This window comes from Schistocerca serialis, chromosome 1 (assembly GCF_023864345.2).
Source record: "Schistocerca serialis cubense isolate TAMUIC-IGC-003099 chromosome 1, iqSchSeri2.2, whole genome shotgun sequence".
Classification (NCBI taxonomy): Eukaryota; Metazoa; Arthropoda; class Insecta; order Orthoptera; family Acrididae; genus Schistocerca; species Schistocerca serialis.
In genome coordinates this window covers 76677910-76822088 of record NC_064638.1, presented here as the reverse complement: position 1 = coordinate 76822088, position 144179 = coordinate 76677910, and the positions used below count along the sequence as shown (strand labels likewise).

At 42.3% G+C, this 144179-nt stretch overlaps 1 protein-coding gene across 2 annotated transcripts; it reads right to left on the bottom strand.

Moving 5' to 3' along the window:
* Window positions 1–70973: 70973 nt before the first annotated feature.
* On the bottom strand, window positions 70974–134598 carry LOC126462012 (organic cation transporter protein-like). 2 transcript variants are annotated; one of them, XM_050096041.1, is made up of 11 exons: window positions 134534–134598; window positions 105896–106042; window positions 87205–87433; window positions 87026–87129; window positions 86279–86433; window positions 84896–85064; window positions 76611–76865; window positions 76250–76464; window positions 72347–72528; window positions 72085–72221; window positions 70974–71164 (listed from the first exon to the last, which is right to left on the bottom strand). In XM_050096041.1, the coding sequence occupies exons 1-11, from the start codon at window positions 134578–134580 to the stop codon at window positions 71089–71091; spliced, it is 1716 nt and encodes a 571-aa protein (XP_049951998.1). In that variant the 5' UTR covers window positions 134581–134598; the 3' UTR covers window positions 70974–71088. The 2 variants fall into 2 exon arrangements, with proteins under 2 accessions (XP_049951998.1, XP_049951999.1); XM_050096042.1 differs by having other exon boundaries at window positions 134538–134590.
* Window positions 134599–144179: the final 9581 nt, after the last annotated feature.

The window sequence follows — 144179 nt, the reverse complement described above, 5'->3', positions numbered from 1 at the left end:
TCATTCAGGAACCAGCAAAATACATTTACTGTCTGTACAACTTTAATATATACTGCCAACTGAACTAATTTTACTACAGTAAATAGTGAGTGAATTAGCATATCTGAAGAGTGTGCTATCATCTAGAATGATTTATGGCGCGCGAACTTGGATAAAAGTCTGCCGTATGGTGCTGGTGGTACTGATGGAAACTTCTAGTTGAGTGGCGAGAGCTAACTGTGCATATTGTGAACCGTGCACGTAGCTTGCCAAATGCGTATGTATTAAATGTATTAAATTGAGTACCGGACAGCAAGCTTTATTTAAATCGCAACGGCCACCCCTGTTTATTACACTACTGGCCATTAAAATTGCTACACCACGAAGATGACGTGCTACAGACGCGAAATTTAACCGACAGGAAGAAGATGCTGTGATATGCAAATGATTAGCTTTTCAGAGCATTCACACAAGGTTGGCGCCGGTGGCGACACATACAACGTGCTGACATGAGGAAAGTTTCCAACCGATTTCTCATACAGAAACAGCAGTTGACCGGCGTTACCTGGTGAAACGTTGTTGTGATGCCTCGTGTAAGGAGGAGAAATGCGTAGCATCACGTTTCCGACTTTGATAAAGGTCGGATTGTAGCCTATCGCAATTGCGGTTTATCGTATCGCGACATCGCTGCTCGCGTTGATCGAGATCCAATGACTGTTAGCAGAATATGGAATCGGTGGGTTCAGGAGGGTAATACTGAACGCAGTACTGGATCCCAACGGCCTCGTATCACTAGCAGTCGAGATGACAGGCATCTTATCCGCATGGCTGTAACGGATCGTGCAGCCACGTCTCGATCCCTGAGTCAACAGATGGGGACGTTTGCAAGACAACAACCATCTGCACGAACAGTTCGACGACGTTTGCAGCAGCATGGACTATCAGCTCGGAGACCATGGCTGCGGTTACCCTTGAGGCTGCATCACAGACAGGAACGCCTGCGATGGTGTACTCAACGACGAACCTGGGAGCACGAATGGCAAAATGTCATTTTTTCGGATGAATCCAGGTTCTGTTTACTACGTCATGATGGTCGCATCCGTGTTTGGCGACATCGCGGTGAACGCACATTGGAAGCGTGTATTCGTCATCGCCATACTGGCGTATCACCCGGCGTGATGGTACACGGTGCCATTGGTTACACGTCTCGGTCACTTCTTGTTCGCATTGGCGGCACTTTGAGCAGTGGACTTTACATTTCAGATGTGTTACGACCCGTGGCGCTACCCTTCATTCGATCTCTGCGAAACCCTAAATTTCAGAAGGATAATGCGCTACCGCATGTTGCAGGTCCTGTACGGGCCTTTCTGGACACAGAAAATGTTCGACTGCTGCCATGGCCAGCACATTCTCCACATCTCTCACCAATTGAAAACGTCTGGTCAGTGGTGGCCGAGCAACTGGCTCGTCACAATACGCCAGTCACTACTCTTGATGAACTGTGGTATCGTGTTGAAGCAGCATGGGCAGCTGTACCTGTACACGCCATCCAAGCTCTGTTTGACTCAATGCCCAGGCGTATGAAGGCCGCTAATCCGGCCAGAGGTGGTTGTTGTGGGTACTGATTTCTCAGAATCTATGCACCCAAATTGCGTGAAAATGTAATCACATGTCAGTTCTAGTATAATATATTTGTCCAATGAATACCTGTTTATCATCTGCATTTCCTCTTGGTGTAGGAATTTTAATGCCAGTAATGTAGATTTTCTGATACCTTTATTTTGATAGATTCCTTAACTGTGCTATCCCTGAATCTTGGCGACTGCACCACGGTACAGGTCTCATCGTATTCCACGGCATTATTACGAGGGGCGTTCAATAAGCAATGAAATAAATTTTATTAAAGATTCCAATATCCTTATCATTTCGCACTCTTCGGGGCACAAAGTCCTATTTTTCAACATAATCTCCGTTCAGTGCGACGGCTTTCCCCACCTTAATGGGGGAGCCTATGCAGGGTGAAAAGTATTTAAACCGACAAATGCTGGGAGGTTGTAGAGGACATCAAAAGAAATATTTTTCCCTAATGTCATTCTTTCTTATGAGATTATTTTAACCGGTGGAGGCCGTATTACGCTCTTCAGTTGTTAGAGGCCGTATTACGATCTTCAGTTGTTAGAGGGCATATTACGTTCTTCAGTTGTAGGCAAATGCTGTCCACCAGTGTAGTAGTGCATTGGCTCTGTTTACTAATGGAGCGATACACCTGGAGTGAGTACACTGACATGGTTGGTGCGTACTACGTAGCGCACCACAACGGACGAGCTGCACAGCGCGTTTATCAACAACAATATCCTAATCGCCGTATCCCGCTTCATACCAACGTCTGCGTGAGACCGGGTCATTTAGCAGATTACCTGGACAGGGACGCCAACGCACGGTAAGAACGCCGCAATTTTAGGAGCTGTCTTGCAGCATGTGGAGCGGGATCCTTCAATCAGCAGTCGTGCAATTGCACGTAACATGCGGACGAATCAGACGAATGTAAGAACACTCCTTTGAAAGCAATTACGTCCATTTCACTTACAGAGTGTCCACAACCTGGAACCAGTTGATTATCCACCCAGAGCACAGTTTTCGCATTGGTACCTGGAACAGTGTGAAATACATCCTACGTTTCCATCCTCTGTGTTGTTTACCGATGAAGCAACGTTCGGGCATGATGGAGTCTTCAACATGCACAATTCGCATGTTTCGAGTGAGGATAACCCACATGCCACAGTTACCAGCGCTCATCAAGTGAGGTTCTGCGTTAATGTGTGGGTCAGTGTTGTTGGGGACTGTTTAATTGGGCCGTATCTGCTACCTAGGCCATTAAATGGCGGGCACTATTTCAATTTTCTCGATAGAGCATTGCCAGAATTGCTGGAAGACGTCCCACTCCCTACCAGACAACGCATGTGGTTCAAACATGACGGGGCGCCGGTAAATTTCAGTCGTCGTGTGCGTCGATTCCTGGACTGACGGTTCCCAGAAACGTGGATTGGCAGACGTGGTCCTGTACCATGGTCTGTTAGATCCCCAGAAACCTTGTTTACGCAACTCCTGTTGTATCAGAAGAGGACCTGGTTGCCCAGATAGTAGCAGCAGCAGGAACAATTCAGGATACTCCTGGGGTTTTTGTCCTTGTCAGACAGAACATGATCCGACGGTGTAACCTTTGTTTACCTGTCAATGGAGGAATTTTTGAAAATATACTGTAATTGAAATTGGATTGTGTTAATGTGTTGTCTCTTGGTCATAAAAAATGGAAAAGTGATTGTTGGTTTAATTAATTTGTCGCCAGAGAAATCTTTCTCTACCTGTTTAAATACTGCTCATAGGAAAAAATGACATTAGGGGAAAATATTTGTTTTGATTCTCCCTACAACCGCCCAGAGTCTGTCGGTTTAAATGCTTTTCACCCTGTATACCCGCATGGTACCACTCTGCTGGTGGACGTCTTGCTGTATCAGTAGCATCCCATCATACACCTACTGCTTCCCGTCGAGTGAGTCCTTCATTGGATGGAAGTCGAAAGGTGCGAGATCTGTGCTATAGTGTCGATGAGGGAGAACAGCTCAATGAAGTATTGTGAGGTGCGCAGACTTGCGTGAAGCCTTGCTTTGTCATGAAAACGAAGTTCTTTTGCATTTCTGTGGCGACGAGCACGCTGAAGTCCAAGATTGTAAGCGTCACAGCTGTGTGTGGTCGGCCGGCACGCGGGGGATCGGAGAGGTTTGCGCGACCTTGTTGCGATGATGACAGGCGCCTCGGCCAAAGACTCGCCGTGCTTTTGTTCGCTGATAGGTCTCCACAGACATTCTGGAAGCGTCGATGAACATCTGCGATGCTCTGGTTTTCCGCCAAAAGAAAGTCAATAAGAGCTATCTGCTTGGAACGCACCTCTGTTACAGACGCCATTTTGACGGCTACGTATAGTGCTGTCACCTATCGGAACTTCGTGAAACTATGGGATTGAAGAGGGAATATTTCATGATGTCCCACAACAAATTCCAGATTTTTTAAACCCAAACTGGCCGAGAAAAAAATGTGTTGCATTACTTATTGAACGCCTCTCGGATACTTGAGGCAGTGCTTAGCGACAGCTGATTTGCTTGGTTGTTTTGATCAGGCACGTCGCTGATGTCTGCGAAAGTAATTAAAAACAAACTTGGAGAAACACAGGGAAAAATCAAAAAGTATACGATTAATTTTCATAGATCTAGAAAAAGCGTATGATACTGTTCCAAGAAAATTACTTTGGAGAGCACTACATAAGGCAAACATAAACCCTTCCTTGATTACAATAATACAACATATGTATAAAGATAACAATTGCCAAGTGTATGTATAAAGATAACAATTGCCAAGTGTCTGTCATTTACCGTCTTGTAAAGTCATCAGATGATCAAAACGACTTGCAAAATGATTTAGATAAGATATCTGTGTGGTGCGAAAAGTGGCAATTGACCCTGAACAAAGAAAAGTGTGAAGTTATTCACATGAGTACTAAAAGAAATCAGCTAAATTTCGATTACGCGATAAGTCACACAAATCTGAAGGCTGTAAATTCAGCTAAATACTTAGCGATTACAATTACAAATAACCTAAAATGGAACGATCACATAGATAATATTGTGAGTAGAGCAAACCAAAGGCTGCGATTCATTGGTAGAACACTTTGAAGGTGCAACAGGTCTACTAATGAGACTGCTTACACCACGCCTGTCAGCCTTCTTCTGCTGTGCGGTGTGGGACTGACGGATGATATCGAAAAAGTACAAAGAAGGGCAGCTCGTTTTGTATTATCGCGAAATAGGGGAGATAGTGTAACAGACATAATACGTGAATTGGAGTGGCAAACATTAAAACAAAGGCGTTTTTCGTTGCGACGGGATCTACTCATGAAATTTCAATCACCAGTTTTCTCCTCCGATTGCGAAAACATTCTGCTAGTACCCACCTACATAGGGAGAAATGATCATCACGATAAAATACGGGAAATCAGGGCTCAAACTGAAAAATTTAAGTGCTCGTTTTTCCCGCGTGCCGTTTGAGAGTGGAACGGTAGAGAGACAAGTTGAAGGTGGCTCACTGAACTCCCTGCCAAGCAGTTTATTGTGAATAGCAGAGTAATCACGTAGATGTAGATGTAGATGTAGAAGTGAAAGTGGGTAATAAATTTTCACAGAAATTTAGAACAAGCAGAGACCTTTTACAGGGCTGTCCCACGTCACCATCATTATTTAAAACCTATATAGGTATTAGCCTTAGAACATGGTCTCGTAAATGTAATAGTATGGGATTAGGAATAAGAGATGTAGTTTACCTACATCATTTATTGTTTGCTGATGATCAAGTAGTCGTAGCACAAGATGGGGAGTAACTATATGTGTAATCAACTAGCAGTAGCATACAAAACTCGGGGTTTGAAGATCAATTACCAAAAAACAGAATACTTGACTAATGATTCAGATGAGCTGTACATTGAAGGAAAGAAAATCAAAAAGATGAACACTTTTATGTGATTTGGATTCCATTTTAGAAATCGAGGGAAAATCAGAGTCAGAAGTCAATAAAAGATTAAGTAGCGGACGGAAGGTCATTGGGATGCTTAACTCAGTCTTATGGAGCAGGAATGTAATGAGCAGAACTAAAAAATTAATATACAAATCTATATTAGAGAGTGTATTTCTGTGTGGAACGGAGACCTGTACAATTAACCTGAAGCACATTAAAAAAATTACAAGCTCTAGAGATGGACTTCTGGAGAAGATCGGCAAGAATCTCCAGGAAAGAGAAGATAAGGAACACCGAAATAATAAGGAGAATGGAAATACAAGAAAGAATATATGACGTAATAGATAGGAAGAAATTACAGTGGTACGGGCATTTACGACGAATGGAGGAAGACAGAATACCAAAATTGATACTGGAGTGGGAACCGGAGGGTAGAAGAAGAACACGACGACCTATGACCACCTGACTCCAAAATGTACAGCACACAATGAGGAGAATGGGCGCAGAGGAAGAGGACACACAAGATCGAAACACCTGTAGGAATATTTTGAAAATATGGTTTAAGGACGTTTATTCTTTGTATAGTAATTTCCGAGTAAATTATGATGTTGGAGATAAGCCTCTATAATGAGGAAAAGCTCAAAATAATAATAATAATAATAAATTCGCTGATGTTCCTTGCATTTCTTACTAATATCAATGTATATAGAACAGTTATCTGTAAGTTACGTCGATGTAAATATACACTTAACATTGTGATACGCTAATGAAAATTTCATACACTACTGGGCGTTAAAATTGCTACACCAAGAAGAAATACAGACGATAAACCGGTATTCATTGGACAAATATATTATACTAGAACTGACATGTGATTACAATTTCACGCAATTTGGGTGCATAGATCCTGAGAAATCAGTACCCAGAAGAACCACCTCTGGCCATAATGACGGCCTTGATACGCCTGGGCATTGAGTCAGAGCTTGGATGGCGTGTACAGGTACAGCTGCCCGTGCAGATTCAACGCGATACCACAGTTCATCAAGATTAGTGACTGGCGTATTGTGACGAGCCAGTCTGCTCGGCCACCATTGACCAGACGTTTTCAATTGTTGGGAGATGTGGAGAATGTGCTAGCCAGAGCAGCAGTCGAACATTTTCTGTGTCTAGAAAGGCCCGTACAGGACCTGCAACAAGCGGTCGCGCGTTATCTTGCTGAAATGTAGGGTTTCGCAGGGATCGATAGAAGGGTAGCACCACGGGTCGTAACACATCTGAAATGTAACGTCCACTGTTCAAAGTGCTGTCAGTGCGAACAAGAGGTGACCGAGACGTGTAACCAATGGCACTCCATACCATCACGCTGGGTGATACGCCAGTATGGCGATGACGAATACACGCTTCCAATGTGCGTTCACCGCGATGTCGCCAAACACGGATGCGACCATCATGATGCTGTAAACAGTACCTGGATTCATCCGAAAAAATGACGTTTTGCCATTCGTGCACCCAGGTTTGTCGTTGAGTACACCATCGCAGGCGCTCCTGTCTGTAATGCAGCGTCAAGGGTAACCGCAGCCATGGTCTCCGAGATGATAGTCCATGCTGCTGCAAACGTCGTCGAACTGTTCGTGCAGATGGTTGTTGTCTTGCAAACGTCCCCATCTGTTGACTCAGGGATCGAGACGTGGCTGCACGATCCGTTACAGCCATGCGGATAAGATGCCTGTCATCTCGACTGCTAGTGATACGAGGCCGTTGGGATCCAGCACGGCGTCCCGTATTACCCTCCTGAACCCACTGATTCCATATTCTGCTAACAGTCATTGGATCTCGACCAACGCGAGCAGCAGTGTCGCGATATGATAAACCGCAATCGCGATAGGCTACAGTCCGACCTTAATCAAAGTCGGAAACGAGATGGTACGCATTTCTCCTTCTTACACGAAGCATCATAACAACGTTTAACCAGACAACGCCGGTCAACTGCTGTTTGTGTATGAGAAATCTGTTGGAAACTTACCTCATGTCAGCACGTTGTAGGTGCCGCCACCGGCGCCAACCTTGTGTGAATGCTCTGAAAAGCTAATCATTTGCATATCACAGCATCTTCTTCCTGTCGGTTAAATTTCGCGACTGTGGCACGTCATCTTCGTGGTGTAGCAACTTTAATGGCCAGTAGTGTATTTCTTCTGTTTCTCTCCCACCTCCTCCCACTTTTCCCCCTCTCGGTCTTCCCTAGTTGTGATGCATATTGTTTGGTATATAGGACTACTCGTTGCAAGGATGGATAAGAAATTACTTCTGTTGGAAAACAAAATCAAGTTTCCGTCATTTCACGCGAAGTTCAAACCTGAGATCAGCTGTGTGTTGCAGGCCAAAACGTCAGCAGGCAAGGGCAGCAGAAGCAGCCGTGGCTCCACCGGCAACGATGGTGAAGAACAGCTACTGCGCAGCATCGAGGACCTCTTGCACGTCATGACCAGGCTGCTGGAGCGATAGGGCCGGCATCCTCCGTCTGCACCGCCAAACACTTATAAATTACTGTAGCAAATGGAAAGCTGGCTGCTCTTTGCTTTCTAATCCATAGTTCACCACTATGACACACTGCCCATTTAACAAGTACTGCAAGTTGATGTTACAACAATCTGGGTCCAGTATAAGAAGATACAGCAAAAATTTTTAAATTAGTCTTTCCCGAAGTTGGTCTTCCACAGCATGATAGCTGCGTGGTAGAGGTCGACATATTTCAGCGCATCAATATATGTTTGTACAGGATGCTCCAACAAAGCTGAGTTGACAAATACCCTTACATATGTATTTTTTATTTTTATTCTAGTCGTAACATATTAATGAGCAAGAGTATTTGGGAAACATATGATCTAGCTTGCAGTATCCCACTTCGATCCGTTGACAGTGGCGATAAGTCAGACTTTTTACAGATGGTGCACTTATCTGCAACAAAGTGCGAGGGTCGTTCAATAAGTAATGTCCCACATTAAAGTACAAGGGTCGTTGAATAAGTAATAACCCAAATTGTTTTTTTTAATGTTACATTAATAACGTAGACAAAAAATGTCGTGTGACTAGGGCCTCCCGTCGGGTAAACCGTTCGTCGGGTGCAAGTCTTTCGATTTGATGCCTCTTCGGCGACTTGCGCGTCGATGGGGATGAAATTATGATGAGGACAACACAACACCGAGTCCCTGATCGGAGAAAATCTGCGACTCAGCCGGGAATCGAACCCGGGCCCTTGGGATTAACATTCTGTCGCGCTGACCACATTTTTTTAAATCTCATTTTGTTCGCTTTTGTTCATTGAGTATGCTCGGGGCGGACGTCGTAAGACATCCATTTAAGTTCGTTGATGATCGACTAACTCAGTTTTTTTTATTGCAGAGGGCACGTAACTCTCTGACCGAACACGGTGAGCTACCGTGCCGGCATGCTTTCTAATCCGCCACTCAGCTACCGGGGGCGGACATAACATCGACAAATGTCGTTGTTGGTGCTTCACAATTGATGTTTGTTCTGTGCTCCGGTGAAATTTCGAAACGTTCTGGCAGATGGCAGAGCCGTAGCACAGCGTCCAAATGGCGTCTACATACGGCTTGCATTACAAGCAGCGTGCTGTTATTGAATTCTTGTGTGCCGAAAAAGAAACCGTGTTGAACATCCGTAAACGTTTGTGCGCAGTGTATGGCGATGCTGCAATTGATAGGAGTACAGTTGGGTGATGGGTAAAGAAAGTTACAGCCTCAGGAAATGCAGAAACAAAGCTCCATGATCAGCCGTTCTCGGGACGTCCTGTCTCAGCCACTGCTCCAGACATGATGACCGTGCTGATGCCATTATTCGTACCGACTGGTGCTTCACAGCTCGACAACCGGCTCTACAGGTGTCGGTGAGCATTGGAAGTGCGTCTGCATTGTTCGAGACTCTCGGGTATTCAAAGAGGTGCTCACGATGGGTTCCACGAACGCTCACCGCGGACCACAAGATTCAAAGAAAGACCGTTTCATATGAATGGTTGCAGCGTTTCCACACCGACGGAGAGGCCTTTCTGTCACGGATCGTTACAGGGGACCAAATTCTGGGTGCTTCACTTTGCGCCGGAAACAAAAAAGCAGCCCTTGGAGTGGCATCATCCTCATTCACCACAAAAGAAGAAATTCAAGACAACCGCCTCTGCCGGAAAAGTCATGGTGACAGTATTCTGGGATTGTGATGGCGTCATTCTCGTGGATGTAATACCAAGAGGGTCAACCATCAATTCAGCGGCATACGTGAAAACTCTGAATAAACTCAAGAACCGTTTGCGACATGTTCGATCGTACAAGAATCCAGCAGAAATCTTGCTGCAACGCGACAATTCACGCCCACACACAAGTCTGACAACCCGGGAACACATCGCCAAACTGGGCTGGACATCATTGCCTCATCCACCCTACAGTCCAGACCTGGTACCCTCGGACTTCCATCTCTTTGGGCCGCTTAAAGATTCTCTACGGGGAACACGCTTTGAAGATGACGAGAGTGTCAATTATTTAGTGAAAACAGAAAACATGGATACGCCTACAGGACAAGAGCTTTTACCAGCAGGGAATACATGCTCTTCCATAACGTTGGTGTACTGCCATAGAACGAGATGGGGACTACATAGAAAAATAGGACATAGACAAGACGTGTTGATGTATATTGTCATCAAATTCGGACTCTTAACAATAAATATATTCTGAGAAAAAGATGTGTGGTATTACTTATTGAACGACCCTCGTACTTTAAAGTATTGTGTGAAACAGGCTTCACAGAGAGACAGTTATATCTTGACAAGATTTCAAACTGGTACAAAGGTACGATGCTTGCTTTAAATGATGAGAAAAATAAAATTCTGCAGCTGATAAAATGGAAAAATGTAGTATCCTACGAATAGAATATTACTAAGTCACAACTCGAACCAGTCAACTCACGAAAATACCAAGGCGTGATAATTTTTGAGGATACGAAATGGAATTATCAGGCTTTATCGTTGTTAAAGCAGGTGGCAGACTTCAGCTCAGTGTTAGAAGGCTGAGAAAAAGCTATGTATATGCGAGAGATTCCTTATAAAACACTTGTTCGACCGATCGTAGAACATTGCTCAAGTACAAAAAGACTCTGAATGTACACATGCATTTACAGCCTGAAGAAACTCTCGAAACGCGGTTAAGTATTAGATAATCTGAGGAAGCGGCACTTTTTTTTTATCAAAGTACCGTCTTCCCTGCTAATTTAACATGTTACATCTTGCTGGCGTAGCCGCAAATAATACTAAGCATTAAAGTGTTAATATTATTATTAAAACAGCACAGAACAACATGGAAAAATCGAAGTTTCTCAGGGCAGTCGATCTCTACTATTACTCTAACGTAATGCCTCTTGTCCAACCAAAGCACTCCGCCTACTAACTTACAAATAGGCAACTTACAGGGTGTTTCGAAAATGACCGGTATATTTGAAACGGCAATAAAAACTAAACGAGCAGCGATAGAATTACACCGTTTGTTGCAATATGCTTGGGACAACAGTACATTTTCAGGCGGACAAACTTTCGAAATTACAGTAGTTACAATTTTCAACAACAGATGGCGCTGCAAGTGATGTGAAAGATATAGAAGACAACGCAGTCTGTGGGTGCGCCATTCTGTACGTCGTCTTTCTGCTGTAAGCGTGTGCTGTTCACAACGTGCAAGTGTGCTGTAGACAACATGGTTTATTCCTTAGAACAGAGGATTTTTCTGATGTTGGAATTCCAACGCCTAGAACACAGTGTTGTTGCAACGAGACGAAGTTTTCAACGGAGGTTTAATGTAACCAAAGGACCGAAAAGCGATACAATAAAGGATCTGTTTGAAAAATTTCAACGGACTGGGAACGTGACGGATGAACGTGCTGGAAAGGTAGGGCGACCGCGTACGGCAACAACAGAGGGCAACGCGCAGCTAGTGCAGCAGGTGATCCAACAGCGGCCTCGGGTTTCCGTTCGCCGTGTTGCAGCTGCGGTCCAAATGACGCCAACGTCCACGTATCGTCTCATGCACCAGAGTTTACACCTCTATCCATACAAAATTCAAACGCGGCAACCCCTCAGCGCCGCTACCATTGCTGCACGAGAGACATTCGCTAACGATATAGTGCACAGGATTGATGACGGCGATATGCATGTGGGCAGCATTTGGTTTACTGACGAAGCTTATTTTTACCTGGATGGCTTCGTCAATAAACAGAACTGGTGCATATGGGGAACCGAAAAGCCCCATGTTGCAGTCCCATCGTCCCTGCATCCTCAAAAAGTACTGGTCTGGGCCGCCGTTTCTTCCAAAGGAATCATTGGCCCATTTTTCAGATCCGAAACGATTACTGCATCACGCTATCTGGACATTCTTCGTGAATTTGTGGCGGTACAAACTGCCTTAGACGACACTGCGAACACCTCGTGGTTTATGCAAGATGGTGCCCGGCCACATTGCACGGCCGACGTCTTTAATTTCCTGAATGAATATTTCGATGATCGTGTGATTGCTTTGGGCTATCCGAAACATACAGGAGGCGGCGTGGATTGGCCTCCCTATTCGCCAGACATGAACCCCTGTGACTTCTTTCTGTGGGGACACTTGAAAGACAAGGTGTACCGCCAAAATCCAGAAACAATTGAACAGCTGAAGCAGTACATCTCATCTGCATGTGAAGCCATTCCGCCAGACACGTTGTCAAAGGTTTCGGGTAATTTCATTCAGAGACTACGCCATATTATTGCTACGCATGGTGGATATGTGGAAAATATCGTACTATAGAGGTTCCCAGACCGCAGCGCCATCTGTTGTTGAAAATTGTAACTACTGTAATTTCGAAAGTTTGTCTGCCTGAAAATGTACTGTTGTCCCAAGCATATTGCAACAAACGGTGTATTTCTATCGCTGCTCGTTTAGTTTTTATTGCCGTTTCAAATATACCAGTCATTTTTGAAACACCCTGTATCTTATGGAGTCTTCCAGCTGTGAAAGGTAAGTATGTGGGACAAAGTAGTTTTTGTGTAGCATATGTTCAGTTTTGGGTACACTTTATTTTCTCATATATTTGGAGTGTTCACACACAATAATTACCAATCAGCGTATTTTCTCTTTCCATTTTGTTAGTTGAAAGGAAAACTGGAGCAATGCTCTCTGGGAGATTTGTATGGGGAACCGTTCTGTAATCATTTGCTGCAGCACGTTACATAATAGCAAAAGGTGTTTAGAAGAACCGAGAATCTTCAGTACAGTAGTGTGTCAGTTTCTTTCTCCAATTTAAGCTACATATCAACCAGTGGTTCTTTCATTTTTATGAGGTGGGCAGCATTAAACACAAGAGCAAGAGCGTATTCTAGCTTCACTTGTAGAGACGATGCTTATCTCAGCATACGACGGTCACCGTGGTTTGAAAAGTTCGCGGAATCACCACGAGAGGTCAGCGCTAGCGCAACGAGTTGTTCATGTGATATTCATTGAGCTGTTGCCTGTAAACGAGTGCTCTTGGAAGGTACAGTGGCGGAGACGTGATTCTGTTGTTGTTCGCACGTAATGATTTGCTAAGATGGAAAAAATCGAGATTTGAGCAGTGGTTAAGTGCTTCGTAAAGAAAGGTTTTGTGTTAGCAGAAGAGCCAACACCGTGTTACGAGTGGAGGCCGAAATGCACGCGTTTTAGCTCACGCAGGCTGGCGTAAGGAGGGAAGAACTATACTGACGTGAGGTCTGGAATATGACAAGGAATGAGAATTCAGAAAGCGGACGTAATTAGTTTGATACTTACCTTTAATCCATTAATGATGAACGTCGCTCTTGACGGTACATGATTGACAATATTATCTGTTCAGAAAACATTTTGGAAGATAGTACTTACAGTAAAAGGAATATGGCGCCTTGCTAGGTCGTAGCAAATGACGTAGCTGAAGGCTATGCTGAACTGTCGTCTCTGCAAATGAGAGCGTATGTAGACAGTGAACCATCGCTAGCAAAGTCGGCTGTACAAATGGGGCGAGTGCTAGGGAGTCTCTCTAGACTAGACCTGCCGTGTGGCGGCGTTCGGTCTGCAATCACTGATGGTGGCGACATGCGGGTGCCGGCCGAAGTGGCCGTGCGGTTAAAGGCGCTGCAGTCTGGAACCGCAAGACCGCTACGATCGCAGGTTCGAATCCTGCCTCGGGCATGGATGTTTGTGATGTCCTTAGGTTAGTTAGGTTTAACTAGTTCTAAGTTGTAGGGGACTAATGACGTCAGCAGTTGAGTCCCATAGTGCTCAGAGCCATTTGAACCATTTTTGACATGCGGGTCCGACGTATACTAACGGACCGCGGCCGATTTAAAGGCTACCACCTAGCAAGTGTGGTGTCTGGCGGTGACACCACAAAAGGTATGAAGGCAAAGGACATTCACGCTGATTTTCAGAATACACTGGGGGACTCTATTCCTTCATATTCAACAGTTGCCAAGTGGACAACTGAATTTAAATTTGGTCGGGAGAGCTTAGATGATGATCTGCCAAGATGTGCCACAACTCCAGAAATCATTGCAAAAGTGCACAAAATGATCATGGAGGATCGCCGATTGAAAATGTGTGAAATTGCTCTCGCTTGCCAGATGTCATCCGAGAGGGTATATCACATTTTAACTGAAGAATTAGAAATGAAAAAAAAAAATCTACAAGATGGGTGCCGCGACTCTTGACGCTGGATCAAAAACGCATGAGAATGGACAAATTGGTGCAACGTTGGGCCCGTTTAAGGCGAAACGAACAAGATTTTTTGCGCCGGTTTGTGACCATAGGTGAAACTTTGGTGCACTACTATACGCAAGAGACAAAACAACAGTCAAAGCAGTGGAAACATGCTCATTCTCTGCCACCAAAGAAAGCAAAGACAATTCTTTGGCAAAGGTCATGGCATCAGTGTTCTGGGATGCGAAGGGGATTCTGTTTGTTGATTATCTCCCCACTGGGCAAACAGCTACTGGAGAATACTATGCCAACCTCCTGGACAAATTGCAATAAAAGATATGCGAAAAGTCATCTTCGATCAAGACAATGGACGCCCGCACACATGTGGCGTCGCCATTGCAAAATTACACGAACTAAGGTATGAATTAGTGCCACACCCGTCTTATTCACCTGATATGGCTCCGTCAGACTTCCATCTGTTCCCAAAACTGAAAATTTTTCTTGGTGGACCAAGAAATGGAAATGAGCGTACGGCATTGTGGGCCGGGAGTCCCCCATTCGGGGAAGTTCGTCCGCCGAGGGCAATTACTTATTGCATTCGAAGCCACATTGCGCGACTTGCGCGTCGGAGATCGGGAGGAAATGATGATGAGGAGAACACAACACCCAGTCCATGAGTGGAGAAAATCTCCTGCCCCAGCCGGGAATTGAACCATGGCCCCTTGGCGTGGCATTCTGCCACGCTGACCACTCTGCTGACAGGGACGGACTTGGTGGACGAAGATTCACTTCAAACGAAGAATTGATAGTCAGAGTTTACAACTACACACATGCTCATAAATTAAGGATAATTGCAGAATGTGGTGCCACACAACGTGACATTACACAAAACTGGTGCTAATATAATAGGCACATAGGGAACACAAACAACACAGATTGCGAGGTGCCGGGGCTAGCAGTGTATTTAACACTAAATTCTAGAATCTACTTATGTAAATGATGCGCTAAGCCCCCCCCCCCCCCTATTCTAACTCCGACTTTTGCTGTTGCACAAGGATTAAAAAATATACGCGAACTGACTGTAATCAACCCTGCAAGTGGAGTAGAAAAGTGTTTGGCACCTGCAATAATTTAATTTGATAAATAAGTTAAATAAGGGAAGGTTTCATTAACCTAGTGAGAAATGATGGGTTGCTCTACCGATTAACAGAATGAAAGTTCTGTCCAAAATAATAATATGATTTATTAAGACTAAACACAAAATAATAAACAAAAACACATGAAACATTTATAATACATCAAATTGGCTCAAATTGGATACTCAAACAAACGCTGTGAAGGTGAAGTTGTCCCTAAACTAGATTGTGAGGTTTATGATGAAGTGGTATGTGGAGCAAATTCCTTGCCACTCAAATCTTAAGAGAGACACACAGCTAACCCAACATTAATTGCTGCTACTCAAGACAGAACAAAGTTAGAAAAAGACGAACAGGCGCGCTCTGCTGAGCTCTGATTATCACCTAGGAAAATCCCTATCTGCCGGTGCTGCGGACATACATTACCAAACTGTCTTCTTAACTGCCAGAACACGATCTGGCGTACCGGAGGCGATGGCTGGTTGCTTCGACGTCCTTGACCGAAAGGGGAGAGCCGACTACCTAGAGCACCCATACAGGCCCAACACACAACACTCCCGCCTCCACGACAGTGGCCGTGGTTAAACGTTCCAATCAGCAACTCGAAAACCGGCGGAAAATTCCACTCCATTGCCGGAGCACTACCATTCCACCAATGGAGATTCTTGGCGCCAATTTCTGCGCTGATTTTGCTACGTCACAGAGCTATGCCCTGAGCAAGCCAATCACAGTTACTATTTTGCAGAAAGCGCGGGAATTTTCCCGCCACAACTGCCTGGGTACACAAGTCATTCCCACGCCTCGCTGGTAGCCCGCCAGAAAGTGTTTTCACTAAGATTCTGCGAAGTAACGGAACCTCTAGACCAGCCGCTACTTCAGACCCCTCCGGGCGTGTCTTTTGACAATGTCGGCGTCTGCAAAGCATTCACTCGACTTCCTCACACCCGTCGGCTTAACCTTTTCCAGATCAACAGAGCCCGCCTGTCACCGGACCACCCGGGTGACGAGAGACGCTGCGTGGGAAGTCCGCGTGTGAAGGAATAGTGACTTTTCACTGCATGCAATTAGAGAGGAAAATCGTAAGATAGAAATATGAGAGGGGGCTCATGCCACCCCTCAAGATCTGTAAGTCCACGACATTGGTGATAAATTGAGAAAACCGTCCTGAAATACATGTGCTACAAAACGCCACTGTTTCCTGCGCATGTACCCCGACATCAATATGGGATATGATCACCTTGCACACGTACACAGCCCACCCAACGGGTTGGCATACTCTAGATCAGGTGGCCGAGCAGCTGCTGGGATATAGCCTCCCATTCTTGCACCAGTGCCTATCGGAGCTCCGGAAGTGTCGTAGGGGTTTGGAGACGTGCAGCGATACGTCGACCGAGAGCATCCCAGATGTGCTCGATGGGGTTTAGGTCTGGAGGACAGGCAGGCCACTCCATTCGCCTGATATCTTCTGTTTCAAGGTACTCCTCCACGATGGCAGCTCGGTGGGGCCGTGCGTTATCATCCATCAGGAGTAAGGTGGGAGCCACTGCACCCCTGAAAAGGCGGATACTGGTGCAAAATGACGTCCCGATGCACTTGACCTGTTACAGTTCCTCTGTCAAAGACATGCAGGGGTGTACGTGCACCAATCATAATCCCACCCCACACCATCAAACCATGACCTCCATACAGGACCCCTTCGAGGACATTAAAGCGTTGGTATCTGGTTCCTGGTTCACGCCAGATGAAAACCCGGCGAGAATCACTGTTCAGACTATACCTGGACTTGTCCGTGAACATAATGTGGGACCACTGTTCCAACCACCATGTACTGTGTTTTTGGCACCGGGCTTTACGGGCTCTCCTGTGATCAGGGGTCAGTGGAATGCACGTTGCACGTCTCCAGGCGAATAAACCATGTCTGTTCAGTCGTCTGTAGACTGTGTGTCTCGAGACAACTGTTCCAGTGACTGCGGTAAGGTCTCAAGCAAGGCTACCTGCAGTTCTCCATGGGCGTCTGCGGGGACTGGTGGTGAGATATCAGTCTTCTTGTGGCATTGTACACAGTGGACGTTCGGTACTGTAGCGCCTGGACACGTTTCCTGTCTGCTGGAATCGTTGCCATCATCGTGAGATCACACTTTGTGGCACACGGAAGGCCTGTGCTACGACCTGCTGTGTTTGACCAGCCTCCAGTCGTCCTAGTATTCTACCCCTCATAACGTCATCAATATGTGTTCTTTGAGCCATTTTCAACACACAGTCACCATTATCGCGTCTGTAAATGCCTGCACACTTACTCGCTGCACCGTACTCTGACATGCACCAACACACCTCTGCGTATGTGGACTGCTGCCAGCGCCACCATTCGACGACCGCAGGTCAAATGCACCGCATGGTCATACCCCGAGGTGATTTAAACCCGCAAACCGCCCACCAGAGCGTTGTTTCACCATGTATCAGCATTATCCTTAATTTATGAGCATTAGTGTATTTTGCAGCCCTGGAGGAAACTCATTTTCGAGATGGGATCAAGGCACTGGGACACAGCTGGTCAATGTGCATTAATCTACAAGGACACTACATTGAAAACTAAAAAAGTTTCAGTTATAGTAAATACTTTTTTTCTACTCCGTTTCAAACCACCCTCGTATCACTCGGTTCCTGTCACTTAGCTCATTTGGTGTGTTGTCTACCATTCACAACCTGGAGCTCTGGTCAGGAATTTTTCCGCACTGGACACTGAAGCTGAAAGACCTTTCTTAGGCGTTCACATTCTTATGTTTTCGATACGTGGGAAACTGAAAATTATTCATAATTTCTGACTGCCGGTTACAGAAGTTGTATAAGCAATTTCTTGCAGGTTGTACGGCGCCTTTCATTGAGTCTCTGCCTGTCAAGGTATTTCAGCACCTATGTTACCATCTCTCGCCAGTCAACCAAGTCTGTGAACATTCACACTGCCATTCTTTGTATAGATTTAGTATCTCCTGTTAGTTCGATCAGAAATGGATCCTATACATTTGAATAGTGTTAGAGTATGGTCTGTTCAAGTGTTTGTATGAAATCTCTTTTCTTCACAACCTGTAGTTTTTCCCTGACGTACAAGTCTGTCAATTTCTGTACCTAGAAATGGGCCTTATTTCTACATATTGTTACTAAAAACCTCTATACGGTCTGGCTGACTGTTTGTGACTTATTAATTCTTTAGTCAAAGGATTGCATAATTTTACCTTGGGTGAAGAGCACAAATTTTCATTAAAAAGTAGTTGTCAGTCTTTCCAGCATACTAATATTTTGCTATAGTAATTTTTTGTCGATTAGTATTTGGATATGTAATTGCAACAGTTGTTTTGCTGCTGCCTTGCCCGTCTACTTCAACTGTACAGGTATCTACTGTCCGTGGGCATGCCTGCATGTCCAAAACTATTCCTACGGCCAATCTTCCCAAGTTCTACCTCTTTTCCGGCCTCGCACATATTCTGTATCATCGATACGTCTTCTATCGGCATACCACTCTAGTTTTTCCTTTCTATTCACTGTACCAATGTTAAGTAATTTCCAGCATAACCTGCGAACGATATATATCGAGCACGCGACTGAATCATGGCGCCAAATATCGATTATGTCAGCTAGGTTTGAGGACTCTAATTCATGCATGCAAATAATTAATTCATTAGTTTTATTTCTCAGTCCTCGAATATTTTGATGCAGTAATTATAGCTGACATTTCACATTGACTGAGTTAAAATTGGGTAGAGTTGAAATTTCTGCTGATTGTTGAAAATTCTTTACCAACAGCTGTTTATGCTTATGTAATAAGCTAGAATTATATTTTTTGATTTCTTTCTCAGACTGAAGGTTTGTCTCAATCCTATCCTCTCTTAAAACTTGGTTTCTTTCTGTCCTCCCTACCCTAAAAAGGGTCTTTTCTGAACTCTATAACCACTGGTATTTTATCACCCATGACTGTACCTCAACTTTCCTGCTATTTTCCCACCCAGTTTACCCTTCCCTTTCCTGTTGAGATGAATGACATGCCTAGTATAATCCCACCTATTGAGAGAATCAACAGGAACCACTCCCATGTGTGATCCTGCACCCGACATAAGCAGCCGTTCCAACTCCAAATTAACTCTCCTGACAGAAGAGTTCAAATGAGGTCAGTCATGACACCTAAGAACAGATACAAACTAAACACTAGTATGCTTTGATGTTGATGCAATCTTTGACAGCTCGCACTCTATACAGTACCCAGGATGTCTGTCAGTACTATTACCTGGCCCGCCCACTATAACCACAGTGTCTTTCTCCGTGAAATCTTTGCAAAGTGATCCTAAATACTCTGTCACCTGCTCCAGACCAGCACTAGGTTGAAAAACATTGGTGACCTGGTATTCTGATCCTAGTTCATCCTGCAAAAGTTGGCCAACACCTCTTCCAAGGGAACTGCCTAACAACAACACTTTCTTTCTTTCTCTTTACCGATTTCCCTACATTCTTACTTTTCAATTTGCTGCTGAAAGTTTTTTGTGCCTACACCTGCAACTACTTGAGGCTCGCCAGCTTCTAACTGAAGCAACACGTCAAATCTATTTTCCAAATTCACCACGAAGCTGTCAGACATAGTTCTAGGCCTGTTCCTCCTGTTGCCACTTCCGACCTCTCTTTACCCTTCTCCCTCATTAACCTGTCATGATCTCCTCTGGCCTTGTCTATCTCAGCCTGAAGGGCAGAAATTTTCCCCTCCTGTTCCAGTATCTTCCTATCTCTACTACATATCCTACAAAACTACTGATGAGTCTCATTTATTTCCCCTATTCCCACGCCACTACAGTAACCCACATGGAAAAAACTACAGCACCCATCACACCAAAGCCCCGACATAACAATTCTAAGGGAAGTCAAGCACTTTTCGCTCATGATAAACGTAATAGTTTATTACGAATAAGTCAGTTAAATTACAGATAAACACGAAAATATGCTTCCACAAATTTGGCCTATACGCAGCTGTATGTAAACAAAAACAGCAGTGCAAAGTTTCTGAAACAACTTAAACATTACGTTACTTTCCGGAAATGTGAGTTAAATAATGAAGAGGTACGCCACAGTTAAATTGCTGGAGAGAGCAAAGAACAATTAAAAGAAATTCTATGGATTTGCTGCGGCAAAACGTAAACAGAAAATACGACTGTAACCCGACTGTACGATCTTTTCGTGTTTTCTGCTATATTACGTAAAGAAAAATGAAACCTTTAATGGTACGCTTAAAAAAGCACACTAACACTTATTTACCATGTAATCAGTAGTAAATTAAATGTTACTATAATCTAAAATGAATTGTCTTTACGAGAACACCGAAACTCGAGCTAGTCGCCTGGCTGCAGTTTACGACGAAAGTATCGTCTTAGCGCAGATCCAGTTGCGTGCAAATGGAACCGTAAACCGAACTTTATACGAAATAATAGATCATTGTTATCTGATGTGAAACAATCATTCCGCAATGATGAAGTGTTAAATGTTGTAAGTGTAAGCAACAGTATCAAATTCATGTCATCTGTGAAGACACTAACAATTACCAAAGTTAAGTAATTACCATGCTGAAGTTTTAAAATATTACTAATAATTTCTATGTGTGTTGTAGTATCTGTTCGACCTCCTCCTGAAGTACTGTAGTTGCTACAATACATCACACGAGCGTTCCTGCTTAACCACTTCCTCAGAAATCCCAAAATATTGGGAGACAAATATTTGTGACAAGAAAGAATGTCAACATAATTGCAGGTCGTTTCACAGCAATGTAAGCTGTACCCTGAAGTTCCTCTCTAAATACACTCGGAAATAGCGACATATTCTGAGCAAACAGTGAGTGTCTCTGACAAGCAAGAATGCAAAAGTCGTTGCTGCTTGTGTCACTCGCATCAGTAATTTAATTTTTCGTTTTTTATTCAGACTCGAACCACAAAATCGAACAAATTCGCTTCTGAGAGAGACCACATATGTAAATAACATCGGATATTGCAGAATATGCTTCTATTTCAATAATGAGAAAGCCCCAGAATCTGTTAATTCAATTGTCAGCAACTGTGCAGTTCATCTTATGCTCTACTAATACTGTGTACTTGGTCCCGGAGGAGATTCGAGTCCTCCCTCGGGCATGGGTGTGTGTGTTTGTCCTTAGGGTAATTTAGGTTAAGTAGTGTGTAAGCTTAGGGACTGATTACCTTAGCAGCCAAGTCCCATAAGATTTCACACACATTTGAACGTTTTTTTGATCTACTAATAGCTTTTACTGCTGATGTGGATTAATTGACATTGAGTTACAAGAAATCATACCAAGAGCATCGTTTTTGTGATAAATCTTCAACTCATTGTTGTCTTGAAACGGCCTACCTTCACACAACATGCAGTGATAATACAAAAAACAACGAAATCCAATATGGCGTCTCCAACGTTCTTCATTCCTTTTTGCTGTTCGACAACTGATGTTTGCCGCTAGGATTTGGGTAACAGGTCACTCTCTTCTTACTGTGTCCTTGCCTCTCTGAAAGCAGGCTAGTGGTGCACTACAGCGATGTGCATCCGTACTCTCAGCTACGGATGAGGTGCAAATGGTTAATTAATTATAGAGCTCCATATAGCGATAATTGTTTAATTTATTCAAAATGTTAATACACTACACTCTGAACGTGAGAAGATGGTCCACTGGAGGAGGCCTAGGTGCTATGCTGCTGCGTCGGGATGAGGCGGCGAAAGTAACACATCGTGGCACACAGTTGCTGCCCGTCTGCCTCGTTCGCTCGGCGGCTCCATGTCGTGCTTCCACACCCGATTGTAGCTGCTCGCCCTGCCAAACAGAACACGAGGCGACATCACAGAGAATTCAACTGCCGTTTCACATTTCAGTGCGATCAGTCACAGATGCGGGGCCACAGCAAGAAAACTGCTCTGGATGATGTAGTGACTGTGTGGTGTGGACGTGAACAGGGAGCTGAATTTGAATGGATGTCCTAGAGTGAATGTAGGTACTTCAGAAAATAAGTTACATACGAGGCCTGTCTAAAAAGTATCCGACCTTTGGCAGAAAAAATATTTCGAATACCTGACGAGGTTGGGACCCTAATCCCTTTCAAAGTAGGCCCCTTGCGCTTGTACACACTTTGTCCACCAATCCCTCCACTCCCGAAAACACCTCTGGAAGTCTTCTTTTGGAATGGTGTTCAGCTCTGTGTCGTGTTCTGCATTATCTCTTCTCTACTCTCAAAACAGGATCCTTTCAGTGGCGGCTTCAATTTTAGAAACAACCAGAAGTCGCAAGAAGCCATGCCTGGAAAGTAGGAGGTTGGCGAATGGCTGTAATTCCACGTTTCACCAAGAAATTTTGGATCAAGTGGGATGAATGTGTGGAGGCGTTGTCGTGATGCAGTTGCCAGTTTTCCGCTGTCCATATGTCTGGTCTTTGCACCGAACTGTGTCATGGAGTCGCTGGAGAACATCTTGATAGTACTCCTTTGTCACTGTTTGTCCTTCTGGTGCATATTTGTGATGCACAGTTCCACGGGCATCAAAGGAGACTATCAGCATCACCTTGCTTTTGCTTCGCACCTGGTGCACTTTCTTCAGCCACAGAGACTTGGGATACTTCCATTGCGACGACTGTCGTTTTGTTTCTGGGTCGTAGCTGTATACCCATGACTCAAATACAGTTATCGCGGTGTTCAGAATCCCAGGATCCGTGTTGGTGGTGTCCAGAAGATCCTGTGCAACCTCAAAACGGAGGTCTTTTTGTTCCGGCGACAACAACTTGGGCAGGAATTTCACAGCAAAATTTCATGTGCAGAATGTTTACTGACTCCAACCTCTTGTGCGATCTCCCGCACAGTCAAACGACTATCCGCCATCACCAAATTTTGCATCCACTTAACAACAGCTGCACTCTGAGCGGTTTGGGACCTGCCAGAACGCTGGTCTCTCTCCGCTGATGTGCGGCCGTTTTTGAATCGGTTGAACCACTCCTTAATTCGTGTTACACCCATCGCATCTTCTCCAAACACCTGCTGTATCTTACGAATTGTTCTGATTTGAGAATCACCAAGCTTTTCACAAAATTTGATGAACTATCTTTGCTCAACACGTTCAGTCATCTTGAGAGAATAGGTAATCCGACGAACACGTCGTGTAGCACCTCACTCAGCGACCGACAGGCAGCGACTGACGCGCTGGAAGGCGGGGACAAAATTCACGCATGCGCATAAAAGTCTCTTCCTTTACTGTGTACAGTGGCGCCGCACTATCGTCTCTGTTTTGCGCGGGAAAAATCAAAGGTCGTATACTTTTTAGACAGACCTAGCATGTCGTCCCATGCATGCTGAGACCACAACGAAACCGAGTGGCGCTTTTGTCAGAAGACTGTAACTTACACGTTCAGGGTTTCGTGCTGACACCTGCTGCTGTACGGATAACGGGTGCGTCACAGAGTGGGAGTGGAATGGCGCGACAGCTGAGGACCTTAAGAGGTGCATATCGGCCATCATCAGTAAATCTGCTGTGTATAACTGTTAACGTGGAACAAACACAGCCGGAAAAGCAAATCCGAGACAGAACCGAGCAATACTGAATGCAGGACTGAGGACGAAGACTAAAATGGCGGTTACTGTTATTAACAGCAATTACCATGAATCGATGGAATTACTTCGATTAAAAACAAAACCTGCCTCGAATGCCTCCTTAGCCGAATGGTCGCTATCTTCGATATGGAAGGACCCGCATTCGATTCTTGGTAACTCCCCAGATTTTTCTGAGGTAGGAAGGCCTTATGAGGCCAAACGGAGAACTGCTACAATGAAGAAGCTGCGGCATCACTGGCAATAACGGCCGAAGGAACTTGCCACATGTCGATAATACATTCCACGTCATAAATCGTCCATCGTGCTGCCTTGTAGGCGGCAATCCGAACCAGGGATGACGGTTATCGCTGAAACAACTTGTAATGGTACTAGAGTATCCATTAAGGCACCTCAACTTCGCCTCTCGATACCACCAATATTCTACTGTGTTTCTGTAAAGTAGTTAACATATTTCTCACACAACATTCAGATTTGATTTCATTAATGTAGAGGTATTTTGATACATCGATATGTTTATGTTGCAATGTTATTATTCTTATGTGTATTCTTTCTTTTATCACTATTATCTTTGACATGTTTGTAACTCTGATTTTTGGGCGCGTAAGCGATTATTAGAGTCGAGTCGGACCTTGAAAAAGTCAAGTCTTGGACGTCATGTTGGAAAGACGCATAACATAGTCAGCTTATAAAATGTGAACTTTAACAGTGAGGAAGATGTTTTCAAGTATGTTTTATATCGTGAAGTGATGTTTTGTATGTTACGTGATATTGCAACAAAAACAATGAAAAGGAAGTGTAACTTAAATTCGGAGTGCTGATTATTTTTTTACATCACCATTGTGCTAACTTTGAAAGGTTTAATCTTCAAGAATGGTTTGTGATGCGCATCTACAAAACTTTTGAATATAGCAGAATAAAACCTAGGCCTCTTTACATCCGAGCTTGGAGTCATCACCACCTAGATTTTCGACGATTGAGCCATGATTTTACAACGAGACCAGCGTGGGAAACACGAAAAGATGAGTGCCTAGTTTATTCATTATTACATGAAATGAATTTATTAACTGTGCTCTAATGACACCTGCCACATAATAACTTTGTTGTTGCCCGAAAATGCAGTATTTAGCAGCGTGAGCAACACCACAATCATTATTAAATTTCGACCTTTGTTGTGGTCGGGTTGTTAGAAACTGTTTTTCGCTTATATTATTTTTTCCATGCCAGTTTAACATGAGTTTTAAAACCGCTCAAAATAACTTGTTTCTGAAATAACCCTTTTTCAGTTTTTATTCCTGTTACTTACTGTAATAAACGTAGAAATCGAACAAATATTCAAAAAATTTTGAATCTTGCAGACATAGAATCAAAATATTAAACGAAATAGGCAAATAAAAAAAAACGTAGTCCATACATCGTTCGCTGCTTTTATCGAAAAGTGATGAGTGGTTGAATACTACAAAAAAGTCACCCGTATTCTCGTATTGATTCTGATTTTATGAAAGTCTGCTTAAAAACCATGTTCTAATCGGGAATCATACTACTATTTGAGTATTACGAATAGTCAGTTCTAAAGGGTGAAAACTGAGGTTGATGAACTCCGTTTTTCGTATCAATTTGTACGTTTTCAAGAGCTACAAAGCATATTATGTGGACACAGGCTGTACATCAGCTACTTTCTATTTTCATTGTATATTATGAATGAATTGTTTAGTTTTTAATTTATTACTGTTATGATAATGTCCTTTCTCAATTATTATTTCATAGAAATATCAGACAGATACACTACTGACCATTAAAATTGTTATACCACGAAGATTACGTGCAACAGACGCAAAATTTAACCGACAGGAAGAAGATGATGCAAATGATTAGCTTTTCAGAGCATTCACACAAAGTTGGCGCCGTTGGAGATACCTACAACGTGCTGACATGAGGAAAGTTTCCAACCGATTTCTCATACACAAACAGCAGTTGACCGGCGTTGTCTGGTAAAACGTTGTTGTGATGCCTCGTGTAAGGAGGAGAAATGCGTACCATCACGTTTCCGACTTTGATAAAGGTCGGATTGTAGCCTATCGCGATTGCGGTATATCGTATCGCGACATTGCTGCTCGCGTTGGTCGAGATCCAATGACCCTTAGCAAAATATGGAATCGGTGGTTTCAGGAGGGTAATACGGAACGCCGTGCTGGATCCCAACGTCCTCGTATCACTAGCAGTCGAGGTGACAGGCATCTTATCCGCATGGTTGTAACGGTTCGTGCAGCCACGTCTCGATCCCTGAGTCAACATCTGGGGACGTTTGCAAGACAACAACCATTTGCACGAACAGTTCGACGACGTTTGCAGCAGCTTGGAGTATCAGTTCGGAGACCATGTTTACGGTTACCCTTGACGCTGCATCACAGACAGGAGCGCCTGCGATGGTGTAGTCAACAACGAACCTGTGTGCACGAATGGCAAAACGTCATTTTTTCGGATGAATCCAGATTCTGTTTACAGCATCATGATGGTCGCATCCGTGTTTGGCGAAATCGCGGTGAACGCACGTTGGAAGTGTGTATTCGTCATCGCCATACTAACGTATCACCCGGCGTGATGGTATGGGGCGCCATTGGTTACACGTCTCGGTCACCTCTTGTTCGCATTGACGGCACTTTGAACAGTGGACGTTACATTTCAGATGTGTTACGACCCGTGGCTCTGCCCTTCATTCGATCCCTGCGAAACCCCACATTTCAGAAGGATAATGCACGATCGTATGTTGCAGGTTCTGTACGGACCTTTCTGGATACAGAAAATGTTCCACTGCTGCCCTGGCCAGCACATTCTCCTCTCACCAATTTAAAACGTCTGGTCAATGGTGGCCGAGCGACTGGCTCGCCACAATACGCCAGTCACTACTCATGATGAACTGTGGTATCGTGTTGAAGCTGCATGGACAGCTGTTCCTGTACACGCAATCCAAGCTCTGTTTGACTCAATGCCCAGGCGTATCAAGGCCGTTATTACGGCCAGATATACTTTTGGGTACTGGGTTCTGGGTACTGATTTCTCAGGATCTATGCACCCAAATTGCTTGAAAATGTAATCACATGTCAGTTCTAGTATATTATATTTGTCCATTGAATACCCGTTTATCATCTTCATTTCTTCTTGGTGTAGCAATTTTAATCGCCAGTAGTGTATTTTAAAGCAAACGAAGCATTGTAATTCACTGCTACATCACTTCGTAAGAATATTTCCTGACTAGGGTTGGTGCCATTCTGCGATGCAACGGATGTCCGGCGACGACATTGTTGTTCATCAGTGATGTACCAATTCTTACGCCGTGTGTTCGTTGCTCATTTCTGTCCGCATTGTTATTAAAATAGCATTGATCGCATTTCCCATTTTCATATTTCAAACCAATGCAAATTTTACAAATAAAAGTTACCTATTTTAAAACACAATTAATTTAAATGCTAAAAATTGTAGCACTTCAGTTATGGCTAATTGATATTTCAGTTTATATCTCTGTTATTAGTAAAAAAATAAAAAACACCTGTTGTAACCGGTTATTAAGAATTAAAAAACCGCTATCGGTTTTAACAGGTCGGTTTTTCCCTTCCCTAATCTGAACATGCCTAACGCCTAGTGGCTGAGTGGTGTTTAAGTTTTCATTACGAGACACTCCGGTTGTACAGCTCACATTTTCAGCGTGGTACAGATATATTTCAAAGTTGAAGTGTGCGGGACAGAACGATTCTTGAGGGCACAACGTCTAAATTTCGTTCAGATTCACCGTGAAATTCTGTCGGCATAAGGACCAAATCCGATGTCGCGTCCAGCGGTAGTGAAACAGCTCAAAGAATTTGATCAGGACTGCACAGACACGAGTGATGTTGATCGGGAAGGAAGGCCGTCGACATCGAGCACAGAGACAATGTCCAGGCAATCGAGGCACCATTGAGAACCATATGTTTACAGCAGCCTCTGGCCAGGCTGCCACTGAAACCGCTAACCACGGCTTCTCTGGTGTCATGCAAGAGTCGACTGGAGACTAGATTGGCGTTTTGTAGTCTTTAGTTATAAGATCAAGTTCTGTCCGTATGCAAGTGGCGGCCACTTGTATGGCGTAGACCTGGTGAGCTGCCGATTCCAGAGTGTATTCGCATACATGCTATGGGGGCCATCAGTTACAAATCACGCCCACATTTGGTGTCTTGCAGGGTCGCGTAACTAGTGCCCGCTACGTTGCTCAATCTGTTATCAGTGTGCTGCAGCAGTTTCTTCGGCAGGAGGGTAATGTGCTTTTCCAGCAGGACAATGCAGCTACATATATGTCTATTACGACGCAACGTGCTCTTGGTGGCTTACAACAAATGGACTGGCCAGCAGAATCACCAGATCTTGATGAAGCGGAAACGAATCAGTCTATCGCAGGATGCCATTCTGCTCTTTATGGTCGTTTGCATGCGAGAATACACTCCTGCGTGCCACCAGAGAAAGGGCGGCTGAAGGGGTTGGCACTTTGTATTGATGTGACTGTTCGGGCGTCCTTTACTGTGACGCGTGTTTCATTTGGTCTGAATTTATCTTATACCCCTTCAGTGATTAAGTATCAATAAAATGACCTTGTCCTTGAGGATATTACATTTATTCCGGCAGTGTATAACGGTGTTTCACTTTCACTCCCATACTCTGCACCTATTTACTCGGAGCTTGTCATAAAGCTTCTGATCGCGACTTTCGAACAGACTCCCAGAAAGATCATCGTCATAATCATCATCCATCAGAGCATCAACGCTATAACTTTTGCCGTGCACACTGTTATCAACTTACTTAGATTATCCGTTTCAGTAATATTATCTGTTTGTTGTTGATCTCGTAGTATTTGTTTTAACTGCCTCCAATTTCAAAAAATTGTACGACTAAATTCTGGTGCTTTCTGCTGACAACTTTTGTGAAATGAAACGACTATTTAAAAGAGAGACCAATGGCCTTGCCCGTCAGATCACCGAAGTTAAGCGCTGTCGGGCTCGGCTAGCACTTGGATGGGTGACCATCCGGTCTGCCGAGCGCTGTTGGCAAGCGGGGTGCACTCAGCCCTTGTGAGGCAAACAGAGGAGCTACTTGAGTGAGAAGTAGCGGCTCCGATCTCGGAAACTGACATACGGCCGGTGTGCTGACCACATGCCCCTCCATGTCCGCATTCAGTGACGCCTATGGGCTGAGGATGACACGGCGAACCGTTGGTCCTTCATGGCCTGTTCGGGAGGAGTTTGGTTTCTTTTTTTTTATTTAAAAAAGGGAAGAAAGTTTCGATCTCGAGCTTTTACACTTATGGAATATCGTCTCAGTTATGTGACTGGATTCGTGATTTCCTGTCAGAGAAGTCACAGTTCATAGTAATGGACGGAAAGTCATCGAGTAAAACAGAAGTGATTTCTGCCCGTTATAGGCCCCTTGCTGTTCCTTATCTATATAAACGATTTGGCAGACAAACTGAACAGCCGCCTAAGGCTGTGTGCAGATGACGCTGTCGTTTATCGACTAATAAAGTCATCAGAAGATCAAAACAAATTGCAAAACTATTTAGAAAAGATATCTGTATGGTGCAGAAATTGGCAATTGGCAATTGACCCTAAATAACGAAAAGTGTGAGGTCATCCACATGAGTGCTAAAAGGAATCCGTTAAACTTCGGTTACACGATAACTCAGTCAAATCTAAAGGCTGTAAATTCAACTAAATACCTAGGAATTACAATTACGAACAATTTAAATTGGAAGGAACACACAGAGAATGTTGTGGGGAAGGCTAACCAAAGACTGCGTTTTATTGGCAGGACACTAAGAAAATGTAACAAATCTACTAAGGACACTGCCTAAACTACACTTGTCCGTCCTCTTTTAGAATACTGCTTTGTGGCGTGGGATCCTTACCAGATAGGATTGACGGAGTTCATCGAAGAAGTTCAAAGAAGGGCAGCACGTTTTGTATTATCGCGGAGTGGGGGAGAGAGTGTCATTGTTGGGGTGGACACCATTAAAACAAAGGCATTTCTCGTTGCGGCGGAATCTTCTCACTAATTTCCAATCACCAACTTTCTCCTCCGAATGCGAAAATATTTTGTTGACATCGACCCGCATAGGGAGAAACGATCACCATGATAAAATAAGGAAACCAGAGCTCGTACAGAAAGTTATAGGTGTTCGTTCTTTCCACACGCTATACGAGATTGGAACAATAGATGATTGTGAAGGTGGTTCGACGAACCCTTTGTCAGGCTCTTAAATATAGAAAATTGGAAATTTGTGATAAGTTCTATGGGACCAAACTGCCGAGGTCACTGGTTCATAGGGTTACACACTACTTAATGTAACTTAAACTAACTTACTCTAAGGACAAGACACACACACACACACACACACACACACACACACACACACACACACACACACACCCATGCCCAAGGGAGGACTCGAACCTCCGACGGGAGGAGGGGGGGGGGGGGGAGCCGCGCGAACCGTGGCAAAGCGCCTAAGACCGAACGGCTACCCCGCGCAGCACTTAAATGTGATTTGCAGAGTATACATGTAGATGTAGATGTGGAATTAAGTCCAAAGTTCTCAAAGTCCACGATACCAGGGTTGCTGTCATGTTATAGTCATTAGACTTAGAAGCTAGCAAGCGAGCTACTTCTACGCAATGCGTACACGAACGCAACAGAAACTCACTGTGGGCAGCTGGGCGTCGCATAGGCACGCCAGCGCCACCAGCACACACAGGGTGAACACCAGACCAAACTTCACGGCGCCTCCTTACAACGGCAGTGGCGACGAAAAACCTGCAACAGAGAGTGAAGGGCAGTTCTGCTTTGCTGATCTACATAATTGAGGACTCAAAACAGTTACCACTAATGTATTTTTATTTATTTGTGAATTTATTTCACTTGTCCTCCAGGCCCTCTCTTACATTGAACTAGACATCCTTAATAATTCAATATTACAGTATTATAGCACATAAGCAATAGGGAAGAGCTGCCATGGAGGGCAAAATGGCTATTGGGGTCCTCGGGACTATAAGGTGCTGGCATGGCGCGGCAAATGTTTTAAATTATTCTTCCTGGAGGACCCACTCGCCTCTTGAAGTCTAACTTGTTGGCTGCGATGTTCTTCAGAGCTAAGGCTAAGGAGGGGAAGAAACCAGTGTGCACTCCGTGTGCATTCCGGGTGGAGTCATTCCTGATGTGGAAAGGGTCCTTCCGGATGCCATGAAGAGCACAGGGTGCAGCCAGCTGCAGGTGGTGGCACATGCCGGCACTAATGACGTGTGTCGCTTTGGATCTGAGGAAATTCTCTCTGGATTCCAGCAGCTATCTGATTTGGTGAAGGCTGCCGGTCTTGCTTACGAGGTGAAGGCAGAGCTCACCATCTACAGCATCGTTGACAGAACCGACTGCGGACCTTTGGTGCAGAGCCGGGTGGAGGGTCTGAATCAGAGGCTCAGACGGTTTTGCGACCGTGTTGGCTGCAGATTCCTTGACTTGCACCATAGAGTGGTGGGGTTTCGGATTCCGCTGATTAGGTCAGGAGTTCACTACACTCAGCTGGCGGCTACACGGGTAGCGGAGGCTGTGTGGCGTGGACTGGGCGGTTTTTTTTAGGTTAGAAGGCCTCGGGAAAGTACGGGGTGGGCTGCAATCTCAAAGAGTGCATGGCAAATACAGGACGTGCTTGGATCAAGGAACAGAGGGAATTGTAGTTGTAAATTGTTGTAGTTGTGCTGGGAAAGTCCCTTAGCTTCAAGCGCTAATAGAAAGCACAGAAGCTGAAATCGTTATAGGTACAGAAAGCTGGCTAAAGCCTGAAATAAGTTCTGCAGAAATTTTTACGAAGTCCCAGACGGTGTTCAGGAAAGATAGATTAGGCAGAATTGGTGGTGGAGTGTTTGCGTGGTTTATCTTGTAGTGAAGTCGAAGTAGATACTCCGTGCGAATTGGTATGAGTGGAGGTTATACTTAACAGCCGAACTAAGTTAATAATTGGCTCCTTCTACCTACCCCCAGACTCCGATGATATAGTTGCTGAACAGTTCAGAGAAAAGTTGAGTCTCGTAACAAATAAATACCCCACTCATACCGTTATAGTTGGTGGGGACTTCCTTCCCTCGATATGTTGGCAAAAATACTTGTTCAAAACCGGTGGTAGGCAGAAAACATCTTCCGAGATTGTCCTAAATGCTTTCTCCGAAAATTATTTCGAGCAGTTAGTCCACGAACCCACGCGAATTGTAAATGGTCGCGAAAACCCACTTGACCTCTTAGCCACAAACAATCCAGAACTAATAGAGAGCATCATGACTGATACAGGGATTAGTGATCACAAGGTCGTTGTAGCTAGGCTCAATACCGTTTCTTCCAAATCCACCAGAAACAGACGCAAAATAACTTTATTTAAAACAGCGGATAAAGTGTCACTAGAAGCCTTCCTAAGAGACAATCTCCATTCCTTCCGAACTGACTATGCAAATATAGACGAGATGTGGCTCAAATTCAAAGATATAGTAGCAACAGCAATTGAGAGATTCATACCACATAAATTGGTAAGAGATGGAACTGATCCCCCATGGTACACAAAACAGGTCCGAACGCTGTTGCAGAGGCAACGTAAAAAGCATGCGAAGTTCAGGAGAACGCGAAATCCCGAAGATTGGCTAAAATTTACAGACGCGCGAAATTTGGCACGGACTTCAATGCGAGACGCCTTTAATAGGTTCCACAACGAAACATTGTCTCAAAATTTGGTAGAAAATCCGAAGAAATTCTGGTCGTATGTAAATTACACAAGCGGCAGGACGCAGTCAATACCTTCGCTGCGCAGTGCCGATGGTACTGTTACCGACGACTGTGCCGCTAAAGCGGAGTTATTGAACGCAGTTTTCCGAAATTCCTTCACCAGGGAAGACGAATGGAATATTCCAGAATTTGAAACACGAACAGTTGCTGGCATAAGTTCCTTAGAAGTAGATACCTTAGGGGTTGCGAAGCAACTCAAATCGCTTGATACGGGCAAGTCTTCAGGTCCAGATTGTATACCGATTAGGTTCCTTTCAGATTACGCTGATACAATAGCTCCCTACTTAGCAATCATATACAGCCGCTCGCTCACCGATAGATCTGTACCTACAGACTGGAAAATTGCGCAGGTCGCACCAGTGTTTAAGAATGGTAGTAGAGTAATCCATCGAACTACAGACCCATATCATTGACGTCGGTTTGCAGTAGGGTTTTGGAGCATATACTGTATTCAAACATTATGAATCACCTCGAAGGGAACGATCTATTGATACGTAATCAGCATGGTTTCAGAAAACATCATTCTTGTGCAACTCTTTGTTCGCACGAAGTAATGGCCGCTATCGACAGGGGATCTCAAGTTGATTCCGTATTTCTATATTTCCGGAAAACTTTCGACACCGTTCCTCACAAGCGACTTCTAATCAAGCTGCGGGCCTATGGGGTACCGTCTCAGTTGTGCGACTGGATTCGTGATTTCCTGTCAGGAAGGTCGCAGTTTGTAGTAATAGACGGCAAATCATCGAGTAAAACTGAAGTGATATCAGGTGTTCCCCAGGGAAGCGTCCTGGGACCTCTGCTGTTCCTGATCTATATAAATGACCTGGGTGACAATCTGAGCAGTTCTCTTAGGTTGTTCGCAGATGATGCTGTAATTTACCGTCTAGTAAGGTCATTCGAAGACCAGTATCAGTTGCAAAGCGATTTAGAAAAGATTGCTATATGGTGTGGCAGGTGGCAGTTGACGCTAAATATCGAAAAGTGTGAGGTGATCCACATGAGTTCCAAAAGAAATCCGTTGGAATTCGATTACTCGATAAATAGTACAATTCTCAAGGCTGTCAATTCAACTAAGTACCTGGGTGTTAAAATTACGAACAACTTCAGTTGGAAAGACCACATAGATAATATTGTGGGGAAGGCGAACCAAAGGTTGCGTTTCATTGGCAGGACACTTATAAGGGGCAACAAGTCTACTAAAGAGACAGCTTACACTACACTCGTTCGTCCTCTGTTAAAATATTGCTGCACGGTGTGGGATCCTTACCAGGTGGGATTGACGGAGGACATCGAAAGGGTGCAAAAAAGGGCAGCTCGTTTTGTATTATCACGTGATAGGGGAGAGAGTTGGGATGGAAGTCATTAATGCAAAGACGTTTTTCGTCGCTGCGAGATCTATTTACGAAATTTCGGTCACCAACTTTCTCTTCCGAATGCGAAAATATTTTGTTGAGCCCAACCTACATAGGTAGGAATGATCATCAAAATAAAATAAGAGAAATCAGAGCTCGAACAGAAAGGTTTAGGTGTTCGTTTTTCCCGCGCGCTGTTCGGGAGTGGAATGGTAGAGAGATAGTATGATTGTGGTTCGATGAACCCTCTGCCAAGCACTTAAATGTGAATTGCAGAGTAATCATGTAGATGTAGATGTAGATCTTAAGTTATACTGCTGTAAGGTAAGTGGTCAGTTTGTGTATTTATTGTCGAGAGGGAATGTGACTTAAGTAGTTTTAATGAAACTGTGTTGAAAATATCTTATCTTCAGTTCATAATTCTACTTTAGTTCTTGTAATTTCGGTCATGCTATTAGAAGGCAAAATGTTTTTGTATAATGGCGCCCATGAAGGCAAAGTGACCATCTCAGCAGTGGCTTCTAGCCACTTTCGCAGGGAGAAAACTGTACAGCAGCGAAAGAAGCGTTCTGCGGCTAAACCTACAGCAAATCTGTATGAGAATGAACTTGAAGCGGGAAATAAAGAAAGAGAAGAAAAAGAAAGTAAAAAGAAGGAAAAACAGAAAGCAGCCGAAGAGAAAGGCAGTAAAAAAAGAGAGCGAAGAGCTGGAAACCCAACAGGAGGTGAGCTCCTTTTGGCGACTACAGTGAAGACAGAGAGTATGTAATGAATGCGAAGAAAAATTTTCAGATTCAAAGCCAGAAGAGCAGTGGATTTAGTGCCACTTATGATCCCTCTGGATCCAAAGACTCTGTACAGGGGTTGAGGACACAGTGACTTTTATTTCTGAAAAGTGTAAATAATTTAATTCGATTTTCTTACAATAAAATATATTTCGTTATTTGCTGAGACAGTTTTATCCCTTATTTTTGACTTTGATCCTAAGGTAAACAAACTGTTCGGCATTATACCGGTTGGCTATAATTAAAGTGCAGCTATTCAAAGAAGTCCAGTGTGGTTTGTAATCATCGTATGGCAACGAAAATTGGGTATCTTCTAATGCGTTAATGCGGAACCGATTTACGCTGTTAAAAAATTAGTTCCAATTTTGGGCAACAGGTGCAAATCTGGTTCTGTGAATGCAAAAAGACGAATAGAAATGTTTCCATATGTAATGGGTTAGGAACGGGACGTGGGCAGAAACGATCAAACAAGTGAGACAAGCTTAATGTTGATTTTGTTATTAACCACTACTAACATGATTTGTTCGATATCAGTACTGGAGACAACGACGAGATGCTCTACAGCGCCTGATTTGCACCCTGTGGCCAAAATTGGAACTAATTTTTTTCGAGTGTAAATCGGTTCTGCATTAACGCATTAGTAGAGCTACCAGCTTCGCTGCCGCACGATAATTACAGCCTACACTGAACCTCCGTGTGTAACTGCATTTTAATTATAACTACCCAGTACTTTAATAGCTGCAGGTTATAATCACGTATTTGTATGTGTTTCCATCTATTGCTACTCACCTTATAAAACAGGAACACGTTAGCCTGGCCACAATGCCAAGCTCTGCCTATTTAATAATAATAATTATTATTATTGTACTACTACTACTACTACTACTACTAAAAATAATAATTATAACACCAATAATAATAGTGGTGATAATAATAATAATAATAATAATAATAGACATGGTAATATGTATATGTAATGTAAGAATGCTAGTCTTATTAACATTGTGGTAACCAATTTCCTCGTTATTTTATTGTTGAATGTGATTAATGCTAGCTAAAAGAAATGTATGACAGCAGAGCAGAAGGAATCAAATGTGGAGAAAATGTTAGTTGGATAGAGGGCGCATAAGAAACAACAGAATAAGGTTGGTAGCTGACACACAAGGTAGGAAACAGAGAGAGAGGCATGAGAAAAGCACGAACTGTGCTTCGAATGCGGCAGATACTGATTCACTGTTTGACAGAAGAAAACAAATGGGATGTAGAGAGAGGCAAACTACATCCATGATAACAGATAAAGCTTTAATCTCTTCTTGATAGCGGAATAGATTTGGATGAAACACATGTCACATTGCAGGTTGTTCGAAAGTCGTGTGGATGTAATGGATGAGATAGAGAAAGATCTAGTGTTATGCATAAGCACAGTCACAGATACGTACCGCAAAGTGCTACCCGTATCCTAACTGGTATTGCAGCTATGGCATAACGATAGGCATTTGATATGTGAGGAGATCTGTTCAGTACATCAGTGACTAAGAGATCGATAAAAAATAAAATGAAATATTAACCAATAGCGTGCGAAAATCACATCTCTTATCTGAGTATCCTGTTGCATCCATACTAACTGAGCGTAGAATGGACTGATACAGTCAAAGAATCGTATGATTCACACGCATCTTAAGCAACCATTCACGGCTAGTTCGAGTCGTCTGGAGTTTTTAAGGGCATTTGTGCCCCGTTGAACTACATCACAGTAGATTCTCATGAGTAGATGAATTGCACGGGTTGTTTTCGTGGTGACAAACTTTAATGGATGATGAGAAAGAGCAAATGTAATAATTTGAAATTTGGATGCCTGTTCCGGAAACAGCTGAGTCGAAAGCTATAGGTGGAAGTGAAAGAATTTCTAATTTACCATTGGTAGGCAAAATTTTTTAGTAATTTCATTCATCTTCGTACAGAATACTCGTTTAAAGAGGCGAAAAGGAACAGGATGTTAGGATTTGACGTCGATTCGACGACGAGGCGAAGCATAATTTTGGATTCCGGAAGGTTGAGGAAGCAAACCAGGCGCGTCCGTTTCAAAAGAATTATCCCGCATTCGAATTGGCACGAGCCGCTTTATTCAGGCGTGAGATCGTCTCGGCAACTTAAGTCCTACGCTTTCGGACGACCCCTTTGTTGCTTGAACAATGACACGGGAGCGAGATTTCTTGCAAAGAGATACTCTTTGCTCTCGAAAGGTGTCACTTGCAATTCATATTACCCCACAAAAAATGTTCAAATGTGTGATATCTTATGGGACTTAACTGATAAGGTCATCAGTCCCTAAGCTTACACACAACTTAAATTATTCTAAGGACAAAGACACACACACCCATGCCCGAGGGAGGACTCGAACCTCCTTCGGGACCAGCGGCAGTCTATGACTGCAGCGCCCGAGACCGCTCGGCTAATACCGCGCGGCATTACCGCACAGAAAAGAAGTGAACGAGCTGCAGTGAAACAGAGTCCTCGCTTTGTATACACTACCCAGAGCCGCGTTTCTCAATCTTTTCCGTTATGGTGTACAGCAAAGTACGTTTCAGACTTTCGCGACACCGCCACATGTGTTTGTTTTCCCAGCTGCAAAAAAGAATACGTAATGTACACAAAATACGTTTTGTAAATATGGAACGATTATGAAATACAAATTTACTACTACATGAAACGGTTTGGCGGTCAATTTTTTATGTTCTAGATATTTTACCTGCAGAAGATGAGAAGACATTAAAAATCTCGCCACACGCCAGAAATGTATTCGCGACGCACCAGTGTGTCACTACGCGGCAGCTGAGAAACTCAGAGAACGACTGCTGCAGGTTTTCACGATCAACATGTGCATATTGGACTGGCGATCCATCATGATGGAACCATTGTTGTTGTTGTTGTGGTCTTCAGTCCTGAGACTGGTTTGATGCAGCTCTCCATGCTACTCTATCCTGTGCAAACTTCTCCATCTACCAGTACCTACTGCAATCTTCATCTCTCTGCATCTGCGTAGTGTATTCTTCTCTTCGTCTCCCTCTACGATTTTTACCCTCCACGCTGCCCTTCAATATTAAATTGGTGATCCCTTGATGCCTCAGAACATGTCCTACCAACCGATCCCTTCTTCTAGTCAAGTTGTGCCACAAATTTCTCTTCTCCCCAATCCTATTCAATACCTTCTCATTAGTTATGTGATCTACCCATCTAGTCTTCAGCATTCTTCTGTAGCATCACGTTTCGAAAGCTTCTATTCTCTTCTTGTCCAAACTGTTTATCGTCCATGTTTCACTTCAAAAATGGTTCAAACGGCTCTGAGCACTATGGAACTTAAAATCTGAGGTCATCAGTCCCCTAGAACTTAGAACTACTTAAACCTAACTAACCGAAGGACATCACACACATCCATGCCCGAGGCAGGATTCGAACCTGCGACCGTAGCAGGCGCGCGGTTCCGGACTGAAGCGCCTAGAACCGCTCGGCCAATGTTTCACTTCCATACATGGGGCCGGCCGAAGTGGCCGTGCGGTTAAAGGCGCTGCAGTCTGGAACCGCAAGACCGCTACGGTCGCAGGTTCGAATCCTGCCTCGGGCATGGATGTTTGTGATGTCCTTAGGTTAGTTAGGTTTAACTAGTTCTAAGTTCTAGGGGACTAATAACCTCAGCAGTTGAGTCCCATAGTGCTCAGAGCCATTTTTTTTCCATACATGGCTACACTCCATACAAATACTTTCAGAAACGACTTCCTGACACTTAAATCTATACTCGATGTTAACAAATTTCTCTTCTTCAGAAACGCTTTCCTTGCCATTGCCAGTCTACATTTTATATCCTCCCTACTTCGACCATCATCAGTTATCTTGCTCCCCAAATAGCAAAACTCCTTTACTACTTTAAGTGTCTCATTTCCTATATGCGTCCAAAGTTAGACATATTCATACACCACCTGACAAGAAAATGAGGCACCCAGAAGATAGAAGACGTGGTCGGATGTCAATGTAACTTCGTACATCTACACACCTTCAGCAGTTATGTAAATAATTAATAACTGCAACTTTCTGCGGCAGGTGGATCGGCTGTCAGCGTGCGTTAGTATTGTTATTAGGTCTGGTGGGGTACAAAAATGACGTCAGCAGCGTGTGAGATAGCACTATCGTGGCCTTACAGAGTTTGAAAGGAGTCTCACTGTAGGTGTCCATTTGGCTTGCTGGTCGAATCCTGCAGTATCCAGATTTGTGGGGCATCCCCATGTGACTGTGGCCTGATGTTGGACTGCGGCCTGATGTTGGACTGCAGAGGAACAGGACAGCCATACTCGTCGACAAGGTAGAGGCGACTGTATCTCACCAGAAGGGAGAATCGTCGTATTGTGCCTGCCATCCGAGAACAAATAATGGACTCCTTCCAACATCTTCTCGTACCACTGGTTGGAGATTAGCAGCAGCAGGCCTAAGGAATTTCTGTTCCACATGTAGACTGCACCTAAGCTGTCGTTAACACAACAACACAAATGGCTGCGATTGGAATGGCGCTGTCACCTGGAAGCATAGACCGTTGATTAGTGGCGACACATTGTGTTCAGCGTCGAATAGCGGTCCTACACTACTCCAGATGACCTTTGTCGGCGAGTATGGCATCGAACTGAGGAGAGGTCTCATTCTTCCAATGCTTTGGAGAGGCACAACGGTGTTACTCCTGGCGTTTTGGAGTGAGAAGTCGTGGGATTTGAGCTCAGCTCACAGTTGGTAATGCATGAGAGAACACTGATGGTACAACAGTACGTCACAGATATCCCACATCCTCATTTGTTACCTCACAAGCGACAGTATCATTGTGCCACTTTTCTGTAGGATAAGGCTCGTCCACACATCACACGTTTGTCTATGAATTGTCTGCGTGAAGCTGAGGTGCTCCAGTGGCCAGCAAGGTCCCTAGAGCTGCCTCGATAGTACATGTTTAGAATCAACACAGATATCAGTTCCATCACACTGTCAGTATCCAGTATATCAAGGATCATTTACAGCAGCTGTGGGCCAGTTTGCCTCAGGAGAGAACAGAACTGTTTTATGACTCCCTTGCCAACCGAATCAGTGTATGTATCCAGGTCACAGCGACTGCAACGTCTTGCTGATAAGTGGACTCATTGTAAAGTTGATTCGATTTTGTGATCACTGAAGTAATGTCACATACCCTGTCAATCCGTGAGGCTCCTCGGTCGGTAAAAACGGAAACTTATAGGATCATTTTGTTGTCCGTCTGTCGGTCTTCCGACTGTTAAAAATCCTTTTCTTTAGGAACGGGTATATGTATCAAGTTGACATTTATGACACTTGCTAAGTTCTATGGCTCCTTGGCGGTGTAAAAATATTTAAGCTTTTACACCAGTGCAGTCAAAAGATAAAGCCATTTATGTCACAGATTTTGAAACTGGCAAACTCACAGATTAAACGTATAGGCTACTTCCCGTTGACCTAGAATCACGAAATTTGGTAGACAGTAAGGTTCCACAGCACAGGTAAAGCAAAAAATCCAAAAATTGTTAATTTGTGATTATACACACTAAGAAAATTATTTGTCGTGTTATCCGAATGTCAAACTGTCCGTTTCTCAGGAATATGTAGAAGTATCCGTTTGAAATTTATGTCAAATATCAAGATCTATGGTCCCTTGGCACTGTAAAAAATTGAAGCGTTTACCTAACCTAAATCGAAAGATATGGCCATTTATACACATAAAAAAATGTTTTGCATCACCCAGGTTCCCAGAACTCCTGAACATAGACGTTGGCTATGGATATTGTATCACAGACACACCCCTTTGACTGTTCAGAGATGTCACTAAACCCGCCCAAAGATGTAAACAACAGTGCATGAGCAACGCCTATTAGACGGAGGGAGTCAGACAGCCGATCATTTCCAGTCATTCCACCAGGAACGTACACAGCTCGTGTTGATTATACACTCCTGGAAATTGAAATAAGAACACCGTGAATTCATTGTCCCAGGAAGGGGAAACTTTATTGACACATTCCTGGGGTCAGATACATCACATGATCACACTGACAGAACCACAGGCACATAGACACAGGCAACAGAGCATGCACAATGTCGGCACTAGTACAGTGTATATCCACCTTTCGCAGCAATGCAGGCTGCTATTCTCCCATGGAGACGATCGTAGAGATGCTGGATGTAGTCCTGTGGAACGGCTTGCCATGCCATTTCCACCTGGCGCCTCAGTTGGACCAGCGTTCGTGCTGGACGTGCAGACCGCGTGAGACGACGCTTCATCCAGTCCCAAACATGCTCAATGGGGGACAGATCCGGAGATCTTGCTGGCCAGGGTAGTTGACTTACACCTTCTAGAGCACGTTGGGTGGCACGGGATACATGCGGACGTGCATTGTCCTGTTGGAACAGCAAGTTCCCTTGCCGGTCTAGGAATGGTAGAACGATGGGTTCGATGACGGTTTGGATGTACCGTGCACTATTCAGTGTCCCCTCGACGATCACCAGTGGTGTACGGCCAGTGTAGGAGATCGCTCCCCACACCATGATGCCGGGTGTTGGCCCTGTGTGCCTCGGTCGTATGCAGTCCTGATTGTGGCGCTCACCTGCACGGCGCCAAACACGCATACGACCATCATTGGCACCAAGGCAGAAGCGACTCTCATCGCTGAAGACGACACGTCTCCATTCGTCCCTCCATTCACGCCTGTCGCGACACCACTGGAGGCGGGTTGCACGATGTTGGGGCGTGAGCGGAAGACGGCCTAACGGTGTGCGGGACCGTAGCCCAGCTTCATGGAGACGGTTGCGAATGGTCCTCGCCGATACCCCAGGAGCAACAGTGTCCCTAATTTGCTGGGAAGTGGCGGTGCTGTCCCCTACGGCACTGCGTAGGATCCTACGGTCTTGGCGTGCATCCGTGCGTCGCTGCGGTCCGGTCCCAGGTCGACGGGCACGTGCACCTTCCGCCGACCACTGGCGACAACATCGATGTACTGTGGAGACCTGACGCCCCACGTGTTGAGCAATTCGGCGGTACGTCCACCCGGCCTCCCGCATGCCCACTATACGCCCTCGCTCAAAGTCCGTCAACTGCACATACGGTTCACGTCCACGCTGTCGCGGCATGCTACCAGTGTTAAAGACTGCGATGGAGCTCCGTATGCCACGGCAAACTGGCTGACACTGACGGCGGCGGTGCACAAATGCTGCGCAGCTAGCGCCATTCGACGGCCAACACCGCGGTTCCTGGTGTGTCCGCTGTGCCGTGCGTGTGATCATTGCTTGTACAGCCCTCTCGCAGTGTCCGGAGCAAGTATGGTGGGTCTGACACACCGGTGTCAATGTGTTCTTTTTTCCATTTCCAGGAGTGTAGTTCAATCATGCCTAGACGGTCAACACCGCTGTTCGATCACGTCCGCATTGTTACTTTGTGCCAGGAGGGGCTCTTGACAAGGGGCAGTGTCCTGGCGTCTCGGAGTGAACCAAAGCGATGTTGTTCGGACACGGAGGAGATACAGAGAGACAGGAAGTGTCGATGACATGACTCACTCAGGCTGCTACTGCAGTGGATGACCACTACCTACGGATTATGGCTCGGACAAACGCCACTGAGTCGTGCGTGGCTTGTGTTCGTGCAATCTATTGTGTAACATCTTGTTTTACCGTACGGCCGCCTCGTATTTTAAATTTCAATTACTGGTGACACTGAATAACTGCCTTGCCTGCCCGTGAGTGGCAGCAGCAGCACGTATCGATATTTGCCCTGCCGTATCATCTTTTCTGGATGGCTATTACTTCCCGGTCGTCGAGTGTCGTGTGGCAGCTCGGACCTGGCAGTCGTTGAGTTCGAACGCGGCAGAAGGGCAATCGGGACGTAGCAGCAGTCGGGGACGGAACGCTAGGGGGGCGCGGACAGCCAGTACTCGCCGACCGCTCGCGACACAAAACAAACTGTCCGACGGACGGAGATGGCAGCGGGATCAACCGTTGGTCGGTCGTTCAGTTGGTAGCCTCTTTGGGTGACGTGTGTTTGGTCTTTCACCGTTTCTGGGCCTCGTCACTGGGTCATCTTGCTGGACGTGGCTCGGTTCCATCTTGTGCGGAGACGTCGTGGCCAATGGGCAAGAGTTACCTCTGCATGATTGGGTCCGAGCCAGTGTGCCCGGATCGCCGTGTCTACCAGTTCCGGACGGACATCAGGTTGAGTCGGGTTGGTGCTGCAGTGAGCTCCGGATAGTCAAGACTCTCCCAACGGTTGCTGACACACATGGTTTGAGTGGCAACGACCTTGGTTGGTTGTTGGTCGGTCATCTGGTCAGACGACATGTGTTTCGCCACCGACCGTCTTTCGGTTTGGTGTGTGAGTCCGCTGGTGATTTGTTCTAGTTGTTCATCAGTGATTCGTTTTACGAGTGTTCGAGTTTGTTGTGGCAGTGTTTGGTGCAACATTGTGTACCCTGTGTCAGTTCGACTGAGTAATGCTTTAAATGCTGTAATGCTGTCTGCGTACTGCAGTAGCCAGTTGGTCGGCTCCGACAGAGCAGCGAGTGAGTGTTTTCTTACCGTGTTCATGCTGTCCTCCACGGCGTGTAATTCCACAGCCGTTGCGAAGTTCATGTATGTCAGTAGTTATTGTGCCGTGGCTTATTAACACACCAATATTTGAAGACGAGCGTTACTGGTCTCTTCGCCTCGCTGGCATTTTCGTTGTACTGTTTTTGGTCTGGTGACCGAAATCAGGTAGTTGGTTGGTTCGTCGGCTGGCAGTCGGTTGCGTTGCCTTCCGATTTAGGGATTGTTGATCAGGCTGCCTATCTTGCCTAAACGGGCGTTAGTGTTACAATACCAGGCCGACCCTTGGAAACTTCTGAGCGCCGTTCCGTGTCTGTTACATAGTAACTTCCCTGTCTGAGTTTTACTTATTTGTTCGATGTGTGGCCTTCAGCCGAGTTTTTATATATCCTGAATTAATGTTCCCGTCTTGCCCTTTAGACATAAGATTGTTATTCCTTATATGGGGCTTTTAGCCGAATTTTACATCAAATCTTTTAAGGCCTTAAGCCGTTAAATTATTCTGTTAATGTGTGGCCTTAAGCCAAGTATTAATATCTCTTAAATTAATGTCCTTGTCTTGCCCTTAAGGCATGACATAGTTATTCTTTATTTTATACGAAATGTTTTAAGATAAGGCCTTCTGCCTTTTTGAAACTCCTCTTATTGCTTAATATGCGGCCTCCAGCCTAGTTCCATTAAAATTAAATTGCTAAGGCCTTCAACCGATTAAATTGAAGATTTAGAATATATTCTTGGGTGAAACATCCAGAAGAATCTTGTATTTCAATTGTGCGTAGGCCTTGTGTCTTGGATTTTGAATGTGCCCTTCAGCCGATCTAAAGTAAATCAACGGAGGTTGATTAAAGTTCTTGTAATATTGTGTGTTGATAAAAAAAGTTTTATGTTGAGTGCAACTGTCAGGAACTCGTTTTCGCCCCTTTCCACAACCTAATCCGCTCTGGCTTGCTAACCCAGGCATTTCAGCCACCATGTTGAATAATGCTTTTCGTGCAGCCACAGGACGTCGTGTTACGACTCAAACTGCGTGCAATAGCTGCATGATGCGCAACTTCACTCCCAAAGTTCATGGCGGGTCCATCTTTGCAACCACGACACCACGCAGCGCGGTAGAGATGGGCCCAACAATATGCCGAATGGAATGCTCAGGATTGGCATCACGTTCTCTTCACCAGTGAGTGTCGCACATGCCTTCAACTATACAATCGTCGGTGACGTGTTTGGAGGTAATCCGGTCAGGCTGAACGCTTTAGACACACTGTCCAGAGAGAGCTGCAAGGTGAGGGTTCCCTGCTGTTTTGGGGTTGCATTATGTGGGGCCGACGTACGCCGCTGGTGATCATGGAAGGTGCTGTACCGCCTGTACGATACGTGATTGCCGTCCCCCGACCGATAGTGCATCCATATCGGCAGCATATTGGCGAGACATTTGTCTTCATGGACGAGAATTAGCACCCCCATCGCGCACATCTTGTGAATGAATTCCTTCAGGATAACGACATCGCTCGACTAAAGTGGCCAGCATGTTCTCCAGACATTAACCCTACCGTACATGCCTGGGATAGCCGTGCGGTTCTAGGCGTTGCAGTCTGGAACCGCAAGACCGCTACGGTCGCAGGTTCGAATCCTGCCTCGGGCATGGATGTGTGTGATGTCCTTAGGTTAGTTAGGTTTAACTAGCTCTAAGTTCTAGGGGACTAATGACCTCAGGAGTCCCATAGTGCTCAGAGCCATTTTTGAACCATGCCTGGAATGGATTGAAAAGGGCTGTTTATGGACGACGTGACACACCAAACGCTCTGAGGGATCTACGCCGAATCGCCGTTGAGGAGTGGGACAATCTGGACCAACAGTGCCTTGATGAATTTATGGATAGTATGCCATGACGAATACAGGCATGGATCAATGCATGAGGATGTGCTACTGGGCATTGGAGGTACTGGTGTGTACAGCAATCTGAAGGTCTCTCTGTATGGTGGTACAGCATGCAATGTGTGGTTTTCATGAGCAATAAAAAGAGCGGAAATAATTTTTACGTTGATCTCTATTCCAATTTTCTGTACAGGTGCCGGGACCGAGTTGATGCAAAACTGTTTTTGATGTGTTTATATCAAATATTTTGATATCTTACCAGTATCGATACCGATAACAGACAAAATCGTTCTAATTCTCGATCCCCATGAGGGATGAACTGTCTACATACATAATAAAGTTTGTACAGAACCCTCATTGCACGAGTCCTATTCCCACTCACCCGGATTTTTTGTCAGGTAGTGTTTATCTCGGGTAGGGTACTCGTACCAATATTATTGCTTTTATATACGATTCCATTCGCAAACTGAACGTGAGAAAAATGATTGTCTACACGCCTTTGCACGCCTCCTAACATGTCCTATCTTATTTTCATGAACCATACGCGAAACATACGGCGGTGACAGCATAAATGTCGCACACACTGTTTGAATTACAGGTTTGTAAATTTACCCACGAGGGTTTCACGAGGACTATGTCGTCTTTCTTCTACAGATTTCCATTTAAGTTCCCCTAGAATTTCAGTTACGTACCCACTAAACCGACCAGTTAAGATACTCGATTTCTGTTATCATGTCTACGTGATAAAGGCTCCAAGCACTGCAGCAATAGTCTAGAATTGGTCACATTAGCGTCTTGTACGCAATTTCCTTTAGGATGTACTGCACTATCCAAGAACCCTTCCAACAAACCTACGTCTAAAACTCGCTTGATTTTATGTGATAGTCCTACTCGATATCGCTTCTAAGTATTACACTTGCAAGAAATGTAGTGCTCAAGATGTTCGCCACTAATCTTATAATCTGATACTATAGGAATCTTCCTCTTTGCTGTGGTCATTATCTTACATCTATCTACGACTAAAGAGAGTTGCTATTCATTATACCAAGAGAAAACTTTGGCCTTGTCTTGCAACACTCATTACGAACGTCCAAAGACAATATTTCTTGTAGGCAACAGCATCAGGAGGACAGCTAATCCTATCCAATACATAGCTTGTGTATATTTAGAGCATTAGAGGTCCTATTACGCTTCCTTGGGATATACACTCGATGTTACTTTCGGTTCTGTGGAGCATTCGTCATCTGCTGTAACGTACTGGGTTCTATTACTCAAACATTCATCGAGTCGACCACATATTTGCGAAGATGCGAGGGATATATACACTCCTGGAAATTGAAATAAGAACACCATGAATTCATTGTCCCAGGAAGGGGAAACTTTATTGACACATTCCTGGGGTCAGATACATCACATGATCACACTGACAGAACCACAGGCACATAGACACAGGCAACAGAGCATGCACAATGTCGGCACTAGTACAGTGTATATCCACCTTTCGCAGCAATGCAGGCTGCTACTCTCCCATGGAGACGATCGTAGAGATGCTGGATGTAGTCCTGTGGAACGGCTTGCCATGCCATTTCCACCTGGCGCCTCAGTTGGACCAGCGTTCGTGCTGGACGTGCAGACCGCGTGAGACGATGCTTCATCCAGTCCCAAACATGCTCAATGGGGGACAGATCCGGAGATCTTGCTGGCCAGGGTAGTTGACTTACACCTTCTAGAGCACGTTGGGTGGCACGGGATACATGCGGACGTGCATTGTCCTGTTGGAACAGCAAGTTCCCTTGCCGGTCTAGGAATGGTAGAACGATGGGTTCGATGACGGTTTGGATGTACCGTGCACTATTCAGTGTCCCCTCGACGATCACCAGTGGTGTACGGCCAGTGTAGGAGATCGCTCCCCACACCATGATGCCGGGTGTTGGCCCTGTGTGCCTCGGTCGTATGCAGTCCTGATTGTGGCGCTCACCTGCACGGCGCCAAACACGCATACGACCATCATTGGCACCAAGGCAGAAGCGACTCTCATCGCTGAAGACGACACGTCTCCATTCGTCCCTCCATTCACGCCTGTCGCGACACCACTGGAGGCGGGTTGCACGATGTTGGGGCGTGAGCGGAAGACGGCCTAACGGTGTGCGGGACCGTAGCCCAGCTTCATGGAGACGGTTGCGAATGGTCCTCGCCGATACCCCAGGAGCAACAGTGTCCCTAATTTGCTGGGAAGTGGCGGTGCTGTCCCCTACGGCACTGCGTAGGATCCTACGGTCTTGGCGTGCATCCGTGCGTCGCTGCGGTCCGGTCCCAGGTCGACGGGCACGTGCACCTTCCGCCGACCACTGGCGACAACATCGATGTACTGTGGAGACCTGACGCCCCACGTGTTGAGCAATTCGGCGGTACGTCCACCCGGCCTCCCGCATGCCCACTATACGCCCTCGCTCAAAGTCCGTCAACTGCACATACGGTTCACGTCCACGCTGTCGCGGCATGCTACCAGTGTTAAAGACTGCGATGGAGCTCCGTATGCCACGGCAAACTGGCTGACACTGACGGCGGCGGTGCACAAATGCTGCGCAGCTAGCGCCATTCGACGGCCAACACCGCGGTTCCTGGTGTGTCCGCTGTGCCGTGCGTGTGATCATTGCTTGTACAGCCCTCTCGCAGTGTCCGGAGCAAGTATGGTGGGTCTGACACACCGGTGTCAATGTGTTCTTTTTTCCATTTCCAGGAGTGTAGTTCAATCATGCCTAGACGGTCAACACCGCTGTTCGATCACGTCCGCATTGTTACTTTGTGCCAGGAGGGGCTCTTGACAAGGGGCAGTGTCCTGGCGTCTCGGAGTGAACCAAAGCGATGTTGTTCGGACACGGAGGAGATACAGAGAGACAGGAAGTGTCGATGACATGACTCACTCAGGCTGCTACTGCAGTGGATGACCACTACCTACGGATTATGGCTCGGACAAACGCCACTGAGTCGTGCGTGGCTTGTGTTCGTGCAATCTATTGTGTAACATCTTGTTTTACCGTACGGCCGCCTCGTATTTTAAATTTCAATTACTGGTGACACTGAATAACTGCCTTGCCTGCCCGTGAGTGGCAGCAGCAGCACGTATCGATATTTGCCCTGCCGTATCATCTTTTCTGGATGGCTATTACTTCCCGGTCGTCGAGTGTCGTGTGGCAGCTCGGACCTGGCAGTCGTTGAGTTCGAACGCGGCAGAAGGGCAATCGGGACGTAGCAGCAGTCGGGGACGGAACGCTAGGGGGGCGCGGACAGCCAGTACTCGCCGACCGCTCGCGACACAAAACAAACTGTCCGACGGACGGAGATGGCAGCGGGATCAACCGTTGGTCGGTCGTTCAGTTGGTAGCCTCTTTGGGTGACGTGTGTTTGGTCTTTCACCGTTTCTGGGCCTCGTCACTGGGTCATCTTGCTGGACGTGGCTCGGTTCCATCTTGTGCGGAGACGTCGTGGCCAATGGGCAAGAGTTACCTCTGCATGATTGGGTCCGAGCCAGTGTGCCCGGATCGCCGTGTCTACCAGTTCCGGACGGACATCAGGTTGAGTCGGGTTGGTGCTGCAGTGAGCTCCGGATAGTCAAGACTCTCCCAACGGTTGCTGACACACATGGTTTGAGTGGCAACGACCTTGGTTGGTTGTTGGTCGGTCATCTGGTCAGACGACATGTGTTTCGCCACCGACCGTCTTTCGGTTTGGTGTGTGAGTCCGCTGGTGATTTGTTCTAGTTGTTCATCAGTGATTCGTTTTACGAGTGTTCGAGTTTGTTGTGGCAGTGTTTGGTGCAACATTGTGTACCCTGTGTCAGTTCGACTGAGTAATGCTTTAAATGCTGTAATGCTGTCTGCGTACTGCAGTAGCCAGTTGGTCGGCTCCGACAGAGCAGCGAGTGAGTGTTTTCTTACCGTGTTCATGCTGTCCTCCACGGCGTGTAATTCCACAGCCGTTGCGAAGTTCATGTATGTCAGTAGTTATTGTGCCGTGGCTTATTAACACACCAATATTTGAAGACGAGCGTTACTGGTCTCTTCGCCTCGCTGGCATTTTCGTTGTACTGTTTTTGGTCTGGTGACCGAAATCAGGTAGTTGGTTGGTTCGTCGGCTGGCAGTCGGTTGCGTTGCCTTCCGATTTAGGGATTGTTGATCAGGCTGCCTATCTTGCCTAAACGGGCGTTAGTGTTACAATACCAGGCCGACCCTTGGAAACTTCTGAGCGCCGTTCCGTGTCTGTTACATAGTAACTTCCCTGTCTGAGTTTTACTTATTTGTTCGATGTGTGGCCTTCAGCCGAGTTTTTATATATCCTGAATTAATGTTCCCGTCTTGCCCTTTAGACATAAGATTGTTATTCCTTATATGGGGCTTTTAGCCGAATTTTACATCAAATCTTTTAAGGCCTTAAGCCGTTAAATTATTCTGTTAATGTGTGGCCTTAAGCCAAGTATTAATATCTCTTAAATTAATGTCCTTGTCTTGCCCTTAAGGCATGACATAGTTATTCTTTATTTTATACGAAATGTTTTAAGATAAGGCCTTCTGCCTTTTTGAAACTCCTCTTATTGCTTAATATGCGGCCTCCAGCCTAGTTCCATTAAAATTAAATTGCTAAGGCCTTCAACCGATTAAATTGAAGATTTAGAATATATTCTTGGGTGAAACATCCAGAAGAATCTTGTATTTCAATTGTGCGTAGGCCTTGTGTCTTGGATTTTGAATGTGCCCTTCAGCCGATCTAAAGTAAATCAACGGAGGTTGATTAAAGTTCTTGTAATATTGTGTGTTGATAAAAAAAGTTTTATGTTGAGTGCAACTGTCAGGAACTCGTTTTCGCCCCTTTCCACAACCTAATCCGCTCTGGCTTGCTAACCCAGGCATTTCAGCCACCATGTTGAATAATGCTTTTCGTGCAGCCACAGGACGTCGTGTTACGACTCAAACTGCGTGCAATAGCTGCATGATGCGCAACTTCACTCCCAAAGTTCATGGCGGGTCCATCTTTGCAACCACGACACCACGCAGCGCGGTAGAGATGGGCCCAACAATATGCCGAATGGAATGCTCAGGATTGGCATCACGTTCTCTTCACCAGTGAGTGTCGCACATGCCTTCAACTATACAATCGTCGGTGACGTGTTTGGAGGTAATCCGGTCAGGCTGAACGCTTTAGACACACTGTCCAGAGAGAGCTGCAAGGTGAGGGTTCCCTGCTGTTTTGGGGTTGCATTATGTGGGGCCGACGTACGCCGCTGGTGATCATGGAAGGTGCTGTACCGCCTGTACGATACGTGATTGCCGTCCCCCGACCGATAGTGCATCCATATCGGCAGCATATTGGCGAGACATTTGTCTTCATGGACGAGAATTAGCACCCCCATCGCGCACATCTTGTGAATGAATTCCTTCAGGATAACGACATCGCTCGACTAAAGTGGCCAGCATGTTCTCCAGACATTAACCCTACCGTACATGCCTGGGATAGCCGTGCGGTTCTAGGCGTTGCAGTCTGGAACCGCAAGACCGCTACGGTCGCAGGTTCGAATCCTGCCTCGGGCATGGATGTGTGTGATGTCCTTAGGTTAGTTAGGTTTAACTAGCTCTAAGTTCTAGGGGACTAATGACCTCAGGAGTCCCATAGTGCTCAGAGCCATTTTTGAACCATGCCTGGAATGGATTGAAAAGGGCTGTTTATGGACGACGTGACACACCAAACGCTCTGAGGGATCTACGCCGAATCGCCGTTGAGGAGTGGGACAATCTGGACCAACAGTGCCTTGATGAATTTATGGATAGTATGCCATGACGAATACAGGCATGGATCAATGCATGAGGATGTGCTACTGGGCATTGGAGGTACTGGTGTGTACAGCAATCTGAAGGTCTCTCTGTATGGTGGTACAGCATGCAATGTGTGGTTTTCATGAGCAATAAAAAGAGCGGAAATAATTTTTACGTTGATCTCTATTCCAATTTTCTGTACAGGTGCCGGGACCGAGTTGATGCAAAACTGTTTTTGATGTGTTTATATCAAATATTTTGATATCTTACCAGTATCGATACCGATAACAGACAAAATCGTTCTAATTCTCGATCCCCATGAGGGATGAACTGTCTACATACATAATAAAGTTTGTACAGAACCCTCATTGCACGAGTCCTATTCCCACTCACCCGGATTTTTTGTCAGGTAGTGTTTATCTCGGGTAGGGTACTCGTACCAATATTATTGCTTTTATATACGATTCCATTCGCAAACTGAACGTGAGAAAAATGATTGTCTACACGCCTTTGCACGCCTCCTAACATGTCCTATCTTATTTTCATGAACCATACGCGAAACATACGGCGGTGACAGCATAAATGTCGCACACACTGTTTGAATTACAGGTTTGTAAATTTACCCACGAGGGTTTCACGAGGACTATGTCGTCTTTCTTCTACAGATTTCCATTTAAGTTCCCCTAGAATTTCAGTTACGTACCCACTAAACCGACCAGTTAAGATACTCGATTTCTGTTATCATGTCTACGTGATAAAGGCTCCAAGCACTGCAGCAATAGTCTAGAATTGGTCACATTAGCGTCTTGTACGCAATTTCCTTTAGGATGTACTGCACTATCCAAGAACCCTTCCAACAAACCTACGTCTAAAACTCGCTTGATTTTATGTGATAGTCCTACTCGATATCGCTTCTAAGTATTACACTTGCAAGAAATGTAGTGCTCAAGATGTTCGCCACTAATCTTATAATCTGATACTATAGGAATCTTCCTCTTTGCTGTGGTCATTATCTTACATCTATCTACGACTAAAGAGAGTTGCTATTCATTATACCAAGAGAAAACTTTGGCCTTGTCTTGCAACACTCATTACGAACGTCCAAAGACAATATTTCTTGTAGGCAACAGCATCAGGAGGACAGCTAATCCTATCCAATACATAGCTTGTGTATATTTAGAGCATTAGAGGTCCTATTACGCTTCCTTGGGATATACACTCGATGTTACTTTCGGTTCTGTGGAGCATTCGTCATCTGCTGTAACGTACTGGGTTCTATTACTCAAACATTCATCGAGTCGACCACATATTTGCGAAGATGCGAGGGATATATACACTCCTGGAAATTGAAATAAGAACACCATGAATTCATTGTCCCAGGAAGGGGAAACTTTATTGACACATTCCTGGGGTCAGATACATCACATGATCACACTGACAGAACCACAGGCACATAGACACAGGCAACAGAGCATGCACAATGTCGGCACTAGTACAGTGTATATCCACCTTTCGCAGCAATGCAGGCTGCTACTCTCCCATGGAGACGATCGTAGAGATGCTGGATGTAGTCCTGTGGAACGGCTTGCCATGCCATTTCCACCTGGCGCCTCAGTTGGACCAGCGTTCGTGCTGGACGTGCAGACCGCGTGAGACGATGCTTCATCCAGTCCCAAACATGCTCAATGGGGGACAGATCCGGAGATCTTGCTGGCCAGGGTAGTTGACTTACACCTTCTAGAGCACGTTGGGTGGCACGGGATACATGCGGACGTGCATTGTCCTGTTGGAACAGCAAGTTCCCTTGCCGGTCTAGGAATGGTAGAACGATGGGTTCGATGACGGTTTGGATGTACCGTGCACTATTCAGTGTCCCCTCGACGATCACCAGTGGTGTACGGCCAGTGTAGGAGATCGCTCCCCACACCATGATGCCGGGTGTTGGCCCTGTGTGCCTCGGTCGTATGCAGTCCTGATTGTGGCGCTCACCTGCACGGCGCCAAACACGCATACGACCATCATTGGCACCAAGGCAGAAGCGACTCTCATCGCTGAAGACGACACGTCTCCATTCGTCCCTCCATTCACGCCTGTCGCGACACCACTGGAGGCGGGTTGCACGATGTTGGGGCGTGAGCGGAAGACGGCCTAACGGTGTGCGGGACCGTAGCCCAGCTTCATGGAGACGGTTGCGAATGGTCCTCGCCGATACCCCAGGAGCAACAGTGTCCCTAATTTGCTGGGAAGTGGCGGTGCTGTCCCCTACGGCACTGCGTAGGATCCTACGGTCTTGGCGTGCATCCGTGCGTCGCTGCGGTCCGGTCCCAGGTCGACGGGCACGTGCACCTTCCGCCGACCACTGGCGACAACATCGATGTACTGTGGAGACCTGACGCCCCACGTGTTGAGCAATTCGGCGGTACGTCCACCCGGCCTCCCGCATGCCCACTATACGCCCTCGCTCAAAGTCCGTCAACTGCACATACGGTTCACGTCCACGCTGTCGCGGCATGCTACCAGTGTTAAAGACTGCGATGGAGCTCCGTATGCCACGGCAAACTGGCTGACACTGACGGCGGCGGTGCACAAATGCTGCGCAGCTAGCGCCATTCGACGGCCAACACCGCGGTTCCTGGTGTGTCCGCTGTGCCGTGCGTGTGATCATTGCTTGTACAGCCCTCTCGCAGTGTCCGGAGCAAGTATGGTGGGTCTGACACACCGGTGTCAATGTGTTCTTTTTTCCATTTCCAGGAGTGTATATTGTCAAGGTACGATCAATCGTGAAAATCGTGAAATTAAAACCACAGTGTCCAATGAAGCTTTGCGTAGTTGTGCTACTCCGTATCTCTAGCATGCCTGTCGATCGCGGCAGTAGCAGTTTTCAGTTTTGAGCGCACAGGAGCACGTAAACACGCCTAGAGCAGTAGTCTCCCGTCAGGTGTGAAGTGCATGCTGTCATTCGATTTCTTCATCCTGAGGTGCTCCGCCTCATTTCATCAGCGCACGTAACATAACTTTGATACATGAGAGCAGAGTGCGGCAGTGGAGTAGGAACTTTGAAGCAGGATGTATAGCCATTCATGATGCAGGCGGTCTAGGAAGGAAGCCAGTGTCAACCGATGATCTTGTTCAGCGAGTGGACCAAGCAGTTCGGAACAAACGAAGAGGGATGTTGTCATCCGACAGTATCCTTCTTCATGACGGTGCTCGGCCGCACACTGCAGCTGCAACAAAGCCGTTCCTGCAGCATTTTCGATGGGAAGCGCTTGGTCGCCCGCCATACAGCCCGAATTTGGCCCCATGTGATTTTCATCTGTTTGTTCACATGAACTCCTGGCTTTGAGGACAGAATTTTGACACACACAACGAATTGCAGACCAGCGCAGAGAACTGGCAGGAACCATAGGCGGCTGCCTTCTACGACGAGGGTATTCGAAAGTTGGTATCACGCTACAAGGGTCAAAATGGGAGTGGCGACAAATCTATCTGTTCACCCGCGAATATTGTTCGTGTGTGAATAGAGCAAGCTATATTTCACAGGAGTGACCTTTTTTCCTGAATCCGTGTTGATACTTTAGGAGAAGCTTGCCTTTCTTAAATACGATTTCCAATCACGCAGCACTATTCACCCTGCAAGACTTCAGGTTTAATAGAACAGCTGTACACTTCGTAAAATTTTATATTTTCTAGACAGATACATTTGTCGTACACGAAATGATCATCTAAGAAATGACATATATTGAGAACGACTGTATCCTCTTCTGGAATTTCAACTCGAGATACTGCAGAGATTTAATTCGTTTCCTGCTTCAGCAGACTTAGATGTCATAAACACACACACACTCATACACACACACACACACACACACACACACACACACACACACACACACGCACACACATCAGATTCGAAATATCGTCCAAAATTACACCTTAAAGTTGCCGTATGGAAGAAAATTAACAGCTGTTTGAAGCAGTCGTGAGTTAAATTCCATATCCATGCTCACATTTGCCTCTGTTTCATGTTAGAAGTCATCTGCGAACTTTCCCCCTCACTTTTATAATGCTGTTGCGCCAAATTTCGTCTTCGCTGCATGCACTCAGCGCACTTTGTACGCCGCTCTCGAGGGGCGAAGGTACTTGTAACATGTGGTAAAGTTCTCTTCAGAATTTGCGTCCCTACTACGAGGGCACTTCAATAAGTAATGCAACACATTTTTTTTTTCTCGGCCAATTTTGGTTGAAAAAACCGGAAATTTCTTGTGGAATATTTTCAAACATTCCCGCTTCGTCTCGTATAGCTTCATTGACTTCCGATAGGTGGCAGCGCTGTACGGAGCTGTTAAAATGGCGTCTGTAACGGATGTGCGTTGCAAACAACGGGCAGTGATCGAGTTTCTTTTGGCGGAAAACCAGGGCATCTCAGATATTCATAGGCGCTTGCAGAATGTCTACGGTGATCTGGCAGTGGACAAAAGCACGGTGAGTCGTTGGGCAAAGCGTGTGTCATCATCGCCGCAAGGTCAAGCAATACTGTCTGATCTCCCGCGTGCGCGCCGGCCGTGCACAGCTGTGACTCCTGCAATGGCGGAGCGTGCGAACACACTCGTTCGAGATGATCGACGGATCACCATCAAACAACTCAGTGCTCAACTTGACATCTCTGTTGGTAGTGCTGTCACAATTGTTCACCAGTTGGGATATTCAAAGGTTTGTTCCCGCTGGGTCCCTCGTTGTCTAACCGAACACCATAAAGAGCAAAGGAGAACCATCTGTGCGGAATTGCTTGCTCGTCATGTGGCTGAGGGACCTCACACAAGTCTTCGCACCCGAGAGGAGCTCACAAAACTTTAGTGGACTGTTCTTCCTCATGCACCCTACAGCCCCAATCTCGCATCGTCGGATTTCCATATGTTTGGCCCAATGAAGGACGCAATCCGTGGGAGGCACTACGCGGATGATGAAGAAGTTATTGATGCAGTACGACGTTCGCTCCGACATCGACCAGTGGAATGGTACCGTGCAGGCATACAGGCCCTCATTTCAAGGTGGCGTAAGGCCATAGCATTAAATGGAGATTACGTTTAAAAATAGTGTTGTGTAGCTAAAAGATTGGGGAATAACCTGGTGTATTTCAATGCTGAATAAAACAACCCCTGTTTCAGAAAAAAAAAATGTGTTGCATTACTTATTGAACTGCCCTCGTAAATTCAAGGTGTTTCTGGTAATCGTGGTTATAATTTTGCGTTATAAACTTCAACGTTTTTTTGAATCTAAAAACTGTACGTTAATATGTTTTCATTGCTATGGCACTTTTATCCATTGTGAATGTGGTTCAAAATGGCTCTGATCACTACGGGACTTAACTTCTTTGGCCATCAGTCCCTCTGAACTTAGAACTACTTAAACATAACTAGCCTAAGGACATCACACACATTCATGCCCGAGGCAGGATTCGAACCTGCGACCGTAGCGGTCGCGCGGTTCCAGACTGTAGCGCCTAGAACCGCTCGGCCACCCCGGCCGGCCTGTGAATGTGGAACTCTGCGCCTTTGATAATAACAGTCTCCAGAAATAATTGCAAATAGTCGACTTCTGTGATTCTTCAGTTTTTATTTATCATAGCTGGTTTCGAATTGTCTAGCGATTCTTCGTCAGATGATACACATTTAATGAATGTTTGGAATATTGTGGGGATCGTGTAGCTGTGGCAAGATATAAAGAATGAAACAAGTAAGCGCTGAATGCAGGGAGAATTAATTACACCACGAGATCGACTTAAAGGCAATCCGTTGGATTATTCATGGTGTACATATTACTATTGAAAACATTATGTATGTTTTCCAGTAATGTTTTTCAGAGTGAGCAGTTACGTCATAGCAAGCTTAGTCTTTTATACGTACAAATTTGTCCTTCGTTTCTTAAATAGTATCATCATCAAAAGCTGTTCTGCTATTGGCAGTTTCTTGAGACAATTGCCGGCGCCATGTGATATTGTTTATGGCCAACCACTTCGTAATCTGGTTCCTTCCTCTTTTCACTTCATCTGTTTTTCTTCTGCTCCTTCCTGTTTTCTTCTGTACTTCAACTGCACCTTCGATAGCTGTTCTTAGAATTCCTTTTCCTCACATTATATGTCCCATCAAATCTGCTTTCCTTTTCTTGACAGGATTTGGGAGAGTTATTTGTTCTTCATCCTATCCAGTAGTTTACTAGTCTTCATTTTTGTAAACCCATTTTATTTTCTTCATCCTGCTCTAGACTTACATCTCGAATCAATGGCGCCAACATCTCGTGACAGGGGGGCGAGAGGGCAGGGGGGAGAGAGGGGAAAGCAAAAATATAGTTTACTCAGGTGTTTTTCTTCCAAGGATATATTTTCAACGTTGGTATGACGTATGTTTCTAACAGGGTCGAAACTGGAACTTTTTATGGTTACTTACAGGTCGCCATTCATTTTGAGTAATATTAAAAATACTCCATACATATCGCCAGGTCTAGCCCCCACCACCCCCTTTCAATGGGCGCCTTAGTCTCTTTCTGTCTTCTTCAATGTCCAGTGTTCACAGCAGTAGAGGAAAACACTTCACACAAAGCATTTAATCAACCGGTTTTTTTTTCTTTTTTTTTCTTGTAATTCCAAGCCCAGTTTGCTGCATAATAAGCGTCTTTCCTTTTCTGGTAAGCTTTCTGTGCTATTGCATTTCTTGATCTTATCTCTTTTTGACTCGTCCAGTTATCAGCATGTTCCTCAAATATCTAGGCCCTACACTGCGCAACGTGTTGTGTTCGACCTTATATTGCTTTCACTTACATATCTTCTTTATGATGTACTTTCGTCAACTTAGTTTTCTTTGTGTTTATTTTCATTCCGTGCTCTAACAATCCTCGAAGTCCGGATAGTGCTCTTTGAGACAATGTTACTTTATCAGCACGTAATATCACGAGATCAGCGAATCTGATGCAGTTGACCTTCCAGCATCCTACGCTTATGCCTCTCTTTTCTTCTTCTAGTGTCCTCATTATCAAATATTCGATGTATGTTGTAAACAGAGCTAATGAAAGACAACAACCGTGTCTTACTCCTCTTCCGATTTCAAACCAGTCTGTCCAAGCACGGTATACTGATTAATTTCTTATATTTTATACTTTACTAAGTATAACACATTGATACTGCTTGCAAATTTAATAACTTCCGTTCAGTGTTTTGTCCTCCAGTATGACAGGGAAAATATGTCAAACTGAATCATAGAAGACGGAAAATACTGACAAGGCGGTGCAAGTAGAGTAGTGAGCACACTTACCTGGTGTGTTGTGACGAAGACAGCTACGATCGTTTTGTGGATGGATGATCGTAACGTGCACATTTATGAACAGCGACAATCAGGACCGGAAAGTGTTGTGCAGCGTTCTTACAACACCGCCATGGGTATCAGAGGAATGGCGAAACGGAGGCTACACTACTTAAACTCACTTCGGCGCGTCCCCGATTTCGTTAAGTCCGGATATAGCTTACAGATTAACCGAAACTATAGCTGCAACTGGACATGATTAACTGCCACAAGTGACTTATCGGTGGTTGACTCGGGGACGAAACTGCTCGGGTAATATAGCACTGTCTGTGTTGCCAGGGCGCATTATCGCTTTAAAAATATACTTTTGTGTGTGTGTGTGTCGTTGAGTATCAGCGTACTAGTTCCTACTCATGTCAATCCTAAGGGCGCCGGTTCGATTCTCGGCTGGGTCGGAGATTTACCCCACTCAAGGACTGGGTGTTGTGTTGTCCTAATCATCATTATTTCATCCCTATCGACGCGCAAGTCGCCGAAGTGGCATCAAATCGAAAGACTTGCACCCGGCGAACGGTCTATCTGACGGGAGGCCCTAGCCACACGACATTTATTTAGTTCCTGCTTTTAAGGGATTAAGTGGTGAGTTTTGTAACACGTTACTGTTGCTGTAGAAAATACATTCAACACTGTGCAATGATTTTAAGGATGAATTATTTTAATATTTACCACAACCTAGGTCTGCTAGGGGCGTTTAGTCAATAATGCAACATACGAGGGTAATCCCAAAAGTAAGGTCTCCTATTTTTTTTTTATAAGTACAGAACTCTGTTTGTGTGGCAGTTGGTCACACTGTTACGAAGAGTGCTTCATTCTCTGTGTGTAACCATGCGTACGCCGCGCTGAGGCGCTGTCTTGGCTTGGCAACCGTTGAGAAAGGAGCTCCCGTTGGATGTTATCGCCAAGTGCGAATTGCGCGCAGTTATTCGGTTTTTGAACGGAAAAGGGCACTGCGCCGATTGAAATCCATCGCCAATTGACGGAAATGTATGGTGAGTCGTGCATGGATGTCAAAAATGTTGAAGGTTGAGCAAAGCATGCGTGAAGGTCGACGGATCACCCTGGATGATCTCTGCTCGTTGGTTCCCGAGGTTTCCCGAAGCACCGCTCACAGAATTTTAACGGAAACATTGAACTACTGGAAGGTGTGCGCAAGATAGGTGCCACGCATGCTGACTGAGGACCACATGTGGCAACGAGTTGATGCTTCCCGCGCATTTCTTCACCGCCTGGCAGCCGAACAGGACAACTTTCTGGACTCAATTGTCACGGGTGACGAAACCTGTGCATACCACTTTATACCTGAGACCAAGCAACAATCACGCCAGTGGCGGCATCCTTCTCCGCCAAAGCTGCGGAAATTCAATGAAACACAGTCTGCCTGCAAGGCAAGACGACCGTTGTTTGGGATCGGAAAGGGGTATTGTTGGTCGACTTTATGCCCACTGGGACCACAATTAACGCTGACAGGTACTGTGAGACTCTGAAAAAACTCAAAAGGGCAATTCAGAATCGGAGAAGAGGAACGTTGAGCACGGGCGTACACTTTCTCCATGAAAAAGCTCGCCCACACATCGCTCGGCAAACCGTTCCTTTCCTGTAACAGTTTCAGTGGAACATAATCACCCACCTACCCTATAGTCCTGTCTTGGCACCCAGTGACTGTCACCTGTTCCCTAGGTTAAAAGAACATTTGACCGGAAAGCGATTCAGTTCCGACGACGAGGTGAAAGAAGACGTTCATAACTTTCTGAACAGCATGGCAGCGATCTGGTATGACATGGGCATACAAAAACTGCCACACCGTCTACAGAAATGCATCGACAGAAACGGCGATTATGTCGAAAAATAGCTAAATATTCAAGCTGTAAACTGATGTAAACCATTGTGGAAATAAACAGGTCTATGTACTTATAAAAAAAATAGGAGACCTTACTTTTGGAATTACCCTCGTATTTTCTCCCCTGAAAGCAGGTTGGTTTCATTCAAGCTTCCAGTACATCATATTATTCTCCACTCTTTTGGCTACAAAACCATATTTTTCAATACGATCTCAGTTCAATGCGACAGGCTTACGCCACCTTACTGGGAGGACCTATACGCCTGAGTGGTACCACTCGCCCCATCGTCCATGAAATGCTTGCTGTGGGGTCCACCCCTCACTGGGTCGAACAAAATGGAATTTGGAAACTGTGAGCTCCGGCCTGTGTGGTGGACGAGTAAGAACAGTCCATTGGAGTTTTGTGAACTCCTCTCGGTTGCACAGACTTGCGTGAGGACTTGGGTTGTCATGGAGAAAGAGAAGTTTGTTTGCATTTTGCGACGACGAACACGCTGAAGTAATTTCTTCTAAATACACTCTGTTTCTGGTTCAATGTGGCGAACCCATGATTGATCGCCTGTGGCGATGCTCGACAAAAAATTGCCACGATTATCGCACAGATGGTCGTTCGTTGTTCTTTGCAACGAGGTGATCGATTGTGATACATCGATCACCTCAAATGGGTGTGTCCGCACGTTCCAACGTTGCAGAAGTCCCAACTGTGTGCAACCGGCTGGCACGTGGGAGATCGGACAGATTTGTACGACCTTGTTGCTATGATGACGGACACCACGCCCAACGACTCTCCTCGCTTTTGTTCACCAACAGATCTCCGTTGACGTTCTGCAAGCCCCTGTGAATATTGCGATGCTCTGGTTTTCCGCCAAAAGAAGAACTCACCGACAGCTCTCTACGTATAGGCCACACCAGTCAAAATTTGAAGAAACAATAGGGGCTGAAGCGGGAATATTCCACGATGTTCCGTAACAAATTCCCCGTTTTTTCAATCGAAATTGACCGAGATGGAAAATGTAGACCTACATACATATTCCGCAATCCACGATTAGTGTTGTATTATAGATCGACATTAGATAACAATACTGCGGTTTTGTTGCAGAATTAAATAAATAGAACCATTTAAAAAAATATTTAGATCTGTTACAGAAAGACGACTGGAAACGAAAAATGTTCGTGCAGTGATTGGGAATTCCGGAAAGTTTCCGCCACAGTGCAGGGAACATTAATATTAATTTTCTATTGACCGTTTGTCCACATAATCAGCAGTCAGTCGCAGGCTGTTACAAGGAAAACGGTAGTCTAAACGAATAATTAGAAAAACAACACATTTTTTATACAATCATACCGGAGCTGTCGAATTTTTAACACGCTTTTGAGCGCTAAAAGAACTAGAAGAAGGGGGGGCGTTAAAGGCGGATCAGTAAAACAATTAGACAATGAAGGGCAAAGAATGGTGCTTTTTTTCATGAACCATCCCGGTATACAGCTGTGGAGATTTGTGGGACAACACGGAAAAATTCAGTTACGACACTGAGATTTGCAAACCAGTCCTCCTGAGTATCTCCCCGATGTCTCACCGAGCGAGGTGGCGCTGTGTAAACCCCGGATTCGCATTCGGCGGACAATGGTGGCCTCTCCGGACATCTAAATTTAGATTTTCCGCAATTTCCATAAATCAGTTAAGGTTGTTCATTAGTTTGTTCTTTTGAAAGGGTACACATCAATGTACATATGAGTTAGTTGTTTCAATCCGCAGCTCGTGGTCGTGCGGTAGCGTTCTCGCTTCCCACGCCCCTGGTTCCCGGGTTCGATTCCCGGCGGGGTCAGGGATTTTCTCTGCCTCGTGACGACTGGGTATTGTGTGCTGTCCTTAGGTTAGTTAGGTTTAAGTAGTTCTAAGTTCTAGGTGACTGATGACCATAGATGTTAAGTCCCATAGTGCTCAGAGCCATTTGAACCATTTTAGTTAGTTGTTTCGAAACGGTACAGCCAATTCCTTCCCCATCCTTCCCCAGTCCCAACCTGCGCTCCGTCGCTAATGACCTCATCGTCGACGAGACTTTATACTGTTCCCGGTCTTCCTTCTTTCCTTCCTTATTCAGTATTTCTTCAAAGTGCTACGTTGCTCGGCATTTTTTCCTGCACCTCGTACATCTGCATGTATACTATGCAAGCCACTATACAGTCCATGGCGGACGGTACTTATCAATATTGGCGATTCTCAGTCCCATTCCACTTGCGTATTGAATGAGGGAAAAAGACTTTCCGTATGCTTCTGCACACTCCCTGATTTCTCTTAAGTCATTCTCGTGATATGTACCCAGCATGGTGGCAGCAAATTAATCTTAGATTCTTCCTCGAATATAAAGCTTCTGAATTTGCCCAACAGGCTCATTAAAAGCCTTTCGAGTACATTGCCGCGGATTAACACATTTAAAATATAGTCTCACACAAAAGAAGAAGAAGACGCGCCACGAAGGACTTATCCGAATGGGACAGAAATCGGAACGCATTGGTCCACCTCTCACCATTATACAAGCACTTATTCTGCTTCACATTGATTGACAGAGTTGTTGCATGTTCTCCTGAGGGATATCGTGCCAAATCCTACCAAACTGGTGCGTTAGATCGTGAAAATCTTGAGATGTTTGGACAACCCTGCCCATAATTCTCCAAACCATCTCAGTTGGGGAGAGATCCGGCGACTTTACAGGCCAATGTAGCGTTTGGTAAGCACGAAGAAGTGCAGTAGAAGAGACTCTCGGCATGTACGGAAAGGCATTATTTTGCTGAAATATAAGCCAAGATAACTTTCCAATAAAACGAGACGTAGAATATCGTCGATCTACCACTATGCTCTAAGGTGGTGCAGATCACAACCAAGGGAGTCTTGCTATGAAAGAAATGGCACTGTAGACCATCACTCCCAGTTGTCAGACTGTATGACAGGTTGACAGTCATGCTGGTACTCCACCACTGTCCAGGCCTGTCCAGAAACGTCTTTCGCCCGGAATATCATTGACTGGCGCAAAAATGTTTGAACTGAGCCCAAATGACCAGCAAACTAGGGCCTGAAGACGCTCGAGACAGCAGAGGGATATCAACCTCACTGTTGCCCCTCATACTATGGCATCGATACCTACGATACCTACGAGTGTAGATGCACACTCTCGTAGGTCGGTACTACGAGAGGCTGCCGCTGTGGAGCTCAGGGAGTGGCGTCTTGATTTTGGCCATTTTCATCAAGAGCAGAGGGCCTGGAAATATCGCTTCTACTACTGAGTGGGCTAGCTTACTATTGAGACTTTGTATTAGTTACGCTCAGTTAAAGTTTGGTCAGCAATGAGTATCTGTTAGTTTTGAGATTATACAGAACAGTCATCCTAACTTCACAGGATTAGACACGGAATATGTGCTCATCCCACCCAAAGCTATGTATACTTTTGACTTATGTTTTTGACTCTATTAAAAGTGTTAAAGTTACATGCAGTACCAAAGTGCTTCACCTCTCCTGCTCCTACTCGCTTCCTTCACTCTTGGCCTATATTACAGAAGCAGTTTACAGTAGGAGATCCGTGCACCGCCTTTCCAGGAACAGCCAGGAGTGATGGTCTTGGGTGCCATTTCTTTTCACAGTACTCCTTTGGTTGTCATCCTTACAGCACAGCAGTAAGTCAGTGATAGTCTCCACCCTGTTTTGTTGCTCTTTATGGCAAGTCATCCTGGTCTAACGTTTCAGCAAAATAATGCCTGCCCACTCATGGTAAGAGTTTCTGCTCCTTGTTGTCATTCTTGCCAAACGCTACCTTGCTCAGCAAAGTCGTTGGATCTGTCCCCAGTTGAGAACATTTGGAGCATTATGGGCAGGGTTCTCCAATCAACTCATGATTTTGATGATCTACTGTGCCAATTTGGCAAAATTTTGCACGATATCCTTCAGGAGGACATCCAACAACTACCAATCAATGCCAAGCTGAATAACTGCTGGCATAAGCATCAGACATGAACCAACACATTACTGACTTGTTCAATTTGTGAAGCTGTTTTTTGTGAGTATTTCATCATTTTTTTACTGAAGTTGTAATCATTTGTCTGCACACATACATCATATCTACTGATTTTTGTTCCATTTGGATAACTCCTTTGTGGTGTGTTTTACTTTTGTCTTAGAGTGTACTAAAATGTACTGCCATTTTGGCCAAGTTGCAACAACCTTTTTCAGGGCAAAGAGTGAGTTTACACCGACTGGGAGAACTACTTCATCTTTCCTCCAAGGATTCTCATTTAGTTTACCAAACATTTCTGTTCCATTTTCAAAGTGCTATAACGTCCTGTATTTTGTACAGATCCAGTGACCATCAGCAAACTGTCCTTATTGAACCGTAATATGATATGACAAAACTTACAGACTGTTAGAGTTGAGAAGAAATGAACTATTTGTGCAAACCACAAAACCATAGGCCTACTACATCATGAATATGAGATCGGCACTACAACCAAAAATTCTGAAATATTTCAACCAAAGTGCACATTGTGTAATAGTTGTAAAAATGTTTTGACCCAGCACTCAAAGATCTAGCAGATTAATGAAGGCCTCCTGCCAGAAAAATTGCCAGTAGCCATAAGTACACTGAGGAGTGTTGCTGAACTATCACACAGGACAAGCCCTGAACATCACTGTATTGTTTCAGCACGTATCCAAGTCTTTCACTAAAACTAGAAATATTGCTCTTGTTTGTGTCTCAGATTTTCTGGGGCATCATGTGAAGTCTATTCTTGGTGATGTGTGATCCAAAAGACAAATTACACAACATACTGCTACACAGATTTAATTGGAAACATTTACTTGTGGAACCTGGTCAGTTTACTGCACTGTTACACAAGTAAACTCAGTCTAAATAAGGGTCGACAGCCTTGCTGTGATCTATGAAACAGACAGGGTTAAACTTCGCACAGCTAAGAAGCCAATTACACTACTGGCCATTAAAATTGCTACACCAAGAAGAAATGCAGATAAACAGGTATTCATTGGGCAAATATATTATACTGTAACTGACATGTGATAACATTTTCACACAATTGGGGTGCATAGATCCTGAGAAATCAGTACCCAGAACAACCACCTCTGGCCGTAATAACGGCCTTGATACGCCTGGGTATTGAGTCAAACAGAGCTTGGATGGCGTGTACAGGTACAGCTGCCCATGCAGCTTCAACACGATACCACAGTTCATCGAGAGTAGTGACTGGCGTATTGTGACGAGCCAGTTGCTCGGCCACCATTGACCAGACATTTTCAATTGCTGAGAGATCTGGAGAATGTGCTGGCCAGGGCAGCAGTCGAACAATTTCTGTATCCCGAAAGGCCCGTACAGGACCTGAAAAACGTGATTGTGCATTATCCTGCTCAAATGTCGGGTTTTGCAGAGATCGAATTAAGGGTAGAGCAATGAGTCGTAACACATCTGAAATGTAACTTCCACTGTTCAAAGTGCCGTCAATGCAAACAAGAGGTGACCGAGACGTGTAACCAATGGCACCCCATACCATCACGCCGGGTGATACGCCAGTATGGTGATAGCGGATACACGGTTCCAATGTGTGTTCACCGCGATGTCACCAAACACGGATACGACCATCATGATGCTGTAAACAGAACCCGGATTCATCTGAAAAAAAGGACGTTTTGCCATTCGTGCACCCAGGTTCATCGTTGAGTACACAATCACAGGCACTCCTGTCTGTGATGCAGCGTCAAGGGTAACTGCAGCCATGGTCTCCTAGCTGATAGTCCAAGCTGCTGCAAATATCGTCGAACTGTTCATGCAGATGGTTGTTGTCTTGCAAATGTTCCCATCTGTTGACTCGGGGATTGAGATGTGGCTGCATGATCCGTTACAGCCATGCGGATAAGATGCCTGTCATCTCGACTGCTAGTGATACGAGGCTGTTGGAATAGAGCATGGTGTTCCTTATTACCCTCCTGAACCCACTGATTCCATATTCTGCTAACAGTCATTGGATCTCGACCAACTCGAGCAGCAATGTCGCGATATGATAACCTGCAATCGCAGTAGGCTATAATCCGACTTTATCAAAGTCGGAAACGAGATGGTACGCATTTCTCCTCCTTACACGAGGCATCACGACGACGTTTCACCTGGCAATGCCGGTCAACTTCTGTTTGTGTATGAGAAATCAGTTGTAAACTTTCCTCATGTCAGCACGTTTTAGGTGTCGCCACAGGTGCCAACCTTGTGTGAATGCTCAGAAAAGCTAATCATTTGCGACTAACAGCATCTTCTTCCTGTTTGTTAAATTTCATGTCTGTAGCACGTCATCTTCGTGGTGTAGCAATTTTAATGGCTAGTAGTGTATTATGAGTCCTGTAGCTATATAGCTACTTTCAGAAAGATTCCAAAATCTGACCACTGGACTGGAATATGTGCAAATGCCAACAGTTCATACACTGCCTCCATCTGTCTCTGAGATTCTGCCAATAATTTTCAAAACAGCAAAACAGGAATACTTTCACAGTCAACATCAGTAAAAAAGGAATCACACAAAAACCTTACACTCAAATTTCCACAGAAAGGAATATAATTTATTGGCTTCAGTGAAAACCACGAGTTCAGTCTCATTCACTAAACACCATCTACCTTGCTACTTGGCTCTGTACATGTTGCGGAAGCCTTTTAATGGAGTTGTTACACTTGCTTTGCAATACATTGTTTTTGTTGCTGGACATAAATATCAGATTCAGCTGAACTGTGATTTATACTGTAAAAATACAAGACACAAACAGTTTTGATGCAGACTTCACCTCCTTTTCTAGGTTTCAGAGTGGAGTTATATATTCTGGTGGGAAGATTTTCAACAAGCTCCTATCTTAACATAATGCTAAAAATTGGGAATTCCTATCAGGATAACAAAAAATTGAGAACATACCATAGCAGTCACTATTTCTACTCTACATATGTAGATTCAGAGATTCTAAAGTTCTGTTAGCTGCATAGCAAGTAGCAGTGTTCATTGTAAAGCTATATGACAAGTAGCAGTGTACTGTAAATAGGTCTCAGTATTTACAAATAAGATTTTTTTTTTAAATACCACTGTAATCTCGTAAATATTTAGCCATTAATAACAGCTAAACAGCAGCTTGCAGTAAAAACTGAATAGATGGGAACTTTTTTCAAAATAGCGCCTTTCTTTCTAATATGCTTGCATAAATTTAAATATCATTCATATGAGTAGCACTAAACGCAATAGTAATTTGTGAGTTTTTATGAAACAATGGAAAATCCAGGATGGAATGTAACAATACCAGAGAAGGAAAGTTGCTATTCACCATATAGTGGAGATGGTGAGTCATGATAGGCGCAATAAAAAGATTCACACAATCATAGCTTTCGGCCATTAAGACCTTTGTCAGCAGTAGACACACATACACACTTGTGTGCACACACACACTCACACAAATGCAACTTGCACACACATCTGCTGTCTCAGAGAGCTGAAACTACAGAGACTCAGCATCTCCGCTATATGGTGAGTAGCAACTTTCCTTCTCTGAGTTTTTATGGGATATTTGTCTTTTGCTGATGTATACTTTGACTCATTCTACATCCTTGAAAGTTGCAAGGGACATGACGAATGAACGAATAAATGAATGAGCGATATAGGTTTTGAACAGTCTCCACTTCATCATTTTCATTTTCTTCAATTAACAACAAAGAGCTTCTACTGTTTAAGTTACTGATGTTGGTTGAGAGAATAACACTGAGCCATTTGCCAGTATGAGATTAACTGCATGGTCTTCCACAACAAAAAACAGTGTCAACATCTCAATGTCCCTACTTATGAGAGTGATCAGTATGGGTTTAAGTGCCAAGTACACTGCTACAAAATGGTAGCTAACTGACCAAATTGACCTTGCACAATACTTGCCCTTCTATATACCAAGAATATTAAGAGATATCATCATCACTAACACCCTAAAATAATAAAATATTGTGTATTAATATAGGGCACTCATGAATTGATGCTGCTCTTTCTTATTTACTCTATGTGATTATATTCCAAGGACGACTCAAGGAAAGTGTCTAGTTTCTAATGGCAACAGTTATAGACTTAACATATTAAATGAAGTTTAAAATTGTATTAAAATAAATAGAAAGAAAAATAACTTGTTTACAAAAAGCTGTTGATTTGGCCAAAGTTCTAAAATTAGGCCAAATTTTATTCGATATGACATCAGCCAAAAATGTGCTTCACAGATCATGATTACCTGAAGCTGTGCATGTTAACAGTATGAATGCTATTAGATGAGTGTAAGTGGTGATACTTACATTCTACACCATCTTCCAACAAACACTGTTGTGACTTTTTGGTCTCTTTTATAAACGTTTCTGTCACCATAAAAGATATCTGAAGATAAATACCTGTGTGTTACAGTGACGTGCGAAATGCTATCAGCATTACTCTGTTTTAATTTTATTACAGTAATAAGAACTTTAGATTCAACATGTCTTGCCTTCACAGTGTATTTCAGTCAGCACACGACTGAAGAACAATTAGTGACTATCCAGAATAAAATTTTCACTCTGCAGCAGAGTGTGTGCTGATATGCAACTTCCTGACAGATTAAAACTGTGTGCCAGACCGAGCTTTGAACTCGGGACCTTTGCCTTTTGCAGCAAGTGCTCTACCAACGAGCTACCCAAGCATGACTCAGAACCCCTCCTCACAGCATTACTTCCACCAGTACGTTGTCTCCTACCTTCCAAACTTCACAGAAGCTCTCCTGTGAAACTCAAGTCTCAGTCCGGCATACAGTTGTAATCTGTCAGGAAGTTGTGACTATGTTTTGCACTACAGTTTAGTTATAAATAAGTATAAATTTCTGTATGACTGGATTCAGAAATAATTACTGCTTCTCGTCTTGAAACTTAAAACCCCACCCAATCTTTCCAGTTACAGTACATGAAGATCTGAGTTCTGACACTGAGCAATAAGTCAACAGAGGCACAGGGGTCATGATAGTCATACCATCATTACACACACAGATTATGCACTCTGATGAATTAACAACCTCACTATGTTTTTCATATTAGCTTTTCACTGTCCTTCATGACAGAAGTGCAGTCTATGCATGACCCATTATGTTAATACTATGCCAACTACAGTTTGTCATTCACATTTTTGTATCAGTTCCAATACAACATACCAATATTGTTATTTGTTGAAAAGGTACAACTTCCCTATGAATAATGGATGGAATTACATGTGGTTACATTGTTACTTATTAAGAAAGAAAATTCTGTCACACTTTAGAAAACCGAACTGAAGAATGCATCAGGTTAAGATAGGTATCCATGTAATTATACAAAATTAAAAAAACTGAATACTAAACAACAATTTTGTGTTAAGAAAAAAATGAATTTATTTCCAAATAATTTTCAGTTTTTTAGTCAAGAGTGTTAGATTTGATATTCCACATAGTTGGTTTTTCCTACCCAAAATATAGGAAGTTTGGATAAATGGAACTACCAGACACAGGATCTAATTGTTCTGGAAGTGGTGATTACTTATTGAGAGAAAAAAATATGGGAATAGTTTAACAAAACATAAGATATGCAGTGACAGGAAGAAATCACTCATATCCTAGTATCAGGAAAGACACAAGAGGCACATGTAATGAGCTGTATGATTATAAAAGTGATTCCTTGGTGGCAGTTAATATGCATGTTGCACCCAACAGTAGTAAGAACAGTAGATTCAACTTACGTTGCCTTTTTGTTTCCCTAAGCCATCTGCAGTAGTTCAAGTTATCATTCTCCATTGATATGTATTGTTAGCTGCCGTTTTCAGTGTTCATGTAACCAGTATCATATATGCTGTTGCTTGACGGCTCAAAGGGCAAATGTCATTCAGCCCATGTAAAGTTATAAGCCTGTACGGGATGGTTAGCAGCCATGTGGAGGATTCAGTTCCATCTTGATATTAAAAGTTTTCTATCACTTAAACTGATATTCATTTCTGTAAATACTGGTACTCCCTGTAGCACAGTTTTGATTCCATATTAATCTTTAGGTCTCTGTATAACTGGTTATAAGGGATAGTTCACAGTATGGAAGAAAACAAAGAAACCACACCTGTAATGTGCTGTAATGCTCTGTCCCATTTCTTAATTCATATTTGTTTAGATATATTATCTTGAAGAAAAGCAATTTGAATATCTGTATCACACCACACTTGTTTAGAGTTTTGTCCCATTTGTGTGTCTGATGTACAAATGCAGAAATCAGCCTAGTATTTGCTGGCATGTATTTAAAAAACAGTGAATCAAAAACACATGTAATGGCCAGAAAGCCATACCATCCTAGAGAAGTCACATCCTAGTAAGTAAATTGGATCATATAGCTGCAGAACCAGAAATGAGGGATTATAGCACAAATAAAACTTTTATTATGCAGTAGCTTAATAAAATTACATAAACAGTTATTAACAACATTGAATACAAAATGGAAATGTATATTTAATTTCTCAACATCCACTAAAAACTGGTAACAAATTCACATTCCTTTTTTTTTTTCCTTTCAGCTGTCAATTTTAATTGGAGTTCTTGATTCACTCATAACAACACCATTATTTTCTTCTGCTCTGTGGAAGTCCCTGCAAAGCAAAACAAACATACACTAAGAGGTCAATACTGCTTGTACAAATTACTACATAAAGTTATTTTACTACAGTGATAAAAATGCTCAGAACACCCATGGTCTCCAACTTACAACATATTAAAATATTCCTACAATATCTATAACTAGAGAAATAAATTTTATGATCTCTGTGATATTAAAATTATGTTTATTTGTTTATTATTTAACATTGACTGTTTTGCATGTACTGTATTGTTAACAGCAGTTTTGAGATGCTAAGTAAGGCTTCTGTAAAAAACACTGCCAGTCAAACTTGGTCAGCAACATAAGGCACCTTATTCTCAATCTTCATTTAGAAAACTATGATACGTTCCACAGATTTTTTTCCAAACTGTAACTATACCATGTTCTGTGAAACAGCTTACAACTGGGCAAAAACTGCTAACAACTAATGTCAGAAATGGGAAAGTTAATGATTGTCAACCTTTTAGCTGGCCTGTACAATTAATTCATTAATCTGCTCTAAGTTTAACTGTTCTAAGTCTTAATTGGAATAACCAGATGAAGATATGACTCTCATTCTTGTTGAATATGAGTTACATGTTTTAACCACTACTCCAACTATTTGTTGTAGAGAGAGAAGACAACTATTCTAGTAATAGCACAATTACACTGCATGTTTTATGCCTTTTATATAAGAACAGTACATAATACATGGCTCAAGAAAGTAAGTAAAGTGTGTTCAGCTATAACATCAGTAATCACAACATCAACAGTAGTTGATGGACTACATCTTGGTATTACATTGATCTGCATACAGATCAACTTGTTATTTTCAATGCGACTTTCTAATGTTGCCTCTCCTTTTCCTTAGAATGGTCTTTCATCAACTATTAGAAACTTTAAGTTTTGGATTTTCCACAACATTTAACTCACCGACCAAATCTCTCTCCCTCCTCTATGGTGTCTGGCAGTTTCCTTCCCATTGTTTCTGGAAGAACTAGAGCCATCAAACCTCCCATCAGTGCCAAAGAACCAAATATTAGCAATGGAAAAGGTTGCCAGTACTCAGCCTGTCGCAGAAACAATTTATATTATTTCAAAAAATATATGAAAATGTTTTCAGATGTATATAATTCTTTATTTTACAAACATTTTAAACAAATTTGCTTAATTATACAACAGCTGAATTACATACTAGAAGATTGATGTACGGTGCTGATATGCCTCCTACTCGGGCACATGTTGAACTAGCCCCAAGTGCGACATTGCGTATTACTGTTGGAAACTGCTCAGTAGAAAAGACATAGACTGTGCCATAAGATGCTGTAATGGCCAATTTTCCAGTCATAGCTAGCAGGATCATCAACCAAGACATTCCTGTAAGAGAGAGTTTTTAAGTACATTTTTTATTCAAGCAAATGGACATATCTTAGTGATACTATTAGGCATCCCTTGAAGAATATTTATCACACACATGTACACACAACAAAAAATTATTTTGTTCACTCTTTTGTTCACGTGAATATATTTGTTAACACTAATAATTAGTACTGCACATTGGGGTATGCATATGAACTAAACATAATGCTAGCTTATGAGTTTCAGTTCCAAACAAAATCTTATATTGTCCCTTAAACCTTCTTACATGCAAATAAAAACCAAACAAGAATAGCCTGGCCAAATACAAAGCACACAAGAAGGAAGAAAATTAGAAACAATGCATTTTCTTCCCCAGACTAATAAAATTATGGACACAATATTTATTTTGTTTTACTCATATAAATAATTAGAGTCAAAAGAGGTGGCATGCCAATGGTTGTAAAAAAGGAAACAAGAAGAGAAACACAGCGGAGATCTGATTGGTCATGAAATTTAAAAATTTCGGCTTCTATTTGTACATTTTCTCAGGGGCTCACTTTTCTTGGAAGTTTATGCTTCTTGGTTTACTGTGCTGCATGTCTGACTATTCACACATTTCAAATAGTTTGCCGATAGTTTCATTTGTTGCAATGTGTCCTATTATGCTCTTAGTTATTGTTATTATTATTATTATTACTGATTAGTGTTTATTGAACTATTTCTCAATTCCCCCCCCCCCGAAAAAAAACAACAAAAGTACTGGCAGCAGTCTTACATGTCCTATCAGCTGCTTATTGCTCATCTCAGATGTTTCGTAACCTATCTGTTACCCCAATCAGCTGCTTTTAAGTAATCCATATCCTTCATTGTTTTTCTGTTTTCCGATCAATGGGGAATTTTTCATTCTCTCTCTTGTTGCTGTTTATTTACTCCTTTCAAATGTTATAATGTAGTCTTGATACCTCTCTTTATTTACACAATGCACTAATGCTACTTAGGCCAACATCAAAATATCAAAATTACAAACTAAATTCAGATTATGCTGTGCGATTGAGAGTTAGGCAGGAAGGGAACAGGAACAGCTTATAGAAAAGGGCCTGATAATTGCTTTTCGTTTTAACGATGATCAAATTAAACGTGCTGGTTGTCTTTATTGTCAATATATTGAAACATTAGCTTTGTAAGTTTGGAATCTCAGAGTACAAATTTATTTATTTATGTATTTTTCTTTTTATACCACAGTCACAATGGACAACAGTATTACTGTGGACTGTGAGTTGAAATGGAAACAGCATATTAATTCCATATGCGAGTAACTCAACTGTGCCACATTCATAACAAAGCAATTATTGCAATATACAGACAATTAGCTTCTGTGGACAATATACTGCGGACTCTACGAACCATGCAACCATATCTACAGTATGGAAATTATTGTGGCACAACTCAAAATTCAGGAAACAAAAAGTGTGTCACAAAAAAAGCTAATAGAATCATTTTAAGAAGAAGGTGTTCTGAAACATGAAGATACTGCTTCAGAAATTCAGGCATCTCAATTTTTACAACTTACACACATAAAACCATAATATACATCACATATGACAGCTCAGAGCAGATTACATTTATTAGTGTACACACTTGCAACACATGAAGGAAGAATGAGATACAAAGCATACCCCACTGAGTGACAGTCCTTGAAAAAGGACCTCAGGACTCTGTTACCATAAAAAGTCTGCCTAAAACATGGATGACAGTATACATGACACTTACTTTACAAAGAAACTAAAAGACTATCTGGTGAAAAAATAATTTTAGAGTATTAAAGACAGCCCATTAACTTAAAATTGCATTTATTGATATTTATAATGAATAATGCTTGATAGTGTAACCAAAATGATTACTCCATAGAAAATAAGTGGCAATGTATGTTTTCTGTTTTTACTGTGTACATTCACTATGCACAGTGTCATCCTACAGGATCAAATAAAATTCAGTTCAATATCAGAAACTACAAATTGTATCTAGGAATTAAAACTGGAGTGAAACATGTCTAGGCCAAAAAACAAAATCATGTTTTGCTCAAGGCAAACCCCACCCAATAACATATGTTATTGTTGAAGCAAACACAGACAAAAGAGCTTCAACCTCAAGGTGAAGAGACATCTATCACAAACCAAAGATGATTACCATATGACACTGTTTAATATAAAAGGGATATGGATCACAGCCTACTTGCTGCTGGAAGACATTTCTTTAATACACTCCAAAATACCATTAAGTAGTTCCATGGAAATCTTAAAGTTACCAATTAAAAGATATTTATACTCAGTTAAAGACCTCTGAAATCCATTATTTTGGGGTCTCTCTCTCTCTCTCTCTCTCTCTCTCTCTCTCTCTCTCTCTCTCTCTCTCTCTGTGTGTGTGTGTGTGTGTGTGTGTGTGTGAGAGAGAGAGAGAGAGAGAGAGAGAGAGAGAGAGAGTGTTATGTATGCATGCATTTCAAGAATATTATTGATAGTAAATATTTATTTAGAGATATTTGAACTATCTTATGTATGTGCTTTTATTGTATATGTCCTTTATATTTGTGGTGTGATTTTACTGATGCACATAAAAGAAAAATGTCCAAAACTGAAAACTTATTATGGGAAAATAAAGATTATTACTATTTTCATTACTATTATCAACAAAATCTGTTCAAACACCATATAACAGCCAAAATGATTTTTAGTAGACTTATACTGAAGACCCTGAAGGCAAATTGGTGTTCTTGAAAGAAATAAAGAAATGACAAGGATCCTGTAATTACTGCAGAGCTTGAAAACAAAAATTCCACATCTTTCGTAATTCTTCCTTCTATAACACAAAAAATAAATGTGAAAGGAAGACAAATTTTGAAAAAAGAGCAGGTTGGGAGAGAGTAGGGAATGGGAAAAACAGAAATGATAATTTTTAAGTTTAAGGATGTCATGGGTATAGAAGCTACACCATTCACATTGGCCTCAAGAAGCTATAGTATTTATCAAGAAAATTGTAATAGCTTTCCATTTCACTGACTAATTTTTCTATAGTTTTACATCTTCAGAACAGGAAAGTGTTAAAATTTACATGCAGACATTAAATGTGAACTGTTTTCTCAAGTAACTACAAAGTTCTGTCTTCAAATATAACTATTAGCATTTAAATTGTGTTGTTATTTGCAATTTACGACTCAGATTTTAAACTGAAATCCAAACAATTGGAAATTTGAAATATATAAACTGAATTGTCCACATTCTCTCTCTCTTTCTCAGAACTGATGTCATGTATTCAATGTATTAAAAAGTATATAACTGTTTAAAATAGACCAATAAAAGATGATGACAATGATGAAAGCATTTATTTAGTCATGTAACAACCAACATCCTATTTAAATTGGGTGAAAGTGTTATACTTATTTTTTGAAGCATAGAAATAAAGCAAGAAAATAGATGGCAGTAGAACAAAAAGGATCTACAATGTATTTCATAATCAAAATGAAATGGACATGTTCTTGTAGCCTGCACAAAGCCGTATTTACAAAATAATTTGGGATGTGAATATAAAATGACTCACTCCATATCATCACAATGTGTTACACAAATGATCCATAGAATTTGAAACTAACTAACTAATTTCATAACGAAGTTACCTGTAAAAATCATAAATTCAAAAACACCCTATTTTTAATTATTTCAGTTTTATAATTTATATAACTTACTTGATGGAACTGCAATTGTGAGCAACAGAGCAAGACCTCCAGTGAGCATGCAGCCACACAGTATCGTTTTGCGGCCCCATCTGTTCAATGTCAAAAGTAAAAAGGTATATGCAGGAACTTCGACAGCTCCTGATATGAAAAAATTGAGATAGTCATTGCCTCCCAAGTTAGATGTATTCCAGGACAGGCCATAGTAAGTGCCACTGTTAACAAACCTTCAAAAGGACATCCTATGTTTAAATCCACTAACTTAAATGTTACATAAAGAGAATTAGCAACAATAACAGAGTGTCTGTACATAAGAATTGACAGTTTATTCACTAGATTTATGTTTCTAGGTTGTATTTTAAAATATTGTTACCAGTTGAAAAAAATATTCAGAGTCTTTCTTCGCAAGTTGGGATACGAAAATAAATCAAAAATGGAAGGCTTCCTTTCATGCTGGCTTTCATCATAATGGTCATTTGCGCAAGACAAGGCATTAGAGTCAAGCAAATCCTTCAAGATTTCTTCTGGGATCTTAACTTTGTTTTCTTCAGCTGCTTTCATTAGTAATTGCTCAGCCTCAGCACAATGACCTTTCACAAGTAACCACCGCACTGACTCCGGGATGAACCTAAAATGACCCACAAGTTTTAAAACTTGTTGCAGATTATAGTAAAACTGTAAAGTCACTATCAAATGGCCAAGTTTAAAGAATGTCACAGCATTTATTTAAAAATAAAAAATGATAAACATATGTTATAAGCAGTCTAAAAAACATTCATATAGCTTCTAGCAGATCGTAAAGCTTTCATACAAACTCATATTATATGCAATACATTATTTTGCACAAATCTATGGCCCTCTTGTAGAGAGCTTGCTCTGGACTTTGAGGAATTACATAGTGTCTGCTCTGGAAAACTCATGATTTTTAGCATTACATAGAACTTTTATGAGAAATTCCAGTACCTCAAAGTTCTCCAAAGAACTGATAGTATGTAAATAGCACAAATTCTTCAGTATTTCACAATATAACAATGAGGTGCAGAATGTGTGTATTGCCACCATTTCCATTCACTGATCTCTTTTGAGTTCAGCTCACAAGTTTGACACACTGATTACTAACAGCTCACTATTATGTGAAGTTTGAAACTTTTACTGTGTAAGATTGTTTCATTAGCCCAGTCAATGGAGATCAAAATAAGTCAAATAGGAGAAAAATCCATGTAGTTACAAATTTATGTACATTGATAGGAGGGAGGACCATGAACAAAAAATATAAAAAATTCTGACCACTGAGAAGTGGAGGTTCCCTGCTGTTTTGGGGTGGCATTATGTGGGGCCGAAGTATGCCACTGGTGGTCATGGAAGGTACCATAATGGCTGTACAATATGTGAATTCCATCCTCCGACAAATAGTGCAACCATATTGGTGGCATACTGGTGAGGCATTTGTCTTGATGAATGAAAATTCATGCATCCATCGTGCACGTCTTGTGGATGACTTCCTTCAGGATAACGACACTGCTCGACTAGAGTGGACAGCATGTTCTCCAGACATGGAGCCTACTGAACTTGCCTGGGATAGAATGAAAAGGTCTGTTTATGAATGATGTGATCCACCAACCACTCTGAGGGATCTACGCCTGGGACAATATGGACCAACAGTGCCTTGATGAACTTATGGACAGTATGCTGTGATGAATAAAGGCATGCGTCAATGCATGAGAATGTGCTACTGGGTATCAGAGGTACTGGTGTATGCCAAAATATGGACCACCACCTCAGAAGATCTCGTTGTATGGTGTTACAACATGCAATGTGTGGTTTACATGGGCAATAGAAAGGCCAGAAATGATGTTTATGTTGATCCAGGATTGACAGAGTATATTGCAAAAGTTCAAAGAAGGACAGCATGTCTTGTATTATTGCAAAATATGTGAGAGAGTGTCACTGAAATGATACAGGATTTGGGCTGAGCATCATTAAACAAAGGTGTTTTTCATTGCTATGGAATCTTCTCATGAAATTCCAATCACCAACCTTCTCCTCCGAATGCAAAAATATTTTTTTGACACCGACCTGCATAGGGAGAAATGATCACCATGATAAAATAAGGGAAATCAGAGCTCATATGGAAAGATAGAGGTGTTCATTGTTTCTGCATGCTATACGAGATTGGAATAACAGAGAATTGTGAAGGTGGTTCGATGAACCCTCTGCCATGCACTTAAATGTGATTTGCAGAGTATCCATGTAGATATAGATGTAGATGTATTCCAGTTTTCTGTACAGGTTCTGGACCCCACAAAACCAAGGTGATGCAAAACATTGTTTAATGTGTGTATATACACGCTAGGTAATGTCATTATGCTGAGACTTTTTAAATGGTTTCTGCAGGACTCTCTGTGTAGTACTTCTACTAAATATATAATTGTCTTCTTCTGTCATCAGAAAATACATTTAGCTCCTGAGGATTTGCTTCAGAGCAATATCACATACAGCAGACGAGAATGGAAGAAAGCAAAATATGACCAGAGCAACAACTGTTTGCTCATACTGTTTCTTAATTTATACAATAAAGAAGTATGCAAGCCAGTTTGTGGCACAGATAATTTGCACAGTCTTCACAAGAGAGTTTTTGGTCTATGAATACTCCAAGTAGTTTTACTGTTTAATTTTCATTTTTGGATACCTTCAGATTAAAAATTATTTCTTCTGTTTTTATTTGGTATGTACACAGCTGATTGGCATCACACCAGTAATTAGTCATTTGCATCATTTCCCTGTTGTTAGCTAGTGCACTTTGTAAATTCTCCTCATGTTTATTAATGTCTTGTCATCAGCATACAGAATATTCTTATATTCTATATAATTTGAAAAGTCATTATTGCAGAAAATAAACAGGAAAGGCCTAAGAATAGAGTCTTATTATAGTCCTCTTTTTTATTGGGAGTATTGCTGATCTCTGCTTATTTGGATACACAAGCTGTAACCTATTGCTTAAATAAGATTTGAATAAACTGAGTGAGTTACCTTCTATGCCATAATATTCTAACTTTTTGAGGATTATGTCATACAACACTAAGTCAAATGCTTTGCTTAAAGCAATAAGCATTCCAGACATAGATGGCCTTGTCTCATAACCTTCATAAACATTATTCACCAAAGCTTCAACTGCTCAACAGTGATGGATGAGACCTGAATCTGAACTGCTGCTCATTTAAAAGTTTGTTCCTTTGCTGTATATCTGTTTATGCATGCAACTTTCTATTACCTTGGATATGACTGGTACTACTGTAATGGATCTGTAGTTGTTTTGGAGGCTTCTATCACTTTTTTATGCACAGGTAATGTAACTGAGAGCTTAAGACATTATGGGAAAACTCCTTCATCTATTGCTTTGTTAGATAGTGAAAGAAGTGGAATTTTTATTTTCTTTGCTATACAGTTTATTAAGCAATCACTGAGTCCAAAATAGTCTTCTGTTTTGGAATTGCTTAGTTTGTGTATCGATTTATGAATGCTGTTTAAAGTGATTAGGGTCTATGTAAATTTCTGACTTGTTTGTTTTACAAGAGTTAGCAGGGCTTCTGCACATAATGTACAATTGCTGAGTGGAGTGGTAGTGCTGGCAATATTTACAAAATATTCATTGAATGTACCACAGTCAATAGCCATACCATTTTCTTTACTGATATAATTAACTTTCCTTTTAATGACATTCCAGGCTGTTTTACATTTATTTTTGTAATTTAAAGTGTACTCATCATTTACACTGCATTAGCATTTTTTATTTTGGATGTATAGAGTTTTCTCATATTTGTGTTATTTTCCTTGTCCCAGTCATTTTTATGAGACTCACCTTTTACAATTAATGGTAGCATCCTGAGTTTGTCAAGTTGTGGAATGTACCACTTGTCGATATGATTCTGCTTATGTTTGATGCCAGTGCAATATCTTTTGATTACAGCAGGGCATGTCTTTTCCACTACGGACTTAACCTCTGGTAGGAACATTAGAAAAACATTTGTCAATCCTTTTTTAATATCACCCACAATTATAATCTTATGCTGTCTGTATTTGGACAAATGCAATATTCAAGTATTAATTTTTGCTATAAATGCTATAAATACTTGCGAGACCAGGCAAGCAGGTGAATATGGCCTTGGAGTGGTCACACCAGAAATTATGACAGTTCTTTGAAGCAGCTGCCTTGCAGGTTGAAGATCTGCCACCCCCAGTCCCTCGCCTGAGCCTGATTGGATGGTGGCTAATGGCCTCAGCCAGCTGTTACTGAAGCATTTTCCAGCACTGACTGACTCAACACTCACAACAGAGAGGCATTGCCATTCTACTCTCCATCACATCAAAACTATGCCAGTGGTTAATGGGGTTAGTCGACCTCATCACCTGCTTCCAGAAAAGCTGCATGCTGCTCAGCAGTAGTTTGATAAGATGGTTAATGATGGTTCTGTTTCTCTCTCTAAGAGTGCTTGGACTTCTCCCTTAGAGATGGCTAGAAAAAAAGATGGAAACTGGAGGCTCTGTGAGGATTAAGAGCTTTGGAATCTTATACAATCACTGGTAGGTACGCTGGCATTAATATATTGGATTTTACCAGTAACTTTACTGATCTTGTCAAAACTAAGGCTCTTGCACAGGTTCCTGTGGCCCTGAAAGACAAAATTAAGACTCCTATTACTACACCTTTTGGGTTATTCAAACACAATATTATGCCTTTTGGACTGTGTACTGCAGCCCAAACATTGAAATGGTTTGTGCATGAAGTTCTTCAGGGGTTTCCACTCACTTTTTGCTATGTCAATAAAATTTTAACTTTCTCTGCTACTCATGAGGACCATTTGAAACATTCAGTGCTCTGAAGGTTGGAGGACTGTGGTATCATGATTAATGTTGATCAGTGTATTTTCATGAACAAAGAGGTTCCTTTCTTAGGCTACAAGATGCCTAACATGGGCATCTCTCCTATGCCTGATAAGGTTCCTGATATTCAAAACATACCTCTTCCTGAGACTTTCGAAGGACTCCACCATTTCTTAGGCATGTTAAACTATTATTGCAAACACCATCACATGCTGGCTGAAGAATAAGAGCCTCTTTACAGCCTTCTAAAAGGAAAGAACACTCCTGGCAACAGAAAGATTTCTTGGAATGATAGGGCTGCTAAAGCTTTTGAGGAACTCAAAATAAAACTTGCTCAGGTTTCTTAGATGGCTCATCCCATTGCTTATGCTCCTACTGCTCTTTTTTGTTGATGTGAGTCACATCACTGGGGTCACTATATTGCAACAATGTACTTCTCAAGAATGGTAACATCTGGTTTTCTTCTCTAAAAATTTGTCAAAACAGCAATAATCTTCGGGTGCTTTTGATAGAGAGCTGCTAGCCATTTTTCTTTCTGTAAAACATTTTCGTTCTTGGCTTGATAACTAGACTTACTATATACACTGACCACAAACAATTGACTTCCATTTTCAAAAATGTCACACAATTAAATTTTCCACAACATGTTTACCAAATTGATTTCATAGCTAAATTTTTTACAGATGTTCAGCACCTTTCTGGGCAGGACAATGTGGTACAGATTGTTTGTCCCACAACTGTGTAGTGAATACTGTTACTGACTGGGTAAAAGTGGCTGCATACCAGAACATGACCCACAACTCCTCAAACTGCAGCTGCATCCGAAATCAACAGGTTTATATCTGAAACGCCTAGACCTGGATGGTTCTGCAAATGGTAATGGATGTGGTATTTCTGGGCTAAAAATACATCCATTTACCCCTGTAAAGTGGTACCTAATTGTTTTTCTTCATTTCACTCTTTGGGTCACCCAGGGGTAAGAGTAACTGTGCATTTAATTACAGGTGAAGTTGTCTGGCCTGTGTTATGGAAGTGTTGCAGCAGTTTGGTGAAGAAATGCATCAAATGCAAAGTTAATAGACATATGGCTGCTCTTGTTGCTGGTTTTCCCACCCTTTCCAGGGGATTTTCTGAATTGCACATCAACATTGTTGCCCCCTTTCCCCCTTCTGAAGGTATGGTTTCTTGGTTGCAATGACTGACCAATGTAATCACTGGCTAGAGGCTGTATCTGTACAGGATACTTATATTGCTCACATTTTGGTATCTGTGTGGTTTGCCCATTTTGGAAACCTGAAGATCATTAGTTCAGTTAGGGGACATGAATCTGAATGCCAGTTGTTCACAGAGCTATTGCATATTTATGGTTGCAAGACTATTGTTACTATGAGCTGAGCTGCCATCACTCCAGTAATGGGATGATAGAGCATAAACACCAGACCTTAAAGACAGATCTAGCATTCATCCCAGAATATTGGGGCTTGGCATTGCCTTTCATTTTATTGGGATTGCATACTAGTATTAAGGAGGATATGTAACGTTCCCCAGCACAGCTGGTTTGTGATGAGTCAATAAAGGTGGTTGGTGATATTTTTTGCTATCTAAACTCCTTCCATTGCAGTCAGGGGAACTGGCTGATTTTTTAAACAAACTAAAAAAAAAAACTTATGCGAAGTCTGATTCCGAAAAACACTACTAGACATGTGACTAAGTCTGTTTTTTTATGCGAGGTATTGAAGACATGCCACACAATGATGCTACCAGAGAACCCCTTACCCCACACTATTATGGCCCTTTCAAGATACTACAGCATGACAACAAGGTATTTATGATCAACAGAAATGATAAACCAAATGCCATCTCAATCGATCACTTAAAGCCACCCTATTGTGATAGCAATTTAGGAACTGTTTTCGTGTCAAACAAGGACAGCAGTAGTATGCTTGTAACTCACTCAAATGTAAATACAGGGTTATTCTAAATGATGAACCCATTTTCAAAACTTCACATTTATTCAAGTATAAATCCAATATGAACAAGCTTTACACCAATGAAAAGAGGAAGTTTCAAAGTTTTTTCATAATGTTTGATATCAATTTGCTGATTATTTATTAATCAGAAATGTGATAAATGTTATAAATGTTCAATGTGGCCACCGTTGGCTCCACAGTAAAACATCAATGCAGTAACCAAACTCGTCCAACACATGCAAAAGTGAATCTGCTGTTACTAAGTGCACTGCAGCAGTGATCCAGTTCTGCAGATCGTTCAGAGTGGTGAAACAGAATGACAGCCCTATTGATGAGTGAACTCTAACGGTTGCTCCTGAAACCATCACTACCCAACTACCGCTGCCCGACAAAAACTTTGAAACTTCCTCTTTTCATTGGTATAAAGCTTGTTAATTTTGGATTTGTACTTGAATACCTATGAATAGGCCCATCATTTAGAATAACCCTGTATACTTCATGTTATTGAAATTTGTTCAGGTATAAATGTTGTATGTCAATACCCTGAGGTACCAGGGGCTCCTGGTTTCTTAAAGAGTTCTTAAAAGTTTCAATTTTCATTCTGCTCCTATGTATGCGGTTAAAAAAGCTACAGCTCTCCCAAAAATGGAGGTGGGGGAGGGGAGGTAGTGGGGGGTTGAGGTAGGAGTGTGTTTGTGTGTGGGTGGGGGGCTGATGTTGCAAATCGATTTGAATCAAGTTATGAACTTAGGATAGAATGTGATATCTTTGTTTAAGGACTGAGTTCTTTGGATACTGTTTTGTGATGTATGCTTATTGTATGTGCTCTGAAGAAAGTATATAATAAATTGAAGAAAGTTCAGTATATTTAATAGTGTTTATTCAGAGGTATTACATAGAATACCTAAATGTATATGTACATAAAAGATGACATCGACTGCATTATTATAATGCTTAAAGATGGATGACAAATGAATAAATAAAATATAGGGAGCATCAGCTCTTAGCTACTGCCCACAGCCTAATTTATGTACACTAAAACTGTGCTCTCAGTTGCAAAAACAAACTATTCATTTGTTCATATGTTTTATGTTCACTCATTACACAAATATGATACTGAGATAAAAACTCAATTATACAAGAACATGCATATCACATTCCTTCAAAACTGAATATTTCACATTAAGTATGTGGAAATAAATGATGCTAAATACACAATGATTATTAGAAATAAATCAGTAAAAGGACGATCCTCAAGTTCTGTACTCAGGAATGTCTTAATTCTATTTTTATGAAAAAATAAACATATGCAGGACTACATATGCATGACTGCATAAACACCAAATTTGCAGCACACACACACACACACACATGCACACACACACACACACACACACACACACAAACACACAGGCAGAGAGATGAATTACTTTATTATTTACATGCAAAGCAGGGATAAAACGTGTGTGTGTGTGTGTGTGTGTGTGTGTGTGTGTGTGTGTGTGTGTGTGTCAATCCAACACTTAGATCATGTGAATATAAAAATTTATTTGTGAAACATAGTAACTGTTTTGTAATGTTTTTCCAAGTGTCCATAGCTTTGTCAGCTGAAACGACATATGTTGTAGAATGTTGTAATAAATGTCAGTTATCTCAAACTGCTGAGCATAAAAAGAACTTCTTACACATATAAAACTCAAAAAGAGAAATACTTCATTGTGCATCACTAAAGAGTGAAAATTACATTATTATTACAATTTTAAAATGACCATTACCACAATTTATATATTAATAACAATCTACTTACCACCAGTAACTTAAGAACAGAAGACCAGGCAGTGAAAGTGCAATTTGCAACATTCGCCAGTCTTTGATGAAGTATGCTAGCAAAGCAGTCAACAAGTAACCTATTGTGAAGAAATACTGACAAACAACACCCGCAAACAGCCTTTTGCTTGGACCAACCATTTCCATTGCTACAGGAAATAATGAAAATATTGATTAAAAGATTTTATATTTATGTAAAGCAACATAATATGAAATAACATGTTTTAAAAAATGTCAGTAACCATAACTATGGAAACAATGGAAAATCAACACTATAACTTACTACATCACATTTTAGAAAGCAAATGGCTGAAGAAGAAAAAGATGTAGGCAATGATAATCATGAGAACTGACTACTCCATTCTGTCAGAGCTTTTCATTAAGAACTGCAATAAATATGAAAATAAATAGTAAAAAAATTCAAGAACTATTTTTTCCACATTGTAAAAAAGTATAAAAACTAGCTATAAAAAAACATGCACGGGGAAGGTGTAATACCTCATTTACCACCCACATTTTACACCAAAGCTCTCATCAAACAAAACAGTTTAAGAAGCTTAGAAATTGAAATTATAAAGGAGAGCAATATAACAAATGAGGAAGTTAATTCTCTGAGAGAATGAATAAATCTGGTAGTTGGAGCAAAGGATAATATTCCTCTCATTTTGATGTATTTTTCTATTATGTCATCACTCCTCAGCATCATTCTGAAAAGTGCATGCCAGAGGGAACTTATTATTAAACAATGTTAGAAAAGAAGATTCATGGTAATCTTACAGAAGAAATGTTAAACAGAAGACAGGCATATAAACAAGAAGTTGCACACTATAGCTAAACTTTCAAACTTTGTGTGTGTGTGTGTGTGTGTGTGTGTGTGTGTGTGTGTGAGAGAGAGAGAGAGAGAGAGAGAGAGAGAGAGAGAGAATACTTTAATCTTGTGAGAATGTAGCTATGTGTCTGAAATGGTTCTGTGTGTGCTCTGAAGAAGAATACAAGTTTGAAAGCCAAGGTACAAAGTCAAAGTCCTTGTTTATGTACCTACTAACTGCTTACCACTTCTGCTATTTCCAGTGTAACAATCTAATACTACTGATTTCATCCATGGGTGATTATATCCCAGCCTGGTGAAGTATCCCTAGCTGAGTTACTATCTGTCATTTGCATAGTTGTATTGTTGGTAACTAGCCTTCTTCCTTTATCATTTTTATTCTTTTCAATTAGTTGCTAGCCACTCTTGATAATGGCAGAAATTTATTTCCATGGGATATTCAATAGTATATCTGTTAACAAATATGAAGTTTTTTCTGTCTTTAAAAAAAAAAGAAACTCTGTTGTATACTTCCTGGAACAAATGACAACTCACCTATAACATAAGCTACCAAGAAAACACCTGATGTTGAAGCTCCAATCAGCATCCTTGCAATCATGAAACTAATGTAATCAGGCAAAAATGCAGCTACTGTACCACAAATAACTTGTAAAACAAGTGAGATGAAGAAGATTATCTTACGCCCATACCTAAGGGAAAGTTTCATAAAACTTTTAGTTCAGCAACTAAATTTCTTGATCAATGTAATTAATATATCTACTATACCAAACAGTATGTTTGCTGTAATAACAGTATTTTTCTGTTTCACATTGCACAGTTTGCACTAACTACATTAGCAATTTTATGGATCAAGTAGATGACAGACAAAAGTTTTACATGTCAGTTTTTGTTTAACTTTGGTCATTTATTGTACTAGTTTTCTCACAACATTTCTAATGAAATCCTCAATTATTCTACCACACGCATAAAACCATACTAGGAGAAAGCTGTAGAAACTACATGTTTATAGAAGAAGTGACTATTTATTACTGTTATACGTCCACAAATGAACACTGAAATAATATTCAGTACTGTAGCTGTCTTAATAACATCAAAAGAACCTAAAATAACCTAAAAACTATTTCTTGTATTCACAGTTTAGGAGTTAAACAGCTCATCCATAAATTTCTGATTGACAGCTGTATTAATTCACTGGACGAAATTAAGGAAATTCACATCTACTTGATCCATTTAAGGAGAAAAAACAGTTGCTTAAACTAAATCATAACAGTGAGGTCTTACCTGTCTGAAAGTTCACCGAAGATTATTGAACCAAGTAAAACGCCTACCATGAAAAGTGCATCAGCAGTTGCTCTCAACCAAGCATTTTTGCAAACCAGGTCAAACTGCCAAATAAAGTAAATTGTTATGTAATCGTAAAATTAATCAGTTAGCTGAGTCAATGTTTTCATTTGACAAACCTCAGTTACGACACTGCTTTTGTAAACTGTTGTATCATAGATCCACTTGTCACAGCCAACAGTGCAATTTGCTGGAATATTGTTTTCAAAATATTCACTTGAAAAGTTTGTATCAAATCTGTAACATGATGACCAGCTTCCTGTGCTTTCATCCCTTGGGATACTCAGGTTTAATTCTCTTTCTGACAAATTAAAGCTGGCATTGTTTTCTTCATAAGGAAGCCAACATCTAAAGGAAGAAACAAATACTAATAAAATATTTTCGTTTTATGTACAATGTCTAAAAACTTTTGTACCTACTACAGAATAGTTAATGAGTTCAAACAGATATGTACAGTGTGGTGTGTATGACAGAAATGTGTGTGCTGCATCCAAATGCCACTTCTATTTTGATTACTAATTAACACAGATAATTTAAATATATTCAATCAGATGTTCCAAATAGGAACAGATATAACTTAAGCCTAGAAAGCAATGGTGGAGGTTACTTATTTGATAATGATCCAGGTAACAGATTTCCTCGCCTGAAGAATATCTTGATTAGTTGAAAGATATCGCAGCAAGCACTCACAATATAAATTCTGACATGGCAAAAGGAACACTTACTGGGTGTCACTAATAAAAAGAAACCATTATGACAAGTAGCACTGGATGTTCAACAGCCTTAACAGTCTTCAACGAAACATACAAACAATAAAAAATATTGATGATGTTTGAAAAGGATAGATTACTACTCACCATATAGCGGAGATGCTGAGTCACAGATAGGTACAACAAGACTGTCAAAAAATTAAGCTTTTGGTCAAAAGGCCTTCTTCTGAATTAGACACAAACACACACAAATTCATGCAAATGCAACTCTGTAATCTTGCTGTCACAATAAAAGCAGACAAAGTTATATATTTATGTCATACTGCAGAAAAATGCTAACACATTTATACGGACTAGAAAACTAATTTTTAAAAATATTAAGGCAGTTGTACAAACCAAAAAAAGTTTTTAAAGTCATGTTTGCACGTAGATATACAGAATCAGGAAACACAATTTTCCACTTGTCTACAATTTCACTTTTTCTGTATTTTCAGCACTACATTGGTCTTCCTTTTTTCCCTCCTCATGAAGCTGGTTTACACTTGAAGAAGTGTTTTACATGATTCCCAGTTTTAATTTCCTAATTTTTTTATGAATTTGCCTGCAAATATTGCTTCAACTTATAAAAATATCCAGATACGACATGTTCCTTCAGGTTTCTTTTGAAGGTGTGCAGTTCCATTATACCAAGTGGCATCATGTTATAAAATAAGCAGGGACCGATGACCGTTGCAGTTTGGTCCCTTTAATCCTCAAACCAACCAATATAAAAAAAGCTTTCTGCTTTTCTAGGATCCCTGTCTGTCAGTTTCAGTCTTTTGCTGCCAATATGGTAATTTTCTCTAGTTCTTGTATTGTGGTCATGAAGATCTCTGTTTATAGGTGCTGTACAATTTATCACCAAAAGAAGTATTGTCTCATATACGTACAGACCAAGTACAGTTAATATTTTAAACTCTTTAAATTTGTTTTTGCACGAGTCCTGCAGTGTACCAGCTGGCTTTCTTTTGAAGTTTTAAAATTCTCTGAATGTGTGTGTGTGCTGCTCATTTCCACACTGAATATTTTCTTCATTAAGAATGAATTTGTGCTCATTTATTGGTATGGATTTCCCATGTCAGAAAGTTGCCCATCTCTGTACCCAGAAACCTATTGCAGCCCACTTCTTCTAGGTTTGCAGCCCCAATGATCAAAATGAAATCTTCTGAGCTGAGAGTTCCATTTGTTGAAATTTTGTACATGTTGCTTTCTTACTGTTGATCACTAGATTAGTCCCTGCAAAATATTTTTCTGCCATTATATGTTCTCACAGGCTCTCTTTTCCAAACCATTTATCAAGTCATTGCAGTAAAGCTGTGTTGTTGGCATTCACAATCATTTTTTCGATTACTGCAATGGGAAAATCATTTATGCAAGGTGTCCCAGTAGAAATGGTCAGTATTCAGGGATATGAGTGAAATGATCATTTGATGCAACAGTGTCTGGTAAACATAGGCTCTAAAATGCATACCTCATGAGCACTTCTTCATCTTCAGCCTTCTTATTCTTGTTCTTCTTCTTCCTACTGCCTTTCCATTGAAGTAGAGTCCACTTTTTAGGTCAATGTACATCATTTCTTATGGTCTAACACTTCCTGTGGATTTTGGCTTCTTTATCTTAGATCGGTATTTGTAGCATCTAGCCACCATAATTTAGGTCGTCTACATTGTCTCTGTCCTTCAACAGTGAGATGATAGGCTGAGCTGATAATGAAATAGGCAGTGCCTGTATGATATGTCCATACCACCAATGTCTCCATTCTTGCATCTTCTCATTGACTGGAACCTCTCCAGATGATTGTTAAGATCATTGCATTGTTGATATGGTCAAACAGGGAAATGCCTAATGATGTTCTCAGTATCCACATTTCCATGAAAATTCTAGGTGTGGGCCAATATTTGGTACAATATAATGCATCTGGCCTCACTATTCTGTGGTATATCTTTGATTTCATGTGGATTGGCATTTTCTTATCACAAAGAATATCAAGATATCTCTGAACCTAATTACTCTGATTCTGTTTGCACATCTTCATTCACATAACCATCACTCTGCGGTTGCGGGTGTAGTACCAGAATGTGTCCGTCATGCTAAGGGGAGCTCCAGTGATTTGTATAGTTTCAGGAGATGGGTTTGTTTGAGGTAGTTACGCTTGTGGATATTTAAAACGTGATCAAATCTTTGTAGACAATCATATCATGTTTAGACTTGAGTTTCTAGATACTTCCTGATACCCACCAGAAGAATCACATCATCAGCATATGGTACTGCCCACAGTACACATCTCCGTAAGTCTATTATGGTAACAGAGAGCAGTCAAGGCAGAACTGAGTCTTGATGAATGGCCAGCTGTCACAGGAAAGCTTCCAGTCAGTGCTACAGAGGATCACCCCTGGATGCTAGTGTTTTTGTACAGAATTTTTACCCAGTCTGTGTAAGTTTGAGAAGCTTGATGATTGTGAAAAGCATACCAAATCATTTGCTGTGGCACTCAATTAGATGCCTTCTCGAGGTCAAGAAAAGCAAGATGCAGTGACAACCTTTTTTTGGGAAATTTCTCCATCAGCTGGTGTGCAGCAAAAATTTGTCTCTCATGCCACATTCCTTCACAAACCCACATTGATTTACTGAGAGCTGGATTATATTCTGCAGCATGTCACTAAGAAATGTTCAAATATCTGCGTAGGGTGGAAGAGGACAGGGGTTCGGTAGTAATTAGTACATTCAGTGTGGTCACCCTTGCCCTTAAAAATAGGTACTGTGTGTGATACTAAACAACCAGTCGGTAGGTATATGGCTGCAGTGAATAATGGAGTTGAGGAATTCTGCCAACCAGGTGCTCACTTTTTTGTTAAGTCCCTCATTTTCCCTATGTCTCCGGGAAGGGCATCTGGGCCTGGAGGCTTTCCATTTTGCATGTTATGAATGGCACATTTGACCTCATCTGTTATGATACATGGAAGTGGTCCAATCATAACACTGCCTTTTTGTATTGGTGGGTGATGTAAATCAGTATTGGGTATTTCACTGAAATACTCGTGCCAACTTTCTAGAAACTGCCAATCATTCTTATCTTGTACAAATCTGTAGTATCCTGACCTGCTGTACACAATGTTTGGGCCAGCCAGGAGACCATTTTTTCCAATTCTTTAGTTGTTAGCTGGTTATATAAATGTTGGTGGTGATTTGCTTTGGTCTCTGCAACTGCTCATTTTGCCTCATTCTTGGTGGGTTTCTAGTTCTGAAGGGTCTCCTCATTCTGGAACGAAATTACTTCTACTTCAAGCTCTTCACTTTCCATATTTCGGGAGGAAATAGTATGGACAAGAACAAACTGTCTAGTAAACATGGGCCCTAAAATGAATACTTGTTCAGTGGAAGATATGATAAGGATGAAGAACAAGTGCTCATAACTATTTAAAGTATACACTTTAGAGTGCATGTTTAGCAGACATTTTTATCTTGTTTTGGTCCATACAACCTCCATATAACCACCTCTCAAAATATGAAAGTCACAGAGCTTGCTATAGAAGAGAATTGCTTCACAGTATTGAAAATGAATATGATCCCCTAAAAGGGTCAAACATGTCGTTAATATTAAATAATTTCACAACCAAGACTGTTTTTATTCTGGAATAATTCGAAACTGGTTACTGTGGCACCATGCCACAATGGAACTGAATAATTTTTAGATGAAGAAGTGCTCATAAGTTAGAAATTTTAGGGTCCATGTTTACTAGGGCTTTTGCTCTGGATGATCATTCCTCTCAGATACTTGAATACTAAACATTTCTCCTAAGAAACCATTTATACAAGACAAATAGCATAAGTCCTGAAACTTCCTGGCAGGTTAAAACTGTGTGCCAGACCGAGACTCGAACTTGGAACCTTTGCCTTTCATGGGCAAGTGCTCTACCATCTGAGCTACCCAAGCACAACTCACAACCTGTGCTCACAGCTTTACTCCCACCAGTGCCTCATCTCCTATCTTCCAAACTTCACAGAAGCTCTCCTATGAAACTTGCAGAACTAGCACTCTGGAACTAGCATTTTTTCCAGGAGTGCTAATTCTGCAAGTTTTGCAGGAGAGCTTCTGTGAAGTTTGAAAGGCAGGAGACAAGATACTGGCAGAAGTAAAGCTGTGAGGACAGGATAGCTCAGATGGTAGAGCACTTACCAGCAGAAGGCAAAGGTCTCAAGTTTGAGTCTTGGTCTGGCACACAGTTTTAATCTGCCAGTAAGTTTCATACCAGCACACACTCTGCTGCAGAGTGAAAATTTCATTTCAGCACTACTGCATATTTGACCTCTTGAGTACCAACATTTTTCTCTGTACTTCCAGATTAGTATTTTATTTCAACTCACTATTACCTGTTTCCCACTAAAGTTTTGTACTATCTGCATCTTTTCCTTTTATGCCACAGCAGCACAGTGTCTCTAGAAGAATTCTGTGGCAGGCACAATAAAAAGCTTAGAAGTTATGTAAGCATAAACCTAATAATTTCTTCTGAGCTTCCAGAATCTCATTTATGTGTTATGAACTTTTCCATTTTTCTCCTTTCTGAACCCATATGGTGCTCCATTTAAGACAGAGCTGGCCACGGCATATCAAACTGCATGTGAGTAGGATGTGCAGGCTGCATAGAGGTTGAGGCTTGGCCTGTCTCAGCTTTGCTCAACTCTTCACATTTCATTTAGTATTGTGGTGTGGCATTTTCTGGTCAGCAAAATCCTCTCTGATTTGGCATAATCATGGTGTCAGTGCTGTTTATGCTTCACCATTTGTTTGTGGAATGAAGAACATTCATAAGTCCAGTGCTGCTTGCATAAAAAGAGGCAGTCTAGCAATCTATTGTCACATGCCTTTGGAAATGAATGGGAATGACAGAAGAGAAGGATGAGAATTCTAAAGGCCTATTATGCAGTTGCATAATTGATGAGTACTGCAAATCTGCTATGAAACAACATTACAATACCATGTAGAAATAATTTAAAGATTTAGTTGACAATGAAAGAGCGAAAAATTACAATGACTGACTCATGTGATTTATTGATCTGTAATTCAAGAAGCGCTCTGTGAAAAATTTACAGGCATGGAACACATGAAGAAATTGGTGGTATGAATAATGAAATTTCTGAGGTCACACTCAATATTCCAATTTCAGTTGCAACAGTTTTTGATGGAAATGAACAAAGGGTATGTAGACTTTTTATACAACTATTAAGTATGCTGGTTAAGTCAAGGGGCATGCCTGAAATGCTTTTTCAATTTGAAACCCTCTATTATTGAATTTATGAAAAAAGGAGTACAGGAACGAAAATTAAAACATCCAGACTGGATTGCAGACCTTGCATTGTAGGTGGGCTTGACTGAGCACTACCCACAGTAAGACACTGAAATGTGGAAAAACTTATTTCCAGTTTGATGGAGATGCATTTACAAAGAAAATCACACAATAGAAGGGGCAAATTCCAACAAGCACAGTCCAGCTGTCTAAGATCACTGGTGTTAAAAAAAATAGATCTGAAGAATTTGTTGTGGCATTGAGAGAATTAAAACAATAGTTTTCTAAATTTTTTGAGGATACTGCCAATTTCACATCTGTTTTTGAACTGTTTCCAAGACTGTATGCGATTTCATTTGAAAGTGCCCTGTGCTTGTGCAGGTCCAACTGGTTGATCTGCAGTGTAATTCTCATTTTGAATACAAATCCTTTTACATTAAAACTGTCCAGGATGTCTATATTGTTGTCCTCAGGTAGAGTTTCTACATCTCCATAACAAGGTTACAGAAGTGCTCCCATATTTCAATCAACATGTATGTGTCAAACATGTTTTTCAATTATGAAATTGTCACAGTTATTATTGTCAAATTATAAGTCACAATTACATGGCTTTCTGGGTGCAGAAATCTGTCCATATGCTGACAGTTTGTACCAGATGAAAATTATATTATGTCTTCATTGCACCAAAAATCATTAAATAATACTGAAAATTAGTTTTGTTTGTTATCTGTGTTGTTGAGAAATATGAAACATGAAACCAAGCCATATGAAGTGCAACTGCAGCGCCATTTAAATATGATGTGGACACTGTTTTTCCCGTTTCCACTTCCTTCCTCTCAGACAGTGTCGCATGGCAGTGGGGGGAAGTGTGTTGCCAGTCTGAGTGCTGTGGCATGTGAGACAGGGCACAGGTTGTGAGCCAAGTTCTTGGTCACCACTGTTTTAAGATGTTTTTTTTTTTTCATTGTCATTCTATTGTTAATCACTGTATCTACTATTTTAGATGGAACAGTTGTTATAATCAAGGGTCTATAGTTTCCTGGGTATCCTTTATCCCCTCCTTTAAATACAGGCATTACCTTGCTCCATTTTAAGTATTCTGGGAAAACTTCTTGCTATACTACTAAATTTGTCAGAGATTCAGGGCTTTTGCAAGATATTGTGGGCTCACTGCAAAAACCCGTTAAGTGCAGATTTTGTCATTTTTGGGTTGTGTATGCAGTCTGTATCAGAAAATGATTGTGTTTTGTCTGGAGAAACTAGTTAAATGCTAAGAAGTTCAACAAATGTGGCAGAAAACTGTTAAGTGCACAGTTAAATATTCTGTACAGCACAAATCATTCAGGTACACTTAAATGATTTTTCCTGCATTTTGTTGATAGTGTTGGTGAAATTATTTGAACAACAACAATCCATCACATATTATGTAAACAGTATGACATAAATATCATTGTTCATTAATTGAAGGATATCAAGGATAAATTTTGTTAGCAGACTTTTGTAAATCTGTGTTCACTATTATTGCCAACAGATGGCAACAGTGCTCATGATCCTTTGTTGGCCTCTAATAATGTCACATTACCTCAACAATGTGACATCAGTATCATTGTTGATTGCTAAAAAAAAAAAAAAAAAAAAAAAAAAAATTTCAAGAAGTCCCCTGCTTGTGTCATTGGCCAAGAAAATGATACCCACTGAAGATGAAAGTGCAGGTAAGCAATAAAACGATACTCTAAACATGAACTTAATTCTTCCAGTGCACTGACATTTTAAAATGTTAGAAGTAATTTTATTTCATATTTTTATTTTAAGGAAATGAGTCTGAAACTTCAAGTGCATCAACTGGAACCAGAACAAATGATGCAAGCGGAGTATATGATGAAGTCCCCACATGGTCAGCAGCACAAGATAAACCAAAGCAGAAACTGTATCAGATGAGCTGGGTGGAAGTCATTTTAGTGAAGTGATCAGGCTTGGTGCTGAAGACAATGATTTTGATTCTGATTGTTCTGTCAAGGATCCTGACTATGAACCATATTCCAGTGATGTAGACAGTACAAATCTTATGATTAAAGAAATCAGTGTGCTAAAAGAGAATAACAGTGGTAAATAAACAAAATGGAATAAAAGTGATCCCAAGACATGGAAGAACATGATTAAAAAGTATAAAACTGAATCTTTTTCATATGAAATGAGGTACTCCTTTTGTGGAAGCTTCTGGGACAGCAATTATACAAGGAAGAAAGATTTTATTTTTGGTAACACTATGAGTCTAGCTCCAGCGAAAATATGAAGTACAGATCAGCCAATGAAACAATGTAAGTGTGGTGTCACCGCCAGACACTTCACTTGCTTGGTGGTAGCCTTTAAATCGGCCGCAGTCCGTTAGTATACATCGGACCCGCGTGTCGCCACTATCAGTGAATTGCAGACCAAGCGCCGCCACATGGCAGGTCTAGTCTAGAGAGAATCCCTAGCACTCGCCCCAGTTGTACAGCCGACTTTGCTAGTGATGGTTCACCATCTACACACGCTCTCATTTGCAGAGACGACAGTTTAGCATAGCCTTCAGCTACGTCATTTGCTACGACCTAGCAAGGTGCCATATTCAGTTACTATGAATGTATTCTGAACAGATAATATTGTGAATCATGTACCGTCAAGAGCGACGTTCATCATTAATGGATTAAAGTTAAGTATCAAACTAATTACATCCACTTTCTGAATTCTAATTCCTTGTCACGTTCCAGACCTCACGTCAGTATAGTTCTTCCCACCTCATGCCAGCCTGCGTGAGCTAAAATGCGTGCATTTCAGCCTCTACTAGTAACATGGTGTTGGCTCTTCTGCCAACACAACAGTAAGAATTCTAAGATTCACTAATTAAATAAAGACAATAAAAAAGCCAGAATCTCTAAGAACTTCTTTATTAAAACCTTACATGTTTCAGCTGATGTTACTGATACTGCATATAAAGGAAAGGCAGAGGGCAAACTTTTCATAGACAAAAGAATTCCACATAGAAAAATTAAACCAAATGATGTACAGAAAGTTAAAGAACACATAGAAGAGTTTCCTACAATGGAGTCTCACTACTCTAGCAAATCCACAAAATGGCTGTACTTAGACCCCAGACTAAGTATATCTAAAATGTATAGCCTGTATGAGGAAGAATGTAAGGATTTCAAACCAGTAAGTGAAATAGATTATAGAACAATATTTTGTCAGAACAACAATCTCACCTCACACAAACCTAAAAAGGATCAATGTCAAAAACATGTGAGTTATGAGTAAGCAAAGAACAATAAAGAAAATAAAGCTTGGAAATGAGCATATTGCAAGGAAAAATGAATGAAATAAAGCAAAAGTTGCTGATACAGAAAAATGTAAAGCAAACAAGACATTTATATGTTCCACACTTGATTCACAATCTGTCTTACAAAGACCTTGAAGAGGAGTCAGTCAAATGTACTACAGTCTCAAAACATGTGCATACAGTTTCACTATCTGTGAACTTTCTGTGCAAAATGTTGCATTCTGCTCTGTTTGGACTGAGCTAAATGGAACAAGGGGTAGCTCAGAAATCTGTACCTGCGTCATGAAATACAATAAAGAGATTTGACCAGATATAAAACACATTCATTTGTTTCACAATTTATTATTAATGTTACTGTACAACCTAGGTTTCAGGTTATAAGCCCATTTTCAAGTACATTACTGATTCCCAAAGATGATAATACATTGATAAACATGATGATGAGGCAATGATAATCTCAATTTCTTAGGTACTGATCCAATTTCTTAGGTACTGATGTACACTTACATCAATGACCATTTTTTTTAACAAATTACATCCATTGTTACACATTCGCCAATTACACTACAATGACCAGACTAAAGTTATGCATCAGCTAAGATATTTTTAACTATGGTGGATTGGGGCCAAAAGTTTTCCTTCTATCCTGGGGTTGTAATCTCATCTAAAAGAGGTGAATAATTGAATGGGGTTTGCTCATTTAATAATAGATGTGGGGATATACCCATCCATTTTTTAATTTCTAAAATTTCTAATTGGTCGAGTTTGGCCCCTGTTTTCTCTTTGTGTAGGATTTGTACATCCATTGAGTATTTGTGGTTAGTGTTCAGGCAATGTTCTGCAAAGGCTAAATCAGGCTTCCTTAATATCCAGCTTATGTGGTGTTCCTTAAGCCTGGTAGAGATTGACCTCCCCATCTGTCCAATGTAGCAAGGCTGACACTCCCAGCATGTGATTTTATAAACCCCACTTTTTGTGATAGCTGGTTTTTTCCTTTTGTATTGAATAAGAAAACACCTATTGTCTGAGGTACATAGGAAAACACATAGAAACCCTTTGCACCGACTGCTGTGGCCGAGCGATTCTAGGCGCTCCAGTCTGGAACCGTGCTGCGGTCGCAGGTTCAAATCCTCCCTCGGGCATGGATGTGTGTGATGTCCTTAGATTAGTTAGGTTTAAGGAGCACTAAGTCTAGGGGACTGATGACCTCAGATGTTAAGTGGTGGTGGTGGTGGTGGTGGTGGTTGTTGGGATGTTTAAGGGGGACTAAACAGCTAAGGTCATCAGTCCCCCATCAGATGTTAAGTCCCATAGTGCTTAGAGCCATTTGAATCATTTTGAAACCCTTCGCCTTTAAGATATTACTTATGTTATTAGATGTTTTCCCTATAAAAGGTAATCTGCACCATTTCTTTTCCTGTTTGTCTGTGTTTGTCATTGGGGCAGTAGGAACCTACTTGCTTCTTCATCTTTTTACCTAAAATCTTATCAATGGTGTTGGGGTTGTGACGCTTTTGCCTTCTTTTATTTCTCCGTTGATTGTCTTCAATGTTGACATACTGGCTGAAAAAATAGGGGGTGGAAGTGCAACTACTGTCTACTGTAAATGATATAGCTGACAGATGCACAGTTGTGTTTCACAGTCTTTTACTTTCATTGTTCACAACCCCCAAATAATACACAGTTATATATGTATGGCCAGTGCGCTATTGTTTAAACTTTCCATAAGCCTCATTAATAGTTGCAGGCAAACCTCCACATACTGCTACAATAGTTTACTATTGAACATCTATGAGCAGTAAAAACCTAACCACAAAGTGCTCTGTTCTTGAAGCATAGAAAGGTATGTATGGAGCAGACACTGTCATTGTTTTAGCACACGGCCTAATAGTGTAACACTTATTTCACAGTTAAGTTGAAGCATTGTTGTTGTTCTAACCACCACAGGTTTCTCATCTGAAACTGTGCTGTGGACTGACTCATGACCAAAACTTGGGCCCTTTTATATCATCACAATAATAGGCCCTGAAACTACACATAGTTCCATGTTTAATTTACAGAAATTACAATTAAAACTTACCAGTTCATATTTTCTAAAAACTTATGGAGTTGTCTATTGGAACCTTTCCACATACAAAGAATATCATCTACATATTTGTATCAGTATACAACATATTTTGTCAGTGGTTCTCTCTTCATAAAATCAGTATCCCACTTGTCCATGGATATTTCTGATAGTTGTTGTTGTTGTTGTTGTGGTCTTCAGTCCTGAGACTGATTTGATGCAGCTCTCCATGCTAATCTATCCTGTGCAAGCTCCTTCATCTCCCAGTACCTACTACAACCTACATCCTTCTGAATCTGCTTAGTGTATTCATCTCTTGGTCTCCCTCTACGATTTTTACCCTCCACGCTGCCCTCCAATGCTAAATTTGTGATCCCTTGATGCCTCAGGACATGTCCAAGCAACCGATCCCTTCTTCTAGTCAAGTTGTGCCACAAACTTCTCTTCTCCCCCATTCATATTCAATAGATCCTCATTAGTTACGTGATCTACCCACCTAATCTTCAACATTCTTCTGTAGCACCACATTAGTAGTAGTAGTAGTAGTAGTAGTAGTTTATTCATCCAGAGACAATTTACATTGCATGGATTTCGTCAAAAAAATACATAGTATATATATACACACATATAGGGTGAACAATACTATACAAAATACAGATGTGCATAGTAGACTACGTAACATCAGACCACATTGAAATAGCATGTACAACTTTGATTATTTACATTGAGGTATGAGAAAGACTTTTTACATGGAATACACAGTTGATATTTAGATATAACACATACAATTCTACCACTTTTGTACATATTATTTATTTAGATCATAGCAACAGTCAGATAAAAATTACTATTGGCACAGAGTACATAAATATAATTGTTTAGTATGGAGCTATTCCAGGTATTCTTTAACACTATAATAGCAGTTGGTCATTAAAAATTTGAATACTGCTTCTTTAAATGAAGACAATTTTTTTATTTCTTTTATCTTTACCGGTAGTTTGTTATACAATCTACTTCCTCATATGTTTGTTTGTTTCTGCACCAAAGCCTTGTTAACTCTTTTTATATGAATGTCATTGCACTTTCTTGTGTTGTAAGTATGTAGATCCAAGTTGGATTGGAAATTGTTAATATTTCGTTTTACATTAATTACGCTTTTCTGTATGTAGAGGCACGGTAGAGGTAGAATATTCAGCTGTTTAAATAATTGGTTTGAAGGAGTTAGCCTTGAACTGTTGATAATTATTCTAACAGCTCGTTTTTGTAGAGTGAAGATGGTTTTGAGATTTTTCTTACTATGACCCCAGAAGATGAGGCCATAGGTAATAGCAGAATGTATATAAGCAAAGTAAACAGCTCTGCTACATTCCCTACTACATACAAAGCTAATAACGCGTAAAGCAAAGCAAGCAGAGCTTAACTTATGTGAGAGATACAGGATATGGGATTTCCAGTCTAAATTTTCATCTATATGTACACCTAAGAATTTTGTGGTGGCAACTCTCACAATTTCTTTATTTTGTATTCTGAGACCTAGATCAGAGTGTGACTTTGCTTTCCTGTAATGGATATAATTAGTTTTAGAGATATTTACATTTCGAAAGCTTCTATTCTCTTCTTGTCCAAACAATTTATCATCCATGTTTCACTTCCATACATGGCTACACTCCATACAAATACTTTCAGAAATGACTTCCTGACACTTAAGTCTATACTTGATGTCAACAAATTTCTCTTCTTCAGAAACGCTTTCCTTGCCATTGCCAGTCTACATTTTATATCCTCTCTACTTTGACCATCATCAGTTATTTTGCTCCACAAATAGCAAAACTCCTTTAATGCTTTAAGTGTCTCATTTCCTAATCTAATTCTCTCAGCTTCACCCGACTTAATTCAACTACATTCCATTATCCTCGTTTTGCTTTTGTTGATGTTCATCTTATATCCTCCTTTCAAGACACTGTCCATTCCATTCAACTGCTCTTCCAAGTCCTTTGCTGTCTCTGACAGAATTACAATGTCATCGGTGAACCTCAAAGTTTTTATTTCTTCTCCCTGGATTTTAATACCTACTCCAAATTTTTCTTTTGTTTCCTTTACTGCTCGCTCAATATACAGATTGAATAACATCGGGGAGAGGTTACAACCCTGTCTCACTCCCTTCCCAACCACTGCTTCCCTTTCATGCCCCTCGACTCTTATAACTGCCATCTGGTTTCTGTACAAATTGCAAATAGCCTTTCGCTCCCTGTATTTTACCCCTGCCACCTTTAGAATTTTAAAGAGAGTATTCCAGTCAACATTGTCAAAAGCTTTCTCTAAGTCTACAAATGCTAGAAATGTAGGTTTGCCTTTCCTAAATCTTTCTTCTAAGATAAGTCGTAAGGTCAGTATTGCCTCACGTGTTCCAACATTTCTACGGAATCCAAACTGATCTTCCCCGAGGTCGGCTTCTACCAGTTTTTCCATTCGTCTGTAAATAATTCGTGTTAGTATTTTGCAGCTGTGACTTATTAAACTGATAGTTCGGTATTTTTCACATCTGTCAACACCTGCTTTCTTTGGGATTGGAATTATTATATTCTTCTTGAAGTCTGAGGGTATTTCGCCTGTCTCATACATCTTCCTCACCAGATGTTAGAGTTTTGTCAGGACTGGCTCTCCCAAGGCCGTCAGTAGTTCTAATGGAATGTTGTCTACTCCCGGGGCCTTGTTTCGACTCAGGTCTTTCAGTGCTCTGTCAAACTCTTCACGCAGTATCGTATCTCCCATTTCATCTTCATCTACATCCTCTTCCATTTCCATAATATTGTCCTCAAGTACATCGCCCTTGTATAGACCCTCTATATACTCCTTCCACCTTTCTGCTTTCCCCTCTTTGCTTAGAACTGGGTTTCCATCTGGGCTCTTGATATTCATACAAGTGGCTCTCTTTTCTCCAACGGTCTCTTTAATTTTCCTGTAGGCTGTATCTATCTTACCCCTAGTGAGATAAGCCTCTACATCCTTACATTTGTCCTCTAGTTCGGGGGATAAATGTGAGCCTATTGTCCGACCATCTGTTTGCTGGTAATAGCTCCCTTCTAAGCAGTAATAATTTTGATTTAAATAACATTCCCCTCTACTAGCAATGCTCAGCTGATCTTCTAGAGTTATTTTGTGTGAATACAATGATTGTGGCACAATATTTATACAGTCTTGCACTGGAATACAAATGAACAAGCTATGCACATCAAAGGAGACTAATGTTGCATTTGTTGGAACCTTAACATCTGTTAACCTGTTAACTAAATCTAAGCTGTCCTTAATGCTATATTTCCCTTTGAAGCTCAGCTTCTTCTTCAAGATGATGTTGAGTCTTTTGGCAGTCTTGAATACTGGAGCATGTATTGCAGATACCACTGGACAGATTGGCACTTCTGGTTTGCAGAGCTTTGGTAAACCATGCAAAAGAAAAACAACCCGCTATCACTAAAAGTGGGGTTTATAAAATCACATGCCAAGAGTGTCAGCCTTGTTACATTGGACAGATGGGGAGGTCAATCAGTACCAGGCTTAAGGAACACCACAGAAGCTGGAGATTGAGGAAGCCTGATTTAGCCTTTGCAGAACATTGCCTGAACACTAACCACAAATACTCAATAAATGTACAAGTCTTACACAAAGAGGAAACGGGGGCCAAACTCGACCAATTAGAAATCATAGAGATTAAAAAATAGATGTGTATATCCCCACACCTATTATTAAATGAGCAAACTCAATTCAATTATTCGCCTCTTTTAGATGAGATCACAACCCCAGGATAGACCAAAGCTTTGGGCCCCAGTCCACCATAGTTAAAAATTACTTAGGTGATGCATAACTCTAGGCTGGTCATTGTAGTATAATTGGTGAATGTGTAATAATGGATGTAATTTGTTTAAAAAAAAAGGGTCAGTGATGTAATTGTACATTAAGCTATGGATCGATACCAAAGAAGTTCAGATTATCATTGCCTCATCATCATGTTTATCAATGTATTATCATATTTGGGAATAAGTAATGTACTTGAAAATTGGCTTATAATTTGAAACCTAGGTTGTGCAACAACATTAATAATAAATTGTGAAACAAGGCTAAAACAGGATTTGTTTAATTAATTTACAATGTTTCATCAAGAACCCACAGCTGATTCAATTAAAACACATTTCATTCTTCTCTGACACCTTTGGGGGTTAGAACAGGAATCAAAACATAGCTGCGTTGTTTCTGTACTTGGTTCACACAACAAATTTACACATTATTTAACATAAGTTTCTTGAATATGGTCATACATTCATGGAAGTGGACACATGCATAGTGCAACTGAATGTGCAATGAAATATGTACTTGTTTATACCCTGCAGGATTGACTACACATATTCAGACCAGCAAGGTCAAAAAGTTTTTGAAATAAGAAAGGTTCACCTTATGCAGTACACGAATTGAAATATGCAGAATTCAAGGATTTGTTTAAAAATTCTGCATCTATCATTAAAAACAGAAGTAGTGACAGTCTCAGAAGTAAAGTTAACTGGCTAAAAGTGAAATGTTTTTGCTAACAAAAATTCAAGGCAAGAGTGACAGTACAGATACAATCACTCATGAGATTATAAGGAAATACATACATCTGGTAAAGGACATCATTTAAATATGAATTATTGACTTACAAGATCTTCATCCTAAGATTCTGCCAATAAGTGGAAAGAAAAAGAAGTGACATTGATGCAAAAATGGAGTCATTCCTGAGGAATTTTGTACTTAGTATAAGTCTCTTCCTACTTCAACTGCAGCCACCGACACAGTTCCTGAACCTGGTATAGAAGAAAGTGACAATAGTGATGCAGATGTATAAAGTGCAGGAAAAACATAACTTCTTCATTGTTTTATAATCATTTAGTGATCTAATAAAATGACTGGATATACTGATTCCATTTACGTAGTGACTTGTTTTCGATATAGCTGTGCGCGAGTTGTTAAGTAACTTGAATGATGTTTGTCCAAACCATATATGTGCAGCAATATTTCTATTTTCTGTTAATTATTAAAAAATAATCAGTTAACTAGCCAGTCATGCATTAAGCTTTTCTACAAAACATCATTATTGCAAGAACCTTTGTGGATAAAGCTAAAATTCATGTATCTGCTGAAATAATTGCTGTGTGTGTGTGTGTGTGTGTGTGTGTGTGTGTGTGTGTGTGTGTGTGTGTGTGTGTGTGTGTGCACGTGTGTTCTGTATCCCACAATCTGGAAAGATTTAAAGGATGAATCAATAAATCAATTAGTTAATTACTGCAGTGGAATAATCCCTGTGAGACACAATTATTTGTAGCTTAAAAAAGAAACTAAAAATTCAATTTTCTCGGTACTTTCTAAAACATAGTTAGCAAATTTTGCAGTAAGCCCATGATATCTAACACAGCAGGAGCCAAGAAGCAATGCTTAAAATAGTAATTAAATTCATGTGACTGAGATACCATGTTCTGTGGAAAATGTGTGCAAGCAAAAGCCACTGTGAAAATGTTAAGAATGGCTGTAGTGTGAAATTTTGTTCACTAAATAATAATAAAAAAGTACATTTAAAAAAACTAGAACTTCACCCAATTGAATTTCAACAATTTTAGCTGTTATAACCAGTGAATGAACTTCTTCTCTCTGATCCACTTGTTGTTTAGTTGCCCTCAGCAATGGAATCAACAGTGCAAAACTTTCATTCAGTGGTTTAGATTCATGATTGAAATATTGATCATGATTTATAAATTACGTATGGCACTCACTGAAGTTTTGACTATGGATAACTCACTCCACACTAATCATAATACACTCCTGGAAATGGAAAAAAGAACACATTGATACCGGTGTGTCAGACCCACCATACTTGCTCCGGACACTGCGAGAGGGCTGTACAAGCAATGATCACACGCACGGCACAGCGGACACACCAGGAACCGCAGTGTTGGCCGTCGAATGGCGCTAGCTGCGCAGCATTTGTGCACCGCCGCCGTCAGTGTCAGCCAGTTTGCCGTGGCATACGGAGCTCCAGCGCAGTCCTTAACATTGGTAGCATGCCGCGACAGCGTGGACGTGAACCGTATGTGCAGTTGACGGACTTTGAGCGAGGGCGTATAGTGGGCATGCGGGAGGCCGGGTGGACGTACCGCCGAATTGCTCAACACGTGGGGCGTGAGGTCTCCACAGTACATCGATGTTGTCGCCAGTGGTCGGCGGAAGGTGCACGTGCCCGTCGACCTGGGACCGGACCGCAGCGACGCACGGATGCACGCCAAGACCGTAGGATCCTACGCAGTGCCGTAGGGGACCGCACCGCCACTTCCCAGCAAATTAGGGACACTGTTGCTCCTGGGGTATCGGCGAGGACCATTCGCAACCGTCTCCATGAAGCTGGGCTACGGTCCCGCACACCGTTAGGCCGTCTTCCGCTCACGCCCCAACATCGTGCAGCCCGCCTCCAGTGGTGTCGCGACAGGCGTGAATGGAGGGACGAATGGAGACGTGTCGTCTTCAGTGATGAGAGTCGCTTCTGCCTTGGTGCCAATGATGGTCGTATGCGTGTTTGGCGCCGTGCAGGTGAGCGCCACAATGAGGACTCCATACGACCGAGGCACACAGGGCCAACACCCGGCATCATGGTGTGGGGAGCGATCTCCTACACTGGCCGTACACCACTGGTGATCGTCGAGGAGACACTGAATAGTGCACGGTACATCCAAACCATCATCGAACCCATCGTTCTACCATTCCTAGACCGGCAAGGGAACTTGCTGTTCCAACAGGACAATGCACGTCCACGTGTATCCCGTGCCACCCAACGTGCTCTAGAAGGTGTAAGTCAACGACCCTGGCCAGCAAGATCTCCGGATCTGTCCCCCATTGAGCATGTTTGGGACTGGATGAAGCGTCGTCTCACGCGGTCTGCACGTCCAGCACGAACGCTGGTCCAACTGAGGCGCCAGGTGGAAATGGCATGGCAAGCCGTTCCACAGGACTACATCCAGCATCTCTACGATCGTCTCCATGGGAGAATAGCAGCCTGCATTGCTGCGAAAGGTGGATATACACTGTACTAGTGCCGACATTGTGCATGCTCTGTTGCCTGTGTCTATGTGCCTGTGGTTCTGTCAGTGTGATCATGTGATGTATCTGACCCCAGGAATGTGTCAATAAAGTTTCCCCTTCCTGGGACAATGAATTCACGGTGTTCTTATTTCAATTTCCAGGAGTGTATATTGGCAATGTATTCGTACTTAGAATGATGTGAGATAGAAATTACCTTACAATTATACAGGAAATCACAATGATGCCAAATAGTATAATGTAGCATCTGCATAATATGAAGGACATTATTTATCTCATTACCTGTGATTAGGTTTTGCTTGCAGAAACACGCCAGCTAGTTTGTGAAGTGCACATGATATAGCTGGGAGGCAGAGTAAGAGGTAAATACGTGCTTGATATGGTCCAAAATCTCCAAGGTGTTGCAGAACATCATCATAGGCCATCTTTCTGTAAAGAATACATCTTATTCAGTGCTATTATGTGTGTACACAATCTTTAAGATTTACCACAGTCTATTAACTATTTAGAATGAGTGAGATAAACAAAGTGTGAAAAAAAGCCTACATTGCTAGCAACTTGGGACTGCTTACTTACACTGATATAAAATTGTAGACATGACAAAATTCAAACAGTACATCAACCACATTATGGTGAATTTGATGTACGTTGAAGGCACCATAACAATGTTATACAGCTAACAAAATCAAAGTTAAAAAAGCTTCAATAATGAAAATAGATTAATGAACTGCGTGGCTAAACATAACTTTCTTTGCAATGAACAATTCAGTTTCAGGCCACAAGAAGGTACAGAGTCTGCTACAGCACAGTTAAGAAAAATTGTTCTTGAAACACTGGATAACACTGAACACATATCTGGCACCTTCTTGGGTCTGTCAAAAGCTTTTGGCACTGTTGACTACTGAATCCTATAACATAAACTAGAAATACTAGGAATAAGAGGTGTGAGAAATTAGTGATTTGAGTGTTATCTAGAAAACAGAGAGAAATGAGTTGAAATTTCACATACATCAAGAAGATTACTAGTAAAACGCTTACCAGACTCAAAATATATTAATATAGGAGTACCCAGGCAAATGAATTGTGCCCAAATCCTCTCTCTAACTTATATTAATGATTTCTCACAGAGTGTTGAATCTGCAGAAAAAATACTGCTTGCAGGTGACAGTACCATGCTGATCACACATGAAACACAAGCACAGCTGACAAAAAACCAATGATGCTCTCAGTGATGTGCACAGATGATCACTGGACAATAAAGTGACACTAAATATAAAGAAGACAGATTGTATGAGCTTCCGATTAAATAAAATACACAATGGTGCTACATTAAAAGTCAACAATGCTGTACTAGAAAGTGTAAAACAGGCCAAATTCTTGGACGAATATAGGCTGCCAGCTGAAATGGGCAGAAAACTGAAGGTTTTGGCAAGTAGAGTATCTACACCTTGTTATGGGCTTTGAATTCTTGCTCCAGTTTGCAACATTTCATGCCTCCAAGTGACCTATTTTGGATAAATACATTTATTCCTCAGTTATGGGATAGTGTTTTGGGGAATAAGTGTTGGGAACATCCAGATTGTGTCTCAGGTATGGAAAAAGGCTGAATGAATAATGACATATAGCAGCAGTAAGCATATTGTGCTGAGTTATTTTAGATGCTAGAAATTTTGACTGTCCCTTGTGAATGTATACTGCAGAATATAATGTACATTAGAAAAAATATTCATCTGTACGAACACAAACAGCTCAATACATGAGCATGGAACCAGAGCATGTCACGGTTTGCATCCAAACAGGAAAAACAAGTCTAACACCCAAAACAATGTGTGACATCATGACTAAATCTGTACAACATCTGACCCTGGGAAATTAATTTTGTGGCGCATAGCATCCACCACAGTGGCCAGATGGTAATGGTCACTTCTTTGCCATTTTCAATGAATCCTGAGATTTGAAATGCACACAGCCCACTGCACTGCTGTCATGCCCTGATGCATTTGGATGCATTTGCAGCCTCATGAATGAGAAAATACCAGAGAAGTGACCATTAAAAACTGTCCACTGCAGTAAAAACCGTGCACCACAGGGTGGGAACAGAAAAAGGGATAGGTGAGTGAAGGATGGTGACTAATGAAAGTTGAGGCTAGGAGGGTTATGGGAATGTAGGATATATGGCAGGGAGAGCTCACACTGGTGTAGTTCAGAAAAGCTGTTGTTGGTAGAAATAATCAAGATGGCACAGGCTGTGAAGCAGTCATTGAAATGAATTGTGTGTTGGGCAGTGTGTTCAGCAACTGGGTGGTCTATATGTTTCTTGGCCTCAGTTTGTTGGTTGCTATTCATGCAGACAGCTTGTTGATTGTCATGTCCATGTAGTACACAACACAGTGGTTACAGTTTAGCTTGTAGATCAGATGAATGGTTTCACAGGTAGCCCTGCCTTTGATGGAATAGATTATGCTTGTAATACGACTGGAGTAGGTGGTGGAGGTGGGAGGATATGTGGGACAGGTCTTCCACCTGGGTCTATTATAGAGCTATGAGCCATGAGGCAAGGGCTTGGGAGCACTGGTTTAGTAGAGATGGATGAGGATATTGTGTAGGTTCGGTAGGCTATGGAATACCACTGCAGGAATAGCGGGAAGGATAGTGCTTAGGACATTCCTCATTTCACGGCTTGGTGAGAGGTTATCAAAATCCTGGCAGAGAATGTGATTCATTTGCTCCAGTCCTGGGTGGTAGTGATTCACAGGGGAATGCTCCTCTGTGACTCGACATTGGGACTTTGGGACTTGGTGGGTGGCTGGTGAGATAAAGCATGGGATATCTGTTTCTGAACAAGGTAGGGAGAGTAATTACGGCCTGGGATGGTCTCAATGAGACCACTGATGTATTTTGAGAGGGAATACTCATCACAACAGATGCAATGGCCACAGGTGGCTAGGCTGTATGGAACGGACTTCTTTATATGGAATGAGTGGCAGCTGTCAAAGTGGAGGCATTGTTCATGGTTGGTAGGTCTGATGTGGAGGTACTGATGTAGCCATTTTCGAGGGGGAGGTCACTATCGAGGAAGTTGACTTGTTGGGTTGAGGAGGACCAGATGAAATGAAAGGGGGAATAGGTGTTGAGGTTCTGGAAAAATGCTAATATATGTCCTCACCCGTGATCCATATTATGAAGATATCATCACTGAATCTGAACTAAGTGAGGGATTTGGGATTCTGGGTGGTTATGAAGGATTCCTCTAGATGGCCCATGAATGGGTTGCCTTAGGGTGCTGCAATACAGGTGCTGTTGCTGTATCCTGGATTTATTTGTAGGTGATGCCTTCAAACAAGAAGTAATTGTGGGGGAGGATATAGTTGGTCATAGTTACCAGGAAGGAGGCTGTAGGTTGGGAATCCATCAGGCATTGGGAAAAGGAGTGTTCAAATAGTGGAAAGGCCATGGGCATTAGGGATGTTTGTGTAAAGCGAGGGGGCATCAGTAATCATGAGCAGGGCACAGTGTGGTAAAGGAACGGAGAGTCGGTTGAGAAAATGAATGGTATCTTTTATGTAGGCATGTAGGTTATGGGTAAATGATTCTATTGGGAGGAGGGGGGGACACAGTGTTCAGCCACAATGGAACATGATCGGTGGTTGTGTTTATGGACTTTAGGAAACATGTAGAAGGTAGGAGTTCGGGGAGTGGTAGGGATGGGGAAAGAGATAAACTCCAGGAAGATTTTCTGGGATGGACTTTAGGATTTTAGGAGAGACTGGAGATCCTGCTGAATTTCTGAAATGAGGTCACTGTGGCAGGGTTCATAGGTGGATGAATCTGACAGCTGGTGGAGTTCTTCGACCAGAAAGTCCTTTCAGTTCAAAAAAATGGTGTTGGAACCTTTGTCAGTAGGCAGAATTATGAGATTGGGATCAGTTTTTGGGTGGTGGATACCAGTTCTTTCTGAGGATGTAAGGTTAGCTTGCATGCTGAGGTGTTTGGTGAATGATGGTGAAGCAAGCTTTGACGCTAAGAAATTCTGGGAAGTCAAGAGGGAGTGACTTGGGGCAGTGGAGGTGTATCATGGTTGAATGGACGAGTGAGCTGAGTTAGAAGGGGTTCGATATTGGTTTTGGATTGTGTCTGGTTGGTGGTGAAAAAGTGTTTGCACTGCAGTGACTGGGAGAAAGAGAGAAGGTCTTTCACGAGTGCAGCATGACAGAATTTTGGAGTGGGGCAAAAGGTATGGCCTTTGCAAAGAACTGATACTTCTGTGGAACTAAGTCTTTTGCAGGAAAGGTTCATGATTGAGTTTTGGGTCTGTTTAGGTTCTGGATTTTTTATGGTGGAGGGAGGCAGGTTTTGAGGGAGGGGTAAATGTAGTAGGTCTGTGAGGCAGAGTTTGTCAGCAATAGGGGGACGTGTTGGAGGTTTGGATGCTGTTATAAAGGTGGTAATCCAAGGCAGGAGTAGGAAGTGAACAGACTGGAGGGCTTTTTTGAGGTGGTGTTGTGCCTGCTGCTCTAGTTCTGGAGGGTAAAAGTTTCAGTGTGTGAGATGGGATACAGGAATTTCAGATTGTACAGCAATTTTGTGGATGGAAAGAAGGTACTGTGAGGGCGTTTGGGCCTGATTTATATGGCTTTGCAGGACTATGTTGGTGAGGGTTAAGGATTGATGCAGTCTGAACAGAAGAAGGTCAATGTACAGTGTGTTAACTGTAAGACGGCAGAGTTGTGAGGGGAGTGCGGGGAGAGGAGGAAGCAAGCATTGGCTGTCGAGGGGAGAGGAGCCGTTGGGGGGTGGGGGGGGGGGGGACAAGGCACGCCTACCAGTTGCAGTTTCATGCTTACACGAAAGCAGACGAAAGGCTTGGAAGTAAAACTCGCTTTAAATGTTGTTCGTAAATGAAACTGAAATCGTCATGTACATTAAAATCTATATATAGAAAAATGAATGTATGTATGTTTGTCTAGTATGCGCTCACAAACCATTCACCCGATTGCAATGAAACTTTGGTGAGTTGTTCTCCGAACGCCCGAAATCTTCGAATGCTATGCATGCTTTGTCCTGTGTATGTAGCAGCTCTCACTGAGGATTTGTAAATGGGGTGAAGCAATTTTTTCTGCTCCCTTTCCCTTTCGCAATATAATTTTGCGAGCATTGCTACGTAATACTGGTTTCCTTCTAACGGTAGGCCTACCGGTAGGGGTTGTTGGCGACTCCCAAGATGGGCCAGCAACTGCCTCTTCACTCATTTTGATGTTTAGCACAACTGCACAATAAAAACACACAGAACAGTACAGCGCAAAACAATAACAAAGCAGACGACAATGGCTACCTTGTACAACACAGTCAGCTACGTAATGTTGGCAGCAGTCGAAACTGCGTGCCTACCGAAGCCTCCCGACGTTTACCGACTTCTACCGATTCAGGACTAGGGAGAGGTCTGCCATCTAAAAGTTTACACACTGTTGAAGGAAGGGTGGCAGCCAGAAATGAGTAATTTGATGGTCAGGCCATTTGGGGGAATTCCATGAGACAGACAGCAATGCAGGAATAGTATGTGGGAGTGGATTCTGGCGAGGAATAAGGAAAATTTTCTGTATTTGTGCAGAAGGAAGGAAGATAAAAACGCGTAAAAATTCGTAAATAATGTATAAATACAAGAGAAAACGTCCGCAAAAATACGTCATGATAGGTGGGGAAAATCACAAAAAGGTCTGAACGGATTAAGTATGAAGAAACAAGATGGAACTTGAGTGAGTAGGACGATAGAGAAAGGCGAAAACGAACTGAAATCGACATGAAAACACAATGAGATCAAAGGTAAAAATAAATAAATAGCCCATAATGTGGGATGGAGGTCAGTGGGCAGACATGTATGAAGAAGAAGAACAGCAGATGTGACTAGTGTAGTGAGGCTAGTGTGTGTGAACTGGAGTAAGAGAGGGGAAAGAAGCAATACCTCCACTTCAACAGCTGCCACCTATTCCATACCAAGAAGTCCCATCCATACAGCTTAGCTACCTGTGGCCACTGCATCTGTAGTGAGAAGCATTTTCTCTCAAAATACATCAAGGGTGTCACTGGAACTACACAATATCCTTATCCATCCCTACTCAACCCTCACTCCTAATCCCTTGCAGAAGCAAGATCTGACCCATGCAACCTCCCACCACTGCACCTACTCCAGTCCTGTTACAAGGACCATCTATCCCTTCAAAGGCAGAGCTACCTGTGAAACCAGTCATGCGATCTACAAGCTAAGCTGCAACGACTGTGCTGTGTCCTACATGGGCATAGCAACCAACAAGCTGTCTGTCTGCATGAATGACCACTGACAAACTGTGGCCAAGAAACAGCTGAATCAACCAGATGCTGAACACACTTCCCAACACAGTATTCTACATTTCAATGACTGATTCACAGCCAGTGCCATCTTGATCGTTCCTACCAACACCAGCTTTTCTGAATTGCACAAGTGTGAACTCTCCCTGCAATGTATCCTACATACCTGTAACCCTCCTGACCTCAACCTTCATTAGTCACTGTCCTTCACCCATCTATCCCCTTTCGTGTTCCCACTGCAGCCCTACACGCCCTCCTATTCCACGGATGTACCCACAGTCTTTTCACTTCACTCCTTTCCCACTTTCCCCCACCACCCACCTCACCCCCTGCCCTCTGTCTAGCCTTCCAACTGCATCTAGATGCCCTATGCTCCCCCACCTCATCCCTGTATGCTTCCACAAGCAGCACTTTTCTGTCCCCACCGTAACCTGCTATCCCTCCCCCTACCCATCCCAGTCTCCTCCTTACCTCCACTATCCAGATTGCTTCTCCCATCACACATTGTAGCTCGCAGCCTGGCCTAAGCAGCCAGAGACAGTAGTCATGTGTGTGTGAATTGCATTTGTATGAATGTGTGTGTGTGTGTGTGTGTGTGTATAAGTGCATCAATTCATGCAGTCTTCCTGGTCGTCGTTCTTGAACTGTGTCTGCATGACGTCTCAGTTGATAATGAATGTCAGCAGTGATGGTTACTCCTCAGGTGTGTGTGGTTTGGGGATCTTGTGGGCGCCCAATAGCGAGGTTATCAGTGCCCTAACAATGATTAAAATAAACGAATGTGTATAAGAACGAAAACTGTCATACACGCATGCACACGAAATGACCACATAATTACTCTGTCGCACAGGCACTCTCACGTGCACTAAAACCAATGAGGAGGCAAGATAGTTAGTCAAGAAATTAAAACAAAGGGAAAACAAAACACAGAAGAGCTAAAAGAACAACACAGGGAAATGTGAGTAGCTGACCACTTACAAAAAACTTGGGTGAGCCACCCACCCTGTTGACACATTAAAATCATCTCCCCAAAATCTTGTTAAAAAGTGGGACAATCCACGAAACTTTAAAACGCGAACCACATTAGTTTGATCATTGCATAAAATAGACTGCAGATCCGCTGGCAAATCCGCTGGTCGCCAAATAAAATGCAGTCCAATAAAATGTGGTGCACCGTGATCTGCACGCCACAAGCACAACACATCGGAGGGTCCTCTCGCCGAAGTAAAAATCCATGTTTCATAGGGCTGTGGTCAATGCGAAGACGAGTAAGGTATACCTTGTCCCGTCGATGGATTGGAAGAAAGAACGCCACAGCCGAGTTGTGGGCTTAACGACACAGCGCTTGTTGTCAGTCACTTCTAGCCACTTACGTTCCCAGCGACAAAGGACTTATACCGCAACAGTGAGGTGAGGGCATGCGTAGGGATAGCACACTGAAAGACCTGACGGTCACGACACGCCTCCTTGGCTGCTCGATCAGCCCTTTCATTCCTCAGAATTCCCATGTGCCCTGGTACCCAGCAGAAAGACACCTCCTTCCCGAGTCGCTGTAGTTGGAGGAGGGCATCCTGGATAGTCTGGGTTACTTTATCTGCTGGGTATGAATGCTGACAAGAGTAAAGGGTGCTCAAACAACCTGAACATAAGAGAAATCTAACACTGGGAGAATGTCTCATCTGCTCCAGTGCCTGCAAGATTGCATATAATTCTGTGTCAAAGATGGTAAATTCGGGAGGCAGTCTGACCTTGAGGGCACGATCGGGGAAGACGACAGAGCAACCAACGGAGTCACCCTGCTTAGACACATCCGTATAAACAGCTACATGGTTGTGGTGCTCAGATAAAATGGCAGAAAAGACCGTATTAAAAACGGCAGCAGGAGTGCTATCTCTCCTGTACCACACCAAATCTAAAATCACTCTGGGCTGGTCCAGTAATGAGGGTGGCAGACGGTTAAAACCCTTGACTTGGGGTCGCACTGGCGCCACACTGAGTGACTCAAGCACATGCTGCACACGAATCCCAAATAGCATTGTGGCTTGAGGATGGTTGGAAGGAAGGTGCTCCAGATGTGGATGAACAACCGTATGGTGTGCGGGTGAAGTTGGAGCTGTGAGGAACTTGCATGCTTGGCTCACCATGAGCAGCTGGCATGAACGGTAAGTGGCAGTTCCCCCGCCTCAGCACAGAGGCTGGGTATGGGACTGGTCCGATAAGCGCCCGTGGCCAGCCGAACTCCCTCATGGTGGACAGCATCAATGGAAGCAATTCGTAGTACAACACACTGTCGCTGTTGCACCACTTGCATAACATTATCTTTTGTGAGTGCACGCAAGTGTTTGAAAGGGGAGTTGCTGCTTTGTTTGGACTCAACAATTCCTTTGTTTTCCTTACATTAGCATAAAGCAGTGGCAGATACAGAAAAACCTCAAGGAGGGTGCGCTAAAGATATCTTCAGCTACCTTTACTTTTACCGTAATAAAAAATAATCAAGTCACATGCAATGTTTAAGAAAGTTTTATTTAAACTGATTATATACATATACAAGACAATGATATCTTATGATATAAAAATGTTGCAGTTGTGGTTCTCTTCCTTAAATGATGAATTCTATGCCCCTATACTTCCTGGTAACTTGGGCAATTACATCATCAATAGGACAACCAATGTCAGGGTGAGTGTTCAACAGAGTTAAGCCATTAAGTCGATCCTCCTTCATTGTCGACCTCAGCCATGTCTTGGTATGCCACAATGTTGAAAAACTTCTTTCTACTGTAGCAATAGATGCAGGTAGAGAAGCAAATATTTTGTACAGCATATGCAAAGTAGGATAGTCAGATCTTGGACAAACAGACAACACTTGCAAACAGAATAACGATTATTAAGAGTGTTTATGATCGTTTGCTTGTATAGAAGAATTTCTCCCAATTAGTCTCTTTTTAATCACAAAACAGTAGAATATTCACGACTTTTCTTGAACAAACGCCAGACAGAATAACGTATCGAGTTCACTAGAATGGCAGCGACTTTTCTCGTAGGTACACTACCGGCCATTAAAATTGTTACACCATGAAGATGCCGTGCTACAGACGCGAAGTTTAACCGACAGGAAGAAAATGCTGTGATATGCAAATGATTAGCTTTTCAGAGCATTCACACAAGGTCGGCGCCGGTGGTGACACCTACTACGTGCAGAAATGAGGAAAGTTTCCAACAGATTACTCATACACAAACAGCAGTTAACCGACGTTGCCTGGTGAAACGTCGTTGTGATGCCTTGTGTATGGAGGAGAAATGTGTACCATCACGTTTCCGACTTTCATAAGGGTCGGATTGTAGCCTTTCGCTATTGCAGTTTATCGTATCGTGACATTGCTACTTGCGTTGGTCGAGATACAGTGACTGTTAGCAGAATATGGAATCGGTGGGTTCAGGAGGGTAATACGGAACGCCGTGCTGGATCCCAACAGCCTTGTATCACTAGCAGGCATCTTATCCGCATGGCTGTAACGGATCGTGCAGCCACATCTCGATCCCTGAGTCAACATACGGGGACGTTTGCAAGACAACAACCATCTGCACGAACAGTTCGACTACGTTTGCAGCAGCATTGACTATCCACTCGGAGACCATGGCTGCGGTTACCTTTGATGCTGCATCACAGACAGGAGTGCCTGCGATGGTGTACTCATCGACGAACCTGGGTGCACGAATGGCAAAAAGTAATTTTTTCGGATGAATCCAGGTTCTGTTTACAGCATCATAATGGTCGCATCTGTGTTTGGCGACATCGCGTTGAACGCACATTGGAAGCGCGTATTTGTTATCGCCATACTGGCGTATCACCTGGTGTAATGGTATGGGGTGTCACTGGTTATACGTCTCGGTCACCTCTTGTTTGCATTCACGGCACTTTGAACTGTGGACGTTACATGTGTTACGACCCGTGGCTCTACCCTTCATTCGATCCCTGCGAAACCCTACATTTCAGCAGGATAATGCACGACCGCATGTTGCAGGTCCTGTACGGGGCTTTCTGGATACAGAAAATGTTCGACTGCTGCCCTGGCCAGCACATTCTCCAGATCTATCATCAATTGAAAACGTCTGGTCAATGGTGGCCGAGCAACTGGCTCATCACAATACGCCAGTCACTACTCTTGATGAGCTGTGGTATCGTGTTGAAGATTCATGGGCAGCTGTAAATGTACACGCCATCCAAGGTCTGTTTGAATCAATGCTGAGGCATATCAAGTTCGTTGTTATGGCCAGAGGTGGTTGTTCTGGGTACTGATTTCTCAGGATCTATGCACCCAAACTGCGTGAAAATGTAATCACATGTCAGTTGCAGTATAATATATCAGTCCAATGAATACCTGTTTATCATCTGCATTTCTTCTTGGTGTAGCAATTTTAATGGCCAGTAGTGTATGTGTGCAGCTATCTATGTGCCAAACAGAAACGAATAAAATACGATGACACGGACGCGGGTGCTACATAGGAAAAGTACAACTACTTGATTCAGTCGAGTCGACTGAAGAAAGAAACGAACGAGTAGTGTGCGGGTCGACTGACGGGCGGGGTTGGGGGGGGGGAGGTGCAATGAAGTCAGCCCCACAGGGGGAGGGGAGGGCGGCAGGGGGTTCCCCGCGTGTCCACCATATGTATCCACCACTGGCATAAAGACACCATCCACTGGCATAAAGACACCATTTCTCATCACCAGTAACAATACAGGATAGGAATGGTTGGTGTTCTTCAACAGCCAATTGATGACAGGCAAGCAGAGATGAACATATGGCCACCCAGTGATTTTTGTGATTTCGGCTTGGAGCATGTGGTACCAATCCACGCGATTTTTGAACCTTCCCCTTGCTTGCAAATGTCACACGACGGTGGGATGATCACAGGTCATTACATTTGCCAGTTATGGAATACACTGATGTGGCTCATTGTAGATTAATGCGTTAAAACGATATTCATCAAACCCTGAAGTCTTCCTGAATGTGAAGAGTCACTAATGTCTAAGCGATCCTCCTTAAAACAAGAAAAGCATTTTCTTGCCGGGCGCTGTCCAATGGCATTATCCTCATACACGGCGCAAATGTTTCTAGCTGCCTCCACTGTTGTCACCCCTCTATTGAACTCGGAGGAATATGTCGAAAATATTCCAATTTCTCCATTTGGTACAGTACTCCATTTTCTAGCGTCCACAGCTCCGCCCACTATCTCCAACTGACAAAATGACAATATGTTGTCTTAGACAGCAACAGTGAACTCCAAATAAAAAAAACGACAATCGAAAAATAAAACCATACCAACCGGAATACCAACATGCAAAGCTAAAACTCTATGAACTTACACACCAACATAGTATATGTTTACCATCTTGAGAACTTGTAATAATGACTACTTCGCAAGCATTACCAAACCGCTTCTTGCATTCTGCGAGGCACTCCGGTCCTGGACCGAATCCGCTCAGGGAATTAACGATGAGTTGGGTTTTCCGACCACATATGTTTTAACTGTAGTATTTCCGACCGTCAAAGGAAGTTGCAACAGTGGCCGATGTTCTGTCGACCGGTTTTTAATAACAACGTCCCTTCACATTTCATTCAGACTGGCTACGCATATAGTAAATAGGCATGTTTAAGTGATTTTTATCTTCTTACTTTCACCTTTTTTTGTACAACATTACAGCAGCGAATGATGAAACTTATGGAATTTCTCACTCAATTTTTTATAAGAAAGCCATGGATTTTAAACTCCTCTTAAATTATTATGATGTCTTTTAAGCTTTTGTAAAAATCTAAGTATCTTTTTCTTCATTTATTTTCAAATTTAACATTTACCACTTCTTTCTTCAGCTTATTTATCAGAAAGTATGCATTCGGATGTTTTTGTTTTATTGAGGAGTTTAGTTACCCGTGCCAGCCTTCGACAAAACTTGTGGTCCTGTGCCTTGGTTAAAAACATTCCCCATTTTAATTGGTACATTAGGATTTTCCATCCACTGATATCTGCGAATTTCGGACCTTTTCTCCACTGGGTATTCCCCCTCCATTTAACCCAGCTCTTGTATTTTTTGACACATATATTGATTGCAGTGAAAATTGCAACTGGGATGCTTTGCGAGAAACAAAACCATCACCAGTTTTCAGAAAACTATTACCTTCAGTTAATCTCAAAATGTTTTCACTCAGTTGAACCTTCGAACTGCTGCCAGAGTTCTGCATCGTCCCAGTAGCTTTCCATCTTGTTTTACACAATGCGGCCCAGGAGCTCTCATAATTTGGCATATTTGATACGAAATCTAAACCTTAATCTTTCAAACCATGAAATTTCACGTAAAAAATTTGGAAAACAGTCAGTACTGTTTCTTCGTGGACTCTTTATTTGCAGTTACGCATTCGTTTCTTAATCATCACATCTTCTTCGTCAGGTGTGCAAGAATGTTGCTATTCAGCCACTACTCTGCCATTTGCAAGTTTTAAACGGCCCTAGTATTTACTCCGTTGGGAATTCACACACAACCAGTTCGTATACTCATCACATTTTCTGTGCACCTGGTAGCGATGACCATCCTTGAGAAGACGCGGCTTCCCTCTCTTTGTTGTGTTTAATTCCATCACTCACAGTGTATAGAACTCATGTAATTTAGTCCTACGAAAGTACGACGGGCGTTTGAAAAGTCCGTGCAAAGTCCGAGAGATGTCACCACCGGCACATATCAAGGTCATGTTTAGTTAGTAGCATCTTTGGAAAGAACGCACACCAAGTTTCAGCCGTATTGGTCTATTTTTTTGTGTTTGGCATTCGCGTGAATCAAGGAAGTCGAGTGATTGTCAAGAAATGGACGAAAAAGAATTTTGTGTGGTGATTAAACATTACTTTATGAAAGGGAAAAAGCCTCAGGAGATAAAGAGAAGCTTGATAGACATTACGGTGACTCTGCACCTTCGATTAGAACAGTTTATAAGTGGTTTCAAAATTTACGGAGAGGCCATATGGCCACAAGTGATGCTGAACGTTCTGCACGCCCTGTGGAGGTTACGACTCCAGAAATCATTGATAAAATCCATGATATGGTGATGTATGAGAGAACGGTTAAGGCGCATGAAACTGCTAGTGCTGTGGGCATCTCGAATGAATGGGTACATAATATTTTGCATAAACATTTGGACATGAGAAAGTTATGCGCAAGATGGGATCCGGGTTTGCTCACGCTTGACCAAAAATGTAATTGCGTAAAGTGTTTCAAGGATGGTTTGCAGCTGTTCAGGAAGAATCCGCAGGACTTTAAGCATCGTTTCGTCACTGTAGATGAAACATGGATACATTATTATACTCCCAACCCAACCAACAATCTAAACAATGGGCCATTCCTTCAGCCAGGAAGGTTATGGCAACCGTCTTTTGGGATTTGCAAGGGATAATCCTCAATGACTATCTGGAAAAGGGTAAAACTATTACAGGTGAATATTATTCATCGTTACTGAACCGTTTGAAAACCGAGTTGCAAGAAAAATGCCGGCGATTGGATAGCAAAAATGTCCTTTTCCATCACGACGATGCACCAGCACACATCTCAGCAGTTGCCGTCCCAAAATTAATGGAAACAGGATTCCCACTCGTTTCACATCCCCCCTATTCTCCAGACTTGGCTCCCTGGGACTACTATTTGTTCCCCAATTTGAAGAAATGGCTGGCGGGACAAAGATTTTATTCAAACGAGGAGGTGATTGCAGCAACTACTAGCTATTTTGCAGACTTGGACAATTCCTATTATTCGGAAGGTATCAACAAATTAGAACAGCATTGGACGAAGTGTATAAATCTAAAAGGACACTATGTCGACCGAGCGAGGTGGCGCAGTGGTTAGACACTGGACTCGCATTCGGGAGGGCGACGGTTCAATCCCGCGTCCGGCCATCCTGATTTAGGTTTTCCGTGATTTCCCTAAATCGCTCCAGGCAAATGCCGGGATGGTTCCTTTCAAAGGGCACGGCTGATTTCCTTCCCCGTTCTTCCCTGATCCGATAAGACCGATGACCTCACTGTCTGGTCTCCTTCCCAAAACCAACCAACCAACACTATGTCGAAAAATAAAAAAGTAGTTTTTATTTTTGAATGGACTTTTCAAACGCCCCTCGTATACGGTCTGGCATAAATCAACAGTGGGGAAGGCTCTGGTTGGAGAACCAAAGGTGCAAATCTGCTTGGTCGGAAGTTCCACAGTAACTGCGAAACCACTAAAAAGGGTTGGGAACACCACGGGCAGATAGACCACGAATGCTGTATTGCTCTACTTGGGTAACTTGATATGTTCATCCCTTCCAGATGCTCAGTCCGAGTTTCAACTCCTTACAGCCACCACGTGAATGTTGACAGCGCCAACAGTGAAGTTGTGTTTTTACGAAAATGGAACAAGGGAATTTAGATCAACGTTATGACATCAGGTTTTGTATTAAACTTGGGGAACCGCCGAGTGTAGCCTTCGAAAAGTTGAAACAGGCCTATGGAGAACATTCCTTATCAAGAGCACAAGTTTTTCGCCGACACAAATCGTTTTTGAAAGGCAGAGAACACGTTGAAGATGAACCTCGCCGAGGGAGACATTCAGCTTCAAAAACCGACGAAAACGTCGAACCTATGCATACTCTTGTTCCTCAAGGACAAACTGTTAAACAAGTGTTTTACAAAACTGTCCTTGATGGTCTGAGGAAAGGGGTGAATCGGGTGAGAGCAGATATTGTGGATAAGTGGATGTTGCATCATGGCAATGCTCCATGTCAGACTGCCATTTTCATCATGTCCTACAGGCCGCGTGTTTACGTGATCTGACTCCTTGTGAATTTTTTCCCCGAAACTGAAAAATGATCTAAAAGGACGTCATTTTTGGACTCTGGAGAACATTGAAAAGAATGTGACCGACATGTTAAAGGTCGCACAAGTTCAAGCCTTTCAGCGCTGCTACCAAGACTCGGAACAATGACTACGACAGTGTGTAGCTGCCGAAATGAACTACTTTGAAGGGGACAGTATTGTTGTTTGAAAAAAATAAAAACTTTGGTAGGTAAACAATCAGTCGCTTTATTTTTCTCGCACAGCTCGTATACTGGGCTGGTACTCATGTCCCGCCTCAGTTACTCGGTTCGGAAACATTTCGAAAACGTCCACACACTTTCCCATGGGATAATATTACACATGGACAGATGGGGTGCACAAATTCCGTCCCCAGGAAGAGGGATGATGACAGGGAGGGCTGGAACGACAACCTCTACCACTAACGTTGCCAAACCCGTGTTCACATGCCAAGCCGTACAGATACTGGATAAGGCCAGGAAAAAAGAGGAAGAAGAGACCATAAGGCCCGTTTCACACTGGGACACTGGTGCTGGTCGCCAGTGACGGTCACCGGTAATTGTGATGAACACTCCTGGATCACCAGTGTCCGACACCGCAGGTATTGCCAACTGATTAATTAGTGAAATGGACTCGAGCGAGGAGGAACTTTTGTTGGTACTTCTAAGGAGGAGGAGGAGGAGGAGGAAGAGGAGAATAAAGACAAAATGCTTATTACACGTACATCCACTGCTACATGATCGGCTGGAGGAAGGATTGTTTTATACTCATTATGTCGTTTGAGGATACGTTAACTATTCAGAGATTGCAGGACATGTCACCTCGTTTAGTCCGTGGAGGAAATATTGCGAACAGTGCTCGTTTTTCCCGCGTGCCATTCGAGAGTGGAACGGTAGAGTGACAGCTTGAAGGTGGTTCATTGAACCCTCAGCCAGGCACTTTATTGTGAATAGCAGAGTAATCACGTAGATGTAGATGTAGGTGACTTTGCAAACTACTTCGTTAGCCCTGAAGGTGAAGTGGCGTGGCAGCAGCAAAAAATGTAATTGCTAGAAATGTTACGTGAACGTTAATGTGGTCAGGCCTCATTGTTCATCTGGCATTGTGCAATTATTACTATGTTAACGTCCACAGCTCGTGGTCTCGCAGTAGCGTTATCACTTCCCGCGCACGGGGTCCAGGGTTCGATTCCCGGCGGGGGCAGGGGTTTTCTCTGCATCAGGGTGTTGTGTGTCTTTCATCATCAATTCTTCCTCATTCACTTGCAAGTCGCCGTAATGGCGTTAAAGAACTTGCGGAGTGGCGGCCGAACCGCCCCGCGAGGGGTCTCCCGGCCACCAACGCCATACGCTCATTTGTCCACTATGTTAACTGTAAGAAATCACATTATTGTGTTCACTGAACTGACTGGAACTTACAATTAAAATTACAGTGTGTCAGGAACTTGTACCTCAATAACATTATAATAAATTAATAAAATGCATTATTGTAGTAGCCTTTGTAAATAGCTGTAATTAAGAATAATATTTTAACTCTATTTTGGACCATATGGTTTAGATAAGTACTTGTTCCATAGATCATGAATACGGCACTTCGTAATGATGTGGAACGTGTCAGGTTAATAAAAGGTGTCTATACAATATATTACATTAGACAACATATTGCATGACACTCATTATTTTAATTTTTGGGGGGGGGGGGTTGGGAAATTACCCACTTACTATATCCAAAAATTCATCTAATAAGTAGAAGGAGTTGCCATTAAAAAATTCTTTTAATTTCCTTTTAAATGCTATATGGCTATCTGTTAGACTTTTGATGCTATTAGGTAAGTGACCAAAGACTTTTGTGGCAGCACAATTTACCCCCTTCTGAGCCAGAGTTAGATTTAACCTTGAGTAGTGAAGATCATCCTTCCTCCTAGTGTTGTAGCCATGTACACTGCTATTACTTTTGAATTCGTTCGGATTGTTAATAACAAATTTCATAAGTGGATATATATAGTGTGAGGCTACAGTGAAGATTTCTAGCTCTTTAAATAAGTGTCTGCAGGATGATCTTGGATGAGCTCCAGCAATTATTCTGATTACACGCTTTTGTGCAATGAACGCTCTTTTACTCAAAGATGAGTTACCCCAGAATATGATGCCATACGAAAGCAGAGAATGAAAATAGGTGTGGTAAGCTAATTTACTCAGATGTATATCGCCAAAATTTGCAATGACCCTAATAGCATAAGAAGCTGAACTCAAACGTTTTTCCAGTTCAACCCCTCATCAATGCATACACCTAGAAATTTTGAATATTCTACCTTAGCTGTCGATTTCTGATCGAAGTCTATATTTATTAATGGTGTCATTCCCTTTACTGTGTGGAACTGTGTATACTGTGTTTTGTCAAAGTTTAATGAGAGCCCATTTGCAGAGAACCACTTAATGATTTTCTGAAAAACATCGTTTACAATTTCACCAGTTAATTCTTGTCTGTCTGTCTGTCGGGTGCGATAGCTATACTTGTATCATCGGCAAAACGTACCAGCTTTGCATCTTCGTGAATATAGAATGGCAAATCATTAATATATATCAAGAACAGCAGAGGACCCACCTTAAGGCGCAGGAGAAAAGGGGGCGAGGGATGCAAATGTGCTTGAAGGTTACTACCCTCCTAGCCACCACTTTGTTGCTATAGTCATCCCAAATAGCGGGACGACTTTCTACTTCACTTATAATGAAATCAAAACTCATGGCTACAATGTGTACAGTATAATATATAACGAATGTTTCGTGGCGGGAGCAGGAGGGGGGAAGCGAAAGAGCCGCTTGGTTTCAATAGCTGTGTCAGAAAATTACTCTCAAATGAAGGAGAGCATAATCACAATTTAAATTAAGTGAAATAATTGTTAACAAACGCCGGCCGCGGTTCTAGGTGCCACAGTCTGGAACCGCGCGACCGCGACGGTCACAGGTTCGAATCCTGCCTTGGGCATGGTGTCGTTAGGTTAGTTAGGTTTAAGTAGTTCTAAGTTCTAGGGACTGATGACCTCAGAAGTTTAGTCAAACGAAAGCCGAACGATTACAAAATAAACTGTCGACTGAATGCAAAAGCAAAATCTTGTCTAACGATCTGAAGAAAAATCCTATTTTCCTTCAGATCAAGTTCTTATGAAAAGTCAGTTAACATATCAGCACTGTGTATTCAGTCGCCGAGGGACAGTGCTGGGACAGACGCAGAGTGTGACACTGGAAGGCAGAAACGTGAATTCAGTCTTCTAAAATTGTGTCACTACGGTTTCCTCTTTCAATCATGGCAAATCGAATTTGCAAATACCGAGACAAAGTGATAGCAGAACAGAATACCAACTACAATCGTTCAACAGGGCAAAGGCGATGTACTTTATATCTGAACGGTTCAACATAAAATATGTGTCCGCAGCTCGTGGTCGTGCGGTAGCGTTCTCGCTTCCCACGCCCGGGTTCCCGGGTTCGATTCCCGGCGGGGTCAGGGATTTTCTCTGCCTCGTGATGACTGGCTGTCGTGTGATGTCCTTAGGTTAGTTAGGTTTAAGTAGTTCTAAGTTCTAGGGGACTGATGACCATAGATGTTAAGTCCCACAGTGCTCAGAGCCATTTGAACCATAAAATATGTGATGTGGTCCTACTCAAGTCTGGATTTATCGTTAAGTAGGCTCCAACAGAGATAGCGAGGGGCGCGCCACAGAATAGGCAACTCTCTCAACCCAAATACGAGCCCAAGGTACAGGGTACAGGATCACGGTTGGGTGTGGAACCATAAATACAGACGTTTCTTGTCTTCCCTAACCTTGAGTCGGAAGAATGTATATAAAAGCTATACAAAAATTATGGTCAGTACGCAATCAGACCAACAACCGGGGCACAATTCTCAATAATCAATAATGATAAGTTAATTCTCAGGCCTGTTGCGACGAAACACACACACACACACACACACACACACACACAGACATATATATATATATGATGGTCGTAAGGTACCAGGTAAACCTGCAGCGGGTAAGACTATTAAATGCCCAGAACTATTTTACCTTTTAAATATTAACAGACATAGATAAAGGACTACAACAAGATAACCGTTGAAGGAACAAGTAGCAGGTGTTACTGACAACAGTGATACTTAGTCGCCAGACCTGCTGCGACCCAGCATATACATACATTAAAAATAAGGAAGTTTAAACAGCAATATACAGGGTGATTCAAAAAGAATACCACAATTTTAAAAATGTGTATTTAATGAAAGAAACATAATATAACTTTCTGTTATACATCATTACAAAGAGTATTTAAAAAGGTTTTTTTTTCACTCAAAAACAAGTTCAGAGATGTTCAATATGGCCCCCTCCAGACACTCGAGCAATATCAACCCGATACTCCACACTCTCTGTAGCGTATCAGGCGTAACAGTTTGGATAGCTGCTGTTATTTCTCGTTTCAAATCATCAATGGTGGCTGGGAGAGGTGGCCGAAACACCATATCCTTAACATACCCTCATAAGAAAAAATCGCAGGGGGTAAGATCAGGGCTTCTTGGAGGCCAGTGATGAAGTGCTCTGTCACGGGCTGCCTGGCGGCCGATCCATCGCCTCGGGTAGTTGACGTTCAGGTTTCATAACTAACCTTTTTCGTAGGACTCTCCATACAGTTGATTGTGGAATTTGCAGCTCTCTGCTAGCTCTGCGAGTCGATTTTCCTGGGCAGCGAACAAATGCTTGCTGGATGCGTGCTACATTTTCATCACTCGTTCTCGGCCGTCCAGAACTTTTCCCTTTGCACAAACACCCATTCTCTGTAAACTGTTTATACCAACATTTAATACACCACCTATCAGGAGGTTTAACACCATACTTCGTTCGAAATGCACGCTGAACAACTGTCGTCGATTCACTTCTGCTGTACTCAATAACACGAAAAGCTTTCTGTTGAGCGGTCGCCATCTTAGCATCAACTGACGCTGACGCCTAGTCAACAGCGCCTCAAGCGAACAAATGTACAACTAAATGAAACTTTATAGCTCCCTTAATTCGCCGACAGATAGTGCTTAGCTCTGCCTTTTGTCGTTGCAGAGTTTTAAATTCCTAAAGTTGTGGTATTCTTTTTGAATCACCCTGTATATAAAACTAGTACTATGTTATCTTGCTGACAACGCTAATAATCAGTCGCCAGACCTGCTGCGACCCAACATACACATACATAAAAGGGGCTTAAACAGCAATATATATATATAAACTAAAACTATTTGATCAACCAAGTCACAAGCCCAGAGTACAACTACTAGTGGCTGTAAAACTTTTGGTAATAACAGTATTTCCGACTGTATGCTGAGTGAGCACTGAAGCTCTGTCGAAAGGCTTTTCTTGTGGATTGCCGTAAACAAATTGTGATTCAACGACGCACGTTAATAACAACAGGAAATATCAACGGTGCCCTGTCGAAAGGTAGTAACGTTGCCAAGTGATTACTAATCACAGAGCCGTCCGGTGTGGCCGAGCAGTTCTAGGCGCTTCAGCCTGGAACCGCGTGACCGCTACGATCGCAGGTTCGAATCCTGCCTCGGGCATGGATGTGTGTGATGTCCTTAGGTTAGTTACGTTTACGTAGTTCTCAGTTCTAGGAGACTGATGACCTCAGATGTTAAGTCCCATAGTTCTCAGAGACATTTGAACCATTTTTGAATAATCACAGGGCAACGACGTATTTCGTTATAACAGTAATTTCAACTGTAAACTCATTGAATACTCAACGGCGTTCTGTCGAAAGGCTCTTCTTGTTGCTTGCCGTTAAACAAATTGTCACGAAAGGTAGTAATCTTGTCAACAGTATTTAATAATCACAGAGCAACGACATATTTGGTTATAACAGTAATTTCAACAGGCGTAAGCTTTTTGTTAAACGTTACAGCAATGTAGTGTTCCATGGGACTGGCAATAAAACCACCCGCATGTAATTACCGTTTCCAAAAAGGATCGTCGGACAAAAACGCACAACTTTGAGCCTATACCGAAGTCGTCAATCTTTTCTGTAATTATAGAATACATTTTATATTTGTATATTATGACCACTCTAGAGAACTCAAATCATCCCTGTGATAACAACATGGATACTGCAAAGAGCAATCTTGTGAAGCTCAGTTCGTCTGTGAGACCCAGAAGCTAGTAGATGACGGCGACGTATTGCTTGACTTTCAAAACTCATGCTATGCGGTTCCGCACTGTCGCTTACTGAAGAAATTACAACCTTACGGGATATCTTATCAGGTTTAAGATGTTCACAACTTCCGAACAGATAGAACACAACATGTCTTCTTCAAAAATGGTTCAAATGGCTCTAAGCACTATGGGACTTAACATCTGACATCATCAGTCCCCTAGACTTAGAACTACTTAAACCTAACTAACCTACGGACATCACACACAACCATGCCCGAGGCAGGATTTGAACCTGCGACCGTAGCAGCCGCGCGGTTCCGAACTGAAGCGCCTAGAACCGCTCGGCCACAGCGGCCGGCAAACATGTGTTCTTTAATGGGACGAAACTCGCGTATGATGATTTTTTTTTGTTTTTTTTTTTTTTTTAGGGCGTGCAACTACAGTGGTCATTAGCGCCCAGACTAAGTTAGGAATACACTGCGAGGCACCGAGGCACAAGGTTAAAACAGCAACTAAAAAGGACAACACTATAAAAGGCACATTAACAGGTAAAGTATTAAAAGAAAACAACATAATCAAATGTCCTTAGACAGGTTTGTCAAGTGGATAAAACGAAGAACGCGAGCAGCTGCTCCTGGGTCATCCGCTAAAATGTCATCCAGAGTACATGGCAGGCCAAGATCAATGCGCAGTGTATTAAAATTCGGACAGGACGTTAAAATGTGGCGTACCGTCAGCAATTGCCCACATGGGCAGAACGGCGCCGGCCCATCCGTCAGTAGATGGCGATGGCTGAACCGGCAGTGTCCAATCCGTAACCGGGCCAAAACTACCTACTCCCGCCGAGAAGGGCGTGAAGAGGTCGTCTAAGCCGTGGGGAGAGGTTTCAAGGCCCGAAGCTTGTTTTCAGTAAGTGTAGACCAATCGGCATGCCACAGCGATAAAATGCGCTGACAAATGACCCTGCTAAAATCAGATGAAGGCACACAACAAGAACCTGTCCGAGGCTGGAGGACCGCAGCCATGGCCGGGGCATCTGCAGCTTCGTTCCCAGGGATACTGACATGGCCAGGAACCCACATAAAGGTAACCGGAGATCCGTCTTCCCCAGCTGCTGAAGAGAGCGTTGGATCCGGTGCACGAATGGGTGAACTGGATACGGATCACGTATGTTGAAGCAACTTCAGGGGTGTCGAGGACCGTCACTGTTCGCAATATACATTGAAGTGACAAAAGTCATGCAATAGTGGCATACACCTATACAAATGGCGGTAGTATCGCGTACACAAGGTATAAAAGGGCAGTCCATTGGCCGAGCCATCAACTGTTTTCGGTTGAATCATGTGAAAAGGTTTCCTATGTGATTATAGCCGCAAGATGGCAAACAGATTTTGAATGAGGTGTGGTAGTTGGAGCCAGATGTATGGGACACTGGAAACCGTTAGGGAATTCAGTATTCAGAAAACCACAGTTCATGAAGGTGCCGAGAGTACCAACTTTCCGGCATTACTTCTCTTCACAGACAACTCAGACTGACGACCTCCACTCAACGACCGAGAGCAGCGGCGTTTGCACAGTCAGTGCTAACAGACAAGTAGTATTGCGTGAAATAACCACTGAAATCAACGTGGGACGTATGATGAACGAATCTGTTAGAACAGCGCGGCGAAATTTGGCGTTAATGGGCTATGGCAGCAGACAACCGACGCGAGTACCTTTGTTAACAGCACAACATAGCCTGCAACACGGTAACATGGTCAAATGACTCCCGATTTCAGTTGGTTAGAGATGGACAGTTAAATTTTAAAGTTTACAATCATATGGCATACTCATTCGGGTACTGTGTGATTTGAATACGGGATACATTTACTCATTCAAGATATATCCCGGCGCTGGGCAACCTTTAGCAAAAACAGTGATGAACTATTCACACCTTTTTACGGAAAGTGGCATTACGTCTACATGGATAATTGTTATAACAGTGTAGAACTTGCAGAGAAGTTACTTGAAAAGAAAATTCGAGTTTGTGGAACGATACCGCAAAATAGAGGATTTCCGGAAAAATTAAAGCGCGCAGAAGTCAATGTGTTTGAAGTTTGACATCAATGGAAAGGCGACAAGCGGCCGGCGACAAGCCAAGTTCAAAATGTTCAAATGTGTGTGAAATCTTATGGGACTTAACTGCTAAGGTCATCAGTCCCTAAGCTTACACACTACTTAACCTAAATTATCCTAAGGACAAACACACACACCCATGCCCGAGGCGGGGGACTCGAACCTCCGCCGGGACCAGCCGCACAGTCCCAGACTGCAGCGCCTCAGACCGCTCGGCTAATCCCGCACGGCGACAAGCCAAGTAATCCGAATTTGCGCTGCCGGCACCAAGCGAATAAATTTATACGAGACGTGCGGACGGCAGTGTTGTTATTATAAAAATCATAGAAGTAGTCGAGACACAAGACAAAACAACTGAAAATTAAATTTCGTGTGCAACTACTGAGAAATAACTTGAATGCATTTTTTTCCTAAATAGAATACTTTTATAAAGTAAATACGTTGAGAAGAAAACGTGCCTAGGTTGATGACCGCTTTCCAATGAGAAAGAATTGCACGTGAACACCGGACAAGCAAAGAGAAGATCACAATAAATGCGACTACAGTCAAAACACTTCAGATAAAACCTGTCTATAAAGCATTACTGAGCATACTTATTGCCTACGTCTCAGTTCTCTTAATTGTTATTGTACAAATCGTACCAAAAATGTCGCATTCTTAATAGCTCTTTCATATAATGGTGCCTCAAGGCAGCATTATGTCATACACTCCCGTTCCATGTTGTGGTCTTCAGTCCGCAAGCAGGATTGATACTGTTCTCCACGCTAGTCTTTCATGCGCACTTCTTTCCGCATCAGCATGGCTACTTACCTTACAGCGATTTTAATCCGTTTTCTGTCACCGATTACTTCTTTCTTCTCTAGTAATGTGTGTTGTGAAAAATGCAAGTCGGCGCCGTTGTTCGGAATCTACATTATAATGTAGATTCCCCTATAACCGGCTGTGTGAGTTCAAAGGTTGAAGAAAGAGAACAGCTTACCACATCCAACAGGACCACGTGTATAGTAGTTTCTATGGTAATGCCTTTTTGTTGTCGGAGCTCCATAGGAAACTATTGTTTCCGCCTGCAGCGTGTGTGTGGTTCCGTTGAAAGCTGGCAACAGTGCTGCCAGCTGTCGGGGGTCTGTGGCGGTTTTCACCAGTAATGATTAATGAAAACTACCTCAGCCGCATTATTACGCATTTATTGTGTTATGACTGGTTTCGTTTCTTTGAACATCTTCATGTTGCCAAGTTATGCCGAAATCAAGACATAAATGCTTTGGTCTATGTAACGTTAAAGATCAAATCCACGAACACTGCTGATCGCTTGGCGGAAGTGTGGCGAGCAGACACGACATGCTGCGTACAGTAACGTTACTAATGGCGCCTTGCTAGGTCGTAGCCATTGACTTAGCTGAAGGCTATCCTAACTATCTGCTCTGCAAATGAGCGAGGCTTCGTCAGTGTGCATCGCTAGCTACGTCGTCCGTACAACTGGAGCGAGTGCCAGTCCGTCTCTCGAGACCTGCCGTGTGGTGGCGCTCGGTCTGCGATCACTGACAGTGGCGACACGCGGGTCCGACATGTACTAATGGACCGCGGCCGATTTAAAACTACCACCTAGCAAGTGTGGTGGCTGGCGGTAACACCACACTTCTTACCACTAGAACCATGCCGTAGTGATCCTTTGCGTCTGCCAGAACTACCGTAGTTGCTTCGATTAACAGAGTGCATAGCTTGTCTTTAGGTACCACGACTACACCTCTCGTAATATTATTAACCTCCCACAAAAGGCCTATTCTCGAATTAAACGGAACCATTATAGAATAGCTTTGTTGTCCGTCTGTCTGTCTGTCCGACTTTTAAGAACCCTTTTTCTCAGGAACGCATAGACATCAACTTCAAATTTAAGTCAGATATAATAGTCTATAGGCCCTTGGCGCTATAAAACCTTTAAACTCCTAGGTCAGTTCAGTCAGAAGATACGGCCATTTACGTCACACAGTTTAATATTCTAAAACTCACTCATCAAAACCTATAGGGTGCCTCCAGATGACTTAGAATCATGAAATTTGGCAACAGGCAAGGTTCCACAGTACAAGTAAAGGGAAAAAAAACGAAAATTACTTATCTGACATTATATGACACTAAAATAACATTTTTTGTCATTTTTTTTATCCGTCTGCCTGTTCGTCTATTAAGATCCTCTTTCTTTGGAAAAGCTTGACGTTTCAAGTCCAAATTTATGTTACATACTAAGGTCTATGGTCTCTTGGTGGTGTAAAAAATTTAAGCTTCTAAGTTAGCGTAATCAAAAGATTCGGTGATTCATGATACATGTTTTGTTATTGACAAACTCACTCATCAAAACATATAGCGTTACTTCCCGTTGATCTTGAATCATGAAATTCGGCAAGAAGCAAGATTTCACAGTACAAATAAAAATCTGAAACTTGTTAGACTGTAATTATATCCAGTGCTGTTTTTCTTAGGGAACGCTGGGGGATGCGTACCTCTAAACTTTTTCGTTGACAAATTAATTTTTTTACGATATTGAGAATTTGGACGAGTGCCAGGGGTTTATTTCACAGACGTAAATTTTTTATTTCATTTTTTCGTGTTGGTAATTGCAATACGATTGACACCAGTGCAGTTTTTGGTGGGAAAATCGATGTCATTGACTCAAGCATTTCGAAGCTGCGTCAACCGTTCTCGACAACTGAATCGCTGGCAGCCAGTTCGACAAGCATGTAGTACCCTCGCCCGCTAATAGTGGGCGATGGTAGTGCTAACGGATAGTCCGCAGCTCGTGGTCGTGCTGTAGCGTTCTCGCGTCCCACGCCCGAGTTCCCGGGTTCGATTCCCGGTAGGGTCAGGGATATTCTCTGCCTCGTGATGACTGGGTGTTGTGTGATGTCCTTAGGTTAGTTAGGTTTAAGAAGTTCAAAGTTCTAGGGGACTGATGACCATAGCTGTTAAGTCCCATAGTGCTCAGAGCCATTTGAACCATTTTTTTGCTAACGGATATGCGTATGCACGTTGATGACTTATTGATGACGTCATGGCTAAAAGCAGACGGGTGGTATCCCATGCTTCATGTGGTGTCACCGCCAGACACCACACTTGCTAGGTGGTAGCCTTTAAATCGGCCGCGGTCCGTTGGTATATGTCGGACCCGCGTGTCGCCACTGTCAGTGATTGCAGACCGAGCGCGGCCACACGGCAGGTCTAGAGAGACGTCCTAGCACTCGCCCCAGTTGTACAGCCGACTTTGCTAGCGATGGTTCACTGACAAATTACGCTCTCATTTGCCGAGACGATAGTTAGCATAGCCTTCAGCTACGTCATTTGCTACGACCTAGCAAGGCGCCATTATCATTTGCTACTTATCTTGTGATGCATGGCATGTACCGTCAGACCGATGTTCACCAATTATGGATTAAAGTTAGGTATTTCACAGCTACGTCCTGCTTTTGCTAGTTCATTTCCGTGTCCTGTTCCAGACCTCACGCCAGCCTGCGTGAGCTTAAACGCGTGCCTTTCGGCTTCACCTCGTAGTGGCTTGGCTGTCTTGCCAAGTCACAACACTTCAGTTGTAAGTAATTTTCGCTGCATTATATCCAATGTCGGAGTACCCTCAAACTTTTTTTTTTAGAAAAAAAGCGCTGATTATATCACATACAAACATATTTTATCTTTTGCATGTACATTGCGTTCATCATCCGTGAAAAACGTAGTAGAGGAATATTATTGCATAGAAACATACTAAGTAAATTGTAGTCATGTTTTAGCAAGTAGATCAAAAAGTTTTATTAAATATTCTCTCTCTACATATGGAAACTGAAGTCTCCTGCTCGCTTCATTTTGTAGTCTGAGGAACTATTATAGAGATTAGAAAAGGTCTTGGAATTCCCGGGACCAACATCTTGCCAATATCGATATCGATAACGGGCAAAAATCGTTGAGATTCTCGATTTCCACGGTGGATGAACTAAGTTTGTAACGAACGCTCAGCACTCGCACTTGGCCAAGTATTTGTTTACACCACCGATGGCACCAACCGAGACTTGGGAGTAGCGGTATGTAAATTACAATTCCCCTTAGCGTTTGTTTTTTGTTTTTTTTTTTTTCCCCGCACTGCCGCGATTCGCTCCGGTCCTCAGTCGGGAGAAATCGGTAAATCGATCAAACAGCATGTTTACTTCGGCACGTGCTGGCTGCATAGTGCACCCTGCTACCCAACACTTAACGGCACTCATTTCCTAAAATAATCCCTCAGCTAGAGTTAATTCGTCTATACTCCGTTAATGTTAATTCGCTTTGTGTGCGATTTGCACAATAAGAATGTCGAGTGAGGCGTCGTTAGAAAGTAAATTTGCTTACAGGAAAACAATATGGTTTATATCTTGCTAGAGAGGTACTTCAGTCGGTTTGCGATATCTCAGCCGTTGCGATGTTTTCATACTTAAATAACTATGTATATTTTTTATATCAGTATATTAAACGTATCTCATACAAATACGCACATGAAAATAAAAACGAAACGCTAACTAGCCTTATTTTCTTACTTTTCAAAGAAATTGATTTGTTGAAACCTCCACAGTTAAGCGAAATGTGACGAGCGACTAACCTTACTACCAGAAGTGAGCACTAATGCAATGACACCGGTACCAGGTAATACTTAAAAGTACCGCAATATCTGCTACAGGAAACCTGTGTTTTAAAGCGATATGCATACGAAACAAGCTTTACTGCGTACGCTGGGAATAAATTTATTTTAGTTTTCCCCTGATCGGAGGTTAAATGCGATAGTGTCACGTTAGCGTCTTTGTATTTTGTTGTTGTCATCATTTATGATATTACTGTGCTATTGAAACCCTTACTAAACAGGAATGTCTTTTTGAGACACTTCTATGATTGCGGACGTTTCGTGGATAATACGCTCCCACTCCTGTTCGCTCACTTCAAAAGTTGCCATTCTGCTTGTCTGCTGGACGCCGGATCGATAGCACGCGCTCCATGTGCAAGTACGACGTGTGTCGTTTAACGTTTATTTGTTCTTATAAACGATAATCAGAAGGTTTTAATCGTAATACAGCGTTCCTTAAATAGCCTTAACAAATATGTCATAAAACAGTACTTCTTCGGTAGCACTCTAAGCTACGAAAAATTTGCCCCAGTACCGCTATTTCCTTTAAAATGCACTTTTCGAAGTTAATAGTTGTGGAGTCGTTTGCTATAACAATCAAACTACGAAGAAATTAAATGCGGAACTACCATTAACCGATTTAAATTAACCAAAATTACGAGCATCGGCAGGAGTAGTAATGTTACATATTTTTTCAGTATTTTTGGTGTTCTACATTTGAAAAGCAATAGAAAAAGGAAAAACATTTAATACACATGCTTGTGAGAAGCATAATCTTACCCACCTACCTTCGCACGTGTTGCCGAGTGTCAGAGATGCGGACCCCAACATTCACGCCACAGATCTGACTCGGGGTTTCAGAACCAGAGATGTTCGTAGCGCCGTTGCAATACTCTTCGCTCAGTCAACTCTCGATTGCTAATAGTCACAAACTGGATTATAGCAAAGCGCAGATATTGATCGAGAGGAATAAAATATGAGGTATCTGTAGCTGTTGTTTACTTACTTCCAAGGTAATATTTGTGAAGCCACAACAGATAGAACTGCTGAAGTTGTTCTTTAATTGGCTTCGGAAACGAGTGGAGAATGTGATGATTGTGGAGTTTTTTTAAAATTATATTTTGATTAAATTATAATTCTCTTGTGAAGATTCAGAAATCTGTTGTGAGTTTTGCACCACTTGGCGGGAAGAGCAAAAACTTTTCAAAACCCTAAGTACTGTATGTGATAGTTTATATGTCACCTGAAATCGTTTGCAGAAGGCGTAGCGTTCTCGAGATTAAGAACAGAGTTCGCATTGCCGCTTAATTTATTTGTGTCGTGATCATGTTCGATCACGATCGGATATGAGACATAGCAACTACGAACAGAGAAACCTAAGGAACCAGACAGAGCTGGAAATTTTCTTTGCTATACTACACCACACATTATAAGAAATTGGATTTAAATCACAAACAAGGTAAATAGCAATGCGCCTTCTGCATTAACTACGGCGTTTGCCGACATGCAGTCGGTCCCTGGTAGCTGTATTAAAACTATAAAAACATCGTTATTTCTGTTGCGGTTAATAGGAGATGGACAGCATAGAAGTACTTTAAGTAATAAGCAGGCTCTACAGCATTTGAGAGCACAAAAACCAATTTAATTACTTTGTCAGTATTGTTAACAATAGGCTCCGTACATTTCAGTTTTATATCTTGCTGGCTGTTTCTTTAAATAAAGTCCTTTAACATTTTCGACATTTCATCTTAGCTGCACACATAAATTCTTACATAGCACCGCACAAATTTTCTAATAACCAATTAGTGATTGCGGACCACGCCACATACGCGTCCGCCGTCTTTAAAAAAATATATCAGGACTGTGCAATTCTTCAACTGTCAAAAAATAAGAAACACAAAATATCGCTATCGATACAACTTATGAAAAATTCGTAAGATATTCTTTGAAATATCAGGTGGTCGCTGCTCACCGACGATCTAAGAAATTTTTACACAAATTGTATGGCTTTTATGAGCCTGCATGGTTAGATTATCGAACGTAAGTTTATTTAAGCTATCGAAACAGATACTAATATTACAGGATTTGTCGCACTAGGGAAACAGTGATACAACTCAACACGGCACGCTTGAAATGTAGTCTGTTATGACGAGCAAATGTACCGCAACTTTGGTGTGCTTCGTACTTACGTCTAGCAAAGTCTTTGGCTTACGGTCATCAAAAAAGCATTTCCTCCTGTAGTCCTCAGTTTAAACTAAACCCCAGTAAATGTAGTTTATAAATACGTAGAATGTAAAATGTTTGCTGCATAGGAAGTAACAAAAGGGTTTCTATTTCTCTTTCAAAGAAATGATGTTCATTTAATTTTTTCATTCGATAAGAAGAGCAATATTTATAAAATAGCGATTAAAATAACAATAACAATCATAGTAATCAGAGGTTAAACATGACCTATTGATATAGCAGTGCAGAGTACGTATTCTAGGTCATAAGTCGTTTCGGGGCACAGCAGAACTAATGTCTTGCAAGATATACAACTTTTTACATAAAAAGGAAAGAAAGTAATTGTATCCAACGAGCAGGATCTATAAATACACTACTGGCCATTAAAACTGCTACACCAAGAAGAAATGCAGATGATAAACGGGTTTTCATTGGACAGATATATTATACTAGAACTGACATGTGATTACATTTTCACTCAATTCGGGTGCATAGAACCTGAGAAATCAGTACCCAGAACAACCACCTCTGGCCTTAATAACGGCCTTGATATGCCTGGGCATTGAGCCAAACAGAGCATGGCTGGCGTGTACAGGTACAGCTGCTCATGCAGCTTCAACACGATACCACAGTTCATCAAGAGTAGTGACTGGCGTGTTGTGACGAGCCAGTTACTCGGCCACCATTGATCAGACGTTTAAATAGGTGAGATATCTGGAGAATGTGCTGGCCAGGGCAGCAGTCGAACATTTTCTGTATCCAGAAAGGCCCGTACAGGACATGCAACACGCGGTCGTGCATTACCCTGGTGAAATGCAAGGTTTCGCAGGGATCAAATGAAGAGTAGAGCCACGGGTCGTAACACATTTGAAATGTAACGTCCACTGTACAAAGTGCCGTCAAGGCGAACAAGAGGTGACCGAGACGTGTAACCAGTGGCACCCCATACCATCACGCCGGGTGATACGCCAGTATGGCGATGACGAATACACGCTTCCGATGTGCGTTCACCGCGATGTCGCCAAACACGGATGCGACCATCATGATGCTGTAAACAGAACCTGGATTCATCCGATAAAATGACGTTTTGCCATTCGTGCACCCAGGTTCGTCGTTGAGTACAGCATCGCAAGCGCTCCTGTCTGTGATGCAGCGTCAAGGGTAACCGCAGCTATGGTCTCCGAGCTGATAGTCCATGCTGCTGCAAACGTCGTCGAGCTGTTCGTGCAGATGGTTGTTGTCTTGCAAACCTCCCCATCTGTTGACTCAGTGATCGAGACGTGGCTGAACGATCCGTTACAGCCATGCGGATAAGATGCCTGTCATCTCCATTGCTAGCGATAGGAGGCCGTTGGGATCCAGCACGGCGTTCCGTATTACCCTCCTGAACCCACCGATTCCATATTCTGCTAACAGTCACTAGATCTCGACCAACGCGAGCAGCAATGTAGCGATACGATAAACCGGAATCGCGAAAGGCTACAATCCGACCTTTATCAAAGTCGGAAACGTGATGGTACGCATTTCTCCTCCATACACGAGTTATCACAACAACGTTTCACCAGGCAACGCCGGTCAACTGCTGTTTGTGTGTGAGAAATCGGTTGGCATCTTTCCTTATGCCAGCACGTTGAATGTGTCGTCACCGGCGCCAACCTTGTCTGAATACTCTGAAATGCTAATCATTTACATATCACAGCATCTTCTTCCTGTCGGTTAAATTTCGCGTGTGTAGTACGTCATCTTCGTGGTGTAGCAATTTTAATGGCCAGTAGTGTATATTACGATTTTGATGATTTGTCCACTTACTCAGTTGGTTCTATTTGTAGAACAACATAATGCTCATTTCCTAAGGCTCCTTATCACGCTATCAGTATACATACATTGAGGTGACAAAATCCGTCTCTAATGACCTCGGTGACGACTGGACGTTAAACCCAATCTTCCTTCCTCTACTGAGGTGACGAGAAGTCATGGGATAGCGATATACACACATACAGCTGATGGTAGTATAGCTTACACAAGATATAAAAGGACAGTGCATTGGTGTAGTTATTATTTGTACTTATGTGATTCGTGTGAGACAGACTTTGAACCTGGAATGGTAGTTGGAGCTAGACGCTTGGACATTCCATTTCGGAACTCGCTAGGGACTTCAATATTCACAGCGTCAAGAGTGTGCTGAGAATACCACATTTCAGGCATTACCTCTCACCACGGACAACGCAGTGGCCGACGGCCTTCACTTAACGAGCGAGAGCAACGGCATTTGTGTAGAGTCGTCAGTGCTGACAGCCAAGCAGCAATGCGTGAAATAACCGCAGAATTCAATGTGGGACGTACGACAAACGTATCCTTTAGGACAGTCCGAAGAAATTTGGATTTAATGGACTGTGGCAGCAGACGACCGACTAGAGTGCGTCTGCTAACATCGCAACGTCGCCTCCAACGCCCCTTTGGGCTCGTGGCCATGTCGGTTGGACCCTAGACGACTGGGAAACCGTGGCCTGTTCAGATGAAACCCGATTTCAGTTGGTAAGAGTTGATGGTAGGGTTCGAGTGTGCTGCAGACCCAACAAAGTCATGGACCTAGGGCGTCGAAAGGCACTGTGTAAGGTGAAGTTGGCCCCATAATGGTGTGGCCTGTATCTACATGGAATGGACTGGGTACTCTGATCCCCGATCATTGACTGGAAATCGTTAAGTTCAGCTACTTGGAGACCATTTGCAGCCATTCATGGACCTCATGTTCCCAAACAAAGATGGAATTTTTATGGATGACAATATGTAGTGTCACTGGGCCATAATTGTTCGCGACTGGTTTGAAGAACAGTGTGGACAATTCTAACTAATGATCTGGACACTGAGATCGCCCGACATGAATCCTTTCGAACATTTCCGGGACATAATTGAGAGGACAGTTCGTGCACAGACTAATGCACCGGCAACACCTTCGCAGTTATGGACGGTTATAGAGGCGATATGGCTCACTATTTCTGCAGGGGACTTCCAACGACTAGTGGAGTTCATGCCAGGCCGAGTTGCTGAACTACACCAGACAAAAGGAGAGCCGGCCGGGGTGGCCGAGTGGTTCTAGGCGCTACAGTCAGGAACCGCGCGACCGCTACGATCGCAGGTTCGAATCCTGCCTCGGGCATGGTTGTGTGTGATGTCATTAGGTTAGTTAGGTTTAAGTAGTTCTAAGTTCTAGGGGACTGATGACCTCAGAAGTTAAGTCCCATAGTACTCAGAACCATTTGAACCATTTTGAACAAAAGGAGATCCAGTACTTCTTTGATCTCAGTGTGTGTGCTTTAACGTTTTGTTGAGGTTTAGCCCACACTAAAACACAGTTGGTACGCCACAAAGTGTGCTACTCTTAAAAGTGGTTGGTGACATTCCACTTTATTCGAGTATTTAGGGGACTTCACCTACCCTGTTTACTTCTAACCGAGTAGCTACGAAATTGTGAAATGACACACTTTTTATACTTCAACTTCTCCTAGGACGGACTTGCCAGTAGATATCTATTTCCATTTACAATACCGCAGGCTTCCATTGTTCAGTGTAACTGCAGTCTGCGAGTGACCAATGTGTCTGTCATTTTGATAAAAATGCGCACATCTCACTCAAAAATCTGAATTTAGCTAATTCTCATTCATTCCTGTACTTAAATACTATACTCGTATCATGCCTCAGGGAGAATTCTCTTCGTCACAGAAATATGAACAAGTTGCTAGAGGCTTTTTCTCAGATGTCAACGATATTTCTGTACATACCTTTGCAATTGGCACTCAGATTGCACCTGGGTGATGGCTTCAGATTACGGCAGCCTGACTATTCCTCTTTTGGTGCTAACATTTAACCACCTGAGCAATTCACAGACTGGTTCAAAGCTTTGAATCAGCTCGTTTAACGTACTTCAAAGGCTGATGTTGGAACGCTGTCCCGAAAGACAAGGAATGGGGTATCGAGTTTTGATCTTGCTCATACTTTTAATTAATAGCATAGTTAAGGATCAGCACAAACATCTCTCATTAGAAAAGAATTCATCATTAGTTTCTCACATAAACGTCTGAACATGAAAGTAAAGTAAATCTATAGAAAAAACAACAACCATTTTTTAAATTTTATTTACAAAATCTCTTTCGTATTTGAGACGTTTATGTGAGAGCAAGAAAAAATCTCACAGCCTTGTCGTGAACGAATGAGTTTTAATTTTGCAAATGCACTCGCTATTCGACATAGTTCCCTTTTATTTATTTTTCATTTATTTTATTTATGTATTTATTTTATCTAGAAAGATAAGAGTTTTCAGGTCCCCCCTAACTTTAATAGGCAACCTTGGAGATCAATTAACATTACAAAAGCAAGGAAAATCAAATGGTTCAAATGGCTCTAAGCGCTATAGGACTTAACAGCTGTGGTCATCAGTCCCCTAGAACTTAGAACTACTTAAACCTAACTAACCTAAGGACATCACACACATCCATGCCCGAGGCAGGATTCGAACCTGCGACCGTAGCAGTCGCACGGTTCCGGACTGCGCGCCTAGAACCGCGAGACCACCGCGGCCGGCAAGGAAAAATCGATGATGATAATAAAAATAATAATCTTTCCAGTGATGAACGTCATAGTAATTGATATTGCGATCAGTAATTTTCTCATAATGTAAGGTTCCTGTCAAATCAAACTCATGATGTACTAAAAGAAAAACAATGACATAGGACCAAACGAAATTTGGAATCATCTGGGACGACGCTAATAGGCAATGAAGGAAAAATAACGGAAGAGATAGTAGGTATATGGGCGAGAAAAGCTAAAGAAAGCTGACAATTGCACATTGATGCTGGTCCACTTTTAAACATATCGAATATACTGAGAACGCAGCTAATATATTGTAAACAGGAAGAGCCTTAATCTCTTCTTAAATGCAACATGATTTCCGGGTTTTCTACCACAATCATCTACTTGGGTAAAAAGGCTGAAATGGAGAAGGCGATGGAGAAAAATATGCTCTTTTAAAAATTTCGTTGAAGGAGTTTGAATACCGATAGGGGAAAGTCGGGTAAGCTGACGACATTAAGTTGTATTACGATTTTTCTGGTCTTTACTTTGACGTCAAATAGTTTTATTTATGTAAAACTTATTATTTCTTGTACCCCCTTTTAATTCAAGTTCTTAAACATTTCCTAAAACTAAAGATTTTTTTAGATGCTTTCAAAATGGTAAAGAACAGCAATCAGTTGTCGTTTCCGTTCCAGATTTATTACAGCAGATCCACATTTCGGCTAGTAATTAGCCCATTATCAATGCAGTATTTCGGAGTTGTTATAGATGCCCTAGCACGTCTACACCTGTTGTTAAGACTCGTGTCACTGTTCATGCCCTCTTTTTAGCTTGTTGAATTTATGCTCTACATTCTCAATTCAGCATAAGCGTAGACAGTTCGAAAGTAGTCTGATCTCGTCAGTCCAAATTGGTGACATATTGCTCCAATTCTTGTAATCAGTCATAACTGAATGTATTTTTAAGTGTGCCCACATTTTGTGGCAGATCCTGAAACAAGATAAGCAGTGTGAATTATTTGGTCCACAATGAGATTTTAGAAAAATTAAATGACAAAGATTTTATTTTAATTTTACTTTTAATCAAAAATAAATAGACAAAATAGTAATTTAAAACGAGATTTTCAAATGTGTTTAAATACGAATAAAAGCAGAGCTTACTACATTAGTATGTTTCTTTTGCATAGCGACGTAAAGTAACTTCAGGGAGGTTGAACTTTATGGCGAAGGAATTAATAGGCTTTCCACTTCTTACATTCCGCGTTACCTCTTTCATTGATTCCTTGCTCCATTTCTGTCGATCTGTCTTCCTTATATACAATTTCCCCATATTTATTATGTAGCCCGTAATCAAAATGACTTGACTGTACATTAAGATAGGAATTAGAAGCATGGCAACAGCGAGAGGTGGGTGTGAGACTAATTCACCATCTTAGCCTCTGTGTAATTCGTCAACGTAACCGCAGTCGATATTTTGGATACAGACTGAAACATGCAAAGAAAAATTTCATTAAACCGGTAAACGCATAAGTACATTTATAAGGCTTGAGAGCAATCATCATTAATATAAAAGTAATACTTACACTAAACTAATTAAACCGTAGGAAAAATTGTTGAAAACACAGCGTTCACTTCCAAGCCTCTGTTCTCAATAAAACAAAATGACCAACAAATTCCAGTTGAACAGACATGCCTGAGGAGCGCGCTAAGGGAGCAGTACCATAGTGCACGGCTGCACTAACACCGTCTACAGCGTTATCGGAGAAATTCAGAATTCTTCTTGTTATACTTCTCTTTAATTTACCCCGATGTTCCCCTACGTCTTTTATGTTTTTTTTTTTAAATTTAAAACTTATGATTCCATATAGCAATGTCAACAAAACACCCGTGTTTTAGTTTTTAGATGCCTCTTGATTGCCCTAAATACCGGGCTCAGCTTTTTTACATTACTATTTATATGGTTTTCATAGTCATGAGATAAGCCACAATCATGGTGATAGAAACAGATTACTACATATAGCGTGCCGCTAATCACAATCATTCTAGTTTTGACAAGACTTTTGCGTAAAAAAAAACATTGTTTTAGTCTTAAGAGTTCATTCAATCACATTTAGGTGCCTGGCAGAGAGTTCATCGAATCACTTTCACATTGGCGAAGAGTTCTCGGGCTTCCAGCCGGGTGGCGGTGTCTTCAAACTGTGACGTTTCGACGAGTGACATACTCATCATCTTCTGGCGAAGTGCCGAGACTTTGCGGATGCCGGTCCCTTTTATGTTAGATTTTCTTAATAGCCTCCCCATTTTGGCTGATGTGGGCCCCAACATAAATACCGTCTTCCGACCACCGCCGAAGACGAAAGAGCTGCTGGGCTCAGCTAAAGACCCACTCAAACTAAACACACCTGGTATATACAACATTGCCTGCGAATGTGGTGTGCAGTACATTGGTCAAACGCAGCGCTGCATCTCTAAAAGGTGCGAGGAACACATCAGGCATGTTCGACTTGGACAGATAGAGAAATCTGCTATAGCTGAACATAGCATCAAAGAAAACCACACCTTTGACTTCGAAAACACCAGGGTGCTGTGCCGAGCCGGGAGCTATTGGGATAGCGTCATTAAAGAATCAATAGAAATACGGGTACACGAGAATATTGTGAACAGGGACGAAGGCTATCAACTGAGCGCGGCCTGGAATCCAGCATTAGCCGCAATACGCCAGGAACGCAACAAGAACCGTCCAGCTCACGAGACGCGATCAGAATGCTCTGACGGAGACACGAACGGCGCACCCGCTTCCCCCTCCACCTCGCCCGCCGGCTCCTCTGTACCCAGCCTCCCGCGGCCAGGTGGTGGGGGGCACACCGCAGGTATAAAGGGACCGGCATCCGCAAAGTCTCGGCACTTCGCCAGAAGATGATGAGTATGTCACTCGTCGAAACGTCGCAGTTTGAAGACACCGCCACCCGGCTGGAAGCCCGAGAACTCTTCGCCAGCTGTATACGCCGGGAAAGCAGACATTCACTTTCACATTGTTTCCCTACTATTCCACTTCCGAAAAGTGCAGGGAAAACGGACACTTACATCTTTCAGCTTGAGCTCTGATATCTCTTATTTTACTACGATGATCATTTCTACTTATGTAGTTGGGTGTCAACAGAATATTTTCGCGTTCAGAGGAGAAAGTTAGTGACTGAAATTTCGTGAAAAGATCTCGCTGCAACGGGAACGCCTTTGTTTTAATGATTACCACACCAACTCGCTTATCATATCCGAGACACTATCTCCGCCATTTAGCGATAGCAAAAAACTTTTTCTATGTTCTACGTCAATCCTATGTGGTAAGGATTCCACATTGCACAGCAATACACTAGCAGAGAAGGGACAAGCTAGTAGCCAGTCTCTTTAGTGGATTTGTTGCATCGTCTAAGTGTTCTGGTAATAAAACGCTGTCTACATCCACATCTACGTACATACTCCAGAAGCCACCTTATGGTTCGTGACGGAGGATACTTTGTACCACAACTAGTCACTTGCTTCCCTGTTCCACTCGCAAATAGAGCGAGAGAAAAACTGCTGCCTATACGCTTCCGTACGAGCCCTAATTTATTTTGTCTTCGGGGCTCTTACATGAAGTGA

Coding starts and splice junctions, on each gene's coding strand:
- LOC126462012 (XM_050096041.1), bottom strand. CDS start 134,580: ATGTTGGGGTCCGCATCTCTGACACTCGGCAACACGTGCGAAGGTAG. Junction 87,434..105,895: donor CAAGCAAAACCTAATCACAG/GTAATGAGATAA, acceptor TTCTTCCTTTAG/ATGTTGGCTTCCTTATGAAG. Junction 71,165..72,084: donor GAGGGAGAGAGATTTGGTCG/GTGAGTTAAATG, acceptor TTTGCTTTGCAG/GGACTTCCACAGAGCAGAAG.